The 144,179-nt window shown below is 41.7% G+C and overlaps 2 protein-coding genes and 1 pseudogene across 12 annotated transcripts in view; 1 reads left to right on the top strand and 2 right to left on the bottom strand.

The window, feature by feature from the left end:
- pds5a (PDS5 cohesin associated factor A) overlaps positions 1-10,650 on the top strand; it is a 226,653-nt gene extending 216,003 nt beyond the window's left edge. For 2 of the 6 annotated variants that reach the window (XM_078216347.1, XM_078216365.1), the window contains exons 31-34: positions 536-653; positions 2,996-3,351; positions 3,547-3,697; positions 7,816-9,679. In XM_078216347.1, the coding sequence (XP_078072473.1) occupies positions 536-653; positions 2,996-3,351; positions 3,547-3,697; positions 7,816-7,860 (670 nt within the window). In that variant the 3' untranslated portion in view covers positions 7,861-9,679. Of the gene's footprint in view, positions 1-535; positions 654-2,995; positions 3,352-3,546; positions 3,698-7,815; positions 9,680-10,459 lie in introns of those variants that run through there. The other 4 variants (XM_078216356.1, XM_078216375.1, XM_078216398.1 and 1 more) reach the window with 4 other exon arrangements.
- A 24,396-nt stretch (positions 10,651-35,046) lies between these two features.
- ube2kb (ubiquitin-conjugating enzyme E2Kb (UBC1 homolog, yeast)) lies at positions 35,047-136,491 on the bottom strand. 6 transcript variants are annotated; one of them, XM_078216297.1, is made up of 7 exons: positions 136,084-136,491; positions 110,674-110,767; positions 68,833-68,891; positions 65,202-65,284; positions 49,052-49,151; positions 45,492-45,620; positions 35,047-38,444 (listed from the first exon to the last, which is right to left on the bottom strand). In XM_078216297.1, exons 1-7 carry the CDS (start codon positions 136,144-136,146, stop codon positions 38,370-38,372), a joined length of 603 nt encoding a protein of 200 aa, XP_078072423.1. In that variant the 5' UTR covers positions 136,147-136,491; the 3' UTR covers positions 35,047-38,369. The 6 variants fall into 6 exon arrangements, with proteins under 6 accessions (XP_078072423.1, XP_078072442.1, XP_078072450.1 ...); XM_078216290.1 differs by having other exon boundaries at positions 37,414-38,444; positions 135,898-136,230; XM_078216334.1 differs by having other exon boundaries at positions 37,414-38,444; positions 110,674-110,762; positions 136,084-136,219.
- LOC144497514 (small ribosomal subunit protein eS24 pseudogene) lies at positions 72,654-73,065 on the bottom strand (annotated as a pseudogene).
- Positions 136,492-144,179: the final 7,688 nt, after the last annotated feature.

The following is a 144,179-nucleotide window of genomic DNA, read 5'->3' as shown; positions in this document are numbered from 1 at the left end:
TCAAGCTACGTTCATGGCTTTTATGAAGATACCAAGTTTGTTTGTTGTGTATCTTCACACTTTTTTTCTCTTTGGGGGAAATTCAGGAAGTGTTTGAAAGTTGAGAAGGTTGATTGTCAATCAGATGAACAGCATAATCACTTACTCTGTGGCCAACAAAATCTGTAGTGAAACTTGAACGAGAAGCTTCTGATTCAGATGTAGGTGCACTCCCTACTGAGCCAAACATCTGCCATGGGGAGATCATACTTCCCAGGAGTTCCAAAGAAGAGTCATATAGACTCAAAACATTGACTCTGTTTCTCTCTCTCTGACAGACCTGCGGAGTTTTTCCAGCATTTAGTTTTTATTTCAGATTTCCAGATTCTGCCGCATTTTGATTTTATATTTTAATATTGCTCATTCCAGTTGAAAGTATGATTATGATAACATTTGCAGAGTGATCATTTGAATGAAAACAAATCTGCATTCATTCTGTTACACAACTAATAACTTAAAAAAAAGAACCTTAGCATATTTATTTACTTTATCACAGGGAACAGAATTCAGAAGTTCCTGAAACCGAAGTTAGTGAAAATGAGGAAAATCCAGTAATACTACTTACAGTCGTTCCGGCTAAAACAGAGAAGAAAGATGAACCAGTCAGAAACAAGGTGCTGTGCATATTGTGTTTGATTCCTGGACTCCAAGAGTCAGTGTGGCAGTCTCATATCTTGATCTTAAAAGGGGAAATTTCTCTTGTGCGGACGGAAATAAATTTGATGTAAAATGCACATTTCTCTATTTGCTCCTCCCCGTCACTGCCAGCCCTATACTCCCACAAAAATATGATGAAATAGCTCCTACCTAAGAAGGAAAAGTTTCTGCTGTGCTGGTTTAAAACAGAGTTGTGGGGCCCGTATACTTCAGCCCTCCAGTTTGAAAAGAAAACTGAGAGAAAGTATGACCAATTACTATTTCTAATGAACAGAAATTGACAGCCAGGACAAGAAATGGTCATAATTTCAGCTCACTAAATCTAACCTCGAGGCTGTTTAATTGCCATAGTCATTATGTCACTGAAGGTGACTATTCAGCCCATCAAGTTCGTGTCAGCCCTCAGTAGAGGAATCTAGTGGCCCCATTTCCTGCTCTATCCCTGTGGTCCTGCAAATTTATTTCCCTCGAGGGCCCATCCAATTTCATTTTGAAATCATTTATATTTGCTTCCATCACCCTCAGAGGCAGCAGGTTTCAGGTTATTATCACTCGCTGCATATTAAGAAAAATCCTTTCTCATGATCTCCCTACATCTCTTACCCAAAATCTTAAATCTGTGTCCCCTAGTACTTGAACCATTAGCTAATGGAAACAGCTTTTCTTTGTCTACCTTACCTGAACTTGTTATACTTTTGTACATCTCTATCAAATCTCTCCTCAATCTCCCAAGGATAACAACCCCAGCTTTCTCCAACTTTGTAGCTAAGATTTCCCATCCCTGGAAGCATTCTGGAAAATCTCCATCCTTCCTAAAGTATAGTGATCAGAACTGGACACAATATTCCAGTTGTGATCTAATCATGGTTTTATAAAGGTTCAATATAACTTATCTACTTTTATACTCCATACTTATATCATGAAACCCAAGATCCTGTATGCTTTGCAAACTTCTCTCAATATGCCCTGCCACAAAATCTATGTGCATGAATTCCCCAAGCACCTCTGTCCCTCTTTAGAACTGTGCTATTACTTGTGTTTTGCCTCACCTAGTCTCATCTGTCAATGTCATCCCTCATTTCACTGTATCACCCTCACTGTTGGCCAGACTGCCAAGTTTGGTATCAGACACCAAAATCTTGCTGTCGTCTATGCTGATGGGATCTTATGGTGCTGTTGACGGCGCAATCCTACTGTAGGTTTCCATGCAGCAAGGGGCATGCTCAACAGGAAACACAGGAGTCAAAGGGATGCTCTCAACAGGAAACACAGGCAGCAAGGGGCATGCTCAACGGGAAACCCTGTTGACAATGGTGGGACCGTAAGATCCCACTGCCACAAGTGGCATCTGCCTCTTGCTGCCGTGAAACACACCGCGGAAGGGGAATAAGATCCCATCTATAGGCAAATTTTAAAAATGTTATTCTATATACCAATATCTAAGTCATTTATATATATATATATATATATATATATATATAAATATATATATCAAAAGCATCTAGCATTGAATTTTGGGAACACCTCTGTCTACCATCCTCTAGTCTTTTTAAAAAAAAACATTTGCCGCAAATCGCTATTTTCTGTCCTTAAAACATGCTTCCATTCAAACCAAAACTGACCCTCTTATTCCATCAATTTCAACTTTTTTAACCAGCCTTTTATGTGGTCCTCTGTCAAATTTTTTCTTAAAATCTACATAGACAACATCTATTGCTCTCTGTTCATCAATCTTCTCTGTCATGTTATCAAAAATATTCAATTAGATTAGTCAAAACAAACATGAACTGCCTTTTGCAAATCTCTCCTGGCTCTCAATTAATTCAAATGTCTCCAGGTGCCTGTTGACTTGTTTTTATCCTGATATTGTTTCTAAAACCTTACCCACCATTGATGTTAAACTGATTAGCCTGTAGTTACTAGAAATGTCCTTACACCCTTTCTTGAATAAGGTGTCAGGTTTAGCACTCTCCAAAGCTTTGGATAATTCATGTCAGTGAATTTTTCTATAATTGCAAGTTATGAGACTGGGCAAATGAAGTTAAAAACTTTTCATCCTTCAACTTTATTTTCATGACTACTGTGCATTACAACTGTTGTGCCTTGTGGTAAGATTTCCTTTAAATATGCATTGATGACACATTGCATACTACCATCCAGGTGTGATTTTAAAGTAATCTTTCAGTGAATTTTGTAACCTAATACAAATCACATCAAAGTAAAATCATGAGTAATTTCTTTAATAATCTACTATGGTATTATGCATTGCTCTGTGTACGTTCTGTCCTCCTTATAACAGGAGATGTCCTGTGAACAGTCTTTACCACCACAGACTAGTACAGAACGTGCAAAGAAAAGGACAGCACCTGCAGCTGGTTCAGAGAATATTCAACAGATAGGAGAAGAGAAAAAATCTGAAGAGTCAGCAGCACCGGTTCCACCCAAAGCCAGACGAGGTCGTCCTCCCAAAGCTGTATCTGAAAGTAATACTGCAAAGAATACAGACCCAAACAAAACTGCAGGAAGAGGCAGAAAACGAGCTGCAGCCAGTCAGGAAGTCCCTGCAGAACCAGAAACAACAAATGTTAAAGTACCAAAACAGCAGGAAACAAATGTCAAGCGAGCATCAGCACAGAGACAAATGGATCTACAAAGGTAGCTTTTGGAGGGGAGTTTTTTTTTGATGAATATGTTTGTTTCTCTTTATTGTCTGATGCTTTTTTATCTTAAGTTGCTTTCACCCTCTCTTGGCAGACTATCTAGTTGATAACTAGATATATATAACACATCAGTTTAAGGGAATAGAGTGGATTTTCCTGCTGTTGACTTCTAGCCCTCCTTATTTTTCAGAATCCAGGTTTTGGACAGTGATGGATATTCAGTGATGGAACTAGAATCTACTCCAGAAAGTTCAGCTGAGGAACTGGATTTGTTTAAATCTTATGAGAGCAGCCAGAATGAGGTTGATAACACAAAGCTAGCAGAGGGAGGCTTCCTTAAGGTGCAGTAGTATTAATGACCAATGTTAAAATCTTATTAGAAGAGATAGCATGAAAACATTAAGGATTGCCTAATCAGGGTTAGGTGAAAGAGTTCAAAGGGAACTGTTTTAGTATACCAATGAAGATCAGTTCTGTTACTGTTTCCTCATTTGGAGAACTCAAAATCTGGAATAAGTTTCTGATTTGAGTAAAATTGCCAAACCTCAATCAAGACAAAATCAGTTTTGTTACCTAACTCATAATCAGTGATGATGACAGACTCTTTCAGGAGCTTCTATCAAAAATACACCACTTTATTCCTCAAGGAGTGAGTATTGTTTTAAGTCAATGGCCAACCTTTCTGGGTGTCTCTACATCACAGAACCTACTTTTAAGTTTTTCAGAAATTAAATAGGGAATGCTCAGTAGTGGCAAGATTCTGCCGGTATAATGGAGTCATCTTCTGAAAAGGAATCCAATATTTGGACTTAGTGGGATAAGAAGGAATGCTTGGTGTCTTTAAATTGTCAGAGACCAAGTTTGCCGAACCTGATTCATTTGCCAGTATTTGTGATCACGTCAATAGATAACTGTGAAACTGACCGAGAGGATCACTGGACATAGGGTAACAGCAGTACTTGCTTGTGTTACCAGGAAAATCTCAAGGCCACTTCATGCAAGGGCCAAATATTTCTCTTCCTAATCCTCCCACTCAAAGAAGTCACATTTGTTTGGAGATTGTAAAAATTAGTCCAATAATCTTATCTTCTGGGAGACAAAGTTGAAAGGATTCAAATTCGACAGACAAGTTGCAGAGTAACTGGAAAAATTTGACTCCACTTTGAGTTAATCTTCGTGAAAAATGTCTTCCATGTATTGTGTGACTTTTATCTATGTCTTTAAGACCTATCGTTTAGTGATAGGATAGCGTTGAAGAGAAGTTCAGAATTTGGAGTTAAAGCAAATTACTGCGGATGCTAGAAATCTGAAATAAAGTAGAAAATACTTGAAATTTTCAGCTGGTCAGGCAGCACCTGTGGGAAGAGAAACAGAGTTAACATTTCAGCTTGATGCCTGAACCAATAACTCTGTTTCTGTCTCCACAGATACTGCCAGACTTGCTGAGTATTTTTAGTATCTTCTTTTATTTCACAATCTCATCTTCCAGTCAGTTTACCTGGAGATGAGCTAGATACTGTAAACTTAAAATTTGCATTGTGATAAACTGGTGGAAAGTGTGCTTGGGGTTCCCTTCACAAGAAACACAAAACACCAGAGTAATGCGGTTTTATCTAGAAATCACACTTTGTTCTAAACTATATCCCCCATAGCTGAACTCAGTAATACTTCCCCGTTCCCTAAATAATATCCACCTTAAACAAATCTGTTGGTCAAATCTGACTCATAGTTACCATACAATAGCAGGAGGATGATCCAGTCTGGGAAGCACCTTTACCTAGTTCAGCAAAGATAGATAAACTTTATTTACGAAGGTATTAACTTATTTGTAAGACTTTAAAAGGACCTCTGCTGTTAGCTGGCTTGCTGTTAGCTGTTACCCTGGCCTTCCTCTGATGTTAAACTAGCCTTCCAGTGATGTTAACCTGGCCTCTGCTTCTGCAGGAGTTGACAATTATATCCTTGTCTATCTTTGATTCTGCTCATCGTATATTGGGCCATCTGTCTACCCTACATTCCTGACACTCGAATATTAGCATCTGTATTACTCCCCTGATCTCTCAGGGTAAACTGCTTCCTGATGATAGGGTGATTTACATCCGATCTTATCTAGATGTACTAAACACGTTACTGGGAAAACAATGCCTCTCATCAGCCCTTTGAATGTGGGCTACTGGCAGTTTCTCCCTTGTTGCTGGGTAGGTTACATCCCATCATTCTCTTTGTTAATTTTGGATCTGGTTGCTACCATGAAAATCCATGACACAGATAATACTTTTGATCGCTACAATAATTTTAGCTTTGAATATGTTTCCAAATTTATTCAAAATATTTTGTGTTTTACTTTGTGCTGGATAATCTTCCAATCGAAGACTTGATTTTTTTTGTAGTTTCTGCAGGATACTAAGATATGACGTTTCAGAAACTTGTTAGGTTTTTAGCACTCTTCAGTACTTCACATTGATTTGCTTGGTGAAGGGCAGCTTTTATGTATCTGTTTTATGTACCTAATAATTTGAAGCTGCTGCAGAAAATTCAGGTATAAATGTTGAAAATTTTGTATTGTGATCCCTTCAAAATGTTTCACGTTGTATAACTTAAAAGAACGGCCCCAAATGGGGTATCGACAGACTGAGCATTGAAACATCTGTGGATGGACACTGAAACCTGAAGTAATATGATATGGCATCTTACAAGATACAAAGCTTTCAATTTTTCTAAATTAAAATAATCTAATTTTTTTTAAAAGTGCTCACTAATAATTATTGCCACTCCCTCTGAACTTTCCACCACTGTTTAATTTTGGAAACTGCCATCTTAACCAGACTGATTTCAACAAGAAAATGTAAGATGTGGTTCACCAAGTATGTATGAACAAAAATCCACACAAATAATCAAGTATATCCTTTGTCCTGCCCTCTTCAGCTCATTAAGCTATTTCCTCCCTTAAAAAGCTAAAGGCCAAACTATCAAGAAGATAAAACTTGTGAAATTTTATCCTGACCTAAGATAGTATAAAAGCGTTTCCAATCTCTCTGAATTGCAGCATTTTTACATCCTGGGTCATTTCCCCTATGAGAACTGCTTCATTGTTGTTTGAAGTTTGTTTATTAGTATCACAAGTAGGCTTACATTAACACTGCAATAAAGTTACTGTGAAAATCCCCTAGTCGCACTTGGGCGCCTGTTCGGGTACACTGAGGGAGAATTTAGCATGGCCAATGCACCTAACCAGCACTTCTTTCAGACTATGGGAGGAAATCGGAGCACCCAGAGGAAACACACGCAGACATAGGGAGGACATACAGACTCTGCACAGGCAGTGACCCAAGCCAGGAATGGAACCCAGGTCCCTGGTGCTGTGAGGCAACAGTGCTAACCACTGTGCCACCATGCCACTCAGCATTGGCTGAACTTCCCCTCTAGCACTTTTGTTCCAATATACACAGACTGATAGGTCGCAGATTTCCTTGGCCTGTAGGAATTCAAGGTTTCATATTAGGGCTAACTTGGAATATTTGAGTGACAGCTGGTGTGCTATGGTTGATACTATTGTTTGATGTTGACATTGGGTGAAAGAATGCCAAGTGTTCCATACTGACATTCTTTACACTGAGCACTAAATTCACTCAAAATACGACAAAATTTACAGTTCTAATTCTTGCATGAGTATGAGAAGGAGTCGAAAAGTAGATTCTATTCCTGTAAAATCAACCTATTTTATTTGGTATGAGAAAAAGTTGAACTTCAAACCCACGCATCAAGTTTGCCTTCCAAATTTACAGCATTGCCACTCTCCACCCCATCTGACTTTTAACACTGCTGACACTGAGTGCCTCTACACTTGGCTGCTCCTGCACCCGCTTTGCCAATCCTCACCATCTGCAAACTCCAAGTCAACCTGAGTTCTGTCATTCATACTGATGTGCCCTAATCTGCCCTGGCTCTCCATTCTCAAAAGGATCAAATTTAAAATCCTCATCTATAAATCTTTCCACACCCTCACTATATCTTTTTCTGCCATGCCTTGCATTCCTTCCCATTGCTGCTGCTCCTCTGACTCTGGCTTCCTGTGTGTTCCTAACACTTAAGTTTTATCTTAAGTGCCAGAACCTTGTGTTATCTCAACCCTATTTTCTGAAACTCCCTCATTGAATTCCTTTTGTTCTCTATCCTTTAAAAGACTTCTCCAAGCACACCCCTTAAATCAAACTTTGTCACCTCTCCTAAACCTTCCACAAACCATCCACATATATTCCCCTCTGTGGAGCACCTGGGTACATTTGTCTACTGCTAACAAATATAAATGCAAGTTGGTATTTCCATAAATATTTTTAAGCACTCCTTTAAGTTTGATCTTATAGGACACTGATTCACAAAGCGATCTATATGTGCCTGTTCAGTAAGATAGCTTATTTTGTTTTGCTTTCTTCAACTTTTCATATATTTTTTTGTGTAGGTAAGAAGAAAGTCCAAGCCAAAGGGAAGGAGACAAAGGCTGTAGAAAAGAAGTATTCCTTGCCACTGAGGGAAATGTACCACATAAAAGGATTGAGATACTATACAAAAACTTAAATTAGTTTACACAACTCACCCTCAAAACATCAGGACAACACTACATCAGAGTTTGGGTTAAGATATTATTGAACTCCATTTAAATTTTAACTGAACATTTAACTTTTGCAGTGTTGGAGGAGCAGCATTGAAATTCCCTGGATTATTTTTATGCAGTATCTTTATATGTTAAGATTGCTTGACAACTATTGACTCTCATAAAAATAATCGCTAGAGTAGGATTTTGTTACAAGATGTCTTATTTAGCCATTTTAATTATGCATTAGTAATTTACTGCAGCAGTTTTACCTTCCAAAGTAAGTTATTATACTGACTTGTGAAGTCGGCAGTGGTGCATTATAGTCACATGTTACTTATTAATTTTTTTGCAGGCAGAAGCATTTATGTTATTTAAAATAGTCCAAATTTGAATAGAATTTGATTTTGGTGAGTGACGGAATAAAACTGTGGCTAAAAGAGCAGTTGAATATGTGCTTATAATATTTGAAGCTACTGCCATAAATGTTGTAGTAAAGACTTTAAAAAAATGTAATACTAAAGTCTGCCGTTAAAAGTTGGGGATATTTTTGACACTGTTCTCTAAAATTTTGCACTGAATCCACATTGTTTATCCTTTTAAAAAGAAATCTCAGCAAGGTATATCTGTAAACTATCCAGAGGTCTGTGTTTACAAAAACAACATATTTTTGTGTAATTTATATCGACAGTTAATAGAATTTGCACAGGGAAATTTGGGTCTTTTGTAAATACAGACTGAAGTCTTGTGATGGCAATGGTGTTGGAATTGCTGCCTTTTGATTTTTCCCTTGATGTGTCCTAATTTTTTTCTGCTTACCTTCCTTTACTCAGGAAAGTGGGGATTGATCTGAGATATTGATTTCCCCAATTGCCAGTGGCCAATAGGCAATACACTTTCTGGAGTGGGATAGGACTGTTTGTTTCTCTTTGTACTCCTTCCCTACATGGTTGAGGATTCTTACTACAAAACTCTACCATCGGGCAACCTGGCTGAGAACTGGTCAAGCTCAACCTTTATAACTCACTAAGTTCAAATGTTTGTTTAAGCTAGTGTTTGAATTTAGGGTTCTAAAGGCCCCTTACGTGGCAGTTCAGTGCTCTACTTAATGGGTTGTTCTTGAATTCCAATTTTAAATGTTGAATATTGGAAAGAGTAAAGATTAGAACAGGATGTTAAAAAAAACATTTCCTCTATCCTAACATTACCTTTTAAATCCTGCTTTTAGTACTTTTAATTTATGAAAATTTATCAGAGGCCTTTTATGTTCTACTTTCTTATAAAACTATATTGCTCTGAAAGGTAAATGGAAACGTTTGAGTTTCAGATTTTTGTATCAGATCTTGAAGTAAATGAGGTACTTTTGAAAGACCAGTTTTATGATGAGATGTTCAAGTTACCAGGCTCTGTAACCAATGATGTAAAAAATGAAGTGTTTTAGAAAAAATTGGATTTTGGCAGCTTGTGAAGACAGTTCAAAAAGTTCAAATTGTTAATGCATTTAACTGAGTGAGTGTTTTTATTGATATGTTTGAATTTTTTTAAAACCTATTTTTCACCAGTTTGTCTCCCAGTTCACGCTCATCTTTGTTTATTTTAGTGAAATTCGTTACAGTTGCATCAATGTTGCGATTCCAGACATTGTTCATTGTAGTTATTGTGTACATTTTGATGTACACATGATCATATTTAAATTTTTGTTGCATAAAAAAATAAATGCTTCTTAGGTGTCTCCTGGTTTCTGTTTCTCTCTCTCAAAACCTGTACTCCTGAATAAGCAAAACAGGATAGATTAACAGCAAGTGATAGACATTTAAAATAATTCAGACTACATTAAAATTTTTAAATGGTCTGGAGTCAGGAGCGGGGAAGGAGAAACTGTCCAGAGAAGATGAGCCTTCCTAGACTACTGGGAAACTTAATCCATCTCCACCACACATCATAAACTGAATCCTCTTGCTCTTTCCATCACCTTGAAAAATGCTAATTAGATGGGAATTTTGGGGTTGATGCTTACTTTCCAACCTAAACCATTGCTTCTGCCTATGACTTATTGTCAACAAGGTTAGTTCGAAAGAAACAGTTTGTTGACCAAGGAGCCACCTTTGATTCCATATCAATTTAAAAGGATTGAACGGTCCCAAGCTGTAACAGTAGTTCAGCTTTCAGTGTTGAATCTCGTCAATTCAATGTACATGAGCCATAGCTTGTGGATTCTACATTTCAAAGATAGTCAATCTTTTCTGGCAGCTGAATTTCTCATGTGCTTTCATTATATCTTAGGCCCTAGTGTCATTTCAGTTGATGACTGTCAACATCACTGAAGTTTAGTCTTTATTCCCTATATCTTGCATCTGTAAAGGACTCATGTAACTCTTAATTTTTAAAGGTTTTCTTCTGCCGTTACTGAATCAAACTGTTACTTGGAGTGCATGACAGAACTGAAGCTTTATTATAGGCTTGACAAGTTATACAGACTCTCAGTAACCAACCATCTGTTTGGATTTCACAGCTACAAACAAAACACAAGAAGTCACCAGGACAAGGCAGATGCTGAAACAAAATCTGCCAAAACAAATTCAGCAGCTGGCTTTCTGCCAAATGTGAATTGTGCCTTACCAGACATGTCAAATAACCACAGCAGTCACTTCAGTTAAGTACTCATGATATTTGTAGTACCACCTTCAAATGTTGCATGACTTTAAGCAGTATGAGGCTTGCTTCAAACTCCGCAAAAGACTTCAATGCAGCTGGCTTGTTTACTAGAAGACTAGCTTGATAAGCGCGTCCCATCTCAATTGCTCCAAGTCAGAAAATTTCGCAGCTGAGTTTAAGCAAGAGGTATTTGACTCTTACAGAAAAACAAAGCTGAGGAATGCTTTTCAGCAGTTTGTGGCCAGGATGAAGGTGTTTTAAGTCTTCTGGGCTTGCACAGCCTCTGGCACAGGACTTCTCAAAATCACGGTTCTATAACCAGAAGATAGATAAACAAAATTGGAAGAGCACCTTAGTGCTTCAGGGAACTTAATTTTAGGTCTGGATGAAAAAAATAAATACGCATAAGTGTTTGGGTTTCAACTTGCATGAAAAGTCAACCTCAACGATTATGCAGGAAAAACAAAGATGGATACAAGCTATGTTCAATAAAATGACAGAATATGGAAAGCATCCAAAGCTGATATTCCACCCAAGAAAGAGCAAGGGGAATTCCGTGCTTGAGAAGGAAATTGTATTCAGCAGTGACGTTTCAAATGTGCATTGCTTTCTCCCTAGTGTGCCAGATGAACTTTAATTATATGATCTCTAAGTTATTATTGCTACGTCCCAAATCACCCCTGCAATTATGAATGATGTACAAGAAAATATGGATAACATTTAGAAGGATCAGTGTAATCAACTATGAACAGCCTTAACCCAATAGCTGGGACATACTACATTGTATGTATGCCTGAAAATCTCCAAAAAAGAACCTCTTGGAGTTACCTTTCTGGAGAATGTACTTTTTGAACAATCCTAATCCGTGGCTGTTTCAGGAAGTATCAACAGAGTTCGAAACCCTTTCTATACAATGACACTTAAGAGTACATGCCAGGGGTGAATGGCCACTGCCATAATAGAAACTAGCAAAAATTGCAGTGGACTGCACCTAACAGTTTTCAAGCTAATGTCACCTTGTCAAGAATTTAAGAGGAACCATCAGAGAAAGAAACAAACTTTCAGGGGGGGTGGGGGGATGGGTGGGAGTGTTTTAATCCAGAATTGAGAGCTATTTTTTCTCAGAGACGTATTCAAACTTATTGGGCACTGCAGGAAAAAAGTATTTGTAATGGCTCGAAAAAGGTACCCTTTGTGATCTCAAAATGAAGAAGGAATTTTATTCTCACTTTGGATTCTTGCACGATATCCATGATACCGTGTTGAAGTGGGAGGAAAAAATTGAGATTCAACATTATATGCAGATTTTTAGATCAGTCCTTGCAGCAATCATATTTGTGTTAATTGCTGATCCTGACTGATCCAGGAAGTTGAGGATAATGAAGAGCAGTGATTGTTTTAAAATGCATATGGCAAATGCAATATTAACAATTATTAAATAATGTCAATTCACTTGATTAAATCTACTTTTCCAACTTTCCCAATGGCTCAGCAGGTTTTTCCAGTGAGTAATTGAAATATATTGAATAAGAAAGATCCCCGATTGGTACATGATCTGTGTAGAAATACCTACCAGGGCAGAGGTACAGGTGTTACAACTGAGCTCAGTGCCACTGAACTGGGGAGGAAAATTAGGCTGGTGTTGCTTCTCTTGTGCTGCAGGTGTGTTGTCCTGTTTTTGGGTCCAGCACAACACCTGAACCTAGAATTGAGCCAAAGGATCAATGGAAATTGGCCCTCTGACCACATTCTCAATCTGCCATCCTAGTCATGCCTCCATAACCCTGCCTACAATGGCCTTCGGGTAAGTGCCAGGAACGGGAATTGTTTGAGGAATTAATTGCAACTCCTGTGGAGTTGGGGGAACACTTGAGCTGTTTCTGGGTCCATAGGAAGGGTATTAACAAATTAGCACCTGCTTTTTGGCAACTGCAGGATCCTGAGGGGCTGATAAATTTTGTGATGGGGTCCTTTACCATGCCTTAGGATTGAAACTGTATATCAAAGGTGTCAATTGCCTGTTCAGAGATACCCAGGAAGAATTGACACCACAAGTTTAGCGCCAGCCATCTCAATGAAAATTGGGATGCTTTGTGCCTATTTTAACCCCAAAAACTGGTACAAGGCATAGCAATTTCTACCTACGTGACAATGTGAGGCAAGGGTATAATGAGGCTTGTGATGACCTCTGCTTAAGTACCCTGCCAGTACTCATGGTCAAGGTTTGGAATGATTAATGCTCATAGCAGTGATTCAACAAGAGGTGACTGTCTATGGGGAAGGGAGGAACTAAGTTACATTTGTTTTCCAATTACATGCATATTAAAGCGGTGTTCTTAATTTAGAACATAAGAACATAAGAAATAGGAGCAGGAGTAGGCCATCTAGCCCCTCGAGCCTGCCCCGCCATTCAATAAGATCATGGCTGATCTGACGTGGATCAGTACCACTTACCCGCCTGATCCCCATAACCCTTAATTCCCTTACCGCTCAGGAATCCATCCATCCGCGCTTTAAACATATTCAGCGAGGTAGACTCCACCACCTCAGTGGGCAGAGAATTCCAGAGATTCACCACCCTCTGGGAGAAGAAGTTCCTCCTCAACTCCGTCTTAAACCGACCCCCCTTTATTTTGAGGCTGTGTCCTCTAGTTTTAACTTCCTTACTAAGTGGAAAGAATCTCTCCGCCTCCACCCTATCCAGCCCCCGCATTATCTTATAAGTCTCCATAAGATCCCCCCTCATCCTTCTAAACTCCAACGAGTACAAACCCAATCTCCTCAGCCTCTCCTTATAATCCAATTTGTGACAGTAAGCTAGTTCGCCACATCATTTCATTGTTACTCCAATCTTTTAAACTGCTAAACTTAACTATTCCAACATTCTGGCTGACCTCCCACATTCTCCCCTCCATAAACTTGAACTCATCCGAAAGTCTGGCTTTGTCCTTTCTTGCACTGAGTCCCATTCATATATCCCTGTACTCACTAATCTATGTTGACTTCTAGATGAGCAACATCTTGATTATACAATTCTCATCCTTGTTTTCAAATTCCTCTATGGCCTCATTGTTCCCTACCTCTAATTTTTTCCAGCCCTACAATCCCCCAAGAGAATTCTGACCTCTTGGGCATCACCGATTTTAATTATTCTGCACTTGTAGCCATCCCTTCAGATGCATAGGTCCTAAGCTCTATCATTCTCTGTCATGGGTGGCACAGTAGTTAGCACTACTGCCTCACAGCTTCGGGAACTCGGGTTCAATTCAGCCTTAGGTGACTGCCTGGGTAGAGTTTGCACATTCTCCCCGTGTCTCTAAGTTTCTTCCAAGTGTTCCAGTTTCCTCCCACAGACCAAAGATGTGCAGGTTAGGTGGATTAACAAGGCCCTTTAGTATTCAAAGATGTATAGGTTAGATGGATTAGCCATGGGAAATGTGTGGGTTTATAGAGATGGCGCAGATTCAATGGACCAAATGGCCTCCTCTGCCATGTAAGGATTCTATGATTCTCATCTTAAACCCCTTTGTCTCACTACTCCATTTTTCACTTTTAAGATATTCCTAATACCTCCCCTTTGACCAAGCTTTTGATTATCTGCCCTAATGTTGCTTCATGTGACTCCATGTGTATTGCTTTCCAACTCCCCTGTGAAGTACCTTGGCATGTTTTATTATTACAGAAAAGTTATTGCCATTGAAACTCAGGCTAACCAATATGCTCTCAGTTTGTCACAATGTTAATAGTCACAGGAACATTCATTTTATTGAAGTGTGCAAAGCAGAATTGTTAGCAGGAAAATTAACTTCTGTATAGAGAAAATACATTTGAAATTGTCCAGTTTTATTAGGGCTGATGGTGGTCATAGAGGAGGAGTCCATAGCCCAAATTGCCCCTGCCCTCTAAACTGTGACAATCCAAAGCAAAACTGGTCATTTCCAACTTCATTGCTGTCAACTCGAGAAGAAACAATGCAGTGTTATTCAGTGATTAAAGTACCCTTTGATCTAGCTGTCCAAAGTAATGAGTATCTCAGTCTTACAAACCAGGAAAATCGGTCTCATTCCCTGATCTGTGCTAAATTAATTGATCGTTTCTGGATTGGAGGCACAGGGGTAGTGGTGTGGGGAGAGAAAATCAGCTGTGGTTTCTGCTCCCAGTCAAAATCAGTAACACTTACTGTAAGTGCAGAACAGCCCATAATGGAGGCCAAGAATTGGGTAAGGGAGAAAATAGCAGAAGGCAGAAGGGTCAAGACGAAGCAGCAAGTAACTGAAAGCTTCCTGGTATTACTCAGTTAATTGTTTTGTAGTGTCTTCTAGTCCATTGGATGTTTATTTTGTTGGTGTGCCATTCACATTACCTGGCTTCAGTACAATTCAATCTGAACTGAGCAGTTTCACTACTGCACAACGCGACAAAGCCAATGATAAAGCTTGTGCTACTCTGTCTATGCACACACCTGTTTTAGTCCTTCACAATATTTTTGGCCAGGCATGCTTTGTTCTTCATCCCTATCCTCTACTTTTATGTTCACATAATAGGAAATTAAAATATGTAAAATTGCTGTCTGATCAAGGTTTCTGAGCTAAAGTGGGATCAGTTAGTCAAGTTATCAGTAAAGGACAATAGTGACCATTTGCTCCACGTGATTATTCTTGTTCAATTTGAAACCCAACAATTATTTTAATTTGCTACACTTATGTTTTGGAAATGGTTTTGACTTAAAGCTTTCACACACCAGTGCTCAGCCATTAGAAGGCCCTGATTCAAATTTGCATCTTATAATACACCTTGGCACCCGTTAATCTTCTCATCCCCAGGACCCGGCTGCAGGAGTTCTCAGGGCAGTGTCTTGGATTCCACAGTGATATTTCTATCATAAGGTCAGAGATTCACTACCATTCACAGCTCCTCAGATAATAAAACAGATCGTATCCACATGCAGCAAGAACTGGACAGCATTCAGTGTTGGGCTGATGCGTGGTGTGAATATTACTTACCACTGAATTGTCAGGCAATGACCATTTTCAATGAGAGTTTAATCACTTCCCCTTGACATTCAACACTGAATATACCCATTGATCAGATACAAGTTCTCCAGCCATGTAAAGGATAGGTCAGAAACTTGAAAACTGCAGTATTTTAAAATCCAAACTTGCACTTCATTTCAGTTAACAAGTGTTACCATTGAGATGGTTCAGAACAACAGGGCACCAGTGAGTAAATATCTGCCCAAAGATGAAGAAGATAATACATTTTCAAAAAGGTCCTATAAGTTAGTGTGTAATAACGTGCAGTCAGGGGGAGTAGTCTGTAGAAAGCTAGCTACAAAACAGAAACTAAGTAGGGGGAGATTAAAGAACAATACAGCACAGGAACAGGTCCTTCAGCCTTCCAATCCCGCGCCGCTCCCTGGTCCAAACTAGACCATTTTGTATCCCTCCATTCCCACTCCGTTCATGTGGCTATCTAGGTAAGTCTTAAACGTTCCCAGTGTGTCCGCCTCCACCACCTTGCTCGGCAGCGCATTCCAGGCCCCCACCACCCTCTGTGTAAAATACGTCCTTCTGATATCCGTGTTAAACCTCTTTCCCCCCCGCCCCACCTTGAACCTATGACCCCTCGTGAACGTCACCACCGACCTGGGAAAAAGCTTCCCACCGTTCACCCTATCTATGCCTTTCATAATTTTATACGCTTCTATTAGGTCACCCCTCATCCTCCATCTTTCCAGTGAGAACAACCCCAGTTTACCCAATCTCTCCTCATAACTAAGCCCTTCCATACCAGGCAACATCCTGGTAAACCTCCTCTGCACTCTCTCTAAAGCCCCCACATCCTTCTGGTAGTGTGGTGACCAGAACTGGACGCAGTATTCCAAATGCGGCCGAACCAACGTTCTATACAACTGCAACATCAAACCCAACTTTTATACTCTGCCCCGTCCTATAAAGACAAGCATGCCATATGCCTTATTCACTACCTTCTCCACCTGTGACGTCACCTTCAAGCATCTGTGGACTTGCACACCCAGGTCCCGCTGCGTATCTACACCCTTTATGGTTCTGCCATTTACCGTATAGCTCCCCCTATGTTAGTTCTACCAAAATGCATCACTTCGCATTTATCTGGATTGAACTCCATCTGCCATTTCTTTGCCCAAATTTCCAGCCTATCTATATCCTTCTGTAGCTTCTGACAATGTTCCTCACTATCTGCAAGTCCAGCCATCTTCGTGTTTCTAATAATGTTTTTAATCTTCAGATTAAAGCGGTTTACTAGAAAAGTTGGGAATTGGTGTACCACAGGCATCAATGCCAAGACTGTTGTTGTCGGACCACATAAACAAATTGGATCCTGGAATCAGAAATACAACTTCAAAATTTTTATTGGTTGGGGGGGGGCGGGGGGGGAAGCGGTGGTTATAATTAAAAAACGAAGGAAGATAAAAAAAAATACAAAACTTACTGAATGGGAGTGTAACTAGTGAATGATTTTAAACCGAGTGTTGACATGCATTTTGGGAAGATGAAAAGGACCACGTGTTCCTTAGAAAATAAGAATCTTAACTGTGGTAGGAGAGTAAAGGGATAATGTACAGATACAAGTCATAATGCAGGTCAATAAGACCCAAAACAAAGCAAGCAAAGTGAGTATATTTCTAAAAGAATTGAAAAACAGGAATTATATTGAACCAGTATAGAAGTTTGGTTAGAGAATACTATGTAGAATTCTGGCCACCATATTACAAAATAAAATGTAGTGGCACCAGAGAATGTGCAAAAAAAAAGGTACCAGAAGTCTCAGGAAAGACTGATCAAGCAAGGGGGTTTTTTTCCCCTAGAAAAGATTAGGTAGGAGTTGCTTAATATAGGTCTTTAAAATTATGGTGACATTCAGTAGGATAGATGTAGTGATGTTTCCACTTTTGGGATAATTAAAAACGATCATAAATGCAGATCTTAAACTGAGAAGGGGCAGTTACCCAGAATTTGTTTTGATTAAATAATCTTATAATTCTAACGATATACATTGAATCTGTCACAGCATGTTACACCAGGCCACTGTTACTCTATTTCCTTAGTTGCAGAATCAGGCTCACTGGTCACAAATCCCAGGCACTGCTGCCTCACAGCGCCAGGGACCCAGGTTCGATTCCTGGCTTGGGTCATTTGGGAACACACTTTAAAATGATACCACAATATATTTTATACACACTCGAAAGGGCTGGCAGTTTAATGTTTGCTCTGAAAGACATATCGCTGACAATGCAGCACTCCCTCCATGCTGCACTGGAGTGTTAGCCTTGATTGTTGTCCTCATAACCCAGAATGGGACTGGAGCCCACAAATTTCTAACTTTGCAGTGAGATTGCTTCCAATTGATCCACAGCAGACACTTTAGGGTGGCACAGTGGTTAGCACTGCTGTCTCACAGCGCCAGGGACCCAGATTCAATTCCAGCCTTGGGTGACTGCCGGTATGGAGTCTGCATGGGTTTCCTCCCACAGTCGTAAGATGTGCAGGTTAGGTTAATTTGGCCTTGCTAAATTGCCCCTTAGTGTCAGGGGGTTAGGAGGGTAAATACATGGGGTTATGGGGATAGAGCTTGTTGGGATTGTTGTCGATGCAGACTCAAAGTGCCAAATGGCCTCCATCTGTACTGTAGGGATTCTCTGATTCTATTCTGTGATGTGGGACAGTATTCAGTACTCATCTAGATCAGCAATATTAAATGCAATGAAGTAGAACTATGAAATATTTTTAATGTGGCACAATATAATTTCAAATACTAAACTGCCACTTTGCATCACTGAAAGAGCAACTTTTCTAAGTATATTAAGGTTGGTGTCAAATCATGAATAAATATTAAAAGAATTAACAATCTATTATTCCAAATCTCTCAGAAAAACAAGTAGCAACATCTTACTGGATGTTCTAACGTGATAGCCATGATGTGGAGATGCCGGCGTTGGACTGGGGTAAGCACAGTAAGAAGTCTCACAACACCAGGTTAAAGTCCAACAGGTTTATTTGGAAGCACAAGCCACAAGCTTTTGGAATGCTGCTCCTTCATCAGGTGAGTGGGAGTCTCCCAGTGGGAAACTCTCACTCACCTGATATGTCCCCCCATCAGTGGGAGTGGGAGACTCCCACTCACCTGATGAAGGAGCAGCATTCCAAAAGCTTGTGGCTTGTGCTACCAAATAAACCTGTTGGACTTTAACCTGGTGTTGTGAGACTTCTTACTGTTCTAACGTGCACATATGTAAGAATGCATAATCACGTTGAATAAAGAAACCAGATTATCTTTTCATAGAATCCCTACAGTGCAGAGGGAGGCCATTTGGCCATTGAGTCTGCAACAACCACAATCCCATCCAGGCCCTATCCCTGCAACTCCACTTATTTATCCTGCTAGTCCTCCTGACACTCGGGGGCAATTACTATGGCCAATCAACCTAACTTGCACATCTGTGGACTGTGGGAGGAAACCGGAGCACCTGAAGGAAACACACACAGACAAGGGGAGAATTTGCCAACTCCACACAGTCACCAAGGCTGGAATTGAACCCTGGTTCCCTGGTGCTGTGAGGTAGCAGTGCTAGCCACTATGCCAGGATATATGTCCCCAGTGATATCAAAACCAAAGGAGACAACGTGTACGAGACAGAAATACTTCTCTATTTAGTTTGAAGGTTTGCGTTTTACGGGAAAGTTATTGGTTTATTTTGCAGTTTGCCCTAATTTGGGTGGCACGATGGCACAGTGGTTAGCACTGCTACCTCAGTGCCAGGGACCCAGGTTCAATTCCTGACTTGGGTCACTGTCTGTGCAGAGTTTGCACGGTCTCCCCATGTCTGCATGCGTTTCCTCCAGGTGCTCCAGTTACCTCCCACAGTCCAAAAGACATGCTGGTTAGATGCATTGATCATGTTAAATTCTCCATCAGCGTACCCGAACAGGTGCCAGATTGTGGCAACTAGGAGATTTTCACTAACTTCATTGCAGTGTTACTGTAAACCTACTTGTGACACTAATAAACTTAAATTTATTTCAAATGAAACTTTCCAATTTAGAACATAGAACATAGAACATTACAGCGCAGAACAGGCCCTTCGGCCCACGATGTTGCACCGACCAGTTAAAAAAAAAACTGTGACCCTCCAACCTAAACCAATTTCTTTTCGTCCATGAACCTATCTACGGATCTCTTAAACGCCCCCAAACTAGGCGCATTTACTACTGATGCTGGCAGGGCATTCCAATCCCTCACCACCCTCTGGGTAAAGAACCTACCCCTGACATCGGTTCTATAACTACCCCCCCTCAATTTAAAGCCATGCCCCCTCGTGCTGGATTTCTCCATCAGAGGAAAAAGGCTATCACTATCCACCCTATCTAAACCTCTAATCATCTTATATGTTTCAATAAGATCCCCTCTTAGCCGCCGCCTTTCCAGCGAAAACAATCCCAAATCCCTCAGCCTCTCCTCATAGGATCTCCCCTCCATACCAGGCAACATCCTGGTAAACCTCCTCTGCACCCTCTCCAAAGCCTCCACATCCTTCCTGTAATGTGGGGACCAGAACTGCACACAGTACTCCAAGTGCGGCCGCACCAGAGTTGTGTACAGTTGCAACATAACGCTACGACTCCTAAATTCAATCCCCCTACCAATAAACGCCAAGACACCATATGCCTTCTTAACAACCTTATCTACTTGATTCCCAACTTTCAGGGATCTATGCACACATATACCTAGATCCCTCTGCTCCTCCACACTATTCAAAGTCCTCCCGTTAGCCCTATACTCAACACATCTGTTATTCCTACCAAAGTGAATTACCTCACACTTCTCCGCATTAAACTCCATCCGCCACCTCTCGGCCCAACTTTGCAACCTGTCTAAGTCTTCCTGCAAACTACGACACCCTTCCTCACTGTCTACCACACCACCGACTTTGGTGTCATCAGCAAATTTGCTAATCCACCCAACTATACCCTCATCCAGATCATTAATAAATATTACAAACAGCAGTGGCCCCAAAACAGATCCCTGAGGTACACCACTTGTAACCGCACTCCATGATGAATATTTACTATCAACCACCACCCTCTGTTTCCTATCCGCTAGCCAATTCCTGATCCAATTTCCTAGATCACCCCCAATCCCATACATCTGCATTTTCTGCAGAAGCCTACCATGGTGAACCTTATCAAACGCCTTACTAAAATCCATATATACCACGTCCACTGCCCTGCCCCCATCCACCTCCTTGGTCACTTTCTCAAAAAACTCAATAAGGTTAGTAAGGCACGACCTACCTGCCACAAAACCATGCTGACTATCACCTATCAATTCATTACTCTCCAAATAACTATAAATCCTATCCCTTATAATTTTTTCCAACATCTTGCCGACAACAGAAGTGAGACTCACCGGTCTATAATTCCCGGGGAAGTCTCTGTTCCCCTTCTTAAACAATGGGACAACATTCGCTAACCTCCAATCTTCTGGTACTATACCAGAGGCCAACGACGACCTGAAGATCAGAGCCAGAGGCTCTGCAATCACTTCTCTTGCCTCCCAGAGAATCCTTGGATAAATCCCATCCGGACCAGGGGATTTATCTATTTTCAGACCCTCCAGAATATCCTGCACATCCTCCTTATCAACTGTAATACTGTCTATTCTACTCCCTTGCAACCCAGTGTCCTCCTCAGCTATATTCATGTCCCCTTGCGTGAACACCGAAGAGAAATATTGGTTCAATGCTTCACCAATCTCCTCCGGGTTCCACACATAACTTCCCTCTGCCATCTATAACTGGCCCTAAACTTGCCCTAACCAACCTTCTGTTCTTGACATACCTATAGAACGCCTTAGGATTCTCTTTAACCCTATCCGCCAAAGTCTTCTCATGTCCCCTTTTAGCCCTTCTTTGGATGTCTAAACAGGAGAGTTGGAGTGCACAATCAGTCCTGAACACATTTTCTCCAGTTTTTTGTTCTTTCATTGATATGGGTGTCACTGACTATGCCAGCATTTATTGCCCATCCCTAATTGCCCTTTAGAAAGTGGTTGTAAGCTGCCTTCTTGAAGACAAAGACTCCAGTTGGTAAACTTGAAGTAATGTAGGTTCGGGAGAAGCCCTGAAGATCTGAGGGGGCAACAGACTCTGTGCTGTGATTTGATTTGATTTATTATTGTCACGTATTAACATAAAGTGAAAAGTGTTGTTTCTTGCGTGCTATACACACAAAGCATATCGTTCACAGAGAAGGAAATGAGAGTGCAAAATGTAGTGTTACAGTCATAGCTAGGGTGCAGAGAAAGATCAACTTAATGCAAGGTAAGTCCATTCAAAAGTCTGACAGCAACAGGGAAGAAGCTGTTCTTGAGTCGGTTGGTACATGACCTCAGACTTTTGTATCTTTTTCTCAACGGAAGGTGGTGGAAGAGAGAACGTCCGGGGTGCGTGGGGTCCTTATGCTGGCTGCTTTGTCGAGGCAGCGGGAAGTGTAGACAGAGTCAATGTTTGGGAGGCTGTGTTGCGTAATGGATTGGGCTACATTCATGACCTTTTGTAGTTCCTTGCGGTCTTGGGCAGAGCAGGAGCCATACCAAGCTGTGATACAACCAGAAAGAATGCTTTCTATGGTGCATCTGTAAAAGTTGGCCACACAGTCATAGTTGTATAAGGAGTATCGTAGGGGGCTGAGAACACAGCCTTGTGGGGCACCGGTGTTGAGGATGATCGTGGAGATGATGATGTTGCCTATCCTTACTGATTGTGGTCTGAGTTAGGAAGTTGAGGATCCAGTTGCAGAGGGAGGAGCCGAGGCCCAGGCCATGGAGTTTGGAGATGCGTTTCGTGAGAATAATGGTGTTGAAGGCTGAGCTGTAATCAATAAATAGGAGTCTGACATAGGTGTCCTTGTTATCTCGGTGTTCCAGGGTTGAGTGCAGGGCCAGGGAGATGGTGTCTGCTGTGGACCTGTTGCGGCGGTAGGCAAACTGTAGTGGATCCAGGTAGTCCGGGAGGCTGGAATTGATTCATGCCATGACTAACCTTTCGAAGCACTTCATAATGGTGGGACTAAGGTAGCTCTTTGGAACAGTAGAATTCTGCTTGGCATAGCCAGAGTTGAAATTGTGTGCGTGTGTGAGCCTTTGTCTTTGCCCCTCTCTTCTTAATGACCACCTTGTCTTCTGCCTGGGACTGTTTAGGCCTGATCCGCCAATGGTCCAATATCTATGGCTCCCTCCTTTTATGGCACTATATTAGGTTCCATAGTGCTGGAGTGCAGATTTGGGAATCCAGGAAAATAGTGTCTCAGGCGATAAGATTGAAATCCTTTGAGGTGCACTGTTGTTGAGGCTGTCGGAGTTAGAGCAACATTTGGAGAGATTCCAAAGTGAGGTCTTCGAAGATGAAGACTGGAAACCTGAGCAAGAGACAGAGTTCCAATGGGATTGGTTGACTGTTGACTGATATGTGGGTGGGTCATTGAGAAAGCTGAGAGATCTGCCTTGGTTGCATTTGCTATTTAATGTATAGTGTCAATGGTAGACCGCATGGTTTGTCTGTTAATTCAAATTTACCTCATACTGAAGGTGGAAGTTTTACCTTTCTGACTTTGTAACATTTATTTTTGTTTGTTCAAAACCCTTGAAATCTTGTACTTTGATCTTAGTCAGTGTTTTGAATCTCAAACTTTATCTCCTTTAAAAATGTTATTCATCCCTAACTGGATCTTAACAAAAGCTTTGGGGGTTGGTCCAAGATCACAAAATGAAATTTCTCATTCCGTTAATAGAAACATGTCTTCAATGGGTCACTATAATTTGCTGCATAAAGCATGTTTGTCTGATTGACAACCAGCTTAAAAATTATCTTTTTCACCCACTTCTTCCCTTATTCATCAACAGCAGATATATATGCACCAAGCGAGTTTTCCTCTTTGCTCGAGTCATTTTCTCACTTATCCAAGATAACTGTCACAGCCTTCTGCACACTTCTCATTTACACTTCAAAAGTGGAACCTTCATCTCTGCTTTCATGATTTGATCCAAATATTTGTTCACTCTCTTTATTTTGCAAATCTTTTCCAAGCTTCTTCATTCAGCTCAGCAACTGCTCTGGGATGTTCAGTTGTTTGTGTTTGAGTAATCTGCAGAATCCTTACATAAGTTTAACAACTTCACATGGGCATTTAGTTCATTTCAGATTAATTCTTCATTAGAGCCTCTGCTTATTGCAATCTGCTTTTTTCCCCCCTTATCTGCTTTTAAAGTCTAGATCTACTCCGCCATACTGCATGTCATATTTTTCATTGTCCAGATTGCATTGGAGTTCAATAATTTTATTAGTTTTCCCTTTCCAGTTCAAGGTATTTTGCATTATACTTAATAGATTTCTGATACTTGAAGTTCATCAAGTTTTAATTTTAAAATTATATATGGTGAATGTTTCTAAAGTTTGACATTTCAAGTCCTCATTCAAGTGTTCTCTGTGACTGAGCTCACTAGTTCTTGTTTTTCATTAGCAAACTTTTCTTGTGTGAAAGTTGGAACTCTACACTAATCAGCCACTCCTTCAAATGCTCATTATTAACAATAAACTTCTCAAATTGAGTAATTGGCCAATTAGCATAATAAGACCATAAGAAATAACATGAGTAGGCCCTCAAGCCTGCTCCAACATTCCTCACGTCCATTTTCTTGCCCTTTCCCCGTAACCTGTGATTCTCTTACTGATCGAACCTTTTAAGAAACCTGTTTCAATGAGTAGGGTCCCAACCTGTTTAACCTTTCCTCATAAGACAATCTCTCCATACCCAGGATCATCCCAGTGAACCTTCTCTGAACTGCCTTCAATTAAATATGTTTCCTTAAATAAGGAGACCAAAACTGCTCTCAGTATTCCAGATGCTGTCTCGCCAGTACAACTGCAGCAAGATTTCCCTACTCTTATACTCCAACCCCCTTGAAATAAGGGCCAACATTCCATTAGCCTTCCTGATTACCTACTGCACCTGTGTGCCAGCATAGGTACCCCCAGTCCCTTTGTATTGCAGCCTTCTGCAGATTTTCCTCCATATAAATACTGTTCTTATGTTCTCCTTTCCAAAATGAACAGCTTCACATTTTCCCACATTATACTCCTTTTGCCCACTTACTTAATCTATCAATATCTCTTTGTAAACTGTTTGTATCCCTCTCGCAACTTGCCTTTCCACCTATTGTTGTGTCACCTGCAAATCTGGCCACAATACGTTCGCTTCCTTCCTCTAAAGTCATTAATTTATATTGCAATCAAGCAACTACGGCAACAATGTCATCACCATTTTACTGCCTACACTGGCCAAATCACTACCCAGTATAAAATCCACCCCTTCAATAGGCAAATTAGAAACAATTGCCACAGTAACAATTCCATTTACTAAGTGAATTGATTTTACACAAGAGAGCAAGTTCATAAATCCCATTAATCCCCCCCCCCCCTGTTAATATCAAACCATCTGGAACACAAATTACCAACATCAGTGACAGAGCTGCCCACAGTTTCTCTCAAAATATTAATTTGTTTACTTGTTGGAGGAGTATGGGAACACTTCCCCCTTCAAGACAAAACCTCTATAACCTTCAACAACCTTAAAGTAGTTTATTTATTAGTCACAAGTAAGGCTTACATTAACACTGCAATGAAGTTACTCTGAAATTCCTCTTAGTCGCCACACTCCGGCACCTATTTGGGTCAATGCAGCTAAACAGCAGTTCTTTCAGATGTGCCTCACTTCAGTATTTAAAGAATTGCCTTGAATATCCTGAGCTATATATCCCTTTCTAGTAGGTTCTGAGGAAACACTTTTCAATTGTACTGCTATGTTTTTAATCATCCATTTTCCTTTACCTAGTGCAACCTTTCCCAAAGACTCCTTAGGTGTCCTTTTCACTGACATCAGCTTCCAACAATTTGCTTTTACATGTCGTGTCTTGCAGCAATGAATACATATCAATTCCTTTACATCACTTTTATCCTCAATACTATCATTTCTGTTGACTGGAACAGCTTCTACCTTCTAAAAGCTGAACTATTTTCTATTCCTGCAGCTTCCCTGTGAGTTTACAAATTGAGATCTAATGCCCCCTGGCTGCTAATGTGATTTTTATACCCATCTGCTAGAACAATTGCTTCTTTAAACTTACCTTAAACTCTACGATCTTCCATGTGTGACCTAATGGCTATTGTGATGCTGTTTGAAATTCATTCGTTTTCTCACATACTCAAAATTTTGTTTGCGTTTCAGTGCCTGAAATCACCAGTTCCATCACCTTTCTTTCTCCCGAGCACATTCTACAAACGTTTCATTTCAACGGATATGCTTCAGGCATAAGCTTGTAAGCATTAAACCCCCCATTTTAACTGCCACATAAAGGTGTGAATTGTTCTTTCAAAAAGCTAAAATACTCATCCATAGCCTTCCTGACCAAAATGCTTTGCTTTGCAAAATGAGAATCCATGTGTCTATTTGCCAGTTTAACTTTGTCGCCACCTTTTCAAACAAGATAAAATCTCAATTCAGTGTTCAGTGAATTTAGCCATAATCCGAATTGTTTTACATCAAATCTTAGATTGGATCTCGATTCCTCATCCCAACTACTCGATAGACTCTCGCCCCAAAACTGAAGCATTTCTCTCTTTGAAGTTTAAGCTTTCACATTTCCATTCCTTTTCCTCTTTTTCCAGTTAGAACGTATTCATCTGCAACTGGATTCTAACTAACGCAAGCTAGGTCAGACTCCTATTCTAATTCCAAGTGCCAAGTGTTTTCTGAGCCCCAGCTTTCAATCCAAAATGTAACTTTTCTGCTAATGCTACCAACCTAGCCTCGGTTAATTGTTGCAAATCACCCAGGGATAAATTTCCCCTCTCCAGTGACACTATTGATGAAGCCATTCTGCTTTTCAATCAGAAAAGCACTCCTATTACATTATGATCTTTGACCAGTTTTAGGTAAGATCCAGTTAGGGAACAATAACTTGGTCTACATTGAGCAAACAATTAAAGATTCAAGACACTTGCTAAGAGAATGAAGCCACAAGATTACATTTGTTTTGAACAAACAAAATGCACTACTATACAATGCTAGAAATTTACAATATCCATCTTATATTCTTAACATTCAATGTTAATATGAGGCAAATGTGAACTAACGAGCAAACTGTGTTTTAATATGCACAGTATAATGGCAAATGCAACCAAAACATGCAATGGGTTTCTCAGCAAACCACCCAGAAGTAGGTCAACAGTCATTGGATTCCAGTGTTACACATTCAAATTTTCACAAAAAGGCACTCTTAACTCGGACATAATCAACAACAGCCCACTTCACAGAATTTATCTTCTCCCTCGATTGCAGAGTCTGCATTCCAGCACCAACTCACAAGCATAACTTCAGCTCTTTGGTTATGCCAAGCCAAATACTACTACTCCAAAAGGGCTCCCTTTGCCCAAAAGCCCGCAGCACTCATTTCCCAATTTTCCACTACCTCCTTCAGGGCTTCTCGCAAGAGATTACATTTGACAACTACAGCCCTTTTTCTGTTTGGAGGCTCTTTTGGATCTATCCCTATTCGTCTGATGGTTCCATTGTCTCAGGCTCTCTCCATGGCACCTTACTTGGTCCCATTATTGAATTCTGGGGTGACACAGTAGCACAGTCCAAAGATGTGCGGGTTAGGTTGATTGGCCATGCTAAAATTGCCCCTTAGTGTCCTGAGATGCATAGGTTGGAGGGGTTAGCGGGTAAAATATGTAGGGGTATGGGGGTAGGGCCTGGGTGGGATTGTGGTCGGTGCAGACTTGATGGACCAAATGGCCTCTTTCTGTGCTGTAGGGTTTCTATGATTCACAGAGGTTAGCACTGCTGCCTCACAGCACTAGGGACCCGGGTTCGATTTCTGGCTTGGGTCACTGTGTGTGTGGAGTTTGCATGATGTCCATGTTTGCACAGGTTTCCTCCAGGTGGTCCTGTTTCCTCCCACACTCCAAAGACATAACTAGGAGCAGGAGTAGGCTGTCTGGCCCCTCAAGCCTGCTCTGCTTTTCAATAAGATCATGGCTGATCTTTTCGTGGACTCAGCTCCACTTACCCGCCTGCTCACCATAACCCTTAATTCCTTTACTGTTCAAAAATATATCTAGCCGTGCCTTAAAAACATTCAATGAGGTAGCCTCAACTGCTTCACTAGGCAGGGAATTCCACAGATTCACCCCCTTTTGTGTGAAGAAGTTCCTCAACTCCGTCCTAAATCTGCTTCCCCTTTTTTGAGGCTATGCTCCCTAGTTCTAGTTTCACCCGCCAGTGGAAACAACTTCCCTGCTATCTTATCTATTCCCTTCATAATCTTATGTTTCTATAAGATCTCCCCTCATTCTTCTGAATTCCAGAGTATAGTCCCAGTCTACTCAGTCTCTCCTCATAAGCCAACCCTCTCAACTCCCGAATCAACCTAGTGAATCTCCTCTGTATCTCCTCCAGTGCCTGTATATCCTTTCTCAAGTAAGGACACCCAAAACTGTACACTGTACTCCAGGTATGGCCTCACAACCTCGCTGTTTTTAAACTCCATCCCTCTAGCAATTAAGGACAAAATTCCATTTGCCGCCTTAATTACCTGCTGCATCTGCAAACCAACTCCTTGAGATTTCTGCACAAGGACACCCAGGTCCCTCTGCACTGCAGCATGCTGCAATTTTTTACCATTTAAATAATGGTCCATTTTGCTGTTATTCCTACCAAAATGGACATCTACCAACATTGTACTCCATCTGCCAGACCCTCACCCATTAACTTAGACTAATCTATATCCTTTTGCAGACTTTCAGCGTCCTCTGCACACTTTGCTCTGCCACCCATCTTAGTGTCATCTGCGAATTTTGACACACTATCCTTGGTCCCCAACTCCAAATCATCTATGTAAATTGTAAACAACGTGCCGGTTAGGTGCATTGGCCATGCTAAATTCTCTCTGTGTACCCGAACAGGTGTCGGAGTGTGGCGACTCAGAGATTTTCACAGGAACTTCATTGCAGTGTTGATGTAAGCCTACCTATGACAAATAAATAAACTTTACTTTTTTCTCATGCCATTTTTTCTTTCAGGCTCCCAACTGTCAGGATGATCGGGCCCACTTTCATAAGCATCCTCCATTACAAATTTTTCTATGACATTACCCTTCCCCATCTGTGCAATCTCCTCCAGCCCCACAAGCCAAGATCACCCTGCTGCTCTAATTCTGGTCTCCTAAGTATCCTCCATTTTAATTGCTCCACCATTGGTAGCTGTGCCCAAAACTCTGCAATATCTTCATTACACCTCTCTGCCTCATTTTCCTCCATCAAGACACTGCTACTCCTATTTGACCCATATTTTGGTCATCTCTTTCTGTGGGTGTCATTCTGTTTTATAATGCTCCTGTGAAGCCCTTGGGACATTTTATTATGTTAAAGGCACTCTAAGTACAAGTTATTATTGATTAAAGTTCTGTTTGCCAATGGTTTGGTCTGCCAAGTATCAATTTGCACGAAACACTGATGAATAATACCATTGCCAAAAATAAAACCAGCAGCCCCATGCAGTTTAATGCAGAATTGAGAATAGTCCATAAATCCCTACATTGAGTCAAAGTACTACAGAATTAGCATCAACTGTCAGTGAAAAGTTCCATAAATAGGATGTTTTTACACTACTGTGTACACAGTTTAGTACGAATTTGTAATTGAAGAAAAACAGCATCATTCAAAGGCCCATATACAAACCTGAAAATTTTGATTAAAAAGGGCAATTGAAACTTAACTGAAGTATAAATGAAGTTCAATTATTTGCCTTTAACACAATAAAACATTGTCTGAAGGATTACTTTAGAGCTAAAAAGTTCTATTATATATAGTAATCGTGCAAAGAAAAATGACCATTTATCACAAAGAAATAGCCAGCATGTTTTCCCAAGGTGTTTTAGTTAACACAGCATTCATAAAACTGAGCATGAAATATAATGCTCCCAGAAATGTGTGGATTTTTATATTTTCTTATCTCTGGCCTTATCTATTTGTCTAACAATATTCTTTAATCGCTTACTATGTTCAGGAAAGTAGAAAAAATAAACTGACTGCCATACTGTTTAATGTTATTTTAAATCAAAAATGTGTATAATTGTGTCAAAAAGACTTGCACACAAGATTGGGAAACCAAATAAAACCAAAGTGGAAACAGTGATATGGAAATAATTTAATTGTTGAAAAAATGAAACGTGAACCATTAGAAGAAAAGGAAAAAGAAAACAAGTCAGATTTTGAAAAGAGTAGATTGATTTTTCTTTCTGGGTTGACCCAGTTTGCTCAATAAAGAATCTCTCACTATCCCAGGATTCTGAAAAATAAATTTAAAGAGCAATAATATAATAAAATATTAATTGCAGTCTTTAGACAAAATTCATTCATTGCATCTTGGATCACAATGTATTATTGCACATGAAGTAAGCTATCACGTTGCATTTTAATAGACAATTCTACAACCCAAATGCCTGTATAAAACAAGTAAAGATGGCAGCAAAATATTTCTGGAAGAGCAATTTTATCATGTTTCAGGATATCCTGAAAAAAATGACCCAAACCTGTTCTATACCACCAGATCAAAAGCAATTTCAAAGTATGCCAAACATATCCAGCAGCACTTAAAGACCATTTTTCTCATGTTGTATGAAATAGCTATCCAACATCCATTATGTAAACAAGTTTTCAATTCAGGGATCAGTTATAAATGTTAAGGTCAAATTGCAAGATAGACTCAAGTATAATTGTGATTTAAAATCCAAATCCAGGGAACATGATTATGAAGTTTGCAAATGATACAAGAATTGGTCGTGTTGTTGATAGTGAGGAGGAAAGTTCCAGCCTATTGGAAATTATCACTGGATTAGTCAGGTAAGCAGAAAATGGGCAAATGAAATTCAATCTAGAGAACCGTGAGGTAATACCTATTGGAAGGGCAAACCGAGCAAGGGAACACACAATAATTGGTAGGATACTGAAGTGCAGTGAAACAGAGGGAACTTAAGAGTACAAGTCTAGAAGCAGAACAGATAGATGGGTGGTTCACAAGGCATGTGGGATACATTATTAGCCAAGACATACAATAAAAGAGTAAACACATTATGCTGCAACTGCATTAAACATTGGTTAGACCACAGCAGAGAGTTCTGGTCACTAGAGTGTGATTGCATTTGCATGCTACAGAGATTTAAGAGTATTCTGTCACAAATAGAGAATTTTAGCTAGGAGGGAACATTATTAGCTGTGGTTGTTATTTTGGAACATGATTGAGAGGAGATTCAATCAAGGTATGAAATTATCAGGAGCCTGAATAGAATGGATAGGAAGGATCTATTTCCCTTAGCAGAGAGATCAATAACTAGTGGACATCGATTTAAAGGAATTGGTATAAGGGTTAGAGGGGAGTTGAGAGACTTTTTCACTCAATGGATGGTGGAGTTTGGAACTCTCTTAAAGGGTGGTATAAGCAGGAGCCCTGTTGCATTTAAGATATACTTGGCTGTGTGTTTGAAATTCTGTAATCCATCGAGCTACGGCCCAAATGGGATTAGATGGGATCACTCATGATAGAACATAGAAAGCCACAGCACAGCCCACAAGTTGCGCCGATCACATCCCCACCTCTAGGCCTATGATGCGCCAAGTTATCCCGTGTGTGTAGGTTCTCTGTTTTTATTACTTTATTTCCCTGGCAGAACTAAAATAGTGACCTTAAAAAACTTCCGAGTTGGCATAAAAAATCTTCAATAAATATTACCATGTAAAGATTCTATATTGTTTACCTTCTACAAGATTAAGAGAAATATAATGTTTTAAATTGAAATAAAGGTATGCTTACCTTCACTAGTTCTAAGTGCGTGACAGTTAAAAAACAGGATACATTATGAAGACCCATGTGATAGGATTTAGGCTGTGATAAGATTCCTGGAATTCTGAAAATTATCACATTTTAATTTCAGAGCCTGGATGCCAACTTAAATCAATTGTATATATATTTATTAGTTGATGAAAGCAACTTTAATTTTCTCACTCTGGTGCTTTTTATCTGCCTGGAAAACCCTCTTTTTTGCAGTGCAGGAATGGCTTGGTACCACATCCACTCTTAAAGCAGAAAATATGTCAGCTTGTGATGATCAGTACAATTTGACTAATGGCTGCATTATACCAACAGCACTACTTCCGATAACAGCAGGGAAATAGTTACGCATTCTATTGGATTGAATTTATTGTGGTGACCTTAATTGTTATTCCCATGAAAGCTAACCTAGTACTTAAAAGGTGTATAAACATATAAAGTCTTCAGTTTATTCCACAGTTCAGTTTAGAAAAATGGACTAATAGTTCATGATAAAAGCAAATTACTGCAGATGCTGGAACCTGAAACCAAAAGATAAAATGCTGGAAAATCTCAGCAGGTCTGGCAGCATCTGTAAGGAGAAAAAAGAGCTGATGTTTCGAGTCCAGATGACCTCGAAACGTCAGCTCTTTTCTCTCCTTACAAATACTGCCGGACCTGCTGAGATTTTCCAGCATTTTCTCTTTCGGTAATAGTTCATGATATTTCTCTCATTTGGATCCAGTGCACTTAGAGGGAATGCAACTGCTGATTGAGTTGAGTTTATACTTGAGTATCTTAAAATGAACATAACTGAAATAGTTAGAAAGATGTCTTTGAAATGTTTCACGTGTATTTTTTTCTCAATTTCATTCACAATCAATAACTTGCATTTATATAGCTCCTTTATTATCTTAAACCGCATCTCAAAGGCAATATGAAACAAAATACACCAAGTCACAAAGGGAAATATTAGGATCACCAAAAGCGCGATTAGAGGTAGGTTTTAAGGAAAGCAAGGTAGAGAGGCTAGATGGAAGGTATAGCCACCAATACTGGAGCAATCAAAATAGAGGGTGCTCAAGAGGCTGTTATTCAAGGAGCAGTCAGAATGAAGGCGATCATTTTTTAAATTGAAGATTTGGTTAAATGGGAATCAGCGCGAGTCGGCAAGCATTGTAGTGATGGGTGAACAGCCTTTAGTGCACATCAAGACGTGGGCAGAGTTTTGGGCAACCTTAAGTTTGCAGAGTATAGAATGTGGGAGGCCAGCCAGCAGTGTATTAGCAGAAGAGCTGAGGGAGGAGCATTGAAAATAGATAGTCTAGTGATGGCACATATATGTGATTGAAAGTTCAAAGTTGTGGAACAGTGTGGTTCAACCTCTGCAGACATGGAAACAGTCGTGAGGGAGCAAAGTTTGAGGCAGGACCCAAAACAATGGCTTCATTCTTGCCAATATTTAATTGAAGGAAAATTCTGCCCGATAAGCCATAAGGATCACATTTTGCAATAATAGTTCATGGACAATAAATGAAATGCAATATTTAGTGATGAAATAAACTTCCCATTTAGCAAGAAAAGAGAATATCTTTCAGACGCAGATTTATCTGCAGTGGTGATAAAGGATTTCTCCTTTACTGTTTAAACAGGATGTTCTGTTCATTGGAGCATCAACAAGGCAGTCCTTAGAAAGGCAGCGATGGAAACTCCTCGGCTCTACTCCCAAAAGCACTTAACACTTATCCAGCACCAGTTCAATTGATATCAGCAGTGGTTAGGGATCCAGCCACCGGCTTAATGGTGTAAAGGTGTGTAGCTTGAAGAACCTGCACAATTTTTGATTTTTATTAGTATAGTATTGACATTGTACAGAGAGTCAGTATGGATTTGGAGTAAGTCATATCTTAACTTTTTTGAGGGAACTAAAGTAGGTAAGTTTGTGTACATGTTCCACAGAAGATGGGTTGGGGGGGAGGAGCACATGGAAGTTACTTTCAACCCTTGGTTGGGTATTGTTCTGAAGAGCCAGATTGTAGGGAGAATTGGTATGTGACTACTGGTGTCCTTGAAGAGTCTGTACAGCTAAGTGTGCTTACAATATTGAATTAAACAGCACAGTTTGTAACTTTGTGATCATTTACTTTACTAAGTGAAATTGATGTTAAAGTTAGTGATCTGGCAGATGGAATTCAATGTGGGAAAATGGTTGGATTTATTTTCTAAATGGCGAGAATCCGGGAGCAGAGATTTTGGGATCCAAATACAGAAATCATTAAAATCTAATGAACAAGTACAAAAAATAAGAATGGCTCTTAAGGGGCAGGAATACAAAGTTATTATGTCAAGATCACACGTTTTGGTTAGGTGGCATCTGGAGTACTGCATTCAATTCACACCTCAGGCAGCAGAGATTCTCAAGAATACTGCAACTAAAGGGTTCAGTTACAAAACAAATTCCTAGAGGAGCACAGAAAGAGTGGATTTATCCCATGAAACTGATCTGCTATTCAATAATGTGACCTAACTTTGCCCAGTTAATACCTTTGGTTAAACAAATTCTTATTTAACAATTAACCAAGTATCAGCTGCTGTTGGCAGTACTTTATTCCGGAAAGGTCTGGCTCTAATTTTTAGGCCGCATCCCTTAGATATTAGGGCAGAGAGAAATTACTAATGTCGGATTTTACAAGACAGTTATGTTTTAGAATATCTCTTTTAATTAATGAAACAATGTTCTGGATAGAGGGTATGGTGGTCATACAAAATCTTTTGGGCCCATGGGGAAAGAAAGAAACCCAAACCTACTGAAATCAAGTGACATCTTCACACCTTGACACAGAAAAGGGGACAGCTGCTTTTTGGGCACAGGCACACAGAGAAAGAATGAAGCTCCTACTTTGAAAAGTAAGAAAATACTTTTTGGGTTTGCAAAACCAAGCAGTGTGCTGGTGAGAGCTAGTTCTCTGTTCCTTAAATTTCCAAAATTCTTGACTGTTCCTTTTTGAACAAAGAGTTGCCAGAGTGGGCTTTACTGGTAGAAGTCAGGCTGAGGAATGATTTTTGAGGGACACTGGAAGATTCAACCTAGCATGGCAGAGAGAAGTGAACCTGCTGGAAAGCTGGCAATTACTTGGGACTCAATCTTATAATGTTGGATATCTGGCAGAAGGGTGGTGCATATTGAAAGAAGGTGCAAGATGCGAAAGGACCTTTTCTTTAGTTCGATGTATTAGGCACTTGTAAAATATTGTTTGATTCATATTGATTTAAGTTAGTTACCAACTTAAAACATAACATCTAGGGAGATTTATCATCTTAAAAGTTATCGGTCTCTATAGGGATCATAATACTATCAGTTCCCCACAACATTTTGAAAGCTTCTATCAAATCACCCTTTAATCTTTGAAATGTTAGGAAATACAACTCTGTATTCCCTCCTCATCATTTAACCTTTAATAGATTTTGTGTGTAATTTTTTGATTCAATTTATGTTATACTCCCTGCAAGGCCAATATATCCCTCCTACAGTGCAGTGTTCAGAACTGATTACTCCATTCCAGGTGTGGTCTAACCAGAGCTTTGTACAGATGCAGCATGGTCTTTATTGCCTTGTATCCTAAATCTCTTGATATAAAGGTCAGTGTTCAACAGCCTTTTAAATAATTTTCACAACTTGTCAGTAAAAATTTAACAGTCTGTTCACAGGAGATCTGGTATTCTGGCCCCCAAAAGCCATTGAGGGGTATGTTAGTTGAAAATTTCAATATATTAAGATATGATCAGTCAAGATCTAATTGAATTGCAGAACCGAATCAAGGAACTTTTACTCTTGTTCCTATGAATACACATTTACTGCCATGACAGGATCCACAGCAGTGTGCCAGAATGGATAGGGATCCATAGGATTGTGTCAATATTTGCAGAAGTATCGTACACAAATGTCTGAAACTCAAACTTAATACAAAATAGCAATAAACTCGAGCTGAGGTAATGAGTAAACAGAAGATTGCTACTTGCAAGTTCAACGATAAAAGCATACGAGTAGGCCCTGCTTCTAGTTTCTATTCAGCATATTCCAACACTTCAATAATTCATGGTTGACCTGACTATGGACTTAACAGCACTTTCCGGTCTGTTCTCAGGCTCCCTTGTTCATCAAAAATCTAACTCAGCCTTGAATATATTCAATGACCAACCTCCACTGCTCGCTGAGGAAGAGCATTCCAAAGACTAATGACCCTTTTGAGAGAAGAAATTCCTCCTCACCTCCGTTTTAAATGACCTCGGAGAGGAAATATCTTCCCAGCATCTCAGAATCTTGTACGTTTCAATAAGATCACCTTTCATTCTTCTAAACGCCAATGAGTATCAGTCCAATCTTTCCTCAAGATAAACTTCTCATCCCGGGAATCAACCTTGTGAACCTTCTCCGAAGTGATTCCAATGCAAGTATCTCTCTCCCTAATCAGGTAATCAAAACTACACAGTTCTCTAGGTGTAGTCTCAATGTCCTGTATAGTTGTAGCAAGATTTCCTTACGATAGCGAACAAAAACAAGAATGTCTATTCAAAATAGCTAATACTACAATACTGATTATAAGAATGTTAGGGTTAAAAAAAATTACAAGGTATCTTCTTCATCTTGCAAAGAGGTTTAACAGCAATCAAAATTATTGAAGGAAGGCTAGAGATGAGTGTAGACTAATTTACCCAGGTTGATGCAATTTCTCATTTCTAAACAGTCACACCTGCAATGTAACTTGGGTCCCTGCCTCAAATAGCTTAGCAAGTAAATAAGATGCCTATAGTGAAGCATACTTGATATGCATGGTCTGTGATGGTCAGCCAGTTGCACCATCAGATTAAAATTGGCCTCAGCTTTCACGTCTGAGAGGAAGACACAACCAGCAATTCCTGCTCCTAGTCACTGCCCAGCATCCGACTAACTATGATGCCTCCTTACCCTGGCCATCTGAAGTATCATTCAGAAGCCACCACCTACAGAACAATACACTAGCATCAATGAATGCATTTAGGTGAAGAACAAAATCAAGAACACCTCATTCCCCATTAGGGTTATCAGTTCATAGATCCTTTGCCATAGTGTATTATAAACAAAGCTGAGTTAAGAGGCCAGTTGCAGAGGTGCTGCTCTTCAAGGAAAGGGAAGGAAAAAAGTTGAACTACCACAATGCTTACATGAATCTTTCAGCAGTCAATTACAGCTCAAAAACTGTATGTAGGACTTTGGACAATGGTGAGGATTTGTAGGACAATAAGGGTTGCAGTTTAAATGTAATACAAGATTTTCCTAGACAGAGTTGTAATTCTAGGTAATAAATTTAAGTCCATCACAATGCACCAACCTACACATAGTACAAGACTGATGGGCCAAAAAGCTGTTCCTTATCCCAAATTCTTTTGAGTCCAGAAATGGAAATCTGAAAGTGTTTTAATTCACAGTTTCATGGTGACAAAGCTTTAAAAGGGTGAACTGCATCTCATTAAATAAAAATGTAGGCATTTTCTAAATATTTAAAGCTACATTGACTCCTGTTCTAATTCCCACCAAGTGCTCATCAGCAAAAGAGCAATCTCTTCTGAAGATACAGACAAATATACCTTCAAAAATTTCACAAGTCGGAAATTTCAAATCGCGGTTTCTAATATGTATATTATGCTCGTCAATGGGGCACATTTTATCAGCCAATAACTGTCCGTCTGTTTGTCATCACAAATAAAAATCACCTTTTTGTTCAATTCAGAAAAGGCAAAACCAATAAATATCTCAAATTTTGAGAAAACAACTATTATATTAAATGACCCCAAGGTTAGTGGAAACTTTAAGGATGAAATACCATTTTAATACGAATAGAAAGCTTGGCTGTATATACAGGAAATATCCCATTATTTGGAATTTTCAGTGATACCAGAGTGCAGACAATCTGATCAATAACACACCTCTAATTTCTACGTGAACTTCAAATTATATACAGCAAGAAAAGAGCCACCACAGCCTCCAAAGTAGATTATAGAAATTGTGAATCACAAGCAGGGTGTGAATATTTAAAGCACCTGTTAAGTAATTCAAAATAGTGATCACATTACTTAACAGCTACAATCATTTAAGAAAATCTAGCCTGTCAAATGCTTTTTGATTGTGTCATAGCAAAGACCTTTGGAGAAAAATGTAACCATGAGATAATAACCAAGTAATCTAGTCATGATCAGGAACAAGTTTCAACTTTTGATTTGATATCCATAAACATTCAAAAATGTCATCACATTAAATCGTGCATTAATGCCACGATTAAGCAGCCTCTCACTAAATATCAAACTAAATGGAAACTCTGGTCAGAAGTATTACCATAAGTAATGGCTACATAAGCCATGACACAGTCAAAAAATAGAAAACAACCATTTTCTAAGATGCAGGCCACATTACATGTTTTTATTATCAAAAACAAGTTGATGCAATTGAAAGCCTTGGTCACTTGGTTAAACTGTACTAAAGCAGGTGTATTTGTCATCTTCAGGGATGAATGCAACTCAAACTCAGGATCCTTACAATGGAGAGTAGGAAAAAAATTAAAAAGTATTTCACGTTTCCCCTTTGTTTTAATTTACACAGATCTTTTGAGAGCTTTATTTACAGAGCATCGAATCCAGTCTCGTTTATAGCGATTATCACATATTACAGTGATGTTTAAAATGGAATCTATGCAGAACCCAGAAAGAACAAAGGGCAGAGATGTTTGTCAATGAAAGGGCATCTGGGCTATAGAAGTGATTCCAAATTCCTCAGTTACTGAGCAGTCGTTCTGTTGCACACTCCACATCCCAGGATTGTGAAGACAAGGCCACTATTACTGCATTCTGTAAAAGAAATACAGAAGTTAAAATCTGCTAAATTAGCTATAATAGTCCATAATTAAACAATTTATAAAGTCTAGTTAAATTTAGCTTGTTAACAAAAGAGCAATGCAAACTATCAAAGCACCATGAAAATGCATGAGGGGAAAAATACTACAATATTACAATATATACATTGGCAATAAGAGAAACTCACTTACTGCACAGTCCCTCAAATCATAATTACAACATTTATTGGAGTTAAAGATTGAAGGTTAAGTATAAATGGAAGCCATTTTGAGAAGTCAGGTGGTGCAATCCTGACATAGGAATAGCAGTAGACTATTCCCCTTGTGCCCATTTCTTCATTTAATAAAATGATCTGTTGCCTAACTTCCATATATCCACCTTGTCCTATATCTCTCAATACAAACAGTTGAGAAATCCAGCAATATCAAAATTTAAAATTAACAAATGTCCCATCATCAACTATCATTTTATAGAAGAGAATCCAAACTTCTACCACTACGTGTGTAGACGTTATTTCCTAACCTCACTTCTGAAAGACCTGGTTCTATTATTTAAATGTCCCGTATTTCCCCTAGTCCTAGACTTTTCAACCAGCCAAAATAGTTTCCCTTCCTCTACCCTTTCGGTTCCGAGTTCAGGTATCATTCTAGCTAATCTGTCTTTCACTTCCTCCAAAGCCAATATATACCACCTGAGGCGAAGTGCCCAGAATTACCTAGAACCATAGAATCCCTAGAGTGCAGAAAGAGGCCAGCCGGCCCATCGTGTCTGTGCCGACTATCTGAAATAGCATTTTACCTAGGCCCACACTCCCCGCCCTATCCTTGTAATTCTGCTCATTTACCATGGCTAATCCACCTAACCACACATCTTTGGACACTAAAGAGCAATTTAGCATGGTCAATCCACGTACCCTGCAGAACACTCAGAGGAAGCCAACGCAGATATGGGGAGAATGTGCAAACTCCACACAGTCACCCAAGGCCAGAATCGAACCCAGGTCCCTGGCGCAGTGATGCAGCAGTGTTAACCACTGTGCCACAATGCCACCTATGTAGTATTTCAGCTGTCATCCAACTAGAGCCTCATATAACTAAAGCATGAATGTTACTCCTTGTTCTCAAAGCTGGCATTTCACAAGATAATTTGGTGCCTGCTTATGGCACTTCAACTGTCTATGTACACAGGCGCCAGAGTCTCTTTGCCTCAACTATTTCAAGCTTCTCACTGTTTAGAAAGTAATCTGACCTTTTTAGGTCCAAAGTGGGTGCCCTCACACTTGTCTATAATGAAATCTATTTGCCACAGTTTTGTCTACTCACTTAATCCATTGATTTTTTGACAAACTATCCCATCTTTGTGGTATAAGCTGGCTCTGAAACATGTTAAATTCTTTTTGATCACCTCCCACTGACCTTGTCATTTCAGCCATTAACAGATTTGCCCAGTTTACCTTGGACAGTCTGACTCATCCTGTTCAGACTAGCCTTACATAAATCTAAAATCTTGTTAGCTGCACTATGTTTCTCCTTTCAAACACAACTTTGAATGTCATCATTTTATGATTGCTATTAGATAAATATGCATGCACCCACAGACTTAATTAAATCTCGCTTGTTAACCATTATTAACTCTAATTTGCCCTGCCTCCGACACTCCAGAATCACTGTCACAGCCTTAGGCAATTCCTTTATTTTTCTTCCAAAAGTTAAATTTGGAATTCAGGCAGAGCTCATATAAAGCCTATTAGCACAGCCACTGGCAGAATGTTTGGTGCAGATTCCCTTATAACCACCATGGACAGCAAGAACTACTTGTAATCGCACAGCCTCTTTAACCTAATAAAATACCTGACAGCATTTCACAGAAGCAGTATGAAATCAAATATGACATTGAGCCACATAAGAGGGTACTGGGGCAGATGACCAAAGGCTTAGTATCAAGGAGTGTCTCAAAAGGAGGAAGGAAGGTAGAGAAGCAGAGAGTTTAGGGAGAGAATTCTAGAACTTAAGATGCAAGGAACTGAAGACACAGCCACCAATGCTGAAATGATTAACATGATGTGGAGATGCCGGCGTTGGACTGGGGTGAACACAGTAAGAAGTCTCACAACATTTCCACTCCATCTGACGAAGGAGCAGCACTCCGAAAGCTTATAGTATTTGCTACCAAATAAACCTGTTGGAATGATTAACACCATGTTTAAGAGGTTGGAATTTGAGGACTGCAGATTGCGGATGAGGCCATGGACCAATTTGAAAACAAGGATGACAATTTTTAAATAAAAGCATTGCTTGATTGGGAACTAATGTAGGTCGGAGAGCATACAGGTGATAGATAGGTGAACAACATTTTGCACGAGTTAGATCAGGGAAATGTTGACAGCACACAGAGCTCAAATCAGTCACATTTTGTATAAGTTCACCATCCTGGAGCTAAAACTCAAAAATTCCATTACTTTTTTATTTAGAGCTTAAAATACTTAAGATGGTGCCTTTAGCATTCTGTTAACCTGCAGCCCCAAGTGCTTCTATTGCTATAGTACCAAACTTGCCACCCAGAGTATAATCAAAATGCACTGCCACACACTTAATTCATCTGCAAGTTTTTAGCCCAAGTACTACCAATCTCCAGCTCTGTTGAATTGCTAAATGTCAAATCTGACAAGTCCTTGCTCTTGCAGCTAAGAAACAATTCCTGACTTTCAGTAAATTTCACTGTATCCTCAAGCATCCCCTTTTTTCCTGGTGTCCATTCAGCCTCAGATATTAAAATCATCCACAATTAGTGCAATTGCATTTTCCATTGTCCTTTTATATGCCCTATGTGCCTAAAGTTCAACCTGTGCTGCAGTGGTTACCAGTTACTAATTTCCTATCCTTGTATTACGGAATGACACAAAATATATAACACAGTCATTAAGCCCAACCAGTTCATGCATTTGTGGTCCACTCAAACCTCCTCCCATTCTTCCTTATTTAACTATCAGCACAATCCTGTATATCCTTCTCCCTCATATGGTTTTCTATAGGTATTCTACAGGGAGTAACTCGCCTCCCAATTCCCCAAAGCCATCTATGAAGTACAAATCAGGAATGTGATGGAATACTCTTCCACTTGCCTGGATGAGTCCAGCTCAGATAACCAAAATTCAAAACTGCCCTGGAAAAGCATCCCACTAAATTGGCACTCCACCCATTACCTTAAACATTCACTCCCTCCACCAACAGTGGCTGCAGTGTGCACCATCTACAAGATGCACTGCAACAACTTGCCAAGGCTCTTTCGACAGCTCCTTGCAAAAAAGTACCTAAACTGGCAACACCAACACTTACAAGTTCCCCTCCAAATACATAAAACATCCTGGCTTTGAACTATAGCATTGTTCCTTCATTGTCGTTTGTAAAAGTTCTCAAACTTCCTACTTTGCAACACTGTGGGTATACCTACACCTTAAATATTACAGTAGTTCAATACAATGGCTCATAACCACCCTCGAGGGCCATTAAGGGTAAGCATCAAATCATGTTCAATTAACATTTTTTTTAAACTGTCTATTAAGATCTTCCACAATTTTTAAGACTTGTATTAAGTCAGTCCTTACATCTGCTATTTTCAAGGAACCCCCAGCCTGGGCACAACCTTGTATTTCTGATAATAGCCCTGCAAAACATTTTTGCACCTTCATCTTTTTATAACACAATGACCAGAATTGTCTAACCAAGGTTTGATACAAGTTTAGCATAACTTTTTAATTCTGACCCTCTAGTGCTTGGTTTGACTTTTTATGGTCTTATTAACCCATTCAGCATTACTCAGTTCTATCTATATTGTAGATCCACCATTCATTTGTAACTACCATATAATCTACTCCTCCAATTCTCTGTTGGTACACCCTTGTGAAGTATTTAATAAATGGCAACTCTTGGCTATATTTTTTGAAAGACCAACAATATTTTGCTCAGTATCTCAAAGTCCCAGTACTTCAATTCTAAAGTACTTCACTTCAGAACAGTATTAACACCATGAATGTCAAAACTGTTACTAAATTGTAGCTTATTTGGCTTATTGAAATTTTTCTAATAAAGCCTTAATGTTCCTTGTATAAATGCTGATAAAAACCATCTTTCTTAAGGAAACAAGCCCCCTGCAGCTTTAAACTTGTGCCTAAATATACATCCAATTCATAAGGCAAAACAAAAAAGGTAGTTATCTTGTATACCAATGACTGCAGCTAGACACCTAAGGCACAAAGGCAGAAATGTGTTTTCTACTCACCAGCAAGCTAATGGATGGTTATAAAGCCATTGCAGTTGTGAGCTTAATACTATTTTCACATCAAGTCTTCACACAATTCCAACACCAAAAGCCATATTCATGACAAATCATTCTCATTTATACAACTGCCAGAAGGTTCCAGCATGCCTGACATTGCCAGCTTAATAAATAGATGCAATTGATATACATAACAAATTCTGGCTCAAATTACCAGCTTGAATACATCCACAGATTTACACCAATGCATCAGTACAATGGGGATATGAATAGAAAAGGACATTTCAATGAAGAGTGCAGGAGGGTATGCTAGGAACAGCACCCAGCATACCTAAAAATGAGGTGTCAACCTGGTAAAACTACATCACAGCAAATAAGCATGCACTAGACAGAGCTAAGCAATCCCACAACTAACGGATCAGATTGAAACTCTGTAGTACTGCCACATCCATTTGTGAATGGTGGTGGGCAATTAAACTCACTGGAAGAGGTGGCTCAACAAATATTCCCCATCCTCAATAATGGGGCAGCCTAGCACATCAGTGTCGAAGAGAAGGCTGAAGCATTTGCCAGCTATCTTCAGAAGTGTCAGCCAGATGATCCATTTTGGTCTCCTCCTCCCTAGCATCACAGATGCCAGTCTTCATCAATTTAATTCACTCCACGTAATGTCAAGAAATGACTGAAGGTACTGGATACTGCAAAGGCTAAGGACCCTGAAACTTGTGCTCCAGAACTAGCTGCACCCCTAGCCAAGCCAGCACTGGCATCTACCCAGCAGTGTGGATAATTGCCCAGATATGCCTTGTACATAAAAAGCAGGACAAATCCACCCCAGCCAATTATCGCCCCAACAGTCTACTCTCAATTATCAGCAAAGTGATGGAAAGAGTTATTGACAATGCTACCAGGCTTGCAGTTAGCAATAACCTGCTCACTGATACTCACTTTGGGTTCCACCAAGGCCATTATGCTTCTGACCTCATTACAGCCTTGGTTCAAACGTGGACAAAAGAGCTGAACCCCAGAGGTGAGGCAAGAGTGACTGCCCTTAACATCAAGGCAGCATTTGACCAAGTATGACATCAAGGAGCCCGAGCAAAACTGGAGTCAATGGGAATCGGGGGGAGGGGGGGAACGACGACTCCATTTTTCGGAGTCATATTTGGCACAAAGGTAGATAGTTGTGGTTGTTGAGGGTCAATCATTTCAGTCCTGGGACATTGCTATTCCTCAGGGTTGTGTCCTCGGGCCAACCATCTTCAGCTGTTTCATCCATTCCTTCACTCCATCATAAGGTCAGAAGTGGGGATGTTTGCTGATGATTACAATGTTCAGCATCATTCATGACTCCTCAGATACTGAAGCAGCGCGAGTCCATATGCAGTGAGACCTGGACAACATTCAGGCTTGGGCTAGTTAAGTGGCAAGTAACATTCGTGCCACACAAGTGCCACGTGATGACCATTTCCAACAAAAGAGAATTTAATCATCTCCCCTTGACATTCGTGGCCATACCATTGGCGAATTCCCCCTCGACCAACATCCATAGAATCATAGAATCCCTACAGTACAGAAAGAGGCCATTCGGCCCATCAAGTCTGCACCGACCACAATCCCACCCAGGCCTTACCCCCATATCCCTACATATTTTACCCACTAGTCCCTCTAATCTACGCATCCCAGGATACTAAGGGGCAATTTTAGCATGGCCAATCAACCTAACCCGCACATCTTTGGACTGTGGGAGGAAACCGGAGCACCCGGAGGAAACCCACGCAGACACGAGGAGAATATGCAAACTCCACACAGACAGTGACCCAAGCCGGGAATCGAACCCAGGTCCCTGGAGCTGTGAAGCAGCAGTGCTAACCACTGTGCTACCGTGCCGTCCTGGGGTTACTATTGTCCAGAAACTGAACTGGACCAGCTGGGAATTTTGCTGAGAGTAACTAACTCATCTCCTGACTTCCCAAAGCCTGTCCACCATCTGCCAGACACAAATCAGGAGTGTGATGGAATACCCTCCACTTATCTGAATGGGTGCAGCTTCAACAACACTCGAGGAAAAAGAGGAAAAGGAACTCTATACCATCCAGGACAAAGCAGCCCACTTAAATAAAAGCAATATACTGTGGATGCTGAAAATTTGAAATAAAGATAGAAAATGCCAGATAAGATTCTGGTAGAAGGGTCAATGAACTCAATGTTAAGTGTATTTCTCTCTCCATAAATACTGCCAGACCAGCTGAGTTTAGCCAGTATTTTCTGTTTTTATCTATTAAAGCAACCCATTTGATTTGCACCCCTTCCATATTCACTCCCTCCACTACAAATGCACAGTGGCAGCAGTGTGAACCAGCTACAAGATAAACTGGTGTAATTCACCAAGGCTTCTTTGACAGCACTTTTCAAATCAGCAACCTCTACCACCTAAAGGACAAGACAGAAAGTGCAAGGAAGCACCATCACTTGAAAGTTTCCCTTCAAGTCACATACCATCATGAACTGGAACTATCACCACCATTCCTTCACTGTCATTAGGTCAAAATCCTGAAACTCCCTTCCTAACAGCACTGTGGGTGTTCCTGTAACACATGGATTGCAGTGGTTCAAGGAGGCAGCACACCACGATCTTCTTTAGGGCAATCAGTGATAGGCAATAAATGCTAGAATAATGATTGTGTTAAAAAAGCTGCAAGTACAAATGTGTCTATAAGTGAGCACTTGATGCACGTGCTAGATAAAATTGCTCTCAATACTTACTTTATCAAAGCCCATAGCACACAGTTTGTCTACCTTTCTAGTGTACTCGGGGCTAGGAACTGGCGCTCCAGCATACACGTGCGCCCAGAGTCGGGCCGTCTGTTTAAACATCTCTGGATTTTGCTTGTACTGCAGAAAAAACACACTCTAAGTACACTGCTCAAATAGAGGCTATAAAATTCATATCAATTTACTGTGATTAGTTAATATTTTAAGACCGATCATTTTGGATTTTAATCATGACTCAAATGCTGTAAACATGCTTTACAAATGTAAAAAAGGGATTAATAAAACTGTAGGTCAAGAGAGTGGCCTTGGCAGAGATCAAGAGCCAGACATCCATTGCCTCACCCTCTGATCAAGTGGCTCATTTTCTGAGACAATAGAGGTGAGGGGAGAAAACAAAAAGGAATCTGACCAGGATAAACAGAGTTACTAAAGAAACAATCTCAATTTGTGTTACTATAAAGTAACGCTCTACTGAGACTCATTACCTGATAATCCTAGCATTCTTTCTAATCATTAATTATAAATTGCTGGAGGGGCTGGTAACCCTTGTCCATCTCTATAACCTAAATTAAAAATTTTCTCTGGATTAAGTTGTCTTAAAATGAAAGAAACATGGCAAAAATGTCATCTTTTTTGAGGACTGAAGATAACTTAGTACAGCTTCCAAATTTAGTGACAGATTGATAGCCATCTTTTGGAGGAGACATTAAACTGAGACTCCATTTGTCCTCAGGTACGTGTAACAATCAAATGGCATTATAACAAAGAAAAAAAAATGAAAAGAATGCTCCCTCGTGACCTGCCTGATATTTATCACTCAAGAGTAATGAGACAGATGGTTGATCACATTGACATTTGTGGGACTTTGCTGTGTGACTGTCCTTTTCTTGCATAACAGTGACTAAACCAGTGAAGTGTCAAATGAACGAAGAACAGTACAGCACAGAAACAGGCCTTTCAGCCCTCCAAGCCCGTGCCGATCATGATGCCCCAACTAAACTAAAAAAACCTTCTGTCCTTATTCGGTCCGTATCCCTATTCATGCACCCGTCCAGATGCCTACTGCTAATGTGCCTGCCTCCACCACCTCCTCTGGCAGCGTTCCAGGCACCCACCACCCTGCATGAAAAACTTCCCCCACACATCTCCTTTAAACTTTCCTCTTCTCACCTTGATCCTGTGTCCCCTTGTAATTGACATTTCACCCTTGGAAAAAGCCTCTGACTATCTACCCTGTCTATGCCTCTCATAATTTTGTGGACTTCTATCAGGTCTCCCTTCAGCCTCTATTTCCAGTGAAAACCATCCTAGTATATTCAACCTCTCCAAGTAGCCAACACCCTCGAGACCAAGCAACATCCTGGTGAACCTTCTTTGCACTCTCTCCAAATTTCCATATCCTTCTGGTAGTGTGGTGACCAGAACTGCATGCAACAATCCAAATGCGGCCTAACCAAGGTTTGATATTGCTGCAACATGATTTCCCAACTCTTATACTCAATGCCCCAACTGATGATGGCAACCATGCCAATTGCTTTCTTAATCACTTGGTCACCTGTGTTTCCACTTTTGGGGAACTGTGGACCTGCATGCCCAGATCCCTCTGTATGTTAATGTTCCTAAGGGTTTTGCCATTTACAGCACAATTCACACCTAAATTTTATCCTACAAAATGCATTACCTCGCATCTGTCTGGATTAAACTCTGCCATTTCTGTGGCCACATCTCCAATCTATATCCTGTTGTATCCTCTGACAATCCCTAGCACTATCAGCAACTTCATCAATCTTCGTGTCACCTGCAAACTTGCTAATCAGACCACTCTCATTTTCCTCCAGATCATTTATATATACTACAAACAACAGAGGTTCCAGCACTGATCTAACTACAGATCTCCATTCTGAAAAACACTCACGCCACTACTTTGTCTTCTATAACCAAGCCAGTTCTGTATCCATCTAGCCAGCCCACCCCAAAACCCATGTGATTTTAGTTTTTGTACCAGTGTACCATGTGGGACCTTGTCAAACCCCTTAATAAAAGTCCTTATAAACTACATTCACAGCCTTTTCCTCAATTATCTTTGACACCTCTTCAAAAAACTAATTCAAGTTGGAGAGACATACCGTCCCCATATAAAACCATGCTGCCTGTCACTAACTAGTTCATTTTCTTCCAAATGTGCATAGATGCTGTCCCTCAGTATCTTTTCCAAAAGCTTCCTCACCACTGACGTCAGGCTAACCGGCCTATAATTTCCTGGATTATCCCTGCTTTCTTTCTTAAACAAGTGCTTTGGGGTGCTTAATGGTCTTGAGAAACAAGTTCTTTCTTCTTCATGTGCCATCAGGCATTCGCATCTAAAAAGTAATCTGCAATGTTATACTGGCCAGATCAGCTGTCAGATTCTCCTGTTTATGAAACCAATTTGCTTACTTTTTACACGTCCTACTGTTACAATATGAAAAATTTCACACCACCATTCTTTTCTTATTCTTAAAAGACAAACCACGTTCAGTATCCACAATGGGAAATGGCCCTGTGGTGATCTGGTTTTGGCTATACTCCATATTTATCATTTATCAGGATGTGGTTGGGATAGAGATGGTAGGTAGGAGGGGGAAAGGAATAAAAAACTTACACTCAACTCTGCTCTCACATCCACAATTTACAGAAGAATTTCAGATCAGTAAGAAATATTGGTCAAGTTCAACCCCTATCCTTCCTTAACAATAAGGTCCAACTGCAACAGGCCCACTGCTGCTGCTCTCCCCTCCCCCACCCATGTTTTTTGGCTCCTCTCAATCAAACCAGGGATTTTCTTGGTCTGTAAAGCTCAGCGTCACTTCATGGGTGTACTTACCAGGAATCAGAGAAGGTACAATAAATAAATGTTACAATTATTTAAAACAAAAAATAATTTCTGTATGCTGCTTTTTATTTCCATGTTCCTTTATAAGGAATCACCAGAGCCCATTTTATTACAAAAAGTGAAATTTTACATTAGCAGCCAAAAAGAAATTCATGACAGCTTTATGAATCAGTATCAATATTTAATCTTGTTCATAATAAAATCTAGACCAATAAATTATTGGTACAGTAATTTCTCTCCTGCATTCAGGCAAGACCTAATTTTATTTAAAGTAAACTTCATTTGAGACAATTATAAATATGGCCACTTTGGTGAGGTAAATGAAACGTTAATGTCTATTAAAACATCAACTATTTGAAGTAGGTATAACCCAGTACCTCATATTAAATTAATAATTGTATATTAGTAGAGTTGGACTCGTCCTGCTGAGATTGTTTACAGAAGAATGCTAAATATAATTCAATGTTTAGCAGTATTTTAAAAAGATTTTTGTAAAACTTGTTTCTTCTCGGATGATCCTTGGGTCACCCTGTGACACAAATGAACAATACAGGTCAGGAATATTTTCATTTATTCGGGAAACTGATCCCGTCCAATAGCTGGGTTTATGGTCAATTTTTAACAATTCAAGAACGTAGACTTTCTGCATTGTTGTGGCTGCTGCCAAGCCTTTGCTAACCTGTTGTGCCACGACTGCATCCTGTGGGTCATCTGGTTCAGCTGCTGCCAGTAAGGCTTGTAACGATAATAAAACTGTTCTTAAAGTCATAGCAGCTGCCCTAAAAATAGAATGGTGCAACAAAGTCACTGAACAGAGTACAAAATTCCAGATAGTTCACGTTCAACAAATTACCATTCTTGCACAGATCACTCCCGAAAACTTCTGAACAATACGCTGTGAATTGCCAGGAAGTATTAAATAAAAGTGTTTTTGGGCTCCATCCTAGAGGAGGATTACAGAGTACCAAAAGCAGAGGTATGGAAAAACTTAAGTGTTCAGAATCTAGCACTCTATATTGTGACCTAGAGTGAAGGAGAATAAACAATGTTATTCAGACAATAACATTATGTTGTTGTTGAGACAATGGTGGTCAAATACAAAAATGCAAATTGCTGAAAAGACACTTTTTGCACGAGTGATTATACAATTGCTAAGTAGTTATCATCTTTGAGAATATCAGAACTGCCAGTTACCTTTGAACGTTGGTTTCTGCACAAAGAAATGGGAAACAATAGTAGCTTCATATTAAAGAGTGATACTCCGGTCAGATTTTGTATAACCACATTTAAATAAAACAGGAAATTTTAGTTAGCCCAAACTATGGCAATTCCAGAATATTCTGTGGTGCCCACATCAACATTTTTAACAATGTAATAATCTCAGCTAACTCGATTTCTTTTGCTTGTGGGTGAAAAATGAATATAGCTACTGTAAAAGCTGCAAATTAGTTGGCAGCTTTGTACAAATTTTGAATACAACTTAATAACCATTTACTTAATAGCCACTTAGTCCAAAATAAAATCCATGAAGGACCGACTGAAAATAAGAACATAAGAACACAAGAAATAGGAGCAGGAGTAGGCCATCTAGCCCCTCGAGCCTGCCCCGCCATTCAATAAGATCATGGCTGATCTGAAGTGGATCAGTTCCACTTACCCGCCTGATCCCTATAGCCCCTAATTCCCTTACCGATCAGGAATCCATCTATCCGTGATTTAAACATATTCAACGAGGTAGCCTCCACCACTTCAGTGGGCAGAGAATTCCAGAGATTCACCACCCTCAGAGAAGAAGTTCCTCCTCAACTCTGTCCTAAACCGACCCCCCTTTATTTTGAGGCTGTGCCCTCTAGTTCTAGTTTCCTTTCTAAGTGGAAAGAATCACTCCACCTCTACCCTATCCAGCCCCTTCATTATCTTATAGGTCTCTAGAAGATCCCCCCCTCAGCCTTCTAAATTCCAACGAATACAAACCTAATCTGCTCAGTCTCTCCTCATAATCAACACTCATCTCCGGTATCAACCTGGTGAACCTTCTCTGCACTCCCTCCAGATTCTATTTCCTTTAACAATTCTTACAATTTTTCCACTTGCACAGAGTATGGTCAGTATAAATGCTGCCACAGGGTTCCAGTTTTGCTCAGCACCTTCAAATGAGAAAAAAACTCAGTGGAAATTTTTTTAAAGCATTGTGTACTAAACTTTAGGTTGCAAAACAACTAAAGGTAATGAGAAGAAAGGAATGGACTCTCCTATAATTAAATATCAAGTCAAACCAACTCTGAAATATCACACAGGACAATTCCCATACCACTGTTGCCTGTTGCAGCATAGCCAAATAAAGTGAAACCTACTCTACAAAACCCCAACAATATCCTAGCTCTAATCCATACATTTCAAGTATTGCCCATCTGTTATTATTTCCTCTTCATCCTCCATTTCTGCCATTCCCACACCCCCTCCTCCACTGCCACTAGAACAGTACAGCACAGAACAGGCCCTTCGGCCCACGATGTTGTGCCGAGCTTTATCTGAAACCAAGATCAAGCTATCCCACTCCCTATCATCCTGGTGTGCTCCATGTGCCTATCCAATAACCGCTTAAATGTTTCTAAAGTGTCTGACTCCACTATCACTGCAGGCAGTCCATTCCACACCCCAACCACTCTCTGCGTAAAGAACCTACCTCTGATATCCGTCCTGTATCTCCCACCACGAACCCTATAGTTATGCCCCCTTGTAATAGCTCCATCCACCCGAGGAAATAGTCTTTGAACGTTCACTCTATCTATCCCCTTCATCATTTTATACACCTCTATTAAGTCTCCCCTCAGCCTCCTCCGCTCCAGAGAGAACAGCCCTAGCTCCCTCAACCTTTCCTCATATGACCTACCCTCCAAACCAGGCAGCATCCTGGTAAATCTCCTCTGCACTCTTTCCAGCGCTTCCACATCCTTCTTATAGTGAGGTGACCAGAACTGCACACAATATTCCAAATGTGGTCTCACCAAGGTCCTGTACAGTTGCAGCATAACCCCACGGCTCTTAAACTCCAACCCCCTGTTAATAAAAGCTAACACACTATAGGCCTTCTTCACAGCTCTATCCACTTGACTGGCAACCTTTAGAGATCTGTGGATATGGACCCCAAGATCTCTCTGTTCCTCCACAGTCTTCAGAACCCTACCTTTGACCCTGTAATCCACATTTAAATTAGTCCTACCAAAATGAATCACCTCACATTTATCAGGGTTAAACTCCATTTGCCATTTTTCAGCCCAGCTTTGCATCCTATCTATGTCTCTTTGCAGCCTACAACAGCCCTCCACCTCATCCACTACTCCACCAATCTTGGTGTCATCAGCAAATTTACTGATCCACCCTTCAGCCCCCTCCTCTAAGTCATTAATAAAAATCACAAAGAGCAGAGGACCAAGCACTGATCCCTGCGGCACACCGCTAGCAACCTGCCTCCAATCTGAAAATTTTCCATCGACCACCACCCTCTGTCTTCAGTCAGACAGCCAGTTACCTATCCAATCGGCCAACTTTCCCTCTATCCCACACCTCCTCACTTTCATCATAAGCCGACCATGGGGGACCTTATCAAACGCCTTACTAAAATCCATGTATATGACATCAACTGCCCTACCTTCATCAACACACTTAGTTACCTCCTCAAAAAATTCTATCAAATTTGTGAGGCACGACTTGCCCTTCACGAATCCGTGCTGACTATCTCGGATTAATCCGCATCTTTCTAAATGGTCGTAAATCCCATCCCTAAGGACCCTTTCCATCAATTTACCAACCACCGAAGTAAGACTAACCGGTCTATAATTACCAGGGTCATTTCTATTCCCTTTCTTAAACAGAGGAACAACATTCGCCATTCTCCAGTCCTCTGGCACCATCCCCGTGGACAGTGAGGACCCAAAGATCAACGCCAAAGGCTCTGCAATCTCATCCCTTGCCTCCCACAGAATCCTAGGATACATTTCATCAGGCCCAGGGGACTTATCGACCTTCAGTTTATTCAAAACTGCCAAGACATCCTCCCTCCGAACATCTATTTCCTCCAGCCTATTAGCCTGTAACACCTTCTCTTCCTCAAAAACATGGCCCCTCTCCTTGGTGAACACTGAAGAAAAGTATTCATTCATCACCTCGCCTATCTCTACTGACTCCATACACAAGTTCCCACTACTGTCCTTGACCGGCCCTAACCTCACCCTGGTCATTCTTTTATTCCTCACATAAGAATAAAAAGCCTTGGGGTTTTCCTTGATCCGACCCGCCAAGGACTTCTCATGTCCCCTCCCAGCTCTCCTAAGCCCCTTTTTCAGCTCATTCCTTGCTAACTTGTAACCCTCAATTGAGCCATCTGAACCTTGTATCCTCATCCCTACATAAGCTTCCCTCTTCCTTTTCACAAGACATTCCACCTCTTTTGTGAACCATGGTTCCCTCACTCGGCCATTTCCTCCCTGCCTGACAGGAACATACCTATCAAGGACATCCAGTATTTGTTCCTTGAAAAAGTTCCACTTTTCATTCGTTCCTTTCTCTGACAGTTTCTGTTCCCAACTTATGCCCCCTAATTCTTGCCTAATCGCATCATAATTACCCCTCCCCCAATTGTAAACCTTGCCCTGCCGTACGGCCCTATCCCTCTCCATTGCAATAACAAAAAACACCGAATTGTGGTCACTATCTCCAAATTGCTCTCCCACAACCAAATCCACTACTCGAAATACACTGAGCAATTCGCAGCATTGAATAAGTGCAGTCAGCCCATTCAGCATTTAACCTCATGGGTCAATCACATGGATCGATTCTATTTAAAACTTATGAAAGTGGACTTTCAGCAGGCAGCAAACAATCACAGCTCTTAAAAATTGTCCTAATTCTAAATAGCAACAAGGCTGAAAATATCAGATTTTTAAAAATTGTGTTTTACTTCGTTAAGATTTAAAAAATGGTCTCTCCAGTGCCTGTAGATTTTTCCAGCAAATATCTGAGACAGACGCAAACAAGAACTACCCAAAAGGTCAATCCTTGGTCTCCATTACTTAATTGCAGTAGGTATATTTCTTAAAATAAGGAAAGGGGAAACTATGCAGGGGTCCAGTCCTTACTGAGGGGGGAGGAGAAAGGGGTGCTAACAGTTGCAAGAGTAAATGGGAATAAATGAAACTTAAGAGGAGAAAAAATATAGCAATTTAAAAGATGATCACAATCATTGGCAGATATCAAGACAGAGTTTTTCTTGAGTCATGAGGGGCAAGTATCAGTTTCTTATCTGCAAACTGACATTTCAGCTCCTTTTTTTAAATTTTGGACAATCAATTTTTTCATTTATTAGTAATCTATACAATCTATGTGACTACAGATCTGCAACAATGAGGCTTACACTTAACAGCTCTCTGAAGTAGCTTATCAAACCACTCAATTATATCAAATTCGCAATGAAAACCACAAAAGAAATAAAACCAGAGGAACCAAACATCAATCACCCAAGGGCTGGATTCCAACACGTCAAAGACACACTGTACAGTGGATCCTGCAAGGGCCAACTCACCTGCACCTACTAACTTGTGCCAACATTTAGGAGAGCTGACTTAGACAGGTAAAAGAACAGCCTGTAAGTCATAGTCTCAGCCAACATCCCAGACTCCTCTATCGCCATCCCTAGTTATGTCATGTTCCACCAGAGGGACAGACCCACCAGAGGTGGCAGAGTTTCACCATCTTAAAGTAAAAGACAGTGGTATACAGTCAGGAGTGTGTGGCCCTGGAGTCTCCAACAATAATTCTAAACCGTATTAATTCTTCCAGATGCCAGGGTCAAGGATGTCACAGAACTGCTGCAGGGCAGCAGAGATCAGTCAGAGATCGTGGTCCATTTTGAGATCAATGACATAAGAAGAATGAAAATAATGTCCTTCAAGCAGACTTTAGGGAGTTAGGTAGAAAATTGAAAAGCAGGACTTCAAAGGTAGCAATCTTCGGATTACTCCCGATGCCAAGCAATAATGAATTATAGGAATAAAAGGACAGAAGAGAAACCAAGTTAATCCAGAAGGCAGTACAAAGAGAGACATGTTAAGGCTATGCTGAATGTCATTTATTTCAATGCAAGGAGTCTTACATGCAAGGCTGATGAACCGAGGACATTATTAACACATGGGAGTATGGTATCATTGCAAGCACAGAGACATGGTTAAGGGAGGGGGCAGGACTGGCAGCTCAAGATTCCTGGGTATAGAATCTTTAGGTAAGACAGGGGGAAGGGATATTTTAGCAAGCTCCTCAATTGAGGCCATATGGGCAGAACTTAAAAACAATCACATTGCTGGGAGTGTTCTATAGGCCCCCAGTCAGGGAGTGATAGAAGAGTACATATGTAACTACATCTCAGAAAAGGATAATAATAGCAGGGGATTAAAACTTCCCCAATACTAATTGGGATTGGCAAAGTGTGAAAGGCTTAGAGGAGGCGGAATACCTAAAGTGCATTCAGAAGAGCTTTTGGAGCCAGCATGTAGAAAGTCCTACGAGGAAAGGGGGCAGTGCAGTTTTATTTATTTATTAGTCACAAGTAAGGCTTACATTAACGCTGCAATGAAGTTACTGTGAAAGGGGGCGGTGCAAAATCTAATTTTAAAGAATGGAGCCAGGTAAGTGGTAGAGGTGTCAGTGAGGGAGCATTTTGGTGACAGTGACCATAACGCAGTAGGAAATTTAAGGTATTTGGGATCAGACAGAGAAAGGACATGTCCCTTTTCTTCATGCTCTGCCACTTTTTGTTAGGCTCACATCCAATCCTTGTTAGTTCTGGAAAGGAACAAAAATGGATCGGAAATAAGGTTTCTGAATTGGGGGGAGGCTGATTTTAATAGGATAAGACAGGATCTGGCCTAAGTGGACTGGGAGCATCATGTAGGAATATCCACATGAGAGCAGTGGGGATCATTTAAAAGGGAAATAGAGAGAATACAGAGTGTACAATGTCAACATGTTCCCGTAAAGATAAAGGGTGGGACCAACAAGTCCAGAGAACCCTAGGTATCAATGGATTATACAGCATTGGATAAGGGGGGAAAAAAATAGTAGTAAGGCAGATTCAGGGGGCACGAAACAGTGGATGCCAAAGGGAAGTATGGGAAAGTGCAGGAGGGTACAAGAAAAAGAAATTTGGAAAGCATGAGAGGGCGGGTGAAAAAATACTGGAGGGCAGAATAAAGGAGAATCCCAAGGTGTTTTATAGGTACATTAAGGACAAGACAGGAAAAGAGTAGGACCCATTAGAGACCAAAGTGGCAACCTCTGTGTAGAGCCAAAAGATGTAGATGAGGTATTAAATCAGTATTTTGCATTGGTGTTCACTATGGAGAAGGATGATGTAGGTATAGAAATCAGGAAGAGGACTATGATATAATTGAGCAGATTAGCTTCAAGAAAGTGATGTTAGTGGTTTTAGCAGGTTTACAAGTGGAAAAATCCCCAGGCCCAGATTAGATGCCTCCTTGGTTGTTGTGTGAGGCAAAGGAGGAGATTGCAAGGGCTCTGGTGCTAATTTTCAAATCAACTCTGGCCACAGAGGTGCCAGAGGACTGGAATACAGCTAATGTGATACCATTATGCAAGAAGGGAAGTAGGGAAAAACCGAGTAATTATAGGCCAGTGAATCTATCAGAGGTAGGAAAATTATTGGAAAAAATTCTGAGGGCCAGAATTAATTTCCACTTGGATTAATCAAGGATACTCAGCATGGCTTTATAGGGGGAGATCATGGCTAACCAATTTGACTGAATTTTTCAAGGAGGCACTAGTGTTTAATGAGGGCAGAACAGTTGATGTAGTCTACATGGACTTCAGTAAAGTTTTAAACTTTATTTATTCATGTCACAAGTAGGCTTACATTAACACTCCAATGAAGTTACTGTGAAAATCCCCTAGTCACCACACTCTGGCGCCTGTTCAGGTACACTAAGGGAGAATTTAGCAAGGCCAATCCACCTAACCAGCATCTTTTGGACAGTGGGAATAAGCCGAAGCACCCGAAGGAAACCCACGCAGACACAGGGAGAACATGTAGACTCCACACAGACAGCTGACCCAAGCCAGGAATTGAATCCAGGTCCTTGGCACTGAGGCAGCAGTACTTACCACTGTGCCACCCCAAGGCTTTTGACAATAGAAAATTGATCAAGGTGGTAAGAGCCCATGTGATCCAGGGCAATTTGGCAAATTGGATCCAGAATTAGTTTAGTGGCAGGAGATAATGGTTGAAGGTTGTTTTATGACTGGGAGCCAGTGTCCAGTGGTGCATCATAGGAATTGGTGCTGAGTCCTTGATGTTTATAGCCTACATTAATGATCTAGATGTGAATATGGGATGTATGAAGAGCAAGTTCGCAGGTGACACCAAAATTGGTGGTGTGGTAAACAGCAAGGAGGAAAGCCTTTGATTACAGGATGATATAGATGAGCTAGTCAGAAGGACAGAACAGTGGCAAATGGAATTTAACCCCAAAAAGTGAAGGGTGATGCTTTTTTAAAAAAAATCATTTATGGGATGTGGACATCACTGGCTCGACCAGTATTTATTGCCCATCCCTAGTAGCCCTTCAGAAGGTGGTGCTGAGCTGCCTTCTTGATCCACCACAGTTAGAAGTGTAGGTGCACCTCCCATGCTGTTAGGGAGGGAGTCCCAGGATTTTGACCCAGTGACAGTTACTCGTCGCAGGATTCCTAGCCTCGAGCCCGCTCTGGTAGCAACAGTATTTATATGGCTAGTACAGTTCAGTTTTTGGTCAATGGTAACCCCCAAGATGTTGATAGTGGGAATGCAGCAATGGTAATGCTATTGCATGTCATGGGGCGATGGTTAGATCTTTTGTTGGAAATGGTCATTGCTTGGCACTTGTGTGGCGCGAATGTTACTTCCACTTATCAACCCAAACCTGAATATTGTCCAGATCTTGCTGCAATTGGACATATACTGCTTCAGTATTTGAAGAGTCACAAATGATTCTGACGTAATGCAGTTATCAGCGAACATCCCCACTTTTAACCTTATGATGGAAGGAAGGTCATTGCTGAAGCAGCTGAAGATAGTTGGGCCTAGGACACTACCAAGGAACTCCTGCAGTGATGTCCTGGAGCCGAGATGATCGACCTCAAATCACCACAACAATCTTTTGTGCAGAGTTATGACTCAACAGCAAAGGGTTTTTTCCTCGATTCCCATTGACTCTAATTTTGCTAGGGCTCCTTGATGCTAAACTCAGTCAAATGCTGCCTTGATGTCAAGGGCAGTGACTTTCACCTCACCTCTGGCATTCAGTTCTTTTGTCCATGTTTGAATCACGGCTGGAATGTGGTCAGGAGTTGAGTGACCCTGGTGGAATCCAAACCGAACATCTGAGAGTAGGTTATTGCAGAACAAATGCTGCTTGATAGTGCCTTTGATGACCCCTCCCATTACTTTGTTGATAATCAAGAGTAGACTGTTAGTGTGGTAATTGGCTGGGTTGGATTTGTACTTTTTCCTGTGTACAGGACATACCTGAACAATTTGGTGGCATGGCAGTTAGCACTGCTGCCTCACAGCGCCAGGGACACTGAGTTTGCACATTCTCCCCGTGTATGTGTGGGTTTTCTCCGGGTGCTCCGGTTTCTTCCCACAGTCCAAAGATGTGCAGGTTAGGTGAGTTGGCCATGCTAAATTCTCCCTCAGCGTATTCGAATAGGTGCCGGAGTGTGGCGACTAGGGGATTTTCTCAGTAATTTCACTGCAGTGTCAATGTAAGGCTACTTGTGACTAATAAATAAACTTTAACTTTACAGATAGATGCTAGTGTTGCAGCTGTACTGGAACAGCTTGCTAATGGCACAGCAGGTTCTTCAGTACTATTGTTGGAATATTGTCAGGGCCAACAGCCTTTGCAGTATCCAATACCTTCAGTCGTTACTTGATTCACATGAAGTGAATAGAATTGGCTTAAGACTGACATCTATGATGCTGGGGACCTCCAGAGGTGGTTGAGGTGGATCATCCACTCTGCACTTCTGGCTGACAATACCACTGCTTCCCCTTTGGGAGGATTAACAAGGCAAGGGAATACAAAACGATAGGTCGCTAGGTAGTACAAAGGACCAGAGGGATTTTGGGGTGCATGTCCACAGATCCTTGAAGGCAGCAAGACAGGTAGATAAAGTGGCTGAGAAGTCATGTGTGATATTTGCCTCTATTAGCCTAGTACTTGGATACAAGAGCAGGGAGGTTATGATGGAACTGTATAAAATGCTCATTAGGCCACAGCTAGAGTACTGTGTGTAGTTCTGGCCGTCACATTATAGAAAGAATGTGACTGCACTAAAAAGGGTGCGGAAGAGATTCACCAGGCTGTCACCTGGGCTGGAGCATTTCAGCTACGAAGAGAGGCTGGATTTGTTTTCTTTGGAGCAGAGAAGGCGGAGGGGGGACCTCATCAAGGTGTACAATATTGTGCAGGATAGAGATAGGAAGAAAGCTTCCTCCTTAGTAGAGAGGTCAATAACCAGAGGGCATATATTTAAGATTTAACAAAAGATCGAGGGGATTTGAGGAAAACCTGTTTCACTCAGAGGGTGCTGGGAATGTGAATCTCACTGCCTGAAAGGATGATAGAGATGGAAACCCTCAATATTTTACAAGCATATAGATGAGCACTTGAAATGCCATAGCATGCAAGGCACGCTGGAAAATGGGATTAGAATAGGTAGGTGTTTGATGGCCAGCACAGATATGATGGGCCGAACTGTCTCTTTCTGTGCTGTAAAACTGACTCTATAATAAAGCAGATGAACACGTGGCTGGAGAGACAGTGCAGGAGGAAGAGCTTTAGATTCTTGGGACGATGGGACCATTTCTAGGGAAGGTGGGACCTGTACAAGTTTGAGGATTACCCCTGAACAGGAACAGGGTCAACATCCTCGTGAGGAGGTTTGCTAGTGCTGTTGGGGTGGATTTAAACTAAATTGGCAGGGGGGGTGGAATCCTGACAAGTAGTTCAGAGGGGAGAGAATGCAAAGAACCTGAGGAACAAAACAGATGAGCTAATGGCACAGATAGGATCATGAGAGTATGATATCAGAGCTACGATCAAGGCGGTTGAAAAATGGGCAGGATTTCCAGCTCAACATTCCTGGTTATAGGGTATTCAGAGGGGGATGGAAGAGGAAGAGATGGGCAGGGAAATCACAATATTGATCAAGGAATCAATTATAGCATTGAGGAGTGATGATATCCTGGAGGGATCATCAAATTAGGTCATATTGGCAGAATAAACAACACAAAAAGGCAAACATGCATACAATAGGCCACTAAACAGGACAGAGTATCAAATATGTCATCAAATTTCAGAAATGTGTAGCAACAATAGCCAGGGAACATACATTTATCCTGAGGTAGAAGGCTAAGGAGGAAATTGAGGAGAAACGTTTTCACCCAGAGGCTGCTGAGAGTCTGGAACTCACTGCCTGAAAGAGTGGTTGAGTCAGAAACTCTTGTAACATTTAAGGCGGCTAATATTCACTTACACTGCAGTAACCACCAGGGCTATGGGCCAAGAGCTGGAAAACAGGATTAGAGTAATGCTAAATGGAATATACTTAGAACACATCTCGCAGTCCAATACTAAGTATTCATGAGGGAGGCAGTGCAAACCATCAGCAGCCGCACAACCTTATTCCACCACAATCTGCAACCTCATGACCTGGCATATTCCTCAATCCACCATTACTCCATCAGAACAGGGAAGCAACTCAGGCTCAAAGAAGTGTAGGAGAGCACGCTAGGAGCAGTCCCAAACAGACTTAAAAATGAGACACCAACTTGTGAAGGCACAATATACTACATGCCTGCCAAATAGCAAATAACCAAAAGATCAGATAAAGCTCTGCAGTCTTGCCACATCCAATTGTTAATAGTAGTGAACAAGTAAACAACTAATGGGAGGAGGCAGCTCTGTGAACATTCTCAATGATGGCAAAAACCAGCAGACAAACAAAAGACAAGTCTGAAGCACTTGCCACCCCACATTCAGCCAGAAATGCCAAGTGGATAATCCATCTCAGTCTGTGAGGTCCGCAACATTACCCACAAACACAGGAAAAACTATGTTCCCTGACAACATCCAAGCTGTAGTGCTTGAAACTTGCACTCTAGAACTCGTCACCCCTCTGGCCAAGCTGTGACAAAAATGCTGGTTAGGCCACAACTGGAATACTACCATTCTGTTATTATATTTTACCTTTTATCATTCTTATTTTCTTCTTTACTTCCTCTTTTGACTTACTGCATTTGGCCTGATTCTCACTCGAAGAATTCAGATAAAATCACATTTGGATTCTCAGGAAGAGGGAATTTGAGTGAATTATCTACTAAAGGAGAGCACAGTAGAAAGAAAAAGTTCATGTTGGCCAGCTCCTGTAGGAATTAACTGGTATTCCTTTCCATGATTTCTACACAATTGCTACTTTCACCATTTGAATTATTTAGATATGCACTTCATATGCTACATTTTGAACTGTTGAAAAATGAAAATAAAATAAAAATAAAAATAGACTATTGATTAATTTACTGCTATAGCCTAAAATTACATGATTCATGTAAAGTACATCTCATAAGTGTCATGTGAGTGTACCTTTAAGAAAGGCTTTTTGATAAAAACATGCAGCTTGTAGCTTCAGCGATGTCATTGGGGAGTGGAGCCAAGCTGTGGCAGTCATGGGATCGGGGTTTTTTTTGCTTTGGGCTTTCAGTTTTGTTTTGGGAAGCAGTTTTAGCAGCAAGCTAAGAAGCAGTCTCTCTCTCCCGGTTTGGTTCTGCCTTAAAGAAACTGTTTTGGGAAACAGATTCGACTACAACCTCTGAGTATCTTCACAAGGGATTTTCAGCATTCAAACTAGGAGGTGGGATTCCTGTAACAAGTGGGCATTAACCTATGCTGTGTTGTGTTTATTTGGAGGATTGTGTGTATTGGATGTTGACTTTGGTTGGAACACATCAGAGATATTTCCTTAAGAGTTATACATTGTCGTGGTTGCTGTGTTTCTAGTTTGTAATTGTTATAAGTTCTTGCTAATTATCATACTATACCTATCAACAATATTCTTAATTAAACTTTGTTTTTGATAAAAGCTCCTCGTATGTCAGTTGAATCACACCTGACATGAAGCCTCTCTTGTTCATCCTAGCCAAATTCAACGCAAAACATTACAGGTCAGATGAGCTTCATAGAACACCTTGAAGTATTCGACCTGACTTGTAACAATAGCTTCAGCTATTTCTCCAATTTAAAACACTTAAAAGTTTTTGCACAATATAACCATATGCTTAATGAATCATAAAAACTTTGAAGCTTTGAGTTATACTATAACATTAAGAGTCGTCAGCACAATTGTGAGAGAGTATGGAATTCAGCTATCGTGTTCAGCCAGAAGTATGCTTCACGTTAATGCAAAATGGTTCACACCCATGTTGAGTTGTCATACAAATGAGGAGTTATGATGCAGCCCAACTTAAGGTATGGAAAGAGGTACTGTGAAAGGGTAGTCTCACATTTGATATTGAATGGAATGCAACTTGTGTAGTGACAACTTTTTTGTTAAAAAACTACTCAGGTGCTTTATGAACCTCCTGGATAATTGAAAAGTTTAGATAGTGCAGACACAAGTTTCTAGGAACAATTACAAATTTGAGATTACCAGGCAGAGCAACTTGACATACACATGCAATTGCATAAGAGCAGAGCTCTCTGCTGGGCATCAGAATTCCACCCAGGGCATGTGAACTGGATACCGCATACTGCACCTATTGGTCTTAGATTGGAAGCTCGGAAACAAATGCAGCATAGAGCAAATTCTAATCAGTCAGAATAGCTAATCCAACCACTTCTAGCAGCTTATGCATCAGCACAAACATCACAATAGAACAGAAAATCCAGGGACAGCAAAGCTGGTCCACAGAATATTCTACACAAATATTGTGCACTTTGTTCTATAGAAGTACAGCAATGACCATGGTGCAACACCACAATAGAAAGTTATTGCAACAGCGTCGAATCAACTACAGTCCTTTATGTTGAGACTTTTTAAAAGAGACAAAAACAGCAATGAAAAGCCATTTGGTTATCAACCATGAAAAAAATGCAGCGGAGATATACCAGAATGGTACCATGAAGAAGGATGTGAACCTAGAGAAGCCCCTTAGAGCAGAGAAAGTTAAAGAGAGATTTGACAGACTTGTTCAATATTATGAAATGTTTTGCTAAGTAGAAAGGGAGAAAATGTTTCCACTGGCAGGAGGATACAGATCAAACATAAATGGAAAAAAAATCCAGGAGGCAAATAAAGAGAATTTAAAAAAAAATAAAACAGCCAGTTATGATCTGGAATGTGCTACTTGAAAAGGTAATAAATGAAGATTTAACAATAACTTTAAAGGGTTATAGTGGATAGAGTGGAGGTAGGACTAATTGAAAAAGCTTCATCAAAGGGTCAACAGGTACATGGGCCCAGCAGAATTATACAGCAGTGGAGGCCAGGAAGGGAATTATAGAACGTAACAGCGCAGTACAGGCCCTTTGGCCCTCGATGTTGCGCCGACCAGTGGAACCAATCTAAAGCCCCTCTAATCTACACTATTCCAATATCATCCAATATGTTTATCCAATAACCATTTGAATGCTCTTAATGTTGACGAGTCCACTACTGCTGCAGGCAGGGCATTCCACGCTCTTACTACTCTCTGAGTAAAGAACCTACCTCGAACATCTGTCCTATATCTCTCACCCCTCAATTTAAAGCTATGTCCCCTCGTGTTCGCCATCACCATCCGAGGAAACAGGCTCTCACTATCCACCCTATCTAATCCTCTGATCATCTTGTATGCCTCTATTAAGTCACCTCTTAACCACCTTCTCTCTAACAAAAACAACCTCAAGCCCCTCAGCCTTTCCTCATACGATTTTCCCACCATACCAGGCAACATCCTGGTAAATCTCCTCTGCACCCTTTCCAACACTTCCACATCTTTCCTATAATACGGCGACCAGAACTGTACGCAATACTCCAAATACGGCCGCACCAGAGTTTTGTACAGTTGCAGCATGACCTCCTGGCTCCGAAACTCAATCCCTCTACCAATAAAAGCTAACACACCGTACGCCTTCTTAACAACCCTATCAACCTGGGTGCCAACTTTCAGGGATCTATGCACATGGACACCCAGATCCCTCTGTTCATCCACACTACCAAGTATCTTACCATTAGCCCAGTACTCTGTATTCCTGTTACTCCTTCCAAAGTGAATCACCTCACACTTTTCCGCATTAAACTCCATTTGCCACCTCTCAGCCCAGCTCTGCAGCTTATCTATGTCCCTCTGTAACCTGCCACTTCCCTCCGCACTGTCTACAACTCCACCGACTTTAGTGTCATCCGCAAATTTACTAATCCATCCTTCCACGCCCTCATCCAGGTCATTAATAAAAATGACAAACAGCAGTTCTATTCCTCAAAGACTCCAGTGAAAGTCAGAGCATTTTATTTTTTATGTATGAATGCATTGCAATGTTCAGCATCAGATTATTTTAAAGTAAAGTTTATAAGTTCACAAGTCGGCTTACATTAACACTGTAATGAAGTTACTGTGAAAATCCTTTGATCGCCATACTCCGGCGCCTGTTCGGGAACACAGAGAATTTAGCAAAGGCAATCTACCTAACCAGCATGTCTTTCGGATTGTGGGAGGAAGCCAGAGAACCCGGAGAAAACCCATGCAGACACGAGGAGAATGTGTGGAATCCACACAGTCAGTGACCTAAGCCGGGAATTGAACCCAGGTCTCTGGCACTGAGGCAGCAGTGCTAACCACTGTGTGCCACCCCTAATAATGTAACTGGATCCTGCATACTGTTCATTTGTAGTCAAATCATAAAAAGACTGATACAATTTAGAAAAAATGTAATTCATTAAAGACTTGAAAACTAAAAGTCCTTGCTGAACATTAGTATTGTGTGGCTGAAAAGTGCAACTTTAAATCAAACGGCATTAAGTGAATCAGATTCTCCTATTACAATGTAAAAGCTATGAATGTAAAACATTATACCTTGTAATGGAAAAACTTTACATTCTCAAATTCTTACATTATAAATAATTTAAAAATATAAAAGAAAAATGCTAACTTTTTCTACTGACCTTTGAACTTGCTGACCTACTGGTTTGCAGCCTCTCCCACGTCCTGAACCTCGTGGCCACTATACCTCCCACTACCACACAATTCTGCTCCCCCCGACCCTCTTTCATCCATCATCCAGGTCAGTGCTGAACCCCTCTCACTCCAGCCCTCCTCCTTGCCAAATGTCCCACCCACTACTCCACCTTACCCACTCATCACTTCCTTCTTCTGAACACTCGCTGAAAGTGAGGGGTTGGAGGTGAGTGAGAGGCAGCAAGAGCAGCTTTGGAGTGGCAGCAGCTTTAAGTCGCAGAGTTCCGGAGGTAAGCCACAAACTGAAATGGTGGCCAGCAATGGAAGAGGCTGCTCCAAAATTACACCAATTGGATCACATGATCCCACATCAGACCAAAACAAAACAAAACCCCCAATGCTAGACACTGTTCCATTAAGTGCACAATGTTGAAGTGCAATGACTTAAAATGGTGCAACTCAAAACAGGGGATCAAAAGAATCACAAACACCATACAGGCCAACTAATAAATTAGAAAGGTTTGAAGATTGCATGCGACACAAAAACAAATACAGAGGAACTTACCATTGATCTTTCAGAATGTCCAAACAAATGGCTCCTGTTACTGAACTAATATTTGGATGCCAGATTTTTGTAATAAACCGAACCTGAAAGATAGAATCATTTTCCATTAAAGATTTAATAGAAAAACAAAAGCCAATCCCCACATCACCACAAATAATACAAAATAATTTCCTAAATAAAACTGAAGAATTATGAACCTAGCAGGACTAATTAATATCCCATTTCTGTAGTGAAGGAGGTGATTACCTACAGAATTTGCAATTATCAAAATCATCATAACAGGACATTAAGTACAGCAAAATCTTTGTTATCCAGCATGCTCAGGAAATGGGTAGTGCCAGTTACTCAAAAATACCGGTTAATGGGGAGTCACATTACTTGAGGCATAAGACAAGGTGTGGTATATCTTTGTTCAGGCACAACAGCCAAAATTGATCAATTAACATAACAACATTGCAGATTTACAATCCCATTATTAGTTTTTTTTTTAAAAGAATGCATTATCTGAACACAAAGTGATTGGCTTTAATAATAATCGAGCCGTCAGAAATTCCGGTTGGTTGAGTGCCAGATAACAGTTTACTGTAATTCTTATTAAACATTCTATATGCCAAGTATTCTAATTATGAAGTTTGCGAAGTTTTTGAATGGTAATTATTTATTCGGAGTGGGTGAAAACTCATCACCCAGGGGTTATTTCACATTGTTAAATATAGTAGAATATTTTTAAACTTGCCTATGATATTCAAATTAAAATGGCAAGAGAACTTGTGATGGACTAATTGTTTTTAGACTTTCGGATTACCAAAAAAGGTGTAGACTGCAACTGGCACTTTGGGGATAATGAACTCAAGACTGAGGCAGGTTGCAGGCCGGAAGGCACATTAACATTGAGGCACCCTCAGTGGCCTGCACAGAATACTGAAAATGAAGACTCCTGAAGCTAGGAGGGCAATTTTGATGGAGGGAAAACATATCATAGGATCGGACAGGGCCAAAAATGTGCCCTTTCATCCACACTGCCCCATCACTGGGGCATGATGCCTTGAGCTCCAACGCCCTCGAGGCCTACACATGGAGACAGCCTTCAAAAGCGCGGGCAGTTCCTGCAAATAGAAAGCAGGTACTCCACCAGTGGGGAACATTCAAATGATGCTGCAAGTTCGAACACGCTGTTACTTTATATCATAAAGGCAAAATACTGCAGGTGCTGGAAATTTGAAATAAAAACAAAAATCCTAATGAGCTGCGTGCCTCCTTGGAGCAGGCAGGAAGCCAATCTTATTACCAGCCTGATCCTCAGCTCCCCAGTGGTGACAATGCTTGGAGTTGCTGTCCCAATGTGGCTTCCCCCATTTTCCAGGCCTTACACCCCCTTACCTTAGGGAATATCGAAACAGAGATTTCTATCATGGTTGTTAAATTTCACACTGGTGATAAAAGAATGATTTTCCTAAAAACACACTGTGCTTGTATAACAAGCATATTTTTGTTTAAACCACAACTCAAAAAGCTTACCTCATCACTGATGCAGAATTTACTTTTACTTGTTACAAATTAATGCAAGAGTATAAATTTCTTGACTGGTCGACTCAACAGTTTACATAATCCTATTCAAATGCATTCAGTACTCAAATTTGCTTACGTCAAACTAGACATTTTAAGGCTGCTAAATCTCTTATTAAAATGAAAAGATTTCGCCAACTCAATAACATGATAGCAGTTGTCCATATACGGAACCACTAATAAATGCCCCAATCAGCTCAAGACACAGACTGCACTCTCGCCATGACAAAATCCTGATGCGCACCTCACTAATGGGAAGATATACTGAACTCCTATTACACAAACCCAAACAAAACAACTGACAGGATAATAGAGAATCCTCAAAATATGCAGCAATATTTTCTAATCAAAAATGACTAGCCTTGAAGATCACATTTTCTACCAGAACAAAGGGCAATAAGAAAGTAAGTTAGAGAAATCAAGGAATCGTAAACCTATCCCATTTATACCTATTTTGATTTATACTACCACACAGGGCACAAGGTCAGTCAGCCAGAAAATTACTTCTCAAATTCAAAATTGACTCTACTGCACCCACGTATCATGGACTATTCCTGTGTAGTAACCAAATACCATACACAAAGCCTTGGAAAATCTAAGATACACAGAATACATGGCACAACACTTGCATAAAATATTTAAGATATCTATTTTCAACATACAAATGCATCTCCCTGCAACAAAAACAGGCTGAACTTCCATCCTTAAGATCATGACTACATTTCTTTAATATACTTGAACAGCTTCACATTACAAAACTCTAAATTGGAATGTCAAATTCCTCTCAATATGGTTTACATATTGACACTGTAGCATGTTGTAAAACACCTTACAGTTGAGTTAATGGGCAGTGATAAGCATGTTTAAAGAACTTGAAACAAAATTGTGTGACTCCACTAACAAGGTGAAATGCACTCAGGTATGGAAAAATAGAATGACTAGCATTTACATAGAGCCATGTCTTTCCTGAGCTCAAGATATCCAAAAGCATTTTGCAACCAATGAAGTATAAGCAACAACAATTTGTGCACTGCAATTACTCATAAATACCAATGAATTTTTTTTTTAAAATCAAATCATCTGTTTTCCATTATACTTTCATGGAATTTGAGCATCGCTAGCAAGGCCAGCAATCCTTGCCCATTTCTAATTGCCCTTGGCTTCCTTGGCCATTTTGGAGAGCAGTCAAGGGTTAACCACATTGCTGAGAGTCTGGAGTCAGAAAGACGAGTTAAAAATGAGATTTTCTTCCCTAAAGGACATTAGTGAACCAGATGGGTTTTTACAGCAATTGAAGATAGTCATCATGGTCACTATTACTGAGACTAGCTTGATATCTCCAGATTTATCAATTTGATTTAAATTCCACCAGCTGCCATGGTGGGATTTGAACCCACACCCATGAGCATTAAACAGGACCTTTGGATTATTAGTCCAATAACATTACCACCATTCACTATCTACCCCTTTGAACAATGTTGGTACAATTGAGGGATTAATTTTGGCCAAGACACTGAAGAACTTCATAGCTCTTCTTCAAATAGTGGCATGGACCTTTTACATCCCACCGAGGGCCCTGACAGAGTTAGTGTCTGGTTTACCATTACATCTGAAAGACAGCACTCCCAAAAAAATGCAATGTCCCCAGTGTGCTCAAGTTTCAGCAAAGGACTTCAATCCACAATCTTTTAAGAGATAGGAATTCTACCACTGAACCAAGGTTGACACCAAGGAGAAAAAGTACACAGCAAATGAGACGCATAAGCTCATTAATAGCTATTTTTAATAAAGAGAGAAAAGGAAAAAACAACTAACATTTTTGAAGACTTCTCTCAAAATTTAAAATAAGTTCGAAATCTATTTGAAGATGCAACAATAGTTCAAACATTGACAGTGTTTAACTGATAGTTACAATAGTTCAAAGGACAATATTTAATTTATGGTTAACTGCCAACAAGCATCAAGCTGCGAATAACTCATTCCTAGTTTTAATACTGCTAGTAAATTTAGCAGTCATTCCCTGCTATTTTATCCAGAAACACATGTATACAGACATGTCTCTCACCTTTGGAGGATTAAATGGATATGTTTCTGGGATTTTAATTTCTAGTTGATACCGCCCTCCTGCATAAATACAAAGCAGATACATTAGAAAGTCATTTAACAGAGTACCATTTTCATTTTGTGTTTGAAACATGCACTACAATTAAATAAGTACTGGAAATCGTATGAGATTTTACACTACAAAGTCAAATTTAAACTTATTTTTCCAAATGTGAAATACTACTGGCCCACCATCATCATAGAATTCTATGAACTTCATACAATTTACTCAAATTAGTAAGTTAATAGAAATTTAAGAAAAGCAAAGGACAACAAATAGACCACTGAACCTGCAATATAACTTCCACCAAATAACAAATTGTCATCTTTGGGAAATACTCATCTAATAACAGCAGATTCAGCTTTGAACTGAAGACAATTTTAAGACTAAACTTCATTCTTGCCTCACAGCCCAAATGATCGAACAATAAACATGATTTGAATTTGTGATGTTATTATATTTAACACTGCAGTTTCACACATGACCTATCCCTGTAACTGTACCTGGTATATCGGTTGAAATATACCACCCATCCCATCCTTGTTTGAGGCCTACTTTTCAATTTTCAAGGACTCCTTTTTGGTTTTTGGAGGCTATTTTTTTTCCATTTTCACATGAAGAGTTAGGATATGATTCTTTCTCAGTATTTTCCTCCAAATTTGGATTATAAATACAATCCCCAATTTACAATAATAAATTAAGATCAGATTTATCTCATTCAATTGTTTGACACATGAAACAGAAATTGTAGGTGAGAGAGAGAGAAAGAGCATTGGTGTATATCTACAGAAAAGGTTTAACAAGGAATGAGATTTAATGTTATAATCTAATCAAGAATTTCAACTCTAAGCTAATTGAGCTTCGGAGAACTCAGATGAGTGTTTCCTCACTGTCAGGATGAATAAAATTGTTGCAACTCAATTCTAGTTTCCGCACCTTGTTAGAAATATTAGTTCAAAGTACCAATTTACTGAACATAATTTATCACAGAACACAATGATGCTCTAGCACCTCTCTCCATCCACTGGGATGGGAGGGAGACAGTCTAGGCTGCTGCTCACAGTTCTGTACACTCCCAAAGCACAAAGCCAGAGTGGAAGCCAGGTCCAGTCTGTTATAGGCAGATCCCCTAGGGCCCAAAGCCTGGACCTAGCGAGCTGGCATGGCAGCGTAACAAGCACTGGACAGAGTGCGTGGAACCTGCAGTGGCTCCTCCCTGGCAGGCAGAGGCCCAAGCAGTTGGCACCTGCTCGGGCCAAAGCCAAGAGACCCACCCTTCCAAAGCCGATTTTCATGTCCCCATCTGCCAAGTCCACCAGCAAGTGTGCAGTGCGTAAGGTCATTATGCCATAGGTCTCGAGCCCAGAGCCACCAACTACCTAACTGCCTTTGAGATCCTAAAAACGGCTGGATCCTGGAGCTGATGTGGTTCCTCCTGTTGCTCTAAAATGGACTCCCTTCACAATGAGTGCTCCAATCAGTGCAGCCTAAGAAAACCAGCACCCCAGCAGGGTAAAAGTTCAACACCAGAAAAAAAAAAGGAGCAGGGAGCACTTATGACCAGAGGAGTTGGAGCAACATGGGAGAAACAGAATGTGATTGGAGCAGCTCAGATTCTGCCTCCTGAGCTCACTGTTCCTCCAATAAAATTCAAGGGTGATGACCTTTCCTGATTTTTTCACATCAAGTTTGAGGATTTGGGCAAGTTTTCCCATCACCCCTATGTATTTGGAATTTGACTTGGTACAGGCAAGCATGAAATGAATGTTGCACAACAATACCTCATAGCAACGTGATTTCAAGCGATTAAGATTGTATTCCACACTCATCCACTGCATAGTCTGGTAATAATTTTTAAATTCAGTAACTTCATTTTTTTTACTTCTTAACTTATGAAAATAATCATTTCAGCAATTATTCAGCAGCAGGGTCTATTTCTGTAGTTATTTTAGGAATGTTAATATAAAGGCTACTGCAGCAGTGCAAAAATTCATGCTGGGATAATTTGTTTTAGTGTCATTTCCAGAATTAATTAAGCTCTCAGGGTGTAATTCGGTCAATAAAACAGTTCAAGTCAATGCTACTGCTTTTACTTATACATATTGCTACTATACATACTGACACTACACATTTTATGAAAACTGCTATCACTAGTTATTGCGGCAGCATGCAGTCTACTATGTAATTAAATCTTGTCAATTTAGTCTTGGGAACGAAGTCACCTTTATTTCCTATAGCATTACTTTTAAATCAGAGTACAACAACAACTTGCATTTATATAGCAGGTTTAGTGTAGTAACATACCCCAAGGTGCTTCCCAAGAATATTAACAATCAAAATGTGACAAGTAAAATAAGGATACTTTAATATATCCATTTGAGGAATGTTAGTATCACAATGATTTTAACTCATCCCCAATTGCCTCCAAAGTGAGCCATCTTCTTGGTCACCACATGCTTTTGGTGCAAGTAATTCCACAGCACTGTTTGGGAGAATTTCCATGACTTTGACACAACAATGATGAAAGAACCTCAACGTATTCACAAGTCAGGATGCTGCGTGATTTGGAGAGTCACTTGAAGGTAGTGGCATTCCCATGATCCTGTTCCCCTCAGGTTTGAGGGGTGCTGTTAGAATCCCTGACTGCTGTATACATTATAAATTGTACACACTGCAGACATGATGCACTAATTGTGAAGGGAGTCCACTCAAGTTGGTCTTTTTCTTGGATCATGCAAGTTTCTGCAGCGTTGCTGAAGCAGCGCTCCTCCAAACAAGTTGTGAGCATTCCATCACATCCTTCACATGTACTTTGCAGATGGTGAAAGAGTTTGAGAAGTCAGGTGGTGAGTCACTCACTACAGAATACCAAACCCTCTGACCCCTCTTGTAGCCACAGTATTTATGTCTGATTCACTTAAGTTTATCAATGGTTATCCTTAGAATGATGGTGAGGGATTCAGTGATGGTAATTCCATTGAACTTCATGGGGAGATGGTTACCTCTTGTTGGGATAGGATCATTGCCTACTCTGACTTACTACCTGTGTGGCACAATTGTCACCTGTCAATTTCATCTCAGGCCTTGTTACATGCAGGCATGGACTGTTTCAGTATTTGAGGAATTGCTAGCAAAACTGAACATTGACCTTATGATGGAGGGAAAGTCATTGATGAGAAGTTGAAGGTGGTTGGAGCTACAACACTGCTACGAGACTTTCTCAGGACAATGTCCTGGGGCTGAGACAACCATTTTCCTTTTCAACTTCAGTCAGTGAAGAATTTTTCCAGTACAGTTGACAGCACCTTCTACCACTTTATTGATGATTAATAGTAGATGGATGGGATAGTGATTTGTTGAATAGTTATCCTGCTTTTTGTGGATATGACATACCCATGTAACTTTCCACCCAGGAGCATAGATACCAATGTTGTAGCTATACTAAAACAGCTTGGCGAGGACAGCAACTACCACAAGCTTTCAGCACTACAGTCCAAATATTGTTGGAGCACATTACTTTTCCCCATCCAGTGCACTTAGCCATTTCTTGATACCAGCTAAAGTGAATCAAGTTCACTTACAGTTGGATTCTCTGACGGTGGAGACCTCAAGAGAAGGCAGAGATAGATTCATCCATTTGGCACGTGTGGAGAAAGATATCTGAAGCTGGTTCAGCCTCATGCTTTATACTCCCATGCTGGGCACCACCATAAATTCTTTAAAAATCAGAAAAATTATTTGAGGACGCAGACAAATAATTTCAGGTGGCGATCCATGATAACTTAGCATTTCAAGGAACCTCCAATATCTCTCTCATGTTACTTTTTGCTGGCACCAACGTTTGCTTTAGCTGTGCCCCGAACTTTCTTCATTCTGTTCTTGTATTACTTTTGCTGTTTTCTGGAAACCTTCTTTCTCTCCAACAGACCATGCCTGTGTTTAGGTTTGTTCTTCTTAGTGTAATCAAAGGAATTAGAGACCATGGCAAACTTCATTGCTGTGCTGTCACCAAATTGCGTCCTAAAGCCAAAAATACATGACATCTGGTGTTGTTTTGTACATTTTTGCCAACTTGTCCCTAATTTCTGTCTTGGGAATTGTGGCTTTGCCAGGATGGAGGACATCGACAACCATTTGGATGCACTGGAGCAAGCAATTTGTCATGAACTTCCTTGTTCTGACGGTCGCATTGAGGATAAGGATGTACATGGAGCTTCCTCTTGCAATTAGTTATTTAATTGCCCACCCCCATTCACAACTGAATCTGGCAGGACAACATGGCTTTGTTCTGATCCACTAGTTATAGGATCACTTAAGCTTATTAGCTTAAGACACTTAACTGAAATTTGGTCAAAGAAGTAGGTTTCAGGGAGCATCTTAAAGAAAGAAAGAGTGAGGTAGAGAAGTTTGGGGAGAGAATGCTAGAAATTGGGACCTAGACAGTTGAAGGCATGGCCGCCACCAGTCGGGTCAAAAATGGAAGAATGCAGAGTTCTTGGAAGGTTGTAGGAGATTATAGTGATAGGAAGGCCAAGGCCATGGGGGAATTTGAACCCTAGGATAAGAATTGTAAACTTGAGAAATTGCTGGACTGGAAACCTTTGTAAATCAGGAAGAGGTAATAAGCAAATAAGACTTTGTGCAACACACATTTATAATGAAGCTCATAAATGATGTCATACATTATCAGGGCCACTGACCTCCATCGATATGGTACTCTGGATTTTTTTCTGTCCATTTTCCCATATAGTTATAAACTAACAATCTTTACTAGTGCAGTTAGTTTTAATCTGACTTTTTAGTTTAGTTATTAGTGTCACAAGTAGGCTTACATTAACACTGCAATGAAGTTACTGTGTGAAAATCCCCTAGTCCCCACGGTCCGGTGCCTGTTCAGGTATACCGAGGGAGAATTTAGCATGGCCAATGCACCTCTGAGTCATAGAGGTTTACAGCATGGAAACAGGCCCTTCAGCCCAACTTGTCCATGCTGCCCATTTTTTAAAAAACTCTGAAGCTAGTCCCAATTGCCCGCATTTGGCCCATATCTCTCCATACCCACCTTACCCATGTAACTGTAAATGCTTTTTAAAATACAACATTGTACCCGCCTCTACTACTACCTCTGGCAGCTTGTTCCAGATACCCACCACCCTGTGTGTGAAAAGATTGCCCCTTTGGACCCTTTTGTATCTCTCCCCTCTCACCTTAAACCTATGCCCTCTAGTTTTAGACTCCCCTACTTTTGGGAAAAGATATTGACTATCTACCTTATCTATGCCCCTCATTATTTTATAGACCTCTATACGATCACCCCGCAGCCTTCTGTGCTCCAGAGAAAAAAGTCCCAGTCTACCCAGCCTCTCCTTATAACTCAATCCATCAAGTCCCGGTAGCATCCTAGTAAATCTTTTCTGCACTCTTTCTAGTTTAATAATATCTTTTCTATAATAGGGTGACCAGAACTGTACACAGTATTCCAAGTGTGGCCTTACCAATGTCTTGTACAACTTCAACAAGATGTCCTAACTCCTGTATTCAATGTTCTGACCAATGAAACCAAGCATGCTGAATGCCTTCTTCACCACTCCGTCCACCTGTGACTCCACTTTCAAGGAGCTATCAACATGTACCCCTAGATCTCTTTGTTCTGTAACTCTCCCCAACGCCCTACCATTAACTGAGTAATTCCTGCCCTGGTTCAATCTACCAAACTGCATCACCTCGCATTTATCTAAGTTAAACTCCATCTGCCATTCGTCAGCCCACTGGCCCAATTGATCAAGATCCCGTTGCAATCCGAGATAACCTTCTTCACTGTCCACTATGCCACCAATCTTAGTGTCATCTGCAAACTTACTAACCATGCTTCCTATATTCTCATCCAAATCATTAAAATAAATGACAAACAACAGTGGACCCAGCACAGACCGCCGAGGCACACCGCTGGTCACAGGCCTCCAGTTTGAAAAACAACCCTCTACAACCATCCTCTGGCTTCTGTCATCAAGCCAATTTTGTGTCCATTTAGCTACCTCACCCTGGATCCCATGAGATTTAACTTTATGCAACAACCTACCATGCGGTACCTTGTCAAAGGCCTTGCTAAAGTCCATGTAGACAACATCAACTGCACTGCCTTCATCTACCTTCTTGGTTACCCCTTCAAAAAACAATCAAATTTGAGAGACATAATTTTCCACTCACAAAGCCATGCTGACTGTCCCTAATCGGTTCTTGTGTCTCTAAATGCCTTAAATCCTGTCTTTCAAAATACCTTCCAACAACTTACCCACCACAGATGTGAAGCTCACTGGCCTGTAGTTCCCAGGCTTTTCCCTGCAGCCCTTTTTAAACAAAGGCACAACATTTGCCACCCTCCAATCTTCAGGCACCTCACCCGTGACTATCGATGATTCAGATATCTCGGCTAGGGGACCCGCAATTTCCTCCCTGCCTCCCACAATGTCCCGGGATACACTTCATCAGGTCCCTGGAATTTATCTACCTTGATGCGCTTTAAGGCTTCCAACACCACCTTCTCTGTAATATGTACACTCCTCAAGACATTATTATTTATTTCCCCAAGTTCCCTAACATCCATGCTTTTCTCAACAATAAATATTGATGAGAAGTATTCATTTAGGATCTCACCCATCTCTTGTGGATCCACACATAGATGACCTTGTTGATCCTTAAGAGGCCCTACTCTCTCACTAGTTACTCTTTTGCCCTTTATGTATTTGTAAAAGCTCTTTGAATTCTCCGATGCCTTATCTGCCAAAACAATCTCATGTCCCCTTTTTGCCCTTCTGATTTCTCTCAACTCTACTCCTACACCCCTATACTCTTCGAGGGATTCACTTGATCCCAGCTGCCTACGCATGTCATGTGTTTCCTTCTTCTTGACCAGGGCCTCAACATCCCGAGTCATCCAGGGTTCCCTACTTCTACCAGCCTTGCCCTTCATTCTAAGAGGAATGTGCTTACCTTGAACCCTGATTAACACACTTTTGAAAGCCTCCCACTTACCAGACGTCCCTTTACCTTCCCCAATCAACTTTTGAAAGTTCCTGCCTGATACCATCAAAATTGGCCTCGCCCCAATTTAGAATTTTAATTTTTGGGCCAGACCCATCATTCTCCATAGCTATCTTAAAACCAATAGAATTATGGTCATTGGTCCCAAGGTAATCCCTCACTAACACTTCTGTCACCTGCTCTTCCTTTTTTCCCCCTCAAGAGGAGGTCAAGTTTTGCCCCCTCTCTAGTCGGCCATCCACATACTGAATGAGAAATTTCTCCTGAATACACTCAACAAATTTCTCTCCATCCAACCCCCTAATACTATGGCTGTCCCAGTCAATGTTGGGAAAGTTAAAATCCCCTATTATTACCACCATATTTTTCTTGGAGCTATCTGTAATCTCCTTACATATTTGCTCCTCAATTTCCCGCTGACTATTTGGGGGCTTATAGTACAACCCTATCAAAGTGATTTCCCCCTTCTTATTTCTCAGATCTACCCATATAGACTCAGTGGCCAAACCCTCGGATATATCCCCTCTCAGTACTGCCGTGATGTTTTCCCTAATCAGAAGTGCAACTCCCCCTCCTCTCTTACCTTCTGTTCTATCTTTCCTATTGAACAAAACAAACAAAGAACAATACAGCACAGGAACAGGCCCTTCGGCCCTCCAAGCCCGCGCCGCTCCCTGGTCCAAACTAGACCATTCTTTTGTATCCCTCCATTCCCACTCCATTCATGTGGCTATCTAGATAAGTCTTAAACGTTCCCAGTGTGTCCGCCTCCACCACCTTGCCCGGCAGCGCATTCCAGGCCGCCACCACCCTCTGCGTAAAATACGTCCTTCTGATATCCGTGTTAAACCTCCCCCCCCCCTCACCTTGAACCTATGCCTCCCTCCCTTCATTCAAAAAGGGAGGGAGACAGAAAGCAGGAAAGCCAGTTAGCCTAGCATCTGTCATAATGAAAATGTTAGAAACCATTACTAAAGATTTGATAGCATGGTGTTTGGAAAAATACAAAGCACTGTCAACAAGGTTTTGTGACAGGCAAGTTGTATTTAACCAACTTACTGGAGTTCTTTGAAGGATCACACGTGCTGTGAATAAGGGAAACTGGTGAATGTACTGTACGATTTTAAAAGGCATTTGATCCAATGTCCCATTGAAGGTTACTGTGGAAAATAAAGGCTCATGGTATAAGGGGTAACATTTTGGCACAGATAGAAGATTGGCTCTCAGGAAAATAGTTGGCTCTCAGGAAAATAGTTAGCACAGAGTATTTTTTGGTTGGCAGGATGTGACGAGTGGCAAGGATTAGCACTGGAGCCTTAACTTTTTACAATTTACATAAATGACTTGGATGAAGGGACTGAAGGTATGGTCGTTAAATCTGTTGATGACACAAAGATAGGTAGGAAATAAATTGTGAAGTGGACGCAAGGAGGCTACAAAGGCATATAGATAGGTTAAGTGACTGGGCAAAGATCTGGCAAAAGGAGTATAATGCGGACAAATGTGAAATTCTCCATTTTGGCAGGAAGCATAAAAATGATGATTTGATTTTAGAACATAGAACATAGAACAGTACAGCACAGAACAGGCCCTTCGGCCCACGATGTTGTGCCGAGCTTCATCTGAAACCAAGATCAAGCTATCCCACTCCCTATCATCCTGGTGTGCTCCATGTGCCTATCCAATAACCGCTTAAATGTTCCTAAAGTGTCTGACTCCACTATCACTGCAGGCAGTCCATTCCACACCCCAACCACTCTCTGCGTAAAGAACCTACCTCTGATATCCTTCCTATATCTCCCACCATGAACCCTATAGTTATGCCCCCTTGTAATAGCTCCATCCACTCGAGGAAATAGTCTTTGAACGTTCACTCTATCTATCCCCTTCATCATTTTATAAACCTCTATTAAGTCTCCCCTCAGCCTCCTCCGCTCCAGAGAGAACAGCCCTAGCTCCCTCAACCTTTCCTCATAAGACCTACCCTCCAAACCAGCCAGCATCCTGGTAAATCTCCTCTGCAGTCTTTCCAGCGCTTCCACATCCTTCTTATAGTGAGGTGACCAGAACTGCACACAATATTCCAAATGTGGTCTCACCAAGGTCCTGTACAGTTGCAGCATAACCCCACGGCTCTTAAACTCCAACCCCCTGTTAATAAAAGCTAACACACTATAGGCCTTCTTCACAGCTCTATCCACTTGAGTGGCAACCTTTAGAGATCTGTGGATATGGACCCCAAGATCTCTCTGTTCCTCCACAGTCTTCAGAACCCTACCTTTGACCCTGTAATCCATATTTAAATTAGTCCTACCAAAATGAATCACCTCACATTTATCAGGGTTAAACTCCATTTGCCATTTTTCAGCCCAGCTTTGCATCCTATCTATGTCTCTTTGCAGCCTACAACAGCCCTCCACCTCATCCACTCTGCCGAGGCAGCGGGAAGTGTAGACAGAGTTGATGGATGGGAGGTTGGTTTGCGTGATGGATTGGACTACATTCGTGACTTTTTGTAGTTCCTTCCTGAGCACAGCAGGAGCCATACCAAGCTTCTCAAATCAGTCTCCCATGTGGGACCTTATCAAAAGCTTTGCTAAAATCCATATAAATCCATCAACTGAACATCCCTCGTCCACACTCGATCACATTTTTGAAAAATTCTAACAAATTTGTTAGACATGATCTCCTTCTGACAAAGCCATGCCGACTATCCCTAATTAACTCATGCTTTTCCTAATGGAATATAATCCTCCCCTTCAGAATTTTCTCCAATAGTTTCCCTACCACTGACATGAAGCTCACTAGTCTGTAATTTCCTGGTTTATCTCTATGGCACAAATGTTGGTACATGTTTTACCATTTTACTTAGATTGATTTATGTATAATAAAGCTAGCCTCTTCCTTTCTCCAGGAAACCGGTCCTTTTGGTTCTTTTATGATGATAGCACATAAACAGTTAACTGCTCAATTAATTGGAAAGTATAAGATTTTTTAAAAACCTGCAGTCAAATGAGTAAAACGGGGAGTGATTTGATCTGTCCCCATCTGGTTGTAACAATCCTTAGGAATTTATTTCACAATTGGCATACATTAACAAACACAACAGCTCTAATATTGTGTAACAGCAGCACACCAAGACACAGATTTGTATTTACTAATTTCCAAATGATCAATTTCCCAATCTTAGCTGTGTGCTTTTGAAATGTAAACCAGGCAAACCACCAATTAGAAGTAGTCTCAAAGAAAGCTTTTCCAGGTTACTCTCAGAAATGCACTGTGGCTGGATAAAGAGTTGCAAGAATGGAAGCTGGTCTCCACTGCATTCAGTTATAAAAGCCACATTTCACAGGGAGTCAATAAGGAGAAAACACAAAATTTTTAGGAGATTCAAAAATATTGAATTTCATTTGCATGCTCTCCTAATATTTGGTTGCCTCGTGGTACCTTGTTCACATGTTAATTAGTGCTGGAGCATCATTTGCTTACAATCTTGACTTACACAAAGATACAGAGTAATGCATCTAAGTTTGCTGATGATATAAAGCTAGGTGGAAATGCAAACTTTGAGGAGGACGCAAAGATTGCAGAGATAAAGGCAAGTTAAGTGAGTGGGCAACAAATGTAGCCGATGAAGTATGAGGGCAAGTAGTTGTTCACTTTGGTCATAAGTTTGGAAAAGCAGGATTTTTTTTTTTTTAAAGACAAAATAAACCTTGTAGATGATCCTCAGAGGGACCTGGATGCAACCCTACAAGAAACAAAGTTTGCATGCTGGTACAGTAAACAATTAAAAAAGTAACTCGCATGATGACTTTTATTGCATTGGAAATGAGTACAAGAATAAACAAGATTTGCTACAATACTTCAGGGCTTTGGTGAGATCACACCTGGAATACCGTATGTACTTTTGGCATCCATATTTAAGGAAGGATATACTTGCGTTGGAAGTGGTACAGTGAAGGCTGTTCACAAGATTAGTCCCTGGATTGTCCTATCATGAGAGGCTGAGTAAATTGGGTCCATATTCTCTGGAGTTAAGAAGAATGAAAGATGATCTCATTGAAACATAAAATATTCTGAAGGTGCTTGACTGGGTAGACACAGATGTTGTTTCTTCTGGCTGGGAATATCTAGAATATGAAGGCACAGTCTCAGGGTAAGGGAGAATGATCATTTAAGACTGAGGCGAGAAGAAATTTCTTGGGAATTCTCTATCCAAAGATTTGTGAATGCTCCATCATTGAATATGTTGAAGGCTGAAATAGATTTTTGGTGTCTCAGGGAATCAAGAGATATGGGGAGCTGGGGTGCAAAAGTGGACTTGAAGCCCAAGGCCAACCAGGATCATTCCGAGTGAAAAAACAGGCTCAATGGGAGACATGGTCTTATCCTGCTCCTTTTTTTTAATATTATGAAACCATATGGTCCTGAATATTTTCTATCCCATTGTTTTCTCCATTACCAAATTTTTAAAAATAACCTAAATCCACCAAGTTCCTCCCTGTTATTTTATTTTTAAATACCAGTACCAGCACCAGTATTTTGTCCTCTTTCTTCACTGAGAAATGTGTCAGGAATTTGCAAGTTAACAAGGTTAACAATGAACTTGAGAGGAAAACAAAAATAAGCCAAGTAGCATGCTAGCAGGCGTCCAGAGGAACACTGATGTGATTTGCCCAGCAACAAGATTAGCAGGAATCTTGAGAATAGAGGTGCAAGTTGCCATGTGAGAAACATTGTTTACTAGAGATCAGTGGGGCTACACAAAATTGATACCTTCTAAAAACAAGGAAATTAGATAGCCAAATCCACCGGGTGGAATTCAAAGCAGCTGAACTGTATAACGGCCAGCACCCTCATTGGGGAGAATGGCTAGTTTCCATCTAACAGCCAGAGAGGCCAAAATCTTCAGAGAGGCTAGGTCCAGCAAGATCATTGCCACTGAGGCCTGTTCTAACATAAAGAGCGTTGGCAGATTACAGATATTCTTCTCAAAAAGATGTAGTTTCGTGCCTTCACTGAACCAGCAAAAGACATTTTCCTAGGCTCAGTCATCAAAGATGTATTGTGTGGTAACAATGAGCTGGATTTGACTTAGAGTTACTAAAGTGGATGTTTGGGAAAAGGCGCATCTTAAGTGAGTTTAGGGAACATGGATATAGCATAGGAAAAAGAGGAAATTACAAATAAAATGGTGTTTAGTCATTAATATACTTAAGTGTCATACTGTATATTATTTTTACTTGTTTTTTCATTTATTTTTAATAAATATTTATTAATTGTTTATACAATGACTGGACTGATTCCTCACTTTGTTGTATATTGTTCCTTACATTATTCCAAAGATTAGCCCTGCTGCCTCACAGGGACCCGGGTTCTATTCCCAGCTTGGGTCATTGTCTGTGTTCTCCTGCGTCTGCGTGGGTTTCCTCCGGGTGCTCCAGTTTCCTCCCACAGTTCAAAAGATGTGCTAGTAAGGTGCATTGGCCATGCTAAATTCTCCCTCAGTGTATCCGAACAGGCGCCGGAGTGTGGCAACTAGGGAATTTTCACAGTAACTTCATTGCGGTGTTAATGTAAGTCTACTGTGACACTAATAAAAAAAACCAAATATATACAACTAAGAACCTGTGTTTCAAGTTATCCTTTGGGGTTTTGAGAAACTCGGGTAACATCAGTGGGGCTCTTAAATGGGTGTTATTACACAAGTCTGCAATTTCCTTATTACCCATTATTGTTTTGGCTGTATCCATTTTCAACAGGCCCACATTTCCTTTCCCATACTCTCAATATATTTATTAAAAAACTTTGTTTTTAGCTTTGATAAATTAGACAGTTACAATATAATTAAAACATGAAATCTTCAGGTTTATATTAAAAAGGGAACAAGATTTCTTAACTGTTCTGAAAGTCAAGTATTCAGCAATGTCAAACAGGTCCCAATATACAAATGAAAATAGGTGGAGCAAGGCACTTCATGCATTGCGTTTGGCCAGTTCCATTTATTGAATAAATTAAGGCTTCTGTGCCTATGCAGCGGGTGAAGCAACATAGTGAGAGTTTTAAAAATAATATTTCACAAGTTAAATTAGCTTATTGTTCTAATTTTCATTTTTAATTAAATGTTATTTTGGTTGTAGAGTACATCAATTGCTCCAGTAAAAAATTACACATGTAGCAGTTTAGCTGAAGTAGCTCAATTAAAGCATGATCCCTCTACTCAAAATACTTCAGCAATTATACACAAAATCTTCCACATAAGTAGAATGAATGTAATATTTAACCAGAAGAAAACTATTTACATTTCTATAAATGTTTGATTATATTTCCCCAATATTTCAAAGCAGTCATTCATGTAAACAATAAAGCAGTCATTTTACAGAGCAAGATCCAACACGCAGTAGCGATATAAATAGCCAATTTTGGCAACATGAATGCTGGATGGACATCAAGAACTCACTGCTGCCCTTCAGCACAGGGGTCTATTAACAACCGCCTGAATTCCAGAACAGTCGGCATCACATTCAAACTTGGGCTAATAAGCAACAAATAACATTTCTCAACATAGTGACCATCTCAGAGAAAGAGTTGAACACTTCCCTTGACATACAAAGGTATTATCGTCACTAAATTCCCCACCATCCTGAGCAGAAACTTGACTGTAAAGCAGCATTAATCTTCAAGAGCAGGACAGAGGCTGAATATTCCGTGGCAGGTGGCTCACTTTCTATCTCCTAAGATACTTGCCTGGGTGGAATGCAGTTCCAACTCACGAAACTCAACACCATCCAGGGCAAAGCAGTCCGTTTCACTGGCACCCAAATCACCACCATAAACATTGAGCCAGTGGTGAAGAGAGTCAATGTACACACTGCAGCCACAATCATCACAATACACTTCAGCAACTCACCCTGGGATCTCAAAAAGCACCTTCCAAGCCCACAACCTTTACCCACATACTTTGAATCCAGAGTTGGGAGATCCAAGAGCAGAAGTAGTTGGTGCACAATGTCACCATTACCTGCAAGTTTCCTTTAAAGTTGTACGTCATCCTGACTTGGAAATGTATTGCCACCGTCCCTTGATCAATGGATCAAAACCCTGACTCCCTACCTGTGGGAGTACCTTACCGGATGGACTGTAATGGCTCAAAGCAGCATTTCATTGCCACTTTCTCAAGGGCAATAAGAGATGGGCAATAAAAGCTGGCCTTGTCAGTGGTACCTACACCATGTAATGAATTTTAAAAATACACTGCCTTAATCAGCAAGACAAAAACTCTGCCCCTTCACTAGAATCCACCACCCTCTCCAGACCTGTTCAGTCCGAGCCAGATCAGTGAAAACTTAGCATCACCTCAGCTGAACTTCAAACCCTGGATCCTAATCATTAAGATTGCTTATTTGTACCACCACAACACTGCCCACCCACCTTAATCTAACCTCACCTCAAACCAAGTCTATGCCTATGTCACCTCTAGACTTGACATTTCCAATGTTCTTCGCATGACCTCCTATTTCCATAAATTCCAACTTGTTCAAATTAAGGCGTTTATACTACATTTGCCTATATTAGTTTCCTGCCTTCTTGTGCACTGAATCCTAGCCATCAAGCCCCCTTTATAATCTCATCCCTTTCCGATCTCTCCACTTGGATGTCGTCCTGCTTATTTTTATTCTCCAAATCTAGATTTGTCCCTCCTTTTGCCAACTACTGGTGGCACAAACTTCAGCTGTCATAACATTCATTGTTGGAAATTTCCCCCCAATATATTAGTTCTTTAGCTTTGGAAACATTGATGAACTCCATTCTTCAATCTCTCCTAGATCTGACCTCTTGTCTATGGCCTTTAATATTTTAATCTATTTTGTCACATCACTGTAAACCATCTTGGGATTGCACATTAAAGACTTCAATTGCTGTGAGTAATATAGAATTACCTCTGATGGGCAACACACCAAATAACATAGCTGTTCAGAATTCAAGTATGGATGAAAAAAGAGCCTTGTACACATCAGGACAAGCACATGAATATGAAATTTCAAAGAAAACAGCAATATGTACTGCATGAAAAAATGGGTACTGATTGGTTGGGATGTTACCATGGTGACCTCGGTCTATATTTCTGGCAATAGACTGACCACCAATTTTCATTACAAACCTACAGATGCTGCCAGACCTGCTGGGTTTATCCAGCATTTTGTTTTTATTTCAGATTTCCAGCATTGGCAGTATTTTGTTTTTCCTAATCACTTCCTTACCTCTTCTTGACCACTCACTTTCCTACCAATCTTTGTATCATTAGCAAATTTAGCAACCATACATTCAGTCCCTTCAAACAAATCATAGAATCATAGAAACCCTACAGTATAGAAAGAGGCCATTCAGCCCATCGAGTCTGCACCGACCACAATCCCACCCAGGCCCTACCCCAATATCCCTGCATATTTTACCCGCTAATCCCTCTAATCTACGCATCCCAGAACACTAAGGGGCAATTTTAGCATGGCCAATCAACCTAACCCACACATCTTTGGACTGTGGGAGGAAACCGGAGCACCCGGAGGAAACCCACGCAGACACTAGGAGAATGTGCAAACTCCACACAGACAGTGACCCAAGCCGGGAATCTAACCTAGGTCCCTGGAGCTGTGAAGCAGCAGTGCTAACCACTGTGCTACCGTGCCGCCCACATGGATATAGATTGTGTATAGTTGAAGCCCCAGCAGAGATCGCCATGGTTCTCCACTAATCACAACTTGTCAACCTGAAAATTACCCATTTATCCCTACTTGCTGCTTCCTGTTAGCCAACTAATCCTCTGTATATGCTAATATGTTACCCCCTTCACCATGAGCTCTTCTTTTGCATAGTAACTAACCTTGGCTGTGGCAGTTTATCAAATGCCTTTTGGAAATCCAAGTATACCACACATGCCAGATTCCCCTTTATCCATGTTGCTTGTTACCTCCTCAAAATACTCTAATAATTAAAAATGATTTCCATTTCACAAATGCTTGACAACTCTGCCTAATCACATTAAGATTTCTATGATCTGGGTTTCAGACAAAGCTCGGCACAACATCGTGGGCCGAAGGGCCTGTTCTGTGCTGTACTGTTCTATGTTCTAACCTCCTTAATAATAGATTCTAGAATTTTACCTGAAAGATGTTAGGCTAGCTGATGAAGCATCAAGAGCATTAATGAGGGGACTCTGGTTGATGCAGTATGTCCACCCAGTCCATCAGCCTATGTCCTCTTGAAGTCGATCATTATTCACAGCTCACAAAATTTCCAAGTTGTGTGTCAAGTTCAAATTTTGAAATAATACCCCATCAAGTCTAAGCCATTAACATTGATCAAAACTAGCAGTGGTTCTAATACAATCCTCTGGGAAACTCCCTTCCTCCAGTCTGAAAACAATTGTTCACTACAATTCTGTTACCAGTCACTCAGCCAAATCATTATCCATTTTACCACTGTTCCTTTTATTCCATAGGCTGGCAAACCCATTATGTGGCACTTTATCAAATGCCTCCTGGAAGACCATATAAATAACATCCAAAGATAATCCCTTGTCCACTACTTATTCGTAAAATTAAATCAGTATCAAGCATGGACTACATTTTACAAATCAATGGTGGCTCTCTGATCAGTTGAAAATTTTCAGTTTCCGATCATTCAATTCTTAATTATAGATGCTAATGTTTTGCTGACAATGGATCTTAAGCTAACTGGTCTTTAATTCCTTGGTTTCCCTCCCTCTCCTTAGAGTGATATGTGCAATTTTCAACCTAAAGCAATGATTCCCAAATCAAGAGAACTTTGGAAGGTTATAGTTAGGGCACCTGCAATGTTCTCACCTACTTAAAATTCAAAAATTGGAATTATCTGGGCCTGGGGATTTGCCAGTCCTTGTCATTATTACTTTCTTTATTGCTGTGAAATTGCTTCCATCAATTTTAGTGAATCCGTTTCCTTGATTCAGTTTTAGTTCCCTTGGATGTCGAGTAGACTATACTTTTCTTCCACTGCAAATACTGATGCAAAGTAATTTTGCAACATGCCCGCCATTTCCTTATCATTATTGACAGCATGACTATCATCAATTTAAGAGTGTCACGTCACTCCTGTCTACTTTTTTTAACCTGAAAGAATTGTAAAAATTGTGTTTATTTTGCTATCTCTTGCAAGTTTGTTTCTTACTCCGCTTTTATAGCCCTATTTGGCATCCTTTGCTCTTCTTGCAATAATTGAAGGAGAGATTGAGGGTAATAACAAAAGACGAAAAAGAAAAACTGGATCGGTGGACAATATTGAGACGTGGATAGAGGGAAGCTTGTAAAAAAGGTAGAAAAGAAAACGATGCCAATAGTCCCACCAAGGCTATTGTGTTAATGGATGCAGTTTTTTGCATTTTTCCCCCGTTGCCAGGATCTGTGCTAATTTTTTGCATTTTGTGCTTTTTTTTTTTAAAAAAAAAGCTTTTTGCTGTCCACTGCTTCCTTTAGTCATCCATGTCTTTTTTTTGGCAAGTACAGCACTTGTCTCTTTGATGATATAAACTGGTTCTCTATCATAAATTCTTTTTGAGCACCACCCACTCAACTTCTGTCATTTTACCCATTAATAGATTTGCCCAGTTTACTTTGGATAGGCTCTGTCTGATCGCATTGAAGTCAGCTGTACCTAATTGTAGAATCTTGGTAGCTGTGGTGCGTTTCCCATTAGGTTTGCTATTAGATAAATGTTCATTCACAATTAGACTATTGACCGAACGTGGCTCATCATTAATTCTAATAACCAACCTTGTCAGTTCTAAGACATTGCAGGAAACTATCCCGAACACAAGAAAGTCACTACCTTTCTAACGAGCTGATCTGTTTATACCAATCTATATGTAAAAGTTAAAATCCTCATTAAAGTCACTGCTGACTACATGCCCGTCTGATTTCTGTATTTATACATTCTACTACTTCACAGCAGCCACCAAAGGGCATTACTCCACAATAGTCATAAATCCTTCTCCATTTCTTAACTCTGCCCATGTCTCTAATGCCTTCATACTGCTCGTTAAATCCTCCCTCATCATTGAAAATTATTCTATTTTTACTCACCAAAGCTATTCTCCTCTCCCACTATCTCATCATTCCTGTGGACCTTATAGCTTGGTATATTTACCTTGCAGTCCTGACCTTCTTGCAACCATGTCTCTAAAAGAACTACAACGTCATATCCTCCAAGTTCAATTTGAATCTGCAATTATTAAATTTGTTCCCTATACTCAGTGCATTTATATAAAGAATGCTCATTTGAATTGAAAACCTTAATTTGTCCTTCTATTCTAATGTTTTACTCACCCACTTCTTAATTTCTCCCTTTGATTTAATTACATCTCATCTTTTAGCTTTCCCTATACTTGCAATGCCTGAAGCACAGTTTGATTGTTAGTCTACTCCCTTTCCTTTTGTTTTAGAACCATTATTTTTACTAGCTTTTTCTCCCGAGCCCCAATTTCTAATTTAATATTGTGACTGCCCTATTCATCCTTTATGCTGGAACCCTAATCCCAGTCCAAGTGGAGCCTGTTCCAATGGTACAGTTGCTTACTGTCCCAATATTGGTGCCAATGTATCAATCTCTCTTTTCCACACCAGTCCTTCAACTACTTCCCTAATCTGCTGATCTTTACATCAATTTGCATATGTCTTGGGTGGTAATCCAGAGATTATAACACTTTGAAGTCTTGTTCACGAATTTAGTTCCCAGCTCCTGATATTCTCCAAACAGAACTCTAACCTACTCTTTCTATCCTCTGCTGTTGGTCCCAACATGGACCACAATGTTCTTTCCCTACCCCACTCCACTGAAATGCAGTCAAGGGGAAAGTTGCTCAGGGGAGTCTTCAACATTGATTCCAGACCCCATGAGGTTTCATGGCATCTTGTCAAACATGGGCATAGAAACCTCCTGCAGGTTAACACCTACTGCCACTCCTCAGTCGATGAATCAGTACTCCTCCATGTTGAACACCAATTGGAAGTAGCACAGAGTGGCAAAGGCACAAAATAACTCAATGAGAGACTTCAAAGTCTATCACGAAGACTAGTTCTGTAGCACCACTACTGGCTGACCTCGCCAAGTCCTAAAGGACATAGCTGATAGGCTGTGTGTCTGGAGTAGGTGATGAGGGAAGGAGGAAATACCTACTTGACCTCATCTGCACCAATCTATCTGTCACAGATGCATCCATCCATGACAGTATCACAAAATACTAGAGTGCAGAAGAGACCCCTTAAGCCCATCGAGTCTGCACCAACGCATGAAAGGTCCTGACATGCCCAACTAATCCCACTTGCCAGCACTTGGCTAATGGCCTTGAATATTTATAGCGTGCCAAGTGCTCATCCAGGTACTTTTTAAAGGATGTGAAACATCCCACCTCCACCACCCTCCAGACCATCACGACCCTCTGGGTAAAAATGTTTGACCTCAAATCCCCCCAAACCTCCCACCCCTCAATTTTAACTTGTGTTTTCTCGTAACTGACCCTTCAGCTAAGGGGAACAGCTGCTCCATATCCACTCTATCCATGCCCCTCAATCTTGAACATCTCAATCAGGTCACCCCTCAGTCTTCTCTGCTCCAGAGAAGACAACCCAAGCCTATCCAACCTCTCTTTATAACTTAAACGTTCCATCCCAGGCAATATCCTGGTGAATCTCCTCTGCACCCCTTCCAGTGCGATCACATCCTTCCTAGAATATGACGACCGGAACTGCACACAGTACTCCAGCTGTGGCCTCAACAAAGTTCTATACAACTCCATCATGACCTCTCTGCTTTTGTAATCTATAGCCCAACTGATAAAGGCGAGTGAGCCATATGCCTTTTTCACCATCCTTTGAACCTGCCTTTCCGCCTTCAGAGACCTATGGACAAACACGCCAAGATCCCTTTGTTCTTCAGAACTTCCCAATGTCAGACCTTTCATAGTATACTTTGTCAAATTACTCCCTCCAAAATGTATCACCTCATGCTTTTCAGGGTTAAATTCTATCTGCCACTTGTCCGCCCATTTGACCATCTTGTCTATATCTTCCTGTAATCCAAGACACTCAACCTCACTGTTAACCACCCGGCCAATCTTTGTGTCATGGGCAAACTTACTGATCCTACCCCCCATATTGGCCAATAACATCCTACTTTCTGGCAGCATGAGAATTCATTGGTCCGTAGAATCTGAAAGCTCCCGCCCACTGTCTCTTATGTAGGTCGTAGAGTTCAAGAGTTCTTTTCCCACTGACTGCTGAGCACTCTCTTATTAGTAGAAATTGAATTATTCCATTCATTCTAGTGTCTGGGAAACTTGTAATTTTTACCGCGGCACAGGTAGCACTGCTGCCTCACAGCACCAGGGGCATGGATTCGATTCCCTCCTTGGGTCATTGTGCCGAGTCTACATGTTCTCCCCGTGTCTGCGTGGGTTTCTTCCAGGTCCTCTGGTTTCCTCCCACAGTTCAAAAGACATGCTGGCTAGGTGCATTGGCCATGCTAAATTCTTCCTGTGTACCAGAACAGGTGCCGGAGTATGGCAGCTAGGGGGTTTTCACGGTAACTTCATTGCAGTGTTAATGTAAGCCTACTTGTGACTAATAAATAAACGTTATACATAGTCATATAAATGCTGAACCATAGGGGGCCCTGTGGTACGCCACTGGCCCTCAGTCACTGAAGCAGCCGTCTGTCATCACCCTCTGTCTCCTACTGCTACTAAGCCTATTATGAATCCACCTTATCAGATCGCCCTGTGTCCCACATGCATTTGATTTCTTAATAAGTCTTCCATGTGGGATTTTGTCAAAGACTTTGCTGAAATCCATGTAAACTATATCAACTGCACTACCCTCATCCACACACTTGGTCACATGCTCAAAAAATTCAATCAAATTTGTTAAGCATGACCTCCCTCTGACAAAACCATGTTGACTATCCCTGATCAAACGTTGCCTCTCCAAATGGAGGTAGATTATCTCCTTCAGAATCTTCTCCAGTAGTTTCCCAATCACAGACATGAGACACACTGGTCTGTAGTTCCCTGGCTTGTCTCTATAACCTTTCTTAAATAGTGGGACGGACCACATTAGCTGTTCTCCAGTCATCTGGCACCTTTCCAGTGATGTGGAGATGCCGGTGTTGGACTGGGGTAAACACAGTAAGAGTTTTAACAACACCAGGTAAAGTCCAACAGGTTTATTTGGTAGCAAATGCCATTAGCTTTCGGAGCGCTGCTCCTTCGTCAGATGGAGTGGATATTTGCTCTCAAACACGGCATACAGAGACACAAAATCAAGTTACAGAATACTGATTAGAATGCGAATCTCTACAGCCAACCAGGTCTTAAAGATACAGACCATGCCACAGCAACCTCTGCAAGACGTGCCGGATCATCGACACGGATGCCATCATCTCACGTGAGGTACCAGGTACACGGTGCCTACTCTTGCAACTCGGCCAACGTTGTCTACCTGATACGTTGCAGGAAAGGATGTCCCGAGGCATGGTACATTGGGGAAACCATGCAGACGCTACGACAACGGATGAAAGAACACCGCTCGACAATCACCAGGCAAGACTGTTCTCTTCCTGTGGAGGAGCACTTCAGCGGTCACGGGCATTCAGCTTCTGATCTTTGGGTAAGCGTTTTCCAAGGCGGCCTTCACGACACACGACAGCGCAGAGTCGCTGAGCAGAAACTGATAGCCAAGTTCCGCACACATGAGGACGGCCTAAACCGGGATCTTGGGTTTCTGTCACACTATCAGTAACCCCCACAGCTTGCCTCCTGGACTTGCAGAATCTCACTGGCTGTCCTGTCTGGAGACAATACACATCTCTTTAACCTGTGCTTAATGCTCCCTCCACTCACATTGTCTGTATCTTTAAGACCTGGTTGGCTGTAGAGATTTGCATTCTAATCAGTATTCTGTAACTTGATTTTGTGTCTCTGTGCCCTGTTTGAGAGCAGATTTCCACTCCATTTGACGAAGGAGCAGCGGTCCGAAAGCTAATGGCATTTGCTACCAAATAAACCTGTTGGACTTTAACCTGGTGTTGTTAAAACTCTTACAACCTTTCCAGTGGCCAGAGAGGAATTAAAAATTTGGGTCAGAGCCCCTGCAATTTCCTCCTTTGCCTCCCACAACAGCCTGAGACACAATTCATCCAAACCTGGAGATTTATCCACTTTTAAGCCCGCTAATATCTTGTCACTCCCTTTGACAATTTGCTCTAGAACCTAACAGTCTCTCTCCCAGAGTTCCATAACTACCTTCTCATTCTCGTCAGTGAAGACAGATGTGAAATATTCGTTTAACATCCTATCAATGTCCCCTGCCTGCACCCACAGGCTTCCCTCTTGGTCCCTAATGTGCCCTACTCTTTCACTGGTTATCCTCTTCCCATTGATATACATTAAATATTTTAAGATTTTCCCTACTTTTACCAGTCAGAGCTTTCTCATATCCCCTCTTTGCTCTCCTAATTGATTTCTTAAGCATCATCCTGCACTTTCTGTACTCCACTAATGCCTCCACAGACTTACTTCCCTTATACTTGTTAAAAGCCTTTCTTTTCCTTCTCATTGTATCCTGAATGTCTCCGGTCAGCCATAGTTCTCTGGGTTAGCTACACCTTCTATTAGCCTCGGGGAAACATGTTGGGCCTGTACCTTCCCCATTTCATCTTTGAATGCCCCCCCCACTGCTCTTCTGTAGGTTTCCCCACAAGTAACTCGTTCCAGTCTACCTTCGCCAGATCCTGCCTTATTTTGTTAAAATCTATTCTCCCCCAATCTAAAACCTTTTTCTGCAACTTGTCTATTTCTTTATCCATAACAAATTTGAAATGAACTATGTTGTGGTCACCATCACCAAAATGCTCCCCCACCAACACATCATCCACCTGTTTGGCTTCATTTCCCAGAATTAGGTCCAGCACTGCGCCATCCCTTGTTGGATCCTCTACATATTGACCTAAAAGGTTTTCCCGTATACATTTTAAGAACTCTGTTCCATGTAAGCCCTTAACATGATGGCTATCCCAATTAATGTTGGGAAAGTTGAAATCACCCAAGATAATTACCCTTTTCTTATTTTTACGCCCCTCCGTGAATTGTGCATATATTTGTTCTTCAATTTCCCGCTGACCATCTGGGGGTCTATAATAAACACCTAGCAATGTAACTGTCCCTTTTTTATTCCTGAGCTCTACCCACAAAGCTTCATTTGATGCCCCTTCCAAGATATCATCTCTCCTTACTGCAGTAACTGCCTCCTTAACTAATAATGCAATGCCTCCTTCTCTTTTACCCCCTCCTCTGTCTTGCCCGAAGATTCTATATCCCGCAATGTTGAGCTGCCAATCCTGCCCCTCACTCAACCACGTCTCTGTGATGGCTATTATATCATAATTACACGTGTCAATCCTTGCCCTTAACTCGTCCGTTTTACCTTTAATACTCCTGGCATTCAAGTCGAGGGCCTCCAGCCTGGTCTTACTCCCTTGAAACTTACGACCGTTGGATTCCCTCTGACCCGAGTGCTTTTCTATGTTATACTGCGTCCCTATTCTGCTAACAGTCTGGGTCCCCTCCCTCTGCCAAATTAGTTTAACCACTTCCCAACAGCACTAGCAAATCCGCCAATGATGTTAGTCCCATTCTGGTTCTGTAGACTATCCCGCTTGTACAGGTCCCACCTTCCCCAAAAACAGTCCTAGTGGTCCAGGAATCTGAAGCCCTTCCTCCTGCACCAACTCTTAAGCCAAGCATTCATCAGTGCTACTCTCCTATTTCCATACTCACCAGCTCATGGCACTGGGAGTAATCCAGGGATTACAACCCGAGGGGTCCTGCTCCTTAGTCTATTGCCTAACTGCCTGAATTCTTGATGCAAGACCTCATCTCTCTTTCTACCTACGTCATTGGTGCTAACATATACCATGGCCTCTGCCTTATTAATCTCCCCCTTCAGGATGCCCCGCAGCCAGTGACATCCCGGACCCTGGCACCAGAGAGGCAACACACCATCTTGGAGTCTCTTTCACAACCACATAAGTGCCTATCTGTGCCCCTGAGTATCAGTAGGATGGGACAGACTTCAAAAAGATCTAGCTACTCAAACTGGAGTCCATGAGATAGGATCAGCCATCAGTAGCAGCAGAATTATATTCAACCACAATCTGCAACCTCATGACCATCAAAAGGAGGGAGATCAACCCTGGTTCAATGAAGAGTGCAGGAGGGAATTCCAGGATCAGTACCAAGCAGAGCACCAGATTAAAAAGTCGCTGCAGTGCCTGATGACAATAGGCACAAACTGGTGGTGATTTAACCCAAGGATCACCACACCTCAGGCAAGGGGCAAGGTTAAGAAGGCAGGCCATTCATGAATAACCTCAGCGAGTACAGGAATTGAATCCACGCTGTTGGCATCGCTAACCAGCTGTCCAGCAAACTGAGCTAAACCAACCCCCAACCCCCAAAACAGCAGGCAATAGACAAGAGATAAGCAGCCCCACAAATAATTTATCAAATCTAAGCTCTGCAGTCCTGTCACACCCAGTCACAAATGGTGGTAGACAATTAAACAACTAACTCAAAAAGGTTCCACAAACTTCCCCTTCCTCAATGACGGGAGGTCCAAAAGGCAAGGCTGAAGCTTTTGCTACCACCTTAAGCCAGAAGTGCCAAGTGGGTGATCCAACGCAGTGTTCTCTTGAGGTCAACAACATTGCATATGCCAGTCTTTAGCCAATTAGATTTACTCCACATGATGATACCAAGAAATGGCTGAATGCACTGGATACTGCAAAGGCTATGGGCCCCGACAACATTCTGGCAATAATGAAGACATGTTCCAGAACTTGCTGCGCACATATCCAAGTTATTTCAATACAGCTACAACAGTGGCACCATCCAGCAATCTGGAAAATTAGACAGGTTTATGCCATACATAAAAATCTAGCCAATTACTGCCCCAGTCTACTCTCAAAGAGAGGGATGGGGTTGTCGACAGTCCTACCAAGTGGTACTTAATATGCAATAATCTGCTCATTTTGGATTCCGCTAGGGCCACTCAGCTCCTTACCTCATTACAGGCTTTAAAGAGCTGAACTTCAGAGATGAGGAGAGTGACAGCCCTTGACAAAAAGGGTGTAGTATCAAAAAGCTCCAGCAAAACTGGAGTAAATGGGAAGTCCTCCGGTATGGAAGAATTCAGTGTCCCTTACAATAATACCTGGAAAACATTCCGGTTTGGGTAGAAAGGTGGCAAGTAACAGTCATACCATACAAGAGCTAGGCAATGACCAAGTTCAACATGAGAAAATCCAAACATCACTCCCTGACATTCAATGGTATTACCACTGCTGAATCCCCCAAAAACATCTGGGGTGGTTCCCATTGACCAGAAACTTGATGAGCCATATAAATACTGCAGCTACAAGAGGAGGACGGAGGCTGAGTGTTTGTGGTGAGTAATTCACCTCCTGACTCCACAAAGCCTGTCTACCATCTAAAAGACGAATCAGGAGTGCGTTGGAATACTCTCCACTTGCCTGGATAAAGTGGAGCTCCAGCTACACTCAAGGCGTTTGACACCATCCAGAACAAAGCAGCCCACTTGGTCAACATCTCATTCGCCCAGCCACCTTAAACATTCACTCCCTCCACCATCTGAGCAGTGGCAGCAGTGTGTACCATCCACTCCTTCGTCATCACCTTCCAATCCTGTGACCCCCTACCACATAGAAGGACATGGGCAACAGATGCATGCAAACACCGTCACCTGCAAGTTTCCCTCCAAACCACACAATATCCTGACTCGAAATTTGAGCTGCCTCTGGGTCAAAGTTACCACATTATGCTTTGCCTCCTCCTCTTCCCTATTTGGGCAGTGTCCTGCTCCAAAGTGCTATGGGCCACATTCTAACTGTCCTTTTCACCACCTTTATTATCCTCTCCTTACTCCTACAGGAATTCCTTTCCTAAAGGGCCTGTGGGTATACTTGTACCATACGGCCTGTGCGCTTTAAGTCAGCTCACCACTGCCTCCAGGCAATTACGAATGGGCAATAAATGTTGGGCTAGCCAATGATATCCAGATTCCATGAAAGAATAAAAATTTCACATCAGTTCAATAAGTCCTAGTCACCAGGTAGGTAATGAATCATGTACGATTCTCCATCCTGCATAAAAAGGATGCCAGCCATCCCTGAAACTACCACATTATGTTTTGCCTCCTCCTGCTTCCCTATTTGGGCAGCATCCTGCTCCAAAGTACTATGGACCACATTCTAACTGTCCTTTTGACAGCCTTTATTATTCTCTCCTTACTCCTACAGGTGGCAAATATGTTTGCCTGTTGGAGGGTATCAGCTTCTGTGGATCCTTGTTCTCTTTCTCACCCGAGTTCCCCTTATTCTGAAAAGTATTAGTCACACCAATAACATTTTGATCTTGAGCCTTTTGCGATTGCTTCAGATATCCTTCCTTCTCTAATGTGGATTGCCTCCTTCTCGTGTTCCAGCGCAATGACTATGAGACAGAGGTATCTACTGTAGATGTACTTTTATGGGACAGTCTCACTGAACACAAACTCTTGCATATTGCAGTCCAGACAGTCAGTCTGTTATATCTTAGTTTATATTAATCTTTTCTAAGTTTTTTTTTATATACACTAACTTTAAAGCACCAGACAAGGTTTTAAATACTTACTGTTTCCAGCTTACACAAACCATCTAATTCTATGAAAGTAGATAGCATAATGGTATGGAAATATTTGGTGATTTCGTGACCAAAATATAATTAGATTGGATAGCAACATTGAAAAGGGAACTGAATAAAGGTACTCCTCCAAAAAAAGGAAACAAAAGCATAATAAGGGAACAAATCCTGATACGTACGCAAGCAAAACAGCAGTGAAAATCACAAGTAGTGATAAAAGAGCTGTACAAAATACAGATGAGCTCTGAGATTTATAAATATATGATGCAGAGCACAAGTACAAAGGAGTAATTTAAATCTGCACATATAATTAGTTAGGCCACAATTTGAAACATAGACACATTGAAGCAGGAGAAGGCCATTCAGCCCTTCGAGCCTGCTCCGCCATTCATTTTGATCATCAAACTCAATATCCTGACCCCGCCTTCCCCCCCATATCCTTACCCCCAAGAACTATATCTAATTACTTCTTGAATTGGAATATTTAGTCCTGCTTGCTGTGCCCTACTTCAGGAAGAATAAAGACATGAAAAAAATTGCAGAAAAATATTAAGTTGATAGCACAGATCACAATTTAGTTTAGGAGGAACTAAGCAAAACGGAAGCTCGATCCAGTGGAACAGAGCACATTAAGCCTGGTACCGATCTATATTAATTATGAGTTTATAAACTATGTGGAGAAACTATATTTCCGTTGGTTGGCAAGTCAAGAACAAGAGGACATAGACTTATTTCATTTATTTTCATTGCAATTTGACACCCCGCCACCCCTCTCCTCACTGCATCTTTTTTTTCCCCCTTCAATCACTTTCAGGTACTCCAGCACAATCTGCAACCTCGTGGCCCAGCATATCCTCCACTCAACCATTACCATCAAGCCAGGGGATCAACCCTGGTTCAATGGAGAGTACAGGAGGACATGCCAGGAGCAGCACCAGGCATACCTAAAAATAATGTGTCAACCTGGTGAACCTACCAAACAGGACTACTTGCATGCCAAACAGCAAGTGATAGACAGAGCTAAGCGATCCCACAACCAACAGATCAGATCTGAGCTCTGTAGTCCTGGCACATCCAATCGCAAATGGTGGTGGACAATTAAACTCACTGGAGGCGGCAGCTCCACAAATATCCCCATCCTCGATGATGTAGGAGCCCAACACAAGTGCAAAAGATAAGGCTGAAGCATTCACAGTAATCTTCAGCCAGAAGTGCCAAGTGGATGATCCATCTCAGCCTCCTCCAGTGGTCCCCAGCATCACAAATGCTGGACTCCAGCCAATTCAATTCACTCCACATGATATCAAGAAACTGGTGGAGGCACTGGATACTGCCAAGATAAAGGGCCCTGATAACATTCCATCAATAATACTGAAGACTTGTGCTCCAGTACTTGTTGCACCCCAAGCCAAGCTCTTCCAGTACAGTTACATACCTGACATATGTACAGTTATATACCTGACAATGTGGAAAATTGCCCAGGTTCGTCCTGTACATAACAAGCAGGACAAATCCAACCCAGCCAATTACCACCCAGTCTACTCTTGATCAGTAAAGTGATGGAAGGGGTCAAGAGTGCTATCAAGCAGCACCTGCTCTGCAATAACCTGCTCAGTGATGTCCAGTTTGGGTTTCACTAGGGTCACTCAGCTCCTGACCTCATTACAGCCTTGGTTCAAACTTGGACAAAAGAGCTGAACTCCAGAGGTGAGGTGAGAATGACAGCCCTTGACATCAAGGCTACATTTGACCAAGTATGGCATCAAGGAGTCCTAGCAAAACTGGAATCAATGGCTATCAGGGGGCAGAATCTCCACTGGGTGGAGTCATACCTGGCACATAGGAAGTTGTGGAGGGTCAGTCAGCACAACTCCAGACATCTCTGCAGGAATCCCTCAGGGTAGTGTCCTAGGCCCAACAATCTTCAGCTGTTCCATCAATGACCTTCCCTCCATCATCAGGTCAGAAGTGGGGATGTTCGTCAATGATTGCACAATATTCAGCACTATTCGCGACTCCTCAGATACTGAAGCAGTTCATGTACAAATGCAACGAGATCTGGACAATATCCAGGCTTGGGCTAACAAGTGGCAAGTAACATTTGCGCCACACAAATGCCAGGCAATGACCATCAACAAGAGGAGACACGCTAACCACCACCCCTTAACATTCAATGGTGTTACCATCACTGAATCCGCACTGTCAACATCCTTGGGGTTACTTTTGACCAGTAACTCAACTAGACTCACCACATAAAAAAAGTGGCTACAAGAGCAGGTCAAAGGCTAGGAATACTGCAGCGAGTAACTCATCTCCTGACCCCCCAAAGCCTGTCCACCATCTACAAGGCACAAGTCAGAGTATGATGGAATACTCCCCGCTTGCCTGGATGGGTGCAACTCCAGCAACACTCAAGAAGCTTGACACCATCCAGGACAAAGCAGCCCGCTTGATTGACACCACATTCACAAACATCCATTCCCTCCATCACCGACATTCAGTAGCAGCTGAGCGTACCATCTACAAAATGCACTGCAGCAATTCAATAAAGATCCTTAGACAGCACCTTCCAAACCCACAACCACTTCCACCTAGGCAGACAAGGGCAGCAGATACATGGGAACACCACCACCTGCAAGTTCCCCTCTAATCCACTCACTATCCTGACTTGGAAATATATCGCCATTCCTTTGCAGTCGCTGGGTCCAAATCCCGGAATTCCCTCCCTAAAGGCATTGTGGATCAACCCACAACATTGGACTGCAGCATTTCAAGGCAGCTCACCACTGCCTTCTCAAGGGCAACTAGAGATGGGCAATGAATGCTGGCCAGCCAGCAATGCCCATGTCCCACGAATGAGTAAAAAACTCATCTCCATTATACTACCTTGAAGTCTATTCCCTTTTTTGTGCAAATAACTGCCTGACTGGAATGTGCAATTGCCCAATATGCAGTGAAGATCAATAATATAGTTACTAATGGTAAAGTCTTGCATAGAGTGAGAAAATAATATTTTTCCTTTTCTAGCTTGCTCTTCAGGGATGGAAGATAACAATCGAATTGAATAGTTGTTTCCAGCACACAAAGGACAGAAGTTTCAGCTGTTTCCAAACATAGTGTACCTGCCTGCATGCACCCCTCCCCTCACACGAATGATAATGCAGCTGAAGGTGCAACAATCTTCTGTTCATTCCAGTAATTGTTTTGCACTAAAAATTTCAGTCAGTAATTCAAATTAAGTGGCTTTGAATTAACAATAGACTGTACTGATATTGCAAAATATTACCCAGAGCACTTCTACATATTTAAGCATTTCTTAGCCAGCTCCAGTTGTCTTTTTCCCCCATGTGAATCTGACTAGGTAATCCAAATTTACCAATGTTTTAAAAGCAAGATCAGAAGAGCTATTTGTCATGACAATGATCTTTACTTCAACTTCCCAGTGACTCTGAAAGTTCAGCAGCTTCACTATTCCACTTTCGTAGGCAGAACTTTCCAGTCACATCAGACAACTTAGCAGAAAATTTTCAGGCAGTCTGCCCACAATTTTCTGTTAATGATTCTTAATGGGAAGCACTGCATCTGATTATCTATGGTAGATGGCCTCAGAAAAATCCGTGTTACAAACTACTTGTATTTGCGCAGCAAGGTTTTGAAGAGCAGTGGAATGATGAAGCTTTCTTGTATATTTTCAGCAAGGTTTGGAAGAGCAGCAGAATGAAGAATCTTTTTTATTGAGGGTATTTTTTCTCCCTCCTCTGACTCCATCACAACTTAAAAGCCAATTTTCTGACGTCAGGTAAAAAAAAATGCATCAAGTAAAAGTAGTTGAATAGATACCTAGCATTCAAATCTCTTGCATCGAACCTGCAGAACAGCAGTTAAAATTGGAACTCAAATTGTAAAGTAATGAACACTAATTAAAAACAAACTTGTGCACCCAGTCATTTTATTCTCAAAATATCTTAAATGTATCTCCACCAAAAGATGGAGTATTTGACCTCAATATTGTGGGGCCAGGCAAGAATATAATGTCCTCGTTAAAGGTAAAATCAAATGCCAGTCAACCACGAGGTTTGCACTGGAATCCTTTGTTGGGTAAGGTGATTAAGAGATATGGAACCAAGACCGGCAATTGGAGTTACAGGACTGATAGCAGAGGTTCATGATGTGAATGAACAACTTCATGTTCAATGTTTCATTGGCTGGCAGTTCAAATACTGGCTGCTATAGATATCAGAACAACGTACTAATTACTACTAAATTTGAAACAAAACAAAGGAATAAGTGTCTAGAACCCTCCACATGAAGTTAGTAAAGTTTCTACATAAGCTTCCATTGCAACATTTTCCCAGTATCCTACAGTAGGCGTCCATCACATTCTTCAGGTGTTTGTGGCGGAGGAGGAGAGTAGGAGGGATAAACTAGGAGAAATAAATATACATTTGTGTAGCTGTGTATTTTCAGGCACCAACAAATAAAAAGATACAAACAGAAAATGCTGGATAACATAGTTGCATATAAAGCGAGAGCTGTGTAAGCACACGAGGAAGGAACAGAAGAATATGTTGCTGGGGTGAAATCAACTGAAACAAGAGACTCATGTAGCTCAGATTTGTTGAACTGAATGGCCCACTTTTGTGCTGCAGATTCTACATAATGGCACGATATTCAAACAAAAGGGCAAGATCAACGCAATCAGAGCTGAACAGTACTTGCAGGCAATGAATTCACAGAATTACAACTTGTATTTATATAGTGCTTTAAACGTAATAAGATATCCCAAAGCACTTCCTAGAGGCATTATAAATGAAATTGCACCAAGCCACATGTGGGATATTAGGATAAACAACCAAAAGCTTAATCAAAGGGGTAGTTTTAAGGAGTGTCTTAAAAGGAGGACAGTGAGGTAGAGTGATTAGGAAGGAAATTCCAGAGCTTGGGGCCCAAGCAGTTTAAGGCACAGCCAATGGTAAAACAACTAAAACCCTGGATGCTCAAGAAGCTAGATGAGGAACGCAGATATCTCAAGGAGAGGCTTTGTGGCACAATAGGAAGCAGCCCTGCATTTGAGTCAGGAGCTCCAGGTTTGAGTCCCATCCCTGGACTTGATAGCCAAGCTAAGTTCATAACATGCCAAACAGGCTAATTATCAACCTGCAAATCTTTGCAACATACACCAATGGCAAGCAGTAAGAGCGAGAGATTTTCCTAGTTAGTCAAGTGATGGAAAGACAGTTCAAGCCCTACAATCACTATCCATTGCTCTAGACTATAAAATGCATGTAAAAGTGCATATTTTCATAGCAATTCAGACTCCAATGATCTGTAGAAAGAGGTGATTGGTAAACAGGATTTGATGCGAGTTAGGACAGAAGGAACAGAGTTTTGAATGACCTGAAGTGTAGAACGCAGATCATCAGCCAGACATGCATTGGAATAGTCAAATCTAGAGATAATAAACAGGAACCTTTATTTATATAGCACCTTAAAAGTAATGAAACAGCCCAAAGCTTTTTTATGAAACAACCCCCACATAAGGTGATACTCAGGCAGATGCAAAAGGCTTGGTCAAAGTGTAGGTTTTAAGGCGCATCTTAAATGAAGAAAAAGAGGCAGTGAGTTAGAGGTTTTGGGAGGTAATTCCACAGCTTAGGGACCTTGCAGCCGAAGGCACTGCCATCAATGGTAGAGCAATTAAAATTGAGGATGTTGAAGAGGCCAAAATTAGTAGTACGCAAAATACAGAGGCGGTGGGTGAATTCACCTTTGAAATCTCACTAATACTTGGAAAAAATCCAAGACAGGGCAGAAAATTCAAAATATTGAAAGAAAAGGCATTCCTTTGTCTTCTGATTGGAAGTGAGAGATAAACAGAATCTGTAATAACTACTCTTCCAATCATAGATTCTCTCTCTCATGTTCACTAATGGTTTCTGCAATGAAATGTTTCCTCCCTCCCACTCTTGCTTCTTCTCCAGAGACAGAATCTGTTATTGGAGGTGCAGCAAAGGCAGGAAGGGAACCCGTAATTGGAAGACAAGGAACAGTTATTCCACTGCTGCCATGCAAGAGTCTTTGGCTGTGCCATCGCCAATTGCTACAATTAGATGCTGAAAAACAAGAAGCGATGGCTGGAAGCCAAGTAATGAGGCATGAGCAAAGATCAGGTCAGGTATATATATATTTTTTTAATGTATCATATGTACTCCATCCATTTTTTCTACTTATAAAACTAGCTTGGTTCCATCAACTCCAATTTTGATTCATTATGTGCACATAGGGTGCCAATGCCAAGTGCAGCATTCAGGTCCAGCACTTAGAATCGAGGGAATCGTTGGAAATTGAATTTTGTTGCCCTGGGGTAGACAGAACTTTCGGGGAAACTGGAACTGGCCTTCAGATTTCTTCTCTGGGGTCAGGGGACTGTTTATTGTTGCATTACCTGTTCAAAAGCAAATTGAGGGTAGATGTGGGATAAGCTTCTTTTCCCATCATCAGCTTAAAAAACTCCCTTTACAAGTAGAACCTTTGATATTAAAAAATTATCTTTTCGGTTGCAAAAGGTGAAAGACAACTGTCAACAGAGCAGATTGTGCACTTCTGCGATTGTGTGGCAGGCATGGCACAGGTCATCTGTGATCTACAGTATAATGGAATGTTGAGAGAGATATTGCTTCAATTACTTCTGAAATACTCAATTTGTTTTGCAGCATGCTTCCCACGTTTGGTTAAACAGCCACTGAAAGATTGTTCATGATGCTAATACTTTCTATGGCCACGGAACACCCCATAGAATGGGTCAAAGACATAAAACTATCCACCAACAAACAAATTCCAGATAAGTGAAGTTGGACCACCCTCTCCCAAATTAAGATGACTATCTATTGGAACAATGTGATCTTTCCATTTTACACACCAGACATTCAAGTGGCCAATCAGATTCACCAAGACCCCTTCGACAGCACCTTCCAAACCCATAACCTATACCACCTAGGACAAAGGCAATTAGGGATGGGCAATAAAAATTCTGGCCTAGTCAGGGACTCCCATGTCAAATGAAAGAATTTAAAAGATTCTGCATTTGTATACCTAGTGGGCCACACGCCCAATGACAACTGGGTTAAAGGCAGTCAAAATATTGTTCTATGCAGTATCCTTCAAACCAGAAGGAAATGAGAGCATCTCTCCCATAAACCAGGGCTAGGTTAGGACATGAAGTGAAAGAACAGTGGCATCACCAAACTCCCAAAAACAGAGCAACTGGTCATTATTAATTTTCCACACGTGGGATATTATTGTGTAAAACTGACATAATCTAATAAAGGAGTTAGTAAAAATGAAAAAGGAACACCCTAAAATCAAAATGTAGCCCATTGAGAAAATTAAGTTGGGCATCAAGTTTTTCCCTCAATAAGAGCCCTCGAGTTAAAAATAAAATCCCTGGTAGCGTGCCGATATCTTGGAAGGTTTGGAGGACTGGAGTGAGAGAGCGTGCCTGTGTGGAGGAGGTGGGTAAAGCCGTGGAGGGCTTTGGAATTTTTACTTGGAACAACTTTAGGGTCCACAAGCACAAGGGTGCTGGGGAACAGGGGTGCTGTGTGAGCAAGAACACAGTTGCAGAGTTTTGGATGACCTCATGTTTACTGAGGGCAGATTGTATGAGGCCAGCCAGGAGAGCATTGGAATAGTCAAATTTATAGAGCTATCAACAGTATAATTGAGTGTTTTAGTAGATGAGCTAAGCCAAGCAAGGGTCTGGCTCTCTTAAGGGCATGTGGAAATAGGCTGTCCTAGAGATGGCACAGATATGTGGTTGTAATTTCATCTCGGGGTCAAAATATGACAGTAAGCTTGTGAACTTTTGCATCGGTCTCAGACATCAGCCAGGGAGGGGGTTGAAGTCAGTGGCTAGGGAGTGGAGCTTGTGATGGGAGCTGAAAACAATGGCTTCAGTCTTCCCATTAGTGAAATGGAGAAAATTTCTGCTCATCCAGTACAGGATGTTGGACAAGAATTTAAAATGGAAGTGTCAAGAAAGGTAGTGGTGAATGGCTGTTACGGCAGTGGGAATGCAATAGTTACAGTTAAAATTTATGCTAAATATTAATCACACCATCTACTATAATAAAAAGTGGTTTCTATATGTGAATGTATTCACATATAGAACAAAAATCTTACAACTTCCATGACTGGAACAACATGTTTACCACACACTAACTGAACCCATTGGGGTTCTACCAAAATCTCCCCACTCTTTAAAAAAAAGAAAATACCATGCCATCAGACCAGTTAATAGACTAAAAACATGAAATTATAAATAAATTAACCAACACTGACTTCTGATGTAGACCACTTTCAAACTTTTGCAATTCAAGCAGCATTCATTAACCCCAAAGCTACCCATCAACTGACTTTCTACATCTATTGGCCTGATTTTTTTTATAACAAGCCTCCTACAAGATACTCCAGCACTTTTTTTAAAAGTCACTCTACAATGTGATCAAATTACTTGATGTGATGGTTACACAATGATAGCAACAGAATCTTTGGATGAGTGTTTTGAATAGACCTTCAAAATGAAATGCTGTATGTGGATAACATACATTTCCAGTATAGCTACACAATTTGGATCTTCAGCCAAAACTGAAGCTAATCAGACCATTCCCAAATAAAACCTAAATAATTTAATCATGTGATTAACACGAGAAAATGGATAAGCAGGTGCTCTCATATTATGCAGGTTTTACAAGTTCTGCTAAATTACGTGACCATGTAATATTCAATTGACAATTAAAAAACAAGTCCCTATACAATTCTGATGAAAGATCATCTGTCTGTAATGTTAACTCTAGTTTCTCTCTCCACATCTCCATGTCCAAACTCAGTGGTCTGGGCCTCGGCTCCTCCCTCTGAGACTGGATCCTGAACTTCCTAACTCACAGACCACAATCAGTAAGGATAGGCAACAACACCTCCTGCACGATCATCCTCAACACCAGTGCCCCACAAGGCTGTGTCCTCAGCCCCCTAATATACTCAGCATACACCTATGACTGTGTGGCCAAATTCCCATCCAAGTCCATTTTCAAGTTTGCTGATGACACCATCGTGGTGGGTCGGATCTCAAACAATGACGAGACAGAGTACAGAAATGAGATAGAGAATCTGGTGAACTGGTGCGGCGACAATAATCTCTCCCTCAATGCCAACAAAACGAAGGAGATTGTCATCAACTTCAGGAAGTGTAGTGGAGAACATGCCCCTGCCTGCATCAATGGGGACAAAGTAGAAATGGTCGAGAACTTCAAGTTTTTAAGGTGTCCATCCCCCCATGCCGACACTATAGTTAAGAAAGCCCACCAACGCCTCAACTTTCTCAGGAGGCTAAGGAAATATGGCGTGTCCACTACGACTCTCACCAACTTGTACAGATACACCATAGAAAGCATTCTTTCTGGTTGTATCACAGCTTGGTATGGCTCCTGCTCTGCCCAAGACCACAAGAAACTACAAAAGGTTGTGAATGTAGCCCAATCCATCACTCAAACCAGCCTCCCATCCATTGACTCTGTCTACACTTCCCGCTGCCTCAGCAAAGCAGCCAGCATAATTAAGGACCCCACACACCCTGGACATTCTCTCTTCCACCTTCTTCCTTCGGGAAAAAGATACAAAAGTCTGAGGTCATGAACCAGCCAACTCAAGAACAGTTTCTTCCCTGCTGCCATCAGACTTTTGAATGGATATCCCTTACATTAAGTTGATCTTTCTCTACACCCTAGCTACAACTGTAACACTACATTCTGCACTCTCTCCTTTCCTTCTCTATGAACGGTATGCTTTATCTGTATAGCGCAAGAAACAGTACTTTCACTCTATACTAATGTGTGACAACAATAAATGAAATGAAAAATCAGGTGGCGTCAGGCCCTCAAAGTTTTTCCAGTATTTTCTACTTTTATTCCAGATATCCAGAATCTGCAGTGTTTTGCATCCTGAAACATATCTACTCTCTCAAATCGAACTTACCTAATCACATTGGCTTGTAAATTCCGATCGCCGGCGGAAATGTATGGTCTGGCAAAAATAGAAAAAAATTGCATACTTACATTTCCTGAGCTGAAACTACCGATGGGAGCAGCAGCCTCGGATCCTCAGCGCCGCCATCTCACCATGCCCCAGCACGTTGCAAGAGATTGCTAACCACGTCTCTTATGACGCAGCACACCTGGGAACGCCCATTGAGGTCCAGGTTCCAAAAGGCAGTTTTATTGAAAACAGGATCCCCTGATCTTATGAAACGGTATGAACCTCAATCGGAGGTTCACAATTGGCACTCTTTCAACGCACATGCGCCTGTGCCGGGACTTCCATGATGTCCCACGCGCATGTCCGGTGCTTAATGACTGTAACCCGGCATTTCAGGCCAGAAGTTGCAGGCCATTCAGTACATCCCCAGATTTCCATTTTGATATTAGATAAGGAAAGACAGATTTCAAATTTTATAAAGTCATCCTCTTCCTTTTACAATCTTCAGGCTTTAAAATCTCAATTTTGTAGTTAACTGACTACCACTTCTCATTTTACCTGATACAAGTGCCATGCAACCCAAGATATCAGCGCTGCCTCTTTAGGAACATAGGACTCAGGAGAAGCAGGCCATTCGGCCCTTTGAGTCTGCTCTGCCATTTTATAAGATCATGGCTGATTGGTTGTGGTCTCAACTCAACTTGGCCCCCATAAATAACCGTAAAGTCCCTTGACTACCAAAAATCTAACTCAACCTTGAATAAATTCAATTGCCCAGCTTCCACTGCTTTCTGGTGAAGTGAATTCCAGAGATTAAAAATGCCTCAGAAAAAAGTTCTCCTCATCTCCATCTTAAAAAGGTATACATCTTATCCTGAAACTGGGTCCCCTAGTCCTATGAAGGCTTGTCCAACTGTGGAGTCAGGGTTCAAATTATAGGCAAGCGTTGCGAAGTTTGGTAGAGTAATTGTAGATTAGGAGGTAGGAAGTTAGAATTGGGTGTTTGTCAAAATGGTAAAATTGTAAAATGCCAGGGGAGTAAGCATTGCGTGGTCCCTTTAAAAGGTGGTGCTTTTTCTGTGCTTAAAGGTTTAATATGCAAGTACACAGAGAGCCCCAAACTGAAACATTTGTATCGAAAGGCCAAGCAGCAGTTTTTACCAAGACAACAGGCTTTTGAATTTAGCCAATCAATTTGAATCAGGCACTTAGATACCAAAAACCTATTCAATTTAAATCTGATGGCTGTAACAACCTAGAACCAATCCTATCGTGGGAAATATGGATATGTCATCATGGGTATAAAAGGGGGCAGTGGGACAAATAGGCAGAGCAACTGCCACCTGCCAGAGCTAACAGCTCCCAACTCTCTCCCTCTCTAAAGCAAAAGAGAGTGAGAGAATTGCTGGCTCTCATAGATTCATCTATGTCTTAGAGAAAGCACCATCTAGATAGCAAAAGGTACCAAAGAAAAAGTTCCACACAGAAGAATCAACAGAGAAGGCCCAGAATATTCCAGAAGACACAAAACCTGGTTGTAATTTAGAGTGACTAAATTCTATTTTTGTTAATGGGTGGGAATTGCATTTATTTGAACAGCATTCCATTAATTCGGGAAAAGTTAATAGTTAGAAGGGATTTATTCGGTTTGTTAATAGTTTAGTTAATTAGTTCACTGTTAGTTAGAGAAATAAATTGTTGCAAATTGATTTAGAGTGTCAGGGGTTTATTTTTTTATTTAATCACGAGAAGTTGCTGAAGTGCAGGTCGCACCACTTCACACACCTTTTATAGATTATAGGGCGAGCTACTCCTCTTTGGGTGTTCTGGTGTTAGTTCTTAGAGAGGGGAAATCAACTTCTGCTTTATAACAGTGAGTACAAGTTAAAGATTCAGCAAGGAGCTACTCCTTCAATCACATCACCAGTGAACCCTATCAGCAGCAAGTGCAGGACAGAAACAGTCGCCGACAGGAGGAACAGCAAACCTTGTGCTTCATTTAGCCCAAGGCCTAGACACTAACAATACTGATTCGGCTGGAGTGGAAGAAAGAAACTGTCAGCCTTTGGAGGGGAAGGCAAGGCGAAAGAGCGAGTGTGTCTTGGTACTTCGAGTGAGCATAAAGAGACTGGGAGTGAGCAGGACACACACATTCATCCTCTCACCCTCTAATGGTCATATTCATCAATTCCTAATTTTTAAAATCATTTTTTTGTTTTCTAAGGCAAGTTTTGAAATTCATGTTTCAAACCATTTCTTTCTGAAATTGATCTAATCAATCCCTCAAGTGACAAAAAAGTGAAATGTTGCCCCCTCATGCAAAAAGAATGGACAGGGGTGCTCTAGCCTCTCCTACAAGAGGAAACAACTTCACGATATCCACCATATTAAGTCCCCTCAGGTTGTTTCAATAAGATCATAGAATCTATAGTCCAGGTGGCCATTTGGCCCATCGAGCCTGCACTGACAACAATCCCACCCAGGTCCTATCCCTGTAATCCCACATATTTGCCTTCCTAGTTCCCCTGACACTAAGGGGCAATTTATCATGGCCAATCAACCTAACCCGCACATCTTTGGAGTGTGGGAGGAAACCGGAGCACCCCGAGGAAACCCACGCAGACACAGGGAGAACATGCAAACTCCACAAAGATAGTGCCCCGAGGTCCGTGATGCTGTGAGGCAGCAATGCTAACCACTGTGCCACCCAAATCCTACAGTGAGCCAGCCAGGATTCGAACCTGGAATCTCCTGGTCCGTAATCAGACACGTTATACATTGCGCCACTGGTGCAATCAATTCTCATTCCTTTAAACTAAAAATGGATACAAGCCCAATCTGTCCGATCTTTCCTACTAAGATAACCCCTTCATCCTAGGAACTGAGTTGAGTGAATCTTCGCTGAACTGCTTCTAATGCAATTATATCCTTTTTTGAAAGGAGACCAAAACTGTATAAACATTCGAGAAGTGGTCTCCCCAAGGTAGAAAAACTTTCCTACATTTATATTCCATTCTCCTCGAAATAAACACCAACATTCTATTTGCCATTACAATTATCTGCAGACTATTTTTTTGTGATTCACGTACAAGGACACCCAGATCCCTCTGCACCAAGTTCTGAACTTCCTTTCCTTTTAAAATGGTATACTGATTTATATTCTTCCTTCCAAGTGGACAAGTTCACATTTTCCTCACATTATACTCCAAGTGCCAAATTTATGCCCACTCACTTAACCTATCTATATCCCTTTGTAGACTCTTTATCTCCTCTTGACAACTTACATTCCTAGCTATTCTGGTGTCATCGACAAATTTAGCTACTATGCATTCAGTCCCTGCATCCAAGCCACTATTATAAATTTCAATACTCGAGGCCCAAGCGCTGATCTATGTAGCACACCACTAATTATAGCTTGACAACATGAAATGGCCAATTTGTCTCTACTCTCTACTTCCTGTTAGCTAATCAATCCTTTATCCATGCTAATATGTTACAATCCACACCATGTGATCTTATTTTGCATAGTAACCTTTGATGTGACACCTTATCAAATGCTTTTTGGAAATCTAAGTACACCATATCCACAGGTTCTCCCTTTATCCACTTTGCTTGTGAGTTCTTCAAAGAACCCTAATAGATTAAACAAACACAATTTACCTTTCAGAAAGCCATTTCGACAAAGTGTCCTGCTTTAACTTCCTTAATAATAGGTTCTAGCAATTTCCTTTTGACAGATGTTAGGCTAACAGGTCTATAGTTCCCTGGTTTCTATCTCTCTCCTTTGTTGATTAAATCGTGTTATATTAGCCATCTTCCAATCCACTGGAACCCTGCCAGAAACCAGGGAATTTTCGGAGATTAAAACTCTGACAGAACTATCCAATTAAACCCATTCCACAATGCTCCGTAATTTCTTCCCCTTCAAGGATTTACCTAATTCCCTTTTATCTCTTTATTTCATCTGCTTCCACCACACTGTCAGGCAGTACAGTCCAGATCAGCAAAACACACTGTTGAAATAAACATTCAGTGGAGAGCTCCATTTTCTCCAGCAGCTCTTCATAATTGAATGAAGAGTAATTTAATGAGACAAATGACCAGTTAATCTATTTTTAGTGATGTTGATCGAGAAATAAATGTTGACCAGGACCCAGAGTATTCTCTTAGTCTTCTTTGAATAGTGCCAGACGATCTTTTACCTACAGTTAGAAGGTGGCTCATAGTGCCTTGGTTTATCACATCAAAAAGTCAATATTGCCAACAGCACAATACTTCATCAGGATTGCACAGAGAAGTCAATCCACATTAAATGCTGTTACCACTGATAGCATACATTCACTTTATTAAAACAAGATTTCCTCAAATAATTGAACTGAAGCACAACTTGCCCTACACAAATCCATGCTGTTCCCAATTAGCCCACATTTTTCAAGGGGTGTATTAATTCCCTTGTGTGCTATGGACTGTATACACAATAGAAATTAGATTAACTGGCCTATGGCTTGCAGGATTATCCTTTCTCACTTTTTTAAATAGGGATCTAACATTTACTATCCTCCAGCCCTTTGGATCAAATCGGATTTTCAAAGGTTCCTGGAAAATGCTAGCATCTCTGTCCCCCAACATCTTTCAATAGCTTCGGACATGTACCATCTGGGCCCAATTACTTTTACATTTTAGACCCCTTTTTTAAAAACACATGAGCTATCACTAGGTCTTCCCAAAAGGTTACACCCAAATTAATTTCAGACTCGTTTCCGATAATTTAACAAACCTTTTTTCTACAAAGATAAATGGTTAGGAATTACCTTTTATTTCTACTAACCTTTCAAGAAAGAATTTTGATGTTCTTCACTTATATAATAGGGTATAAATATATCAATTTAAATTATTCTTTAATGTTCATAGCTAAAAATTTGCAGATCATTGGCACTTACCTTCATATGGTGTGTCAGGAGGCCCTGCAATCTCTCCTCTCAATTCTGTAAAGTTTTCATCTACGAGTTCCACTTTTATTTGATTCTTGCTGGTCTTAAAGAGAAATAAAGCATAGGATGGGTTAAGTTCCAAAACCAGACAGCATTTTGTGATTTTTTTTCTCCTTCTCTATTCATACTGCTATCGCAGCTAGCTGCAGACAAGATCATGCTAATCATAACCTAACTAGTCATAAATCAGAATGAAGTGCAATATGATTTCAGAAACTAAAGTTAATTGAATAGAACTGCAGCAAATATTAAAATAAGGTTTCACTATTTTGGGGTGTATGTTTACTCGAAATATTTAAGTGGTAACTTAAAAAGGACTTCAAAGTTGCATTGCTTTTGCATTAATGTTGGTCAGAGGTTCTGTGGTGATTTGGAATACAATAAATGGAGCTAAAAAATTACCAATTACATCAGAAAAACAGTAAATGGATTCAAAATTGGCTCCGTTGTAGGAGATAAAGGGTGATGACAGAAGGCTGCTTTAGTGACTGGAAGCCAGCGTCCAGTGGCATACCATTTAAGTTACGAATAGGCTTGGATTGTTTTCGTTGGAGCAGAGAAGACTGAGGGGTGACCTGATCGCGGTGTACAAGATTATGAGAGACATGGACAGAGTGGATAAGGAGCAGTTATTCCCCTTAGTTGAAAGGTCAGTCATGAGCGGACATAGGTTCAAGGTGAGGGGCAGCAGGTTTAGCAGGACGTGAGGAAAAACCTTTTTACCCAGAGGGTGGTGAGTCTGGAACGTGCTGCCTGGGAGGGTTGTGTCACATCCTTTAAAAAGTATCTGGATAAGCACTTGGCACATCATAACATTCAGGACTATGGGCCAAGTGCTGACAGATGGGATTAGATGGGAGATCAGGTGTTTCTAATGTGCTGGTGCGAACTCGATGGGCCAAAGGGCCTCTTCTGCACTGTATGATTCTATGAAAATCAAAGATCCCTTGACCATTTAACCTTAGGGATATTTAGCCACGTAAACAAGTTTTACCATCAACATTTACAAGCTTTAAGCTTCTTCAAAAATATTCTGCTTTTCTATTCTTACAACCAAAGTGAATAACCTCAATTTGCCACATTATACTCCATCTGCACCTTGTTGCCCACTCGCAACTTACATTTTCACCTAGCTTTGTATCAGCAAACATAGATACATTATCTCTTTGTCTTGATTGGAAATAGCTGAGGCCCCAATTGATCTTTGTGACATTTCGCAAACCTGCCAACTTGAAAATGCCCTATTTATCCCTAGTCTATCCATTCTAACATATCACCCCAGCTCTATGGGCCCTTATCTTGCATATTAACCTTTTGTGCGACACCTTATCAAATGTCTTTTGGAAATTTAAGTATACATCTACTGGTTCCCCTACCCTACTAATTACAGCCTCTCAAAGTTTTGTAAATTTGTCAAGTATGATTTCCCTTTTGTGAAACTATGTTGACGTTGTCTGATCATATTATGATTGAAGTGTTAAGATTTCCTTAATTACAGATTCTAGCATTTTCCTCAACAGCTAATGTCAGGTCAACTGGACTGTAGTTCCTTGTACGCTCTTCTCTCCTTTTGTGAATAGCACGAGTAGGATCATAGTTGGTTGAGTTGCTGTAGGCCCCATGCATCCCCGTTTAGTGCCCGACATCAAATATAGCCTCATCTTTCACATGGGAATATACTGAGCGCTGATGACACCTCTATAGCTAGCAACGATTCGTGAGGGAAGACAGAGAAAAACGGTACATCTGATCTTCCAGCAATTTATTAGGCCATTAAAAACCTTCTGAAGGATTGCAGAAAATAGGTTGACTTAGAATGCATTCATGCAACATTGCTAGAAATCGAGACAAACCATCAAGTTAATTTCAGATTTGGAGGCCTCATTTGCACAGCCATCTGGAGAATTAATCTCGACTCGGGGGGATTAAGTTAGTTATGTATGCATTGTGATTTCACAAACAGCTGGGTAAATTTTGGAGAATTTAAATTTTTAACTGGCAAGACATCCAACAACATTCAGGATTTGTAAAAGTAGTTGCTCACTCACCCTGGGATCAAAAATGTGCGATTTAAATCTGAAACTACCATTTATCACATCCTTGGTAATATAGATTCTAGCATTTCCTGCTACTGATGTATGACTAACAGACCTTTAGTTCCATGTTTTCTCTTTTTCTCCCCTCAAACAGTGGGGTGATGTTTGCTACTTTCCAATCTGAAGGAACCATTCCAGAATCTATAAAATTTTGGATGATCAACGCATCACGTATCTCTATCGCTACCTCTCAGCACTTTGGGGTGCATAATATCAGGTCCCGGGAACATATCAACTTCCAGTCCCATTCATTTCTCCAATACACCTTACTATACTTATGCTAATTTCCTTCAACTCCTCGTTCTCTCTCGTCCCTGGATCTCTACATCTGGGAGATTTCTTGTATTTTCCTTAGTGAAGACAGGCGCAAAAATAATCATTTAGCTTCTCTGTTCCCCATTATGAATTGTCCTGACTTTGCCTGTAATGGACCCACATTTGTCTTAGCCAAATGCTTTCTTTTTACATACCTATAGAAGCTTTTACAGTCCGTTTTTATATTTTTTGCAAGATTGCATTTATATTCTATTTTCTAGGCCTTCCTTGTCTGTATTCTAAAACTTCCCAATCCGCAAGTGGCAACTTTATAAGCCTTTTCTAGATGATTAGTCTATTGATAGTACCACCATCTCTCCAATAAATAATGAGGTTAGCCTCACATGCCACAGGAGGTTTATTTTAGAATTCACATTCAACCATCTATGGTGGTGGGAACCTGGAACCTCAGAGCATTGCTCTAAGTTTGTGGTTGGCCAGCTCAGTGACCTATAGCCCATTTTGAGGTAGATTAAGTAACCAAGTAAATCAAATAAATTGAGGGACAAACTAAAGGAACAGCCTCTTAAAAGATATTTTTTCAGCTCACACACGCCTGCCACAGGACAATTTCTATCCTCCATCATATGGGATTTGAACAGTAGGTTAACAAAGAACAAAGAATAATACAGCACAGGAACAGGCCCTTCGACCCTCCAAGCCCCTACTGCACCCTGGTCCAAACTAGACCATTCTTTTGTATCCCTCCATTCCCACTCCGTTCATGTGGCTATCTAGATAAGTCTTAAACGTTCCCAGTGTCCGCCTCCACCACCTTGCCCGGCAGCGCATTCCAGGCCCCCACCACCCTCTGTGTAAAATACGTCCTTCTGATATCCGTGTTAAACCACCCCCCCCCCTTCACCTTGAACCTTTGACCCCTCGTGAACGTCACCACCGACCTGGGAAAAAGCTTCCCACCGTTCACCCTATCTATGCCTTTCATAATTTTATACACCTCTATTAGGTCACCCCTCATCCTCCGTCTTTCCAGTGCGCACAACCCCAGTTTACCCAATCTCTCATCATAACTAAGCCCCTCCATACCAGGCAACATCCTGGTAAACCTCCTCTGCACTCTCTAAAGCCTCCACGTCCTTCTGGTAGTGTGGTGACCAGAACTGGACGCAGTATTCCAAATGCGGCCAAACCAAAGGTTCTAACTGAAGGTTAGACAATGAAGAGCCAGATGACGTCATCTACTTGGATTTCCAGAGGAGTTGACAAGGTGCCGTGCAAGAGGCTCTGAATAAAATAAGAGCCCATGGTGTTGGAGGCAAGGTGCTAGCATGGATAGAAGATTGGCTGACTGGCAGAAGGCAGAGAGAGAGGATAAAGTGGTCCTTTTAAGGATGGCAGCCAGTGACTCGTGGAGTTCCACAGATGTCAGTGTTTGGACCGCAATCTTTCACCTTATAAACCAATGATCTCGATGGAAGAACTGAGAGCATTGTGGTTAAGTTTGCAGATGATACAAAGATAGGTGGAGGGACAGGTAGTATTGAGGAGGTGGGGAGGCTGCAGAGGACAGGTTAGGAGAGTGAGAAAGAAGTGGCAAATGGAATACAACGTGGGAAAGTGTGAGGTTATGCAGTTTGGTAAGAAGAATAGAAGCGTAGACTATTTTCTAAATATGGAGAGAATTCAGAAATTGGAAGTGCAAAGAGTCCTAGTTCAGGATTCTCTTAAGGTTAACTTGCAGATTGAATTGGTGGTTAGGAAGGCAAATTCAATGTTAATTAATTCATTTTGAGAGGACTAGAATACAAAAGCAGGGATGTACAGCTGAGGCTTTATAAGGCTCTGGTCAGACCACATTTGTAATATTGAGAGCAATTTTGGGCTCCGTATCGAAGGATGTGCTGGCCTTGAAAAGGGTCCAGGGTGGTACACGAGAGTGATCCCAAGAATGAAAGGCTTAACATATGTGGAGCATTTAAGGATTCTGGGTCTGTACTCGAAATTTAGAAGGATGAGGGGGATCTCATCAAAACTTACAGAATACTGAAAGGCCTGGATAGAGTGGATATGGAGAAGATGTTTTCATTAGTGGGAAGACTAGGATCCAAGGGCGCAGCCTCAGAGTAAAGGGACAACCCTTTAGAACTGATAGGAGGAAGAATTTCTTGAGCCAGAGGGTGGTGAATCTGTGGAATTCACTGTTGAGGCCAAGTCATCGAGTGCCTTTAAGACAAGAGATAGTTAGGAGATTAAAGGTTATGGGGAAAAAGGCAGGAGAAGGGGGTTGAGAAAGATATCAGCCATGATCGAACAGCAGAGCAGACTCAATGGGCCAAAATAGCCTAATTCTGCTCCTATATCTGATGGTCTTGGGGAACCTGGAATCCCAGAGCACTGTCCTAGGTTTTTTGTGTTTTACCAGTTCAGTGACCTATACCCTATTTTGAGTAAATTTTATTTTCAGCTCATCACAGGGCGATTTACCATCTACCATGGTGGAATTTAAAAACTCCCCTAGATTTGTGGTTTGCCAGTTCAGTAATCTGTACCATTAGGTCACAGGAGGGCAAGCACTTGTCAATTTATGGAAACTTCAAATTTCAACTCGCCTCTAATTGACCAGGTACACTTAAGACTGCTGGCCAACTGGGTTTACCCAAGAGGTTTTAAAGAAACTGGCTGCCAGTTTAGCAACTAAATGTCACAAATGTGCTCCACCCATCTTAAACAATAGTGGGGGGACATCAGCTAGCAGTGATCTTCTCAGTCAATTCATCATAGATGTGATTTAAAAATATATTAGCACTTTTACATTGTGAATATTATCTCACAACAGAGAAACTGCGACCTTAAATGGTGTTTAAAGCTGCAAATGGTGGAATTGAGATGAAAATTTTAACCAATACCAGCAACAATGAAATTTATCTGTGCAAAATTATCCAACTTGCCAGAATAACTACCTTAAAAAAAACCTGAAAATAATTAGAACTCCAAAATTATAGAAATTAGAATTCTATGCAGGAGGCTAGATTTGAAAACACCAATGCTGCAAATTCAGTAAGACAGATAATCAGCATTCTATACAACAGCTACAGTTTAGTCACTATACAAAAATAATTGCCAAAAATTAGTTCCAAGACATCAGACTGCAACAACTTTGCATTAAGAGGTTTATCACCCAACAGTTGACACCAGAATAGAATAGAATCCCTACAGTGCAGAAAGAGGCCATTTGGCCCATCGAGTCAGCACCGACCACAATCCCACCCAGGCCCTACCCCCTTATCCCTACATATTTACCCGCTAATCCTCTAACCTACACATCTCAGGACACTAAGGGACAATTTTTAGCATGGCCAATCAACCTAACCCGCACATCTTTGGACTGTGGGAGGAAACCGGAGCATCCAGAGGAAACCCATGCAGACACGAGGAGAATGTGCAAATTCCACACAGACAGTGACCCAAGCTGGGAATCGAACCCAGGTCCCTGGAGCTGTGAAGCAGCAGTGCTAACCACTGTCCTACCGTGCCGCAATTACACTTCCATAGCTTTTTTTTACAAAAAAGGTCTCCGAGTGCTTTACATGATGGCCACAAGCCGAAGGGAGATAGGGAAATTGAGGGGCAAAATCAGTCTCAAAGAAAAGGATTAAGACCACTTAAAATTAGGGAGAAGGATGGCGAGGTGAATATGCTGAAGAAAAGTGCACTAGAGGGTGATGGCAAAGTAGTTTATAGGACAACTGAGCAGCATTGAGGAAATGGAGGTTCATACAATTGTGGGAGCTGACGGGTTAAGAACGTGCATACTTTAAAGGTGAGAGTAAGAATCTTTTAATTCATCTCCATGAGCATGAGGATCAAGTAGAACTTGGCACGGTGGGGAATATAGGAAATATGAACAAGAATGTGGCCTGCAACATGCTGGGGGAGCTGATGGTGAAATAGGTTGAAAGCAGAGAACACTAAAAAAAAAACAACCATAGTCACTTCTAAAAAAGCTGCTCGACAGTATGTTACAGTGGGACAAATAAGGTTTGCAATGTAAAATGGAATGTGCTCATCTTTTTCCTGTTGAACCTTGGCTGAAATTCTGCCATCTTGCCTGCTGCGAGCATCTTAGCAGACAAGACAGAAAATCTGGCGAACAATTCAAAGGTCCGTTGAGCTCAAGCGGGAATTTCCGGTCTTGGGGCTTGCGGAGGAGAATTCCGCCCTTTTTCTTAAATTCTGAGCAGTAAATACATCATATTTATACACAAAAGGGCGAATAGCAGGTAAATATTTCTGGACAAAGCTATGACTTTAGAGTACTTCTAAACTTTTATCTGTTGGCTTTCAAAAGAATCTAAAATTTCAACAATGATTTTCTGTATGAAAATGAGACCCGGTAGATACGTTTGTTGAGAGCCTTCAGGATGGATTCTTAGAGCAAAAAGAGAAAATGCTGGAAAATCTCAGCAGGTCTGGCAGCATCTATAAGAAAGGAAAAGAGCTGATGTTTCGAGTCCAGACGACCCTTTGTCAAAGCTAAAAGGCATAGAAAATGGGAAATATTTATACTGCAGTGTGAGGGTATGAAAGATGAGTCATAGCCACAGAAACCAGGGGAAAAGACTGCTAATGGTTGTCCACAGAGAGATAAAGAATAAAGGGTGTGAATGGCCAAATGGCAGAGAGGCTAAAATGAAGATTTTGGGGGCGGGGGGAGAGAGAAGCAAACGGGGAGAAAAGGTAAAGGGGGATAAAGTAGGGGGGGGGGGGAGAAAAATGAGGAAAGACAATAAAGAAATAAAAGGTAGAGGACAGTAAAAATGTAAATAAAATAGAATGGAAACAAAGGGGTTGAGGTGGGGTAGAGCAAATCATCTGAAGTTGTTGAATTTGATGTTGAGACCGGAAGGCTATAACGTGCCTAGCCGGAAGATGAGATGCTGTTCCTCCAGTTTGCGTTGAGCTTCACTGGAACATTGCAACAAGCCACATCAGACATGTGGGCATGGGAGCAGGATCGTGTGTTGAAATGACAAGCAACCGGAAGGTCAGGGTCCTGATTGCACATAGACTGAAGGTGCTCAGCAAAGCGATCACCCAGTCCACGCTTGGTCTCCGATATAGAGACCACATTGAGAGCAGCGAATGCAATTCACCAAATTGAAAGAGGTGCGAATGTAATGCTGCTTAACCTGGCATTCGCTGCTCTCAATGTGGTCTCCTCTATATCGGAGACCAAGCGTTGACTGGTTGATCGCTTTGCTGAGCACCTTCGGTCTGTGTGCAATCAGGACCCTGATCTTCCGGTTGCTTGTCATTTTAACTCACGATCCTGCTCCCATGCCCACATGTCTGACGTGGCTTGTTGCAATGTTCCAGTGAAGCTCAATGCAAACTGGAGGAACAGCATCTCATCTTCCGGCTAGGCACTTTACAGCCTTCCGGTCTCAACATCGAATTCAACAACTTCAGATGATTTGCTCTACCCCACCTCGACCCCTTTGTTTTCATTCTATTTTACTTAATTTCTGTTCTCAACCTTTTACTTCATTGTCTTTTTTCACTTTTCTTCCCCCCACTTTATCCCCTTCCCTGCTCCTTTTCTAAATCTTACCTCTGTCCCATCCATTTCCCCCCTCCCAAAAACATCTTCATTTTAGCTTCTCTGCCATTCACGCCCTTTATTCTCTCTGTAGACAGCTATTAGCAGTCTTTTCGCCTGGTTTCTATGGCTATGACTCAGCTTTCATTCCCTCACCCTGCAGTATAAATATCTCCCACTTTCTAGGCTTTTTTTGAAGCTTTGACAAAGGGTCGCCTGAACTCGAAAGATCAAGTGTAGTATGGATCGGCTGCACTTGGTTGAGGTCATTAGGTTACACTGAAGCTTCATATGTTTCATATGATGCAAATGAGCTCAAGTCTTGGAGGAGGAACCTTCCCCCTTCTCCAATCAGCTTGGCTCATGTAGATCAGGCCCAGGACAGGGTGGTTTGGTCGCTTGCCCTGTCTTGTCAGCCTGGATCTGAAAATGTCTCAACTTGTTGAGACTCTGAATTGGATTTGATTTGATTGAATTGGAAAAGTATTTTTTTTTAAATCAGCTCTTTTCTCTCCTTACAGATGCTGCCAGACCTGAGATTTTCCAGCATTTTCTCTTTTGGTTTCAGATTCCAGCATCCGCAATAATTTGCTTTTATCCAGTGATTCTTAGAGCAGCCAGTCTTAGTCAACCAGAGAGCAGGCTATTCTAGATCTGGTAATGTGCAACTGGATTAATGAATGACCTATCGTGTAGACATCTCTAGGTACCAGTGATCACAATATGATTGAATTCCACATTCAATTGAGGGAGAGAGGAGTGGATCTAATTATGTAATTATGAGGGCATGAAGACAGAGCTGGCTGAAGTGACTGGGAAATTAGGTTAAAGGATAGGTTAGCAGAGATGCAGTGGCAGACATTTAAGGAGATACTTCAGAATACTCAGAAAAATATATAGTGAGAAAAAATCGCTCTAAGGGAAGAACACACCATCAGTGACTAACTAAAGTTAAAGACAGTATCAAATTGAAAGAAAAAGCATATAATTCCACAAAGATGAACGGCAGGTCAGAAGATTGGGCAGACTATAAAGAACAAAGTAAAAGATTAAGAGGGAAAAATTGAAGTCTGGGAGAAAGTTAGCTAGAAATATAAAAGGCAGTGAGAGTTTCTACAGGTATTTAAAAAGAAAAAGGAGAAAGTGATTGCTGGTCCTCTAGAGAGTGAGAATGGGGAATAATGGAAAAATAAGAAATGGCGGATAAATTGAACATATATTGTGTTTACCTTCATTGTAGAGCTTGCAAATATTATCCCAGAAATAACTGAATCAGGAGGTGAAAGAGAGGGAAGGACATAAAACAATTACAATTACCAAGGAAAGGGTATGTGGAAACTATTAGAACTAAAAGCTGCCACGTCCCAGGTTCTGATGGAGATCATCCTAGGCTCTCAAATGTGGCTGCTAAGATAGTAGATGCATTGGTCTTAATTTTCCAAAATTCTCTAGTTTCTAGAAAGGTGTCATTTGATTGGAAACGAGCAAATGTGCTTCCCCTATTCAAGAAAAGGAGATAGAAACCAGGAAACTACATGACAGATAGCTTTAAATCTGTCATAGGGAAATTGCTGGGATCTATTAAGGCGATTATTATGGGGCACTTGAAAATGTCAATGCAATCAAGCAGAGTCAACATAATTTAATGAAAATGATATCATGTTCCACTATTTTATTGGAGTTCTTTGAGGAAGTAACAAACAACATGGAAGAAGGGAAACTTGTTGATGTGGTGCACTCAGATTTCCAAAAGGCATTTGACAAGGTGCCACAGAATCGGTTACTACGCAAAAGAAGAGCTCATGGAGTAAGGGTAACATATTAGCATGGACAGAGGATTGGTTAGCTAACAAGTAGGAATAAATGGGCCTTTTTCAGGATGGCAAGATGTGACAAGTGGAGTGTCACAGGGATCAGTGCTGGGATCTCAACTATTTACAATTTATATCAATGATGTGGAGCAGAATGAAAAGAATGTATGGTTGCTAATGACACAAAGATGAGTAGGGTAGTCAAGCTGTGATGGCATAAGGAGGCTGCAAAGGGACAAATAGTTTAAATGAGTGGGCAAAAAATTGGCAGATGGAGTATAACGTAGAAAAATGTGATTGTATCCATTTTGGCAAGAAGAATAGAAAAGGAACATATTATTCAAAAGGAGAGAGATTGCAGAACTGAGATACAGAGGGATCTGGGTGTCCTGATCCAAGAATTAGGAAATATTAGTATGCAGGTACAATAAGTGATTAGGAGGACAAATGGAATGCTGTCGTTTATTGCAAGGGGATTGGAAAATACAAGTAAGAATGTGTTGCTACTATTGTACAGAGCATTGAACAAACAACAATACAGCACAGGAACAGGCCCTTCGGCCCTCCAAGCCCGTGCCACTCCCTGGTCCAAACTAGACCATTCTTTTGTATCCCTCCATTCCCACTCCGTTCATGTGACTATCTAGATAAGTCTTAAACGTTCCCAGTGTGTCCGCCTCCACCACCTTGCCTGGCAGAGCATTCCAGGCCCCCACCACCCTCTGTGTAAAATATGTCCTTCTGATATCCGTGTTAAACCTCCCCCCCCCCCTTCACCTTGAACCTATGACCCCTCGTGAACGTCACCACCGACCTGGGGAAAAGCTTCCCACCGTTCACCCTATCTATGCCTTTCATAATTTTATACACCTCTATTAAGTCTCCCCTCATCCTCCGTCTTTCCAGGGAGAACAACCCAGTTTACCCAATCTCTCCTCATAACCAAGCCCCTCCATACCAGGCAACATCCTGGTAAACCTCCTCTGTACTCTCTCCAAAGCCTCCACGTCCTTCTGGTAGTGTGGCGACCAGAACTGGACGCAGTATTCCAAATGCGGCCGAACCAACGTTCTATACATCTGCAACATCAGACCCCAACTTTTATACTATATGCCCCGTCCTATAAAGGCAAGCATGCCATATGCCTTCTTCACCACCTTCTCCACCTGTGACGTCACCTTCAAGGATCTGTGGACATGCACACCCAGGTCCCTCTGCGTATCTACACCCTTTATGGTTCTGCCATTTATCGTATAGCTCCTCCCTACATTATTTCTATCAAAATGCATCACTTCGCATTTATCAGGATTGAACTCCATCTGCTATTTCTTTGCCCAAATTTCCAGCCTATCTATATCATTCTGTAGCCTCTGACAATGCTCCTCACTATCTGCTAGTCCTGCCAATTTTGTGTCATCCGCAAACTTACTGATCACCCCAGTTACACCTTCTTCCAGATCGTTTATATAAATCGCAAACAGCAGAGGTCCCAATACAGAGCCCTGCGGAACACCACTAGTCACAGGCCTCCAGCCGGAAAGACCCTTCCACTACCACCCTCTGTCTTCTGTGACCAAGCCAGTTCTCCACCCATCTAGCCACCTCCCCCTTTATCCCATGAGATCCAACCTTTTGCACCAGCCTACCATGAGGGACTTTGTCAAACGCTTTACTAAAGTCCATATAAACGACATCCACGGCCCTTCCCTCGTCAACCGTTCTAGTCACTTCTTCAAAAAACTCCACCAGGTTAGTGATGCATGACCTCCCTCTCACAAAACCATGCTGACTATCATTAATGAGTTTATTCCTTTCTAAATGCGCATACATCCTAAGAATCTTCTCCAACAACTTCCCCACCATGGACGTCAAGCTCACCGGCCTATAATTACCCGGGTTATCCTTCCTACCCTTCTTAAATAACGGGACCACATTAGCTATCCTCCAATCCTCTGGGACCTCACCTGTGTCCAGTGACGAGACAAAGATTTGCGTCAGAGGCCCAGCGATTTCATCTCTCGTCTCCCTGAGCAGCCTTGGATAGATTCCATCAGGCCCTGGGGATTTGTCAGTCTTTATATTCTCTAACAAACCTAACATTTCCTCCCTTGTAATGGAGATTTTCTCCAACGGTTCAACACTCCCCTCCGAGACACTCCCAGTCAACACATCCCTCTCCTTTGTGAATATCGACGCAAAGTATTCATTTAGGATGGCGGCACGGTAGCACAGTGGTTAGCACTGCTGCTTCACAGCTCCAGGGTCCCGGGTTCAATTCCCGGCTCGGATCACTGTCTGTGTGGAGTTTGCACATTCTCCTCGTGTCTGCGTGGGTTTCCTCCGGGTGCTCCGGTTTCCTCCCACAGTCCAAAGATGTGCGGGTTAGGTTGATTGGCCAGGTTAAAAATTGCCCCTTAGAGTCCTGAGATGCGTAGGTTAGAGGGATTAGCGGGTAAATATGTGGGGGTAGGACCTGGGTGGGATTGTGGTCGGTGCAGACTCGATGGGCCGAATGGCCTCCTTCTGCACTGTAGGGTTTCTATGATTCTATGATCTCCCCTACTTCTTTGGGCTCTAAGCATAATTCTCCACTTTTGTCCCTGAGAGGTCTGATTTTTTCCCTGACAACCCTTTTGTTCCTAACGTATGAATAAAATGCCTTGGGATTCTCCTTAATCCTGTCTGCCAAGGACATTTCGTGACCCTTTTTGCCCTTCTAATTCCCCGTTTGTGAGTTCTTTCCTACTTTCTTTGTACTCCTCCAGAGCTCCCTCCGTTTTTAGCTGCCTGGACCTAACATACGCCTCTCTTTTCTTTTTGACCAGTCCCTCAATTTCCCTGGTTATCCACGGTTCTCGAATCCTACCCTTCCTATCCTTTTTTACAGGCACATGCCTGTCCTGTAGCCCTAACAACTGTTCCTTAAAACACTCCCACATGCCAGATGTGGATTTACCCTCAAACAGCCTCTCCCAATCAACAGCTGCCAATTTCTGCCTAATCCCACTAAAGTTAGCCTTCCCCCAATCCAACACCTTACCCTTGGGACACCACTCATCCTTTTCCATCACTATCCTAAAGCTAACAGAACTGTGGTCACTATTTGCCACATGTTCCCCTACCGAAACTTTGAAGACCTGACCGGGCTCATTCCCCAGTACTAGGTCCAGTATAGCCCCCTCTCTAGTCGGGCTATCTACATATTGTTCCAAAGAACCCTCCTATATGCATTTTACAAATTCCTCCCCATTCAGAGTCCCAGCTCTCAGCGATTTCCAGTCTATACCAGGGAAATTGAAGTCTCCCACTACAACAACCCTATTTTTCCTGCACCTATCCAGTATTTCCTGACATATCCGTTCTTCCACTTCCCTTGGACTGTTGGGGGGCCTGTAGTATACCCCCAACATAATGACTGCGCCCTTCCTGTTTCTAAGCTCCACCCAGAGTGACTCGTTACACGACCCCTCTGAATTGTCCTCCCTCTGCACCGCTGTAATATGCTCTCCAACTAATACCGCTACTCCCCCACCTCTTTTGGCCCCTCCTCTGTCTCGCCTAAAACACTTGTACCCCGGAATATTCAGCTGCCAGTCCTGTCCCTCTTTCAACCAAGTCTCTGACACCGCAACCACATCCAAATTCCTCGTGAGCATTAAGGCCTAAGTTCGTCTGTCTTACCTGCTACGCTCCTTGCATTGAAGTAGAAGCACTCCAGACCTCCAGGCCCAGTGAGGTCATCCTCCCCCAGAGTGCTCTTCTTCTTTGCCAGCCTTGTCCCAGCCCCAAGCTCGTCCCCAGCCTCTACACTTGTAGACCTAATATTTTGAACCCCACCCGTCTGCCATACTAGTTTAAACTCCCCCGAACTGCACTAGCAAAACTCCCAGCCAGGATATTCGTGCCCTTCCAACTTAGTTGTGACCCGTCCTTCTTGTAGAGGTGCCATCCTCTCCTGAAAACTTCCCATTGATCTAGGAAAATGAAGCCCTCCCTCCTGGACCAGTCCTTTAGCCAAGCATTCAATTGTACTAACTCCCTATTGTTAGCCTCACTGGCATGAGGCATTGGGAGCAGCCCAGAGATGGCCACCCTGGAGGCCCTACTTTTTAGTCTATTTCCCAACTCCCTGAATTGCTCTCGTTGATTTTGTGTCTCTGTGCCCTGTTTGAGAGCACATTTCCACTCCATCTGACGAAGGAGCAGCGCTCCGAAAGCTAATGGTATTTGCTACCAAATAAACCTGTTGGACTTTAACTTGGTGTTGTTAAAACTGTTACTCGGTCAAAGAAGACAGAGGGTAGCAGTGGAAGCGTGCGTTTCTGAATAGAGGGCTGTGACAAGTGGTGTCCCTCAGGGGTCAATGCTGGGACCTTTGCTGTTTGTTTGGAGGAAAGTGTAACTGGGTTGATTAGTAAGTTTGCGGACGACACAAAGGTTGGTGGATTTGCGGATAGCGATGAGGACCATCAGAGGATACAGATCAGTTGGAGACTTGGGCGGAGAGATGGCAGATGGAGTTTAATCTGGACGAATGTGAGGTAATGCATTTTGGAAGATCTAATACAGATAGGAAATATACAGTAAATGGCAGAACCCTTAAGAGTATTGATAGGCAAAGGGATCTGGGTGTACAGGTACACAGGTCACTGAAAGTGGCAATGCAGGTGGAGAAGGTAGTCAAGAAGGCATACGGCATGCTTGCTTTCATCGGCTGGGGTATTGAGTTTAAAAATTGGCAAGTCATGTTGACGCTTTATAGAACCTTCGTGAGGCCGCACTTGGAATATAGCGTTCAATTCTGGTCGCCACACTACCAGAAGGATGTGGAGGCTTTGGAGAGGGTACAGAGAAGATTTACCAGGATGTTGCCTGGTATGGAGGGCATTAGCTATGAGGAGAGGTTGGAGAAACTTGGTTTGTTCGCACTGGAGCGACGGAGGTTGAGGGGAGACCTGATAGAAGTCTACAAGATTATGAGAGGCATGGACAGAGTGGATAGTCAGAAGCTTTTCCCAGGGTGGAAGTGTCAATTACTAGGGGGCATAGGTTTAAGGTGCGAGGGGCAAGTTTTAAAAGAGATGTATGAGGCAGATTTGTTTTTCCCACACAGAGTGGTGGGTGCCTGGAACTCGTTGCCAGGGGAGGTAGTGGAAGCGGATACAGTAGTGACTTTTAAGGGGCGTCTTGACAAGTACATGAATGAGATGGGAATAGAGGGATATGGTCCCCAGAAGCGTAGGGGGTTTTAGTTAAGTCGGGCAGCATGGTCGGTGCAGGCTTGGAGGGCCGAAGGGCCCGTTCCCGTGCTGTAATTTTCTTTGTTCTGCACAGACAGGTGACCCAAGCCAGGAATCAAACCCAGGTCCCTGGCGCTGAGAGGCAGCAGGACTAACCACTGTGAACCTGTAGCAGATATTGAGGAAACAAGTGGGGAAAACCTATTTGATCTGGTCATCACAAATCTACCTGTTGCAGATGCCTCTGTCCATGACCATGTCCAAAGATGTGCAGGTTAGGTGGATTGGCCATGCTAAATTGTCCCTTATCAAGATAAAGACAGCAATGGACCAAGTGTGTCATCAAGGAACCCTAGTAAAATGAAGTCAATGGGAGTTGGGGGGAAAAGCTCTCCACAGGCTGCTTTGTACCCACTATATAGAAAGATGGTTGTGATTGAACAACAAAGAACAAAGAACAATACAGCACAGGAACAGGCCCTTCGGCCCTCCAAGCCCGCGCCGCTCCCCGGTCCAGGATTGAATCCTGAATCCAGGATCCCCGCCCAATTTTCCAGCCTATCTAGATACCAATATCCTATCCACCGAGCTGTCCCTCACAGCTACGATGCTTTGTTCATTACAACCTATTAACTCACCCCCACCCCCCCATTCCAGACCATGTGATCTCCAGGGAGAGGCGAAAACCCAGAGTGAAAAACCCCAGGGCCAATATGGGGAAAAAAAATCTGGGAAATTCCTCTCCGACCCCCTGAGGCGATCGAAACGAGTCCAGGAGATCACAATGGCCCTGATCGGAAAATGCTTCCCAACCCTATTCATTTCCACTTCCACGAACACCATATGAATTCCCTGCCCCCGAGACAGGTTCCCAACTATCCGCAGTCTCGCTCTGTACTGGCACCAGCAAGATGATCATAGAATGAAGCCTTGAAACGAGAAACCAGGAACAATTAGCCCGCGCCGCTCCCTAGACCACTCTTTTGTATCCCTCCATTCCCACTCCATTCATATAGCTGTCTAGATAAGTCTTAAACGTTCCCAGTGTCCCCGCCTCCACCACCTTGCCCGGCAACAAATTCCAGGCCCCCACGACCCTCTGTGTGAAATATGTCCTTCTGATATCTGTGTTAAACCTCCCCCCCTTCACCTTGAACCTATGACCCCCTCGTGAACGTCACCACCGACCCGGGGAAAAGCTTCCCACCATTCACCCTATCTATGCCTTTCATAATTTTATACACCTCTATTAAGTCTCCCCTCATCCTCCGTCTTTCCAAGGAGAACAACCCCAGTTTCCCCAATCTCTCCTCATAACCAAGCCCCTCCATACCAGGCAACATCCTGGTAAACCTCCTCTGTACTCTCTCCAAAGCCTCCACGTCCTTCTGGTAGTGTGGCGACCAGAACTGGACGCAGTATTCCAAATGCGGCCGAACCAACGTTCTATACATCTGCAACATCAGACCCCAACTTTTATACTCTATGCCCCGTCCTATAAAGGCAAGCATGCCATATGCCTTCTTCACCACCTTCTCCACCTGTGACGTCACCTTCAAAGATCTGTGGACTTGCACACCCAGGTCCCTCTGCGTCTCTACACCCTTTATGGTTCTTCCATTTATCGTGTAGCTCCTCCCTACATTATTCCCACCAAAATGCATCACTTCGCTTTTATCAGGATTGAACCCCATCTGCCATTTCCTTGCCCAAATTTCCAGCCTATCTATATCCTTCTGTAGCCTCTGACAATGTTCCTCACTATCTGCAAGTCCTGCCAGTTTTGTGTCGTCCGCAAATTTACTGATCACCCCAGTTACTCCTTCTTCCAGATCATTTATATAAATCACAAACAGCAGAGGTCCCAATACAGAGCCCTGCGGTACACCACTAGTCACAGGCCTCCAGCCGGAAAAAGACCCTTCCACTACCACCCTCTGTCTTCTATGACCAAGCCAGTTCTCCACCCATCTAGCCACCTCCCTCTTTATCCCATGGGATCCAACCTTTTTCACTAGCCTACCATGAGGGACTTTGTCAAACGCTTTACTAAAGTCCAAATAGACAACATCCACGGCCCTTCCTTCGTCAACCATTTTGGTCACTTCTTCAAAAAACACCACCAGGTTAGTGAGGCATGACCTCCCTCTCACAAAACCATGCTGACTATCGTTAATGAGTTTATTCCTTTCTAAATGCGCATACATCCTATCTTTAAGAATCTTCTCCAACAACTTCCACACCACGGACGTCAAGCTCACCGGCCTATAATTACCCGGGTTACCCTTCCTACCCTTCTTAAATAACGGGACCACATTGGCTATCCTCCAATGATCTGGGACCTCACCTGTGTCCAGTGACGAGACAAAGATTTGCATCAGAGGCCCAACGATTTCACCTCTCGTCTCCCGGAGCAGCCTTGGATAGATTCCATCAGGCCTTGGGGATTTGTCAGTCTTTATATTCTCTAACAAACCTAACACTTCCTCCTTTGTAATGGAAATTTTCTCCAACGGTTCAACACTCCCCTCCGAGACACTCCCAATCAACACATCCCTCTCCTTTGTGAATACCGACGCAAAGTATTCATTTAGGATCTCCCCTACCTCTTTGGACTCCAAGCATAAGTCCCCACTTTTGTCCCTGAGAGGTCCGATTTTTTCCCTAACAACCCTTTTGTTCCTAATGTATGAATAAAATGCCTTGGGATTCTCCTTAATCCTGTCTGCCAAGAACATTTCGTGACCCCTTTTTGCTCTTCTAATTCCCCGTTTGAGTATTTTCCTACTTTCATTGTACTCCTCCAGAGCTCCCTCCGTTTTTAGCTGCTTGGACCTAACATACGCCTCTCTTTTCCTTTTGACCAGTCCCTCAATTTCCCTGGTTATCCACGGTTCTCTAATCCTACCCTTCCTATCCTTCTTTTTTACAGGCACATGCTTGTCCTGTAGCCCTAACAACCGTTCCTTAAAAGACTGCCACATACCAGATGTGGATTTACCCTCAAACAGCCTCTCCCAATCAAGAGCTGCCAATTTCTGCCTGTTCCCAATAAAGTTAGCCTTCCCCCAATCCAACACCTTACCCTTGGGACACCACTCATCCTTTTCCATCACTATCCTAAAGCTAACAGAATTGTGGTCACTATTTGCCACATGTTCCCCAACCAAAACTTTGAAGACCTGACCGGGCTCATTCCCCAGTACCAGGTCCAGTATAGCCCCCTCTCTAGTTGGGCTGTCCACATATTGTTCCAACGAACCCTCCTGTACACATTTTACAAATTCCTCCCCATCCAGAGTCCCTGCCCTCAGCGATTTCCAGTCTATACCAGGGAAATTGAAGTCTCCCACTACAACAACCCTATATTTCCTGCACCTATCCAGTATCTCCTGACATATCCATTCTTCCACTTCCCTTGGGCTGTTGGGGGGCCTGTAGTACACCCCCAACATAGTGACTGCGCCTTTCCTGTTTCTAAGCTCCACCCAGAGTGACTCGCTACACGACTCCTCCGAATTGTCCTCCCTCTGCACCGCTGTAATATGCTCTCCAACCAGTACCGCTACTCCCCCACCTCTTTTGGCCCCTCCTCTGTCTCGCCTAAAACACTTGTACCCTGGAATATTCAGCTGCCAGTCCTGTCCCTCTTTCAACCAAGTCTCTGTCACCGCAACCACATCCAAATTCCTCGTGCGCATTAAGGCCCCAAGTTCGTCTGTTTTACCTGCTACGCTCCTTGCATTGAAGTATAAGCACTCCAGACCCCCAGACTCAGTGAGGTCGTCCTCCCCCAGAGTGCTCTTCTTCTTTGCCAGCCTTGTCCCAGCCCCAAGCTCGTCCCCAGCCACCACACTTATAGACCTAATAGTTTGATCCCCACCCCCCTGCCATACTAGTTTAAACCCCCCCGAACTGCATTAGCAAAGCTCCCAGCCAGGATATTTGTGCCCTTCCAACTTAGTTGTGACCCCTCCCTCTTGTACAGGTGCCATCCTCTCCTGAAAACCTCCCATTGGTCTATGAAAATAAAGCCCTCCCTCCTGGACCAGTCCTTTAGCCAGGCATTCATTTGAACCAACTCCCTATTCTTAGCCTCACTGGCACGTGGGAAGTTAATCATCTCAGACCCAGGACATCACTGCAGGAGTTTCTCAGGGTAGTGTCCTACGTTCAATCATCTTCAGCTGCTTACCTTCCCTCTATTATTGAGTAAGAAGTTGGATGTTCACTGATGATTGCACAATGTTCAATACCATTCGCAACTCTCCAATTCTGAAGCTGGCTGTGCCTGCGAGTAGCAAGACCTGGACAGCATTCACTAATAAGTGGTAAATGACATTCACAGCACACAAGTGCCATGCAATGATCATCTCCAACAATAAAAACTAGCCATCTCCTCGAGATTCTACAGCTGCCATTGCTGAATTCCCCACCAACACCACTCTGGGATTTACTATTAACCAAACGCTTAACTGGACCAGCCACATAAATCCAGTGACTACAAGAGCAGGTCAGAGGTAGGATCATTAGCTTCCCCATGCAACCAACTCCAACATACCTCAGAGTGACGCTAGATAGGACACTATTTTCTGGGAACATCCAGTCCTGGACAGTGACTGTGCAGCACTTACAGAATGGGCATCCAGAAATGATCTATACATTACCCCAAACAGCGAGGAACATTCCATTCAGCCAGATGGCATCGGGAATAGATCTAAGCTCTGTAGCCCTGGCACATCCACTTGCGAATGGTGGTGGACAATTAAACAACGCACTGGAGGAAGAGGCTCCACAAATATCCCCATCCTCGATGATGGAGGAGCCCAGCACATCAGTGTAAAAGATAAGGCTGAAGCATTCACAACAATCTTCAGCCAGAAGTGCCAAGTGGATTAGCCATCTTGGCCTCCTCCAGCGGTCCCCAGCATCTCACATACCAGTCTCCAGTCAATTCGATTCACTCCATGTGATATGAAGAAACGGTTGGAGGCACTAGATACTGCACAGGCAATGGGCCCTGATAACATTCCAACAAAATACTGAAGACTTGTGCTCCAGAACTTGCCGCTCCCCGAGCCAAGCTCTTCCAGTCCAGTTACAACACTGGCATCTACCCAACAATGTGGAAAATTGCTCAGGTATGTCCTGTACACAAAAAGGACAAATCCAGCCTATTACCCAGAGGTAGGAGACCATCTGATTGAGTCACTCAATGCTGCGCACTGCACCAAGTGGGAGAAAACCATTACAGGGCTAAACTTCACACACTCCAGCAGGAAGTGCTGGAGCCTAATCCATCACCTTGGAGCAGCCCAAAAGCCACTCGCTCAAAACCTCTGTTCAGTTACTCACAACCATATCTGCAGCTTGCTATAGCTAAGGCACCCAGAGACAAAAACACCAAAAGAAATATCTGGGGTAAATTAAAGCAACACCATCAGCAACACTGAGAAGACATCATCCTAGCCCCTTTGAGGTTGCAGAACTTAAAGAGGCCTCACGGGGCTTGAAATGTGGCAAGGCCACAGGACATGACAACACTGTGCCAGAATTTATAAAAGACCTGGTGCCCTGAGCTCTTGCCTGGCTGACCTGGTTTTACACGATGGTCATAAATTCCAGCATCATTCTAAAGAATTGATTGACAGCAAAAGTTATCACCATACCAAAATCTTGAAAAAACCCCATACTTGCAGCTAGCTACTGTACTCTCTCTCTCCTGTCGGTCCCATACAAAATTCTTGAACCCTTCATCCTTCAGTGCAAATCCCCAATCGTAGGAGTCCTTAGTGTCAATCCTAGCCTTCCCCCCAACGACTCAAAGCTTTGGAACACTGTTGAAAAATTGAAGGTTTAGAGTTCACCTTGGACAGGCAAAAAGTACATGGTAAAGACAAACTAATGGACTCCCCCAAGACTCAGTACTGGCTCCAACCCTGTTCAACTTGTAGACAAATCATCTTGCAAAAATTCATACATACCAACGATTTCTGCTTTGCACCTCAAGCCCCCAACTTCAACACCTTCAACCAGGACGTAAATAAAGACTGGTTAAAACTTAAATAATACTGCAACATATGGCAACTCAAGCCAAGCCCTGCAAAAACAGTATCCAGCTTATTCCAACCTCAACTCAAAAGCCAACAAAGAGTTCAACATCTGAATGGCTACAACTTAAAGTAGCACCCAAATCCAACGCACCTTAAAGTGATCCTAGATAGGACAGTGACCTTCCAAGACGACCCAAAAACCACAGCCAGGTTCAGGTCCAGAAACAACTTGATTGACCCACTAGCCGGCTCAACATGGGGTGCTGCTGCCACCACCCTCCGAACGTCAGCACCCGCATTCTCACACGCATGTACACACACACAATACTCAGCTGAAAGCTACTGGGCGCATCATTACCAGAACACTACGTTCAACACCATTCCCTTGTCCTAGCAAACATCACCGCTCCACGCAAATTCCACGTGGACAAATGAATGGGAATCAATGAACACGACAAACAAGTATCTGGTCCCAACCCAACCAACAGCTGCCCGGTTTCAGCCTTCCGAGGAAAGAGTGGTCCATCCTCAACAGGTTCAGGACCGGCCATGGCCGCTGCTTGGGCCTTCACAGAAGGGACAATAGTGCCAGTCCCCTACCTGCCTATGGGAGAGAGCAAACTATACACAACGTAATTATCAGAAACCCTACAGTGCAGAAGGAGGCCATTTGGCCCAGCGAGCCTGCACCGATAACAATCCCATCCAAGTCCATCCCATAACCCCACGTATTTACCTTGCTAATCCCCGAAACTAAGGGGCAATTTAACCTGGCTAATCCACCTAACATGCACATTTTTGGATGGTGGGAGGACAGCACTCAGAGGAAACCCATGCAGACACGGGGAGAATGTCTGTGGAGTTTGCACAGTCATCGGAGGCCGGAATTGAATCCAGCGCTGTGAGGCAGCAGTGCTAACCACTGTGTCACCATGCTGCCCATAAGCAGCGTCCAATCCACAGATTCAGAAGAGGCCTATCTGCACTCAACAGAGCAGCTGGAAGAAACTGCTTGGCTTAGGGTCTTTGCATTCGCTAAATAAATAAAATTCCCCTCCTGTTTCCCCAAAGCCTTTGTATCACCTACAAGACATTAGTGAAGACAGTAACGGAATACTCTCCACTTGCCTGGACGAGTGCAGCTCCAACACACGAAGCACAATACAATCTAGGACAAAGCAGCCCACGATTGATACCCCATCCACTACCTTAAATATTCAGTCCCTCCATTACCTATGCATAGTGGCAGCAGTGCACACCATCTACAAGATGTACTGCAACAACTCACCAAGGCTACTTTGACTTCCAAACCCGCAACCACTATCACTTCAAATGGACAAGGGCAGCAGATGCATGGGAACATCACCACCTGCAAGTTCCGCCCAAGCCACACACCATTATGACTTGGAACAATATTGCTGTTCCTTCACCGTTGCTGGGTCAAAACCTTGGAAATCCCTCCCTATCAGCACTGTGGGTGTACCTACACCACATGGACTGTAGAGGTTCAAGAAGGCAGAAGAGCTTCTCAAGGGTAACTAGATAAGGGCAATAAATGCTGGTCTTGCCAGCAATGTTCATGTCCCAAGAATGAATAGAAAAATATCTAATCAGATCATAATGAATGTACTTAGAACAAAGTATCTAGAGATTAAAATCCCACTGTGCAAAATAATTGTCAAATGTTTCAGTAAACATAGCTGTAGATACTTGAGCACTTTAACATATACAATTTATTGTGCACAAACTACTATTCAGAATGAAAAACCTCTACATCACACCATGACACAAAAATAGGCGAGACAGTTGCAGTGAGGAAATCTGAACCTTACAAATGGATATAGATAGGTTAGGAGAGTGGGCCAAAATGTGGCAGATTAAGTTTAACATGGATAAATATAAAGTCATGCATTTTGGTCAGAAAAATGCGAAGGCAGCTTACTATCTAAATGGGGAGACACTTCGGGGTGCTCTGGTGCAGAAGGATCTGGGTGTCCTCGTTCACGAATCACAAAAAACTAGCATGCAGGTGCAGCAGATAATAACGAAAGCAAATGGAATGTTGGCATTTATAGCTAAAGGAATAGAATATAAAGGTTAGGAAGTATTGTTGCAACTATACAAGACATTGGTGAGGCCGCACCTGGAGTATTGTGCACAGTTTTGGTCCCCTTATTTGAGGAAAGATGGAGTGGCATTGGAGGCAGTTCAGAGGAGGTTCACTAGATTGATTCCAGAGATGAGGGGTTTGCCATATGAAGAAAGATTGAACAGTTTAGGCCTCTACTCTCTGGAATTTAAAAAAACGAAAGGAGATCAAATTGAGATATACAAGATGATAAACGGTATGGATAAAGTAGACGTAGAGCGGATGCTTCCTTTTGTGGGGCATTCTAGGACAAGAGGTCATAGTCTTAGGGTAAGAGGCAGCAAATTTAAAACAGAGTTAAGGAGAAACTACTTTTCCCAAAGGGTTGTGAATCTGTGGAACTTGCTACCCCAATGCTGGGAGAGTAAGCAAATTTGAGGAGTTGGACAGATTTTTAATTGGTAATGGGTTGAAGGGTTATGGGGAGAAGGCAGGAAAATGGGGATGAGGAGCATATCAGCCATGATCGACTGGCAGAGCGGACTCGATGGGCCGAATGGCCTAATTCTGCTCCTATATCTTATGAATTTATGGAGTAAAATATTTCAGAAATTCAATAAATCATTTTCGTTGAGTGTCATGTTTGTTTTGATGTAAGCAGTGCAACACCTATGCACCTATAATAAGGGTACTCCCAGAAACTTTTCACAAGATAGGGACCACTATTATTCAGAATGAATCCTTGAAGTGCACATTGTCCAAAACTCAAGTACAACTCTTTGGAGGGAAGGCAAAAAGCTTGGCTTTAAAAGACAAAAAGTAACAGAAGTGTTAATGTCTGCCTCACTCACATAGCACTCTCAATTTGAAATCAAAGTTTGAATGCAAGCCCCATCCACGGCATGGGGACATAATCCATACGGAAACCTAGCATAGTACTGAGGGATGCTGTATTGTCAGAGGTGCCTTATTTCAAATGAGGACATGCCTGGCTGTTCAGGTGAACAACAAAGATACTATTTTTAGAAGATCAGGTAGTTCACCAAACACTCTCTCCAACACTGCTCCACAATCAACATCACTAAAACACAGTTCAACTACCTTCCTAATTGTATACTGTTGGTGGGAACTGGTTGTGCACAATTGGTAAATGTATTTCAAAAGTAATAAAACTGTGAAACACTTTATGATATCCTGCAATTGTAAGTGCAAATAAATGAAGCTCATGTTTTCTTTTAAGGATATATACTTATAGTGATGTGCAATACAAAGTGGCGGTGCAAGCAGAGGACAATCATAACACTATAAAAGGTTATATGCCATTCCAACTATTAGTACTCCACAAAAATAAAACAGATCAATTTATAAATTGCCTAAAATGAGAAACTGCTATATTCAGAAAGAAATTAAGTGTCAGTTGGAGTCTAAATATATGCAGTGACAACTACATTTTAACTAACTTCAGTGTCTACTGCAGAAATACAAATTAATAACTTATCATAAAACTTTATACTGCTGTTTTGCTAAATGCTGTCAAATTACTGTGCTCTCTTTTCTAAAAACTGAAGTTAGATATGGAGAAAATGAGAGTCTGAAATCAAAAAGATACTAACACAGCAAAATAACCAAATGTCAATTGTGAAACCAGATATCATCCAACCATAGGATGTCATCTGATACTATTACAGTTCTAAACAAAGGAAAGTCTAAGAATGTACATTAGCAGAAAGACATTAGTTAAATAAAATTATACATCCCAATCCCACCCAACACATGACCTCAACCACACAAAACATACCCATTTACTAAATCAAAGTGGAGGTATCTCGTACGGTAGTGGAAGAATGTTACACGCCTACAACCCTAGCAACAACCTGAGTGCTCAAGGCATCACCTAGACCTCCTGAAATCCGGCATTTCCACTTCACCGCGATTCACTTCAACCAGGCCATCCGCACGACGCTGTTAAACGACAGATTCGATGTCTGAAGCATATTTTTAAAAATGACCTGTAGTGAGACGCGCAACCGCTCCCCGGACTTTCCCGAAACCGCCTCAGACGCCTGTCCATCACCCGGTCCCGTGTCCATCACCATGAAACTCCCCATACTCTTCCTCTCCCCTGTTGGCGGTCAGTCAGCCAAGGGAAGAAGATATAAACGAATTAGGAGAGGGGAGGGGGGGGCGAGCCTCACCTCTTCGCTCTTCAAGACCTCTTTAAACTCTCGTTTAATTCGCTGCACTGCGATATTGGCCATTTCGCGACGCGCTGCTCGGCCTCGGCTCAGCCTTCCTTACAACATCAGACTATCAGCACGGCCAAAATGGCGGCGCTTCCGCGCAGGCGCACTCCCACAGCTCCGTCAGGCGAATCGGGTCGGCGAGAAGCGCGTGCGAGCGGGTCGCGGTGCCGGGCTCGCGACTCGATCGCTGACTGGGCAAATGTTGCAGCGGCGTAAACCTGCTCGGCTCTAATCTTCATTCAGTACACTTAGGCCGCCAGCACTACTGCCCCGTGTACACCTGGACAGGGCCAAACCTTCACCCTCTCACCCCGTGCCAAATGACATCTCCTGCAAGTCCACCTGTCATAATACTCACCCGCTTATTCCTCCCCGACCTGTTGATGTATTATTGCGGCTCAGTGAGGAGGATATGTTGTTACGTACCGTGGGGGCCATATCCATCTGACGGTAGCCATTGCTCGCTCGCGTCCATCTTTACACCCTCAACCCCTCGCCCTTGGTGGAGGGTGTTCGTGAAAAGAATGTAGTTTGTTAATCACCATGCTCTACTCGGAAGCATTGTCAACCCAATTCGATCCCTTCTTTGATTGTTCTGAATTGTCCACCCAGCTTAATTGGTGGGATAAATTAATTTCCAGGTGTAGAATTATTGATCCTGAAATCGAGAGCAAAACGTTCCGGTAGGATTGCATGTGCAACTATGTTTTGAGTGGGATAAAATAACTAGCCTATTAAAGTGACCTTTTTTCTACCTCGGCCTCTTCTACTGACTATATCCATTTGACATCTGAACTTTTCTGGTTTTGATTTTAACATGGGACCTAGTGGCAATTTTTAAATAGTAGCAGAAAATATAACAACACGTGCTACTTTCCTGTTTGTAATATGTATAGATCTGACAGCAATTGCAGAATTATTTAAGGGAAATAAATATTTTACTTATATAATTTTATAAAACAAACTGACATTTTTATGGAGTATTTGATGTAATTTTATTGATAGAAATCATAAAATTGCTGTTGAAATAGTAATAAGAATGTTTTATTTTGCAATCCTCGTAAAATTCAGGATGGTAGGTCACATTTTTTATTGCTGTGTTTCTTCTCCTTTGCCACCTCTGCCAGAGTACAGTTATACATTATTGTCAGATTCATAAAGAGTTAAGTTCTAATTGTTATGTGAATAAACATCCTGGGGTGCACATTCACTGCTGCACTGCAGTCATATGCTGTGCAACACTGTATACTCCACCAGCTACAAGCAGAGCTGAAAGAAATACACTCAATGAAGCTCCACCTTTTTTTTAAAAAATGAGATCCAGAATGCATAACACAGTGGCAATGGAGTGTCTCAGTAAAAAACCGAATATTTTAAATTAATTTAATGCTGAATTAGACTAAGAATCAACTCAAATTAGTGCAAGAAAGAGAAAAATTATTGCATGAATCAATTGAAATGAAATTGATGAACACACAGCTCCAGCCCATGATGAATTGGGAGGCCATTGATATCATTGCCCTTTTTGAGAAATTTAAACAGTAACTTTCTAAAGAGCACTAACAAAGAAAGGATAAGCTACATATTTTTGTGGGTAGGAGAGAAACAGTTAAATTTGTTTAATAGCTGGGAGCTGAGGGAAGATGACAGCAGAAACATCTTTGAAAAATCCTCCAGCTATAGTCAAATCATTGGAATTATCAATATGAATTTCAAGACCTGAGGCAGGAAACAAGTGAGCCTATTGACTATTTTATAAGATTGAAAAACGTAGGCAGAAAATATAAATTTAAGACTAAATGAAGAGTTACTGGATCAGCTCATGGGTCACTACATATCCTGAAGTACAAAAGACTTAATTGGAAAGGACAAGCTCACAATATCACAAGCTACTTGCAGCCACTGCCAGAGTAAGCCAAGGATAGGCAAATGAAGATGTTGACCACCCAAATAACTGATTTTCAATTAGGTCAAGAGAAAGACAGCAGGGTTGATGCACTGAAACAACAATAAAATGATACATTCCAGACAGAGAGAACAATGTGCAAGAGATGTGGTTGACCACATGAGTTCACAGACAGAGGAAATGTCCCGCAAAGGGATCAAACTGCAGAGCTTGTGGAATTGGGAAAAGATGTGCAGAACAAAGAAAAAAGATGGATGAGTCATGAGAGACAGTGCAACAGGGCAAATGAGAAATAAAAGAAACCAAACGTTCATACCTTGGGCGTGGCACAATGGTTAGCACTGCTGCCTCACAGCGCCAGGGACCTGGGTTGATTCCCAGCTTGGGTCACTGTCTGTGTGGTTTTTGTACGTTCTCCCCGTGTCTCCGTGGATTTGCTCCAATTTCCTCCCACAGTCTGAAAGAAGTGCTGGAACAGGCATCGGAGTGTGGCGACTAGGGGAATTTCACAGTAACTTCATTGCATTGTTAATGTAAGCCTTACTTGTGACCAATGAATACATTTTAAACTTTACCTTGGAAAATGTTGATGAGTTTGAGGACACAATAGGTGTAGGAACCATAGAGTAGCATAAAATGGTTGAATGTGACAGCTCTCAGAGAAAATACATTCACACAACCATTCAGATCAGGAGGACGGTGAGAAATAAGGCCACAACCATAAATCCAAACCTTGATACCAGAGCACAAATATCATTTGACTCAGACTATATCAGAAGATTTTTAATGGAAATGATTATCCAAGGAAAAGTGCTCTGCAACCTAGCAACGTAATTTGAATGGCATACAGTGGATTAAGATCCAACAGCTAGGAACAACCCAAATCAGGTGGATACTGAAAGGAGTATTTTATCCCCCCCTTTTCCTTACCTTTTCTCCCCCTTTACTTCCCCTTTCCCCTTTTTCCTCAATTTTACCTCACTCCCACCCATCTCCCCCCTCCCCCCACATCTTAATCTGTCACAGTTCATCTTCTGATTTCAGCTTCTCTGCCATTTGGCCATTCACATCTTCTATTCTCTCTATGGACTGCCATTAGCAGCCTTTCCCCTTGTTTTTGTGGCTATCACTCATCTTTCATTCCCTTACACTACAGTATAAATATCTCCCACTTTCTATGCTTTTTAGCTTTGACAAAGGGTCATCTGGACTCAAAACATCAGCTCTTTTCTCTCCTTATAGATGCTGCCAGACCTGCTGAGATTTTCCAGCATTTTCTCTTTGGATGCTCAAAGGAGATGTCCTACCCACTGAAACAGATAGTCCTGCCACTCTGAAGCTGTGCAATTGTAAAGAGCTGCGGCTTATCAGTAAACATGCTAAGTATAAAGATCCATCACTAGAGAACGTAACACCACCAAGACTGGGTCAAGTTGGAGATGAGACCACCAAAGCTGAAGAGTTCATAGAATCCCGACAGTGCAGAATGAGGCCATCCGGCCCATCAAGTCTGCACTTACTCAGGCCCTATTCCCATAACCCCACATACTTACCCCACTAATCTACACATTTTGGGACACTAAGGGCAATTTAGCATAGCCTATCCACCTAACCAACATGGATTAAGGGAGGAAACCGGAGCACCAAGAGAAAACCCATGCAGACACGGAGAGAACTTTCAAACTCCACACAGATAATGACCTAAGCCAGGAATTGAACCCGGGTCCCTGGAGCTGTGAGGCAGCAGTGCTAACCACTGTGTCGCTATGCCGGAAGAATTTCCCCAGAAGATACATGAAGGCCACATAGGAATTAAAAAATATAGGCTCAGTGCCAGATCAGCTGTGTACTGGATAGGCATCTACAAAGACATCAAAAGAATGGTATCTAGATCCAAAGTAGACCAGAAGTGCCAGGAAATGATAGCTACCGAAGTACCACCAATAACATGGCATATTACTGGAGCCAAACTATTCATGCAGGAATACCAGATACCAATCAGGAATGGTATCTCATAGTTACGGACTTCTATTTAAAGTCCCCTTTTATTCGAAAGGAGAAAGATTTGAGAGTTACAACAATCAGCTCTGCAGTATGAGATCTGTTCATTTGCAAGGGACAATGGAACCCAATTCACATCAAGAGAATTTAACAAATGTTCAACATCATCACCACACAAGTTTATAGAAAAAAATATCCAGATGTCTAAAGAACCCTAACAAAATTGCAAGAGACAAAGACACAAACCTTGTCTTATTGTCACTCAATCTGCAACTCTGAAGCTGAGATGGTTAGCACTGCTGCTTCACAGCTCCAGGGTCCTGGGTTCGATTCCCGGCTCGGGTCACTGTCTGTGTGGAGTTTGCACATTCTCCTCGTGTCTGCATGGGTTTCCTCCGGGTGCTCCGGTTTCCTCCCACAGTCCAAAGATGTGCAGGTTAGGTTGATTGGCCAGGTTAAAGAAATTGCCCCTTAGAGTCCTGGGATGCGTAGGTTAGAGGGATTAGCAGGTAAAATATGTGAGGGTAGGGCCTGGGTGGGATTGTGGTCGGTGCAGACTCGATGGGCCGAATGGCCTCCTTCTGCACTGTAGGGTTTCTATGATTCTATGAAATCGAATGCTGAGCTGTTGAATGGAAGTATATGACAACACTGTCAAGCAAGATAATCCCTCGAAGGGACCAGCAAGAATCATAGAAAATAGAAGCAAGAGAAAGCCATTCAGCCCGTCGAGCCGCTATTCATTTTGATCATGGTTGATCATCAAATTCAATATCCTGGTCCCACCATATCCCCATATCTTGATCCCATTAGCCCCAAGAGCTATATCTAATTTCTTCTTGAAATTACACAACGTTTTGGCCTCAACTACATTCTGTGATAGTGAATTCCACACATTCACCACTTTCTGAAGAAATTTCTCCTCACCTTAGTCCTTAAAAGGTTTACCCCTTATCCTCAAAATGTGATCCCTTAAGTGATACTATATTATATTATTTGTAAATAGCTAGGAACTAATTGTCATGTAAATTTATATTCCAGGGTGCCACATTGCCTGTTGCATGATAATCATGTGCTGAGTAACAATGAGTCAGTCCATCAGCACATGCAAAACTGAGAGAAATGCACTCGGTGAAGCTCCAGCATTTTGAGTTGCACTTGTGATTATTTCTAACTTACGGAAACAAGAAGACACATCATACATGCTTGCCAGGAAGCTACTACTATTACCTAGTCAGCTTCCCTCATTGAGACATATTCAATATGGAGCCAACAACAACTTTGTTTTACATAGCTCCTTTAACGTACCTTATAAGGTCATACGTTATTGTATGACAGAGACCTTGAGGACATGCATTCTAATGCTGCCTTCGAGGTGCTGAATGCTGGTTAGGCTTGACAGGATCGTCATGTCCTTGAAGATAACACCTAAAGAATGATGACATAGAGTCAAACCACAAAGGAAACTTGATGTAACTATTCTAAAAGATTTGGCCAAGACTTAGGAACAGGAACAATCTATAAAGCTTGGTGGTATCCCTGAAGATAACAGAGACATTTAAGATTCTTGAAAGATGTTAAGGGATGTCACACATAGTACAACATCTGAGGTCATTGAATTTGTCAAATGGAAGCACCAACAATTTCAACAAGAACAACCAAGATATAGCCAAGCCACAAGTGTTTAATGCTCACAGATCATACACGTCTGACAAGCAATCACCAGCAAGAAAAGTCAGATACCATCAAGCAAAACAAACACTTCAAGCCACACTGAAAAAGATGAAGAACCAATGGTGGGAGAATAAGGCTGTTGAGTTTCATGAAGCTGCTGAGAGGCATGACCTGAAGAATCTCCATGAAGGTTCCCAATCTGTCTTTTATCCATTTACGGAATGTGGCTGTCACTGGCTAGGCCAGCATTTCCTGGCCATCCCTTGTTGCCCTTGAGAAGGTGGTGGTGAGCTGCCTTCTTGAACCACTGCAGTCCCTGTGGTGTAGGTACACCCACAGTACTGTTAGGGAGGGTGTTCCAAAATTTTGACCCAACAACAGTGAAAAAACAGCGATATATATCCAAGTCAGGATGGTGAGTGACTTGGAGGTGAAGCTCCAAGTGGTAGTGTTCCTAGGTATCTACTGCCCTTGTCCTTCTAGATGGTAGCTGTTGTGGGTTTGGAAAGCACTGCCCAAGGAACCTTGGTGAGTTGCATCTTGTAATTGGTACACATTGCTGCCACTCTTCATCAGTGGTGTAGCGATTGAATGTTTGTAGAAGGGATAGCAATCAAGCAGGCCGCTTTGTCCTGGTGTCAAGCTTCTTGGATGTTGTTGGGGCTGCATTCACCCAGGAAAAAGGAGAGTATTCCATCACACTCCTGATTTGTACCTTGCTGATGATGGACAGGTTTTGGGGAGACAGGAGGTGAGTTACTTGCCGCAGGATTCCTAGCCTTTGATCTGTTCCTACCCATAGTATTTATATGGCTGGTCCAATTTAATTTATGGTCAATGGTAACCCCCAGAATGTTGATGGGGGGGTGGGGGTGGGGGGCAGATTTCGCAATAGTAATGCCATTGAATATCAAGGTATGATGGTTTGATACCCTATTTTTGGAGATGGTTAATGCTTGGCACTTGTGGGGCGTGAATGTTACTTGCTTTGATAACCCTTTTGAGTTCAATGGGAAATCTCTAATTGATCTCCCTATGGGGCTTGTTGAATATAAGTTCCCTTCATTACAGGCACTCGTCACCTGAGCCCTTTATAAGGCAGACACTACAAAGGGTCTGCAGAACTGTTGTCCCATTTGAGACTCGTGTGTCCTAGAAGGCAAAACCTCGAAAGGTGACAGATAACCTAACTTCCAATGGACTCCATTTTCATGGGAAGGGATGTTGTTTTCTGCTATATTAAGGAGTAGAAATAGTAAAGCATTATAGTAAATAGTATTGATTGCCATTAAATCCACATAATGTTTCAATTTGATTTGATTTATTATTCACAAGTATCAGTATGCAATGAAAAGTATTGTTTCTTGCGTGCAACACACACAAAGCATACTGTACATAAAGAAGGAAAGGAAAGAGTGCAGAATGTAGTGTTACTGTCATAGCTAGAGTGTAGAGAAAGATTAACTTAAAATGAGGTAGGTCCATTCAACAGTCGGATGGCAGCAGGGAAGAAGCCGTTTTTGAGTGGGTTGGTACGTGATCTCAGACTTTGGTATATTTTTCCTAATGGAAGAAGGTGAAAAAGAGTACGTCCGGGGTGCGTGGGGTCCTTGATTATACTGTCTGCTTTTCCAAGGCAGCGGGAAGTGTAGATAGAGTTAGTGGATGGGAGACGTGTTTGCGCGATGGACTGGGCTTCGTTCGTGACCCTTTGTAGTTTCTTGTGGTCTTGGACAGAGCAGGAGCCAATCCAAGCGGTGAAACAACCAGAAAGAATGCTTTCTATGGTGCATCTGTAGAAGTTGCTGTTGACATTGTGATTATATCAGCTTGTTTTAATAATTTATCAATGTGCAAAAACATTCAAGCAAATATGTGTGTCTATTGGAGTGAGATGGAGAATATTAAAGAATATTATTACAATTTTAAAGAATTGGGTAAAGAATATTATTACAATTTTAGACACTAAGTTCTTTTAGTCAGTCCTTCCTAAGTTATTAACCTTTGTAGAAAAGAGGCTGGTGCTGACTATCAACCATGTTAATAGGGTTGCCATGGTTTTGTGTCAAAATTGATTGGTAGTTCGTTTAATACAGGTGACAGTTAATGGGGAATTGATCACTTTCTCAACTTCATTGATAAAGAAACGGAACAATTCTGTCAGTCTGTCAATACTTAACTCTAAACCATGTTTCAGAAGCACCTATTTTGAAGAAGCTGATAAATGGACTGCTGAAATTATAATGTATTTAGAATCATAGCTTTATTTTGTGTTTAGAAGTACATACTATTCCTTCCCAGTTAGCTTCCTGAGTTATTATATTTGCCACTTGTCAGAACAACCCGGATTTTGTCCCGGTCTTGCTGCATTTAAACATTTAGACTGTTTCAGTATCTACGAAGTCACGAATGGTGCTGAACATTGTGCAGTCATCAGCGACCATCGCCACTTCCGACTTTATGGTGG

The sequence above is a fragment of the Mustelus asterias genome, chromosome 1 (genome assembly GCF_964213995.1).
Source record: "Mustelus asterias chromosome 1, sMusAst1.hap1.1, whole genome shotgun sequence".
Classification (NCBI taxonomy): domain Eukaryota; kingdom Metazoa; phylum Chordata; class Chondrichthyes; order Carcharhiniformes; family Triakidae; genus Mustelus; species Mustelus asterias.
This window is presented reverse-complemented; position numbering and strand designations above follow the sequence as displayed.

Excerpts from the sequence above, each read along its gene's own strand:
- ube2kb (XM_078216290.1), bottom strand. The coding sequence starts at position 135,996 with ATGGGGAGTTTCATGGTGATGGACACGGGACCGGGTGATGGACAGGCG. Across the intron at positions 110,768-135,897 it reads GGTTGCGCGTCTCACTACAG|ACCAGCAAGAATCAAATAAA; the intron begins GTCATTTTTAAA and ends TTTCTCTTTAAG. Across the intron at positions 65,285-68,832 it reads ATCCATTTAATCCTCCAAAG|GTTCGGTTTATTACAAAAAT; the intron begins GTGAGAGACATG and ends TCTATCTTTCAG.